Source organism: Crassostrea angulata, chromosome 2 (genome assembly GCF_025612915.1).
Source record: "Crassostrea angulata isolate pt1a10 chromosome 2, ASM2561291v2, whole genome shotgun sequence".
Taxonomy (NCBI): Eukaryota; Metazoa; Mollusca; class Bivalvia; order Ostreida; family Ostreidae; genus Magallana; species Magallana angulata.
In genome coordinates, this window is record NC_069112.1 from 16,577,806 (window position 1) to 16,706,400 (window position 128,595).

Here is a 128,595-nt window from a genome sequence, read left to right on the forward strand (position 1 = left end):
TATAATGCTATTAATTTCATTGTGTTTCATTGTGTTTCCTTAGTTTGAATAATCTAACCGTGTCTCGAAAAAGGCACTCACCCCAGTTAGAATGCCTTCCATATACCCGTAATGTAGCAGAAAATTGCAGAATCGCTCCGGAACGATTTTGGAGAAAATTGTTAGAGTTGTCTTGAAAATAATTGTCAAATAATAAACATTTCTGAGATTGTAAATAGCTTTAATCTTAAAATTTTAATTTTAATCTTAAAATTACCTGTATTTGTATTATCATCTTTGAGTATTCATGCAAATATGATATTGTGGAAACATAAACTAAAGACCACGTTAGTGTGAATGTTGTGCGCAAGTGCAAAATTGTAAAATAAAAAAAAAAATCCTGATAATTTCGGGGATTTTTTTTGGAGGAATATTCGTTGATTATTAATTATGGAAGCTTAACTGAGAAAAAATAAAAACCAAATTGGTAATCTTCAAGTACAAATGACGTTTAGAATATGTAAAACAAAAGATAGTATTCTTCCGATTTAACGGTATTAAAGACCAAAAATTCGAGTCTATAATTTTAATATAGTAGTATAAAATTAAGGTTCGACTATTTGAATATGGTTTACATATGCATAGGTAAATCTATCTTATATGACATGTTAATGACATCTTCATATTTTTTTTCATCATAAAGCACAAATACTTTTATGAACATCTAATATTTGATTAATTATCACGTATAAGTACTTGAATCAACAGATTTCATAACTATAAAAAGTATTTTGTTTTATCCCAAAATTACTCTGCTTACCATCATATGACAATTTTTTTACAAAAAATCAAGCTATACAAAATAGTAAAATTGGGATCGTTTTATATAGACTAAAATCGATCAATCTCCTATAGCCTGGGAAAAATACCGTAATCGATTAGAAACTAGTTACAACTTTTTCATCTAAATACTTTAACATATTTGCATTTATTTTTTTTCTAGTTGCGGTTTTTTTTACGTTTTATTTACAAGAGAAGGGAGTATTCAAATGAAAACGACAAATAGATCCTTCGCTGAATAAATATGTATTTAGACATTGAAAACTCTAACTTGAAATTACTTGGATTTTTTTTTCACATGTACTTCCTAATTTTGTACCTACATTTCACTTAATTAAAAATATGAGGTAAATAACAACTGTAATTGTAAAACGTTTATTTATATTCATTTGCTAGTTGGAATCTGGCAGGCAGTGTACAAAGCTATTCATGTGAATATGCTGTAAAAATTTAAATTTAGCTATAAAAGTATTTGATAAATTTTGTCACTTTTTATCCCATTATAGAAACACATTTTAAAAAACAAAGTTGCATTTTAAAATCTATTATTGCTTTTTCAATAAAAGCAGTCGGCACAACATGTACACACTGTATGTAAATAGACAAACAATTAAAAGAAAAAGAACAAGGGGAAAATGTCATCTTCAAAACGTCAAGGCTTTGTGATTACGGAACTCCACACAAACCCTTGACATAAGTCGCTATCTAAATATCGGGTTCAGGTACAACATTACGTAATAATTCTAAAAATAAAATGCACCATGAAATAGCTCCTTTTAATGCGTAGTTTAAAGGATGGCAGTTCTCGAATGAAAAATTTGCAAAAAATTCAAAATTATTAATTGTCCTCTTGAAACTTTTAAGCTCTCGATATCATGTTAACATGTAAAAGATAATCAGTACATATTAATTAAAACTAAACACATGGTGACTTTTCATCACTTTCCAAAGGTACATGTATGCAAGGTATTTATAACTTCAGTAAGCTGTTCTAACAGAGTGAATGATTTAGAAGAAAAATTAATCAGCAATGATTGTCTAGGTTATCACCTATAAACATGCGTCAAGAAGATCGAAAACTTTGCTATTTTCTGAAATCCGTATGTGCGCAGCCACGTTTTTTTACATCATTTCTAATATAAATGAAAACCGCAGTCTGATTGGCTCCAAATTAGGACTTGGAGCCAATGGGATACGACGGCCTGAGCCCGACTTCTAAATAGCAACTTATGTCAAGGGTTTGTGTGGAGTTCCGCAATCCCAAAGCCTTACGTTGTGAAGATGGGGAAGTGTGTGCTAAATGTAACAAACAAATAGATACATGGGCACAATCAAACCATAAATATACACGTCATATCATTGTTTCTCTATGGGTTCTTGTTTTTTTCTTGCTTTAACATGAATTTAAAAAACAAATCTATACGAAAATAGACAAAGACATATTAACTTAATAATTCTAAGAAAGTATACAATTTGTAAATTAAGTTAATGACAGAGTAAACACAAAATTATCCCATATATCTGCTTTACACAGCGACTATCATGGAATAAATCACACTAGTTGAAGACAGAGACTTTTCATATAAAACGAATAAACTATTTTTCAAATCGATTAATCATAAATTGTGTATTTGCAAAAGACAAATTGTCACCTTAAAGGTAAAACGTATCTAAAGTGAACTTAACTAAGTCTTGTAATATCGCCTATCTTTTGGAACAAACATCGTTTGGTCTAACAACATATGGTTAGAACATCCGTCGGAAATTCTAATCGTTCGTGAATCGTACCACGAACGTTGCTTTAACGCATGTCTTTAGTTATTACTTTGTGCACAATGATATACTTTTGGCAGTTGATTTGTCAGTTTATAAAAGTAACAATTGAAATGGAATATCTACAAGCAAACATTTCGGTAGCGGTACGAATATGATTACGAATAAGTCGCTTCAAGGTATCACACCCCGGTAATTGTTTTCACTATATAGCACTATAGAGGGGAACAAATTTTTAAAAATCAGTTTGTATTTCTCATAACAAAATATTCGGAGGAAATGTTATTTGTTACCTATCTCATCAGCCAACACCATAAAAAGGGCAAGCGTTACGGCATTTTCTCAAAATATCTATCTTCAAACAGGTCTACCCTCAAAACACGCGTTTTCCATTTGTATGTAAACAGACTGCATATTCCCAAGGAAGCTGCTGCATGTGCCCTAAAAGAAGTTGTCCCTGTGAATAAAGATCATCACCTAACAAAATACATGAAATATCCTACTCAGTGGTACAAAACATTTTAAAACTGAGAAAAGGAAAATGTAAAAATGCACTCAAGAAAAAAAATTCTGAAGTATATATCGAACTACAATTGACTAAGTTCATTTTGATTGGTCGTATACCGGTGTAATACCTTTAAGGTGACCACTAAGTTCAGATATATATATATATATATATATATATATATATATATATATATATATATATATATATATATATATATATATATATATATATATATATATATATATATATATACGTCATTTAGTGAATCAACTTAAAATGGCGTGGTCACGAGTTTGGACAAATTCTATTTTTTCTGTTTAAATTATTTACAATGTTTTAGTAATGCATTTCTAACTATCAAACGAAATCTGAGAGTCAGTCGTAGACGTACAAGCAAGATACAGAGCTCACAATTCTTTGCCATGTAAACAAGGCCCGTATCCTGTTTTAGTTTACAAAAGTTCAGTATACCAGTAAAAAATATTTTCAAGCTAATTTTCATTCGTTTAAACATGCATAAACAGTTCCTTACGTTACACAAATTCAATTCATGTGTGAAACAGGAATTTTTACATCAGGATTCAAAATGTTTACACAGTAAATAATTGTATGCTCTGTTACTCGCTTATTATTCAATTATAGAAACTCAAATTTTGGTTGCCAATTAATATTGTCTTATTGAAGCGTTGTAATTTAAAAACAGGTATTCTTTTTAAAGGAATGATCGGCAATAATGATATATTGATAGATAGAAGCAATCAACATGATCAGTTTGATGTAAAATAATTAAAAAAGTACTGTATTTTTACAAAATATAGAATATTTTGAATCTGTACATTATAATTTCATCATTATAAAGCGTCAACAAATTGAATGTTGAAATAAATTTGGGGAAAGCCGTTCGTAAACTCCTTGTCTAGTTTTATAATTTTAACGTAATTATTAAATGTTAATGTATCTTTTTCTTCTTCAGAATACTGAGTAGGGCTCTTCAAATATCATTAACACGTATACAAAGAAAAAGTTGTATTAAAATAATTTAGTGCGACTGAAAAACATTGAATGCCATCATAACTTGCTATTGAGGTCGCATTATAACGTAACCTTGTTTATAAATCAAGCCGTCTTCCTAGCAACTATTATGCAACATCAATAGATGATTGATGTCAGTTCATCGAGGTCAACTGCATTACTGAATGAATCTTTCGATCGAAATTCCTACGCGTGAGACAAAATGTGCATTCTTGAATTAACAGGTCGAACTCTATTTTATGTATGTTTGCATCTCTTTAAGGTAAATTGAAATAAAACTGAGTAAAATGTAATATAAATACTAAACCAAACTTCAAGTTTTTAAAAGAACTACTTATGCAAGCGGAATGTTTGCGCACATGGAAGCATTTGCTGGATGCCTCATAAGGACATAACAGTGATCGGCCGAAGACGATCACAAAAACATTCGACAAATATTCGTGTTAATATCCCATTAATCTGAAACCGCATTGATTACCACATGTGTGTCTGTTCAATATTATGGCAGAACTTACCAATATTACCTTTTTTTCTTTAATAGAATCAATTTTGCAAAACCAATATCAAAAATATCAAAAAAGGAGTTGAACAATTATCTCTATGAATATGTTTTACGATGCGACCGTTCGGGCGAGCGCAGCATGTGATTACACAATGAATTATGATAAATCAATAAAAATAAAATTAACAAACGTAATGAATTTGATTGCAAAAAAAAAAAAAAAAAACCTATCTATATTTTTTTTTTTTTTTGGAATATATCAACATTATTCATAGTTTAAAAGATTTGTTATATATTTATTTATAAGTAGAACAAATGTCTAATCACAGATACAATGTTGTTGAATATTAAACTTACATACAAAAATTTACTTATCATAAAGCCCCCCCCCCCCCGCCCCCATGTTAAAAAAAATCAATTTACACATTAAGAAAATGACTTATCATGGAGTTGCCCCCTCCACTTTATTTTTTTTTTAATTGACGCTTAAAAATATTTGCTAATCACATTATAAAAAGAAAATGGAGTCCCCCCTCCTTTGGGAATGGGAGCATGTAAATGGAGGTGAAAATAAAGAAAGCATTAATCTGCTTAAGAGCTGAAGGATAAGAATTTTCATGATTTTGAGAATTATCCTTTTTTCGTTTTGCTTGTAAAGATTTTTTGGATGAGGCTGCCATCCATCCCCGATGACGATGCTAGCCTACGTGTACGTTCCTGGAAATTAACGTTACCGTAATTATAGTAAATGAAATAAATGTTAGTATCCATCCAAATAAGTGCAAGTATATCTGATGAAATGACCTAATTCTTAGCTATGTAAGATTTTGAGAGGATTTTGGTAATTTCAGCAGACTTACAATAACTTCTGTTAGAGTAGTTTCCCCTTATTGTGACGTCAAACTTCACGTTAGTTAAGTGTCGTCTGACGTACTCTTTAAAACTCCCCTGAGAAATAAAAGTACGCGAAGTATACTGTTTTATTTACTTGATTAAAAAGCATGATTTTCTTTAAATTACACATCGTATATGCTTATCAAAAGTTTTACTTTGATTCTCGCGAGAACATGAGGTTGGAAACCATTGGTACTATGAGCTGCGCTCGCTATAAATTAGACCTATTAAGCACTAAGCTGCGTCTTGAAATTCGTTAACAAACAAAACATAAACCAAGGTTTACATTTCAATATTGAATATTGTAAGTTCATGAACGAGCTTTTTGACTCAATGCTCATCGCAAAGATCAACAAGTTGATTTTTTATATTATTTTTTACAGCACAAATTGTTAGTTTATTTTAATCTATGAAAGAATAACAAATGTGTTGAATGCAAAAAATTTATTTTAAAAAAGTCCAACATCAGTATAAAAGGGAAGCGCCAATGGTCATCTGCAACAGAAAGAAGTGTGTTAATTCAAACTGTGTATTTAACAATAGAACAAAGTTTTGTTCAATGTAGTGTGCTTTAAAATACAATAAAACACGGTTACCGCGAGAAAGCTTATCATGGATTGACGCTTACAGCGAAGTGTTTTTCAATCCCAATGACATTTTTTCATGATATAAACTTTACTGAGAAGAACGAATTACGCTTATAACAAATAAAAATCTCCTGCCCCTGGCACTTCGTTATAAGCGTTTTGTATTTTCTCAAATTTTTCTCACATCAACAGGGGTGCTTAAAACAAAGGCTACTTTTCAATTTACTTACTGATCACATACGAAATTTAAAATTACGATTTTGAGAGCATTTACTGGGAAAAAAAAGCATATGTCGTACCTTGGATTATTTAATACACCTTCTTCTTTCCATATCCTGAACCATAACCTGTACCATACTGGTTGCCTAAGTAACCTTGTCCCCCCAATCCTTGTAAACCAGATCCTACTCCGGACAAAGGTCCTCCTAAGCCAGATCCTACTCCGGACAAAGGTCCTCCTAAACCAGATCCTAATCCAGACAAAGGTCCTCCTAAACCAGATCCTAATCCAGACAAAGGTCCTCCTAAACCAGATCCTAATCCAGACAAAGGTCCTCCCAACACACCACCTCCCAAAGTGTATGGACTTTGGCTTCCATATGGATATTGATTTCCATAGGGGAACTGGTTTCCATATGGATACTGGCTACCATATGGATATTGGTTTCCATAAGGATATTGGTTTCCTAACTGATATTGGTTTCCATATGGGTATTGACTTCCATAGGGGAACTGGTTTCCATATGGATATTGGCTACCATAAGGATATTGGTTTCCATAAGGATATTGGTTTCCATATGGATATTGGCTACCATAAGGATATTGGTTTCCATATTGAAGCTGGTTTCCGTATGGGTACAGACCTCCACTTAAAGGATTGAGGCTTCCAAGGCCGCCGAGACCTTGACTTCCAAGACCGAGTTGGTTGAGTGGACCACCTAAGCTTCCACCTAAGCCTGGCTGTCCTAGAAAACCTCCTTGCAGGCCGCCAAGACCTTGACTTCCAAGTCCGAGTTGGTTGAGTGGACCACCTAAGCTTCCACCTAAGCCTGGCTGTCCTAGAAAACCTCCTTGCAGGCTATCATACGGAGAAGAATATGGGTAGGCATGTTTGCTGCCATACTTTGTTTTGCCAGCATAAACGGAAGAAAGGGCTAGAACCAAAATGGCGACTGCAACCTTCATGTTAGACCTATATAACAAAATTCATATGTATATATAAAAAAACGGCCTCGCGTTTACTCATGCCAAAAAATCAAGTATATATATACAGATAGTACACTGACTGAAATCAGTTTGATTTAACACGTTTATATTGAGAAATGCGATGTAATCTTTAATTCTGTAAAATGTACATACATGTACATGTATAAATGAAAGTAAGAGACGCACGTTTTTCATGATCTCAAAATATATATAATACATTATTTCTTTTCCGCCCTGTGCAGATATCTTATTTTTATTTTTAATCTGTACATGTTTCATCCGTCGATAAAAATACTTAATTATTGTTAACAAAAAACCGAACCATTTTTAATATTTAGCTTTCACATTAATATAGTTTCATGGGTAATGTAACTTATTGTCGGTAATATTATCTTTCTTTAAAATAAATCAGTGCACGCAATATTGATAAACAAACAAAACATGAGGTATGTTATATACCTTAAACGTTTATATATCTTTTTTTGTAAAATCATTGTCGGTTTAATAAATTAAGATTTTTATCATCGCATATATCTATCTAAAATGGTTTTCTCTTAAAAACTTACTGTTTTGTGTCTGGAAGCCTGACTGCTTGGTGATGTCAAATGAACAAAATCGTTTGCTTTTATACTTTACAAATCTAAAGACTGACCAGTAAAAATCGTCTAAACGATACTTAAATTTTGTTTTGACGAATTACTTATTTTTGTAATCAATTAGTCTTCTGAAACCGCAAACGTCAATGGCTGCCTTATATCTGTGTAAAGGGTTGTAGATTATTTATCAATTTGCCCTCTAATTAACTTCCTTTCGCAAATTAGTGTACAGAAAATATTATTTTCCCCCTCATTTTCTTTGTTCTGTTCGGTACACACTACCAGGACAAATTTAAGTTTAAACAATATTCGTCGTTTAGTAATTCACATCACCCATGTACATTGCAGCAGTCGTGAATAACGAATTGGGAAAGAAGCCAAAATACTCATCATTTTACAAACAAGGGGTGAATGAAATAGGACAAGTTTTATGCAAACGTGTAAGTATATGTAAGTGATTATATGCTAGTCTTTCATATAGCTGTAAATTACAGCTTCTAAGAACAGAATTTAATAAAAGAAAATTATGATCTAATTGAGATCAAATGTGAGGTATTGAAAAGTCAATTACTTTATGTTCGATAGGTAAAAATGGAAGTTAGCTGGATAAAAAAGAAAAGGAATACATGTAGAACTTATTTGATATTTTAACTTACGATCATAAAATTTTACCAGTTTTGAAGGCAAAGAAAGAGTTTGACCAATTTATCTTTAGAAATACCAGTAAAGAAAGCAAAAAATAGATAGAATATTAATAAAAATACCTTTTTTTAACAATACAACCTTCAATTTTTTTAAGGTTAGGGGTAACGAGATCAACGGTATAGGTTTAGAAAATGTGTTTCAATACATTTTTCAGTTACAATTATTCTACTCGACCATGCGACCTAACGGTGTCTTGAGTACAGTTATAGAACATCTGTTATTAAACTTGGGAAATTCATTTTCGAGAAAACGTGGGGCCCATTTAAATAGAGTAATCGAAATTCCAAATGAATATTCACCTTTGAATAAGCTAAGATTCCTAATTGAATACATTTCGTTTACATTAATGGAAAACAATAAGCCCAAACAACAAGTGCATCCATTTGTAATAGAAACATTCAGTATTTTGAAAAGAATATAGCATTGTGTTACGATTATCCGTTATTGGAAATAAATAAAAAATATTTAAATGTAAATAAATGGTTTGAAATCAAAAGTAGACAAGCATCATATTTCATTCATTAATATTTCTTTTTCATTCTCTTTTAGATTTGATTATGATTGATTGACACAGATATATCAAATTTATTGTTATCTAGAGAAGAAAATTTCATCTTTAAGTTTGAAGCCCTGCCAAATAATAACCAAAACATTAACCAACGCAATGTGTATTTTACTACCTGGCTGAATAAAGCATTTTGAAAATAACCGATGTATTTTTTGTTCAATGTAATGTGAAATAAAACGTCTAGGTCACAAGCAGGTGAAAATAATATTCTACTTTTTCTAGATTATCAGATACCAGATAATTAGAGAGAGCTCTAAATTAATCAATTTTATAATATAAAAAAAAAACAAAATTCCTAGAGAAATAAAAATATTTTCCACAGACATAATCTACCCTGTTAAATGTCATTTCTCGAAGGATACATTGCTATCTGACTCTCCCCCCTTATGCATTTAAATTAAAGGTTCATACGCATATATGTACCTCTACTTGCTAGTAGCTGCTGAAAAGTTGGGTTGTTGTTTTTTTAATTCTAAAAAAATATTACACCATTGATTATATTACAGATCACTACAATTGTTCTTCTACACTCGGTAAGTTTTCCTAATTGTGTAGACTTGTTCAAGACTAAAGGTTTATTTATAAAAATCATTAACCTTGCAAAATTGCCGACCAGAATACGGACAGTAAAATGGTCATATTACAGCACTTCATCAACAGAATCGCTCATAAGTTGACAGGTGATGTAGAACTATGATATTATCTAACAAATTTAATTATTCTTATATCTGATGGATAAAAATATTTCGAGTTCTCTAACTCTTGGTCTGAACAAAATAACATAGCCATCCCAAGAAGACCGGGTCATCTATTTTCTTCTTCTTCTTTTTTAAACAAAGCATGTCATTGAATTTTTGTTGTTAATATTCATAGCGTCTAAAATCTTTCAAATCTATATACGTATAATTACATATGTTTCCTTATTTGAACCTATCGCAAAAGCAAAAGCAAAAGCGTTTAATTCAGTGTGAACTTGTTCAGGACGTCACAATGATCATAGCACGCACTTTTCGCTTTGAGGTTGGATTTTTGGAAACCTGAATAATTTTAACAATTCTGGACGATTTTGCATTTTCAAACGTAGAAATGAGTAATAAACAGCAATGCTAAAAAGTTCAGTGGGATATAAACTTGGTTGGTAGGTGATCAAATCTTTTGAGGAGACCATCGGGCTTCACAGGATTTGATCACGTGACCTTTAATAATAACATTAGTGGGCAATTAAGCATAATAAAATAAACGACTCTTCGTATTATGGCTTGCAGTAATCTTATATCTTCTATCTTCAATAAAGACTGCAATCAACACTGATTTCTGTTTTTTACTTTTTTTTTCTTGATTTTATTTGCAATGGTATCTTCATAAACCAATATCTTCCAATCCATTCGCTTACAAATAACGTAATGTATCAATTACACGGGGCACTGTTTTGGCGAATTCAAGAAGGATTGAAACTTGTTCGAGTATAAAAGGGTGTTTGCAACTTAGCCCCTGTCCTAAATAGTATCCTGTAACAGGCATGCTTAATTCAAAATCATATCCATGCTACCCTCTCCATCCTATCAAATTAAAATATAGGATTTACATTTACAATAAGAACACGAAGAACAAAAAAAGTTTTGCCCAACGTATACGTATTTTAACCTCCATATAAAGCTAATATAATTTTAGCTATGTCTTAAAACATATATTTTGCAAAAGTAGCAATTTGTTAATGAATATTTTAAACATATATAGCTTAACTATCAAATAGTGTGACAGTTTTAAAGAAAACAATTCTAGAGAAAAATCTAACTTTAGCCCACTATTGATTGGTTCATAATATTTTTCATTTTACATGTGTTACTTATTGTTACTTAATATAATTTGACACTTTTGATCGATCTTTAGTATTATCATATCTTATATATAGTACATTGCATGCATTTTAAACGTTTGCCAACAAAGCGTACGTGTTAAAAGTTTTATAATTCTTCATATTGTTTCTGTATATTTTACTGATTATTTGACAAAGGTTGAGTATTTGTAAATTTTAATGGGTTAGTTTAAACGCATGTAGTATTTTAAACAACAGATTTTAATCATCTATCCTTTTTTTTCTTATACAAGACAATTATTTAACACTGTTACATGAAAAGCATAAGCAGAACTACTTGATTTCCATTAACACTCTTTGAAGAAAAGAGAAACAATAATTCTCTTGCTTTAAGGTTTTATTTCAATGCCTTTGGTTAGCAAATCAAACACATATCTATAAAAAAAAGAAGATAGATTGAGTTGTTCCGGAAACAATAATTCGCTTAACGTGAAACCAATATAAAAATTGCATGTTTTCTCTGTCGGTGATTTCAAATTAAGGCAAACAAATTCTTTACTACAAAATCGTCAATTGTCACCTATCCCGCCCTCTTTCCAGCTAGTAAATATTTCCCTAACAAATCGTGGGATTATAAATCAACGTGTGGTTAGACCTAGGACAGGCCGCCACATAAAACATCAGTGAGGGTCGTGACGTTATTCAGTCTAATTCCCTTCTGGTTAACCGCTGCTGTTCGTTGGTATTCAGTAATATTTACGAGATATTTTTAAAAAAATATAAATCGGCATCTTTTCACCAACACTTTGAACAAATATTATTCTAGAACAAATTTATGGTTCAATTTGTTTTACAGAGACATATTTTTTGTTGTTCATTTCTTTACTGTTTTCAGATATGCTTATATATTTGTATATATTAACGCAGTTTTATTCGTTAATATTAAGAAATATATACTAAATTTCTTTATATTGAGCAAATTTTGTTCATCTTCATTTTTTACCCAAACATAGCACATGTGTTATAGCACAAATGCTTTAGTTGATTATGCCTTCGTTGAGATTTGAGATATTCTTAAATATATATATTTCGTTATGCATTATATCTAACATTCGTTTTATAGTACTAGACTTTGACTCGTGCGTGCACGGGTTGACATTGCAGATGATATCGGACATAAATTTTACGAAATAGATACATCGATAAACCGTATTGTTAACATTTACATAACCAAGCTTTAAGCCTACAATAATGTTATTAATTTCACTACACTCTGCTTAGTAAGGATAATCTAACTGTGTCTCGTGACAGGCCTTCACCACTGTTAAAATTCCTCCCATATATCCGTAATGTAGCAAAAAATTGCAGAATCGCTCCGAAACGCTTTTGGAAGAAAGTAATGAATCTGCATTAGAAATAACATTTAAATTATGTACAGCAAACCATTTTGGGGCTATAAATACCTATCATATATGAATTTGAATTACATTAATGAAGAATTCAACACTTTTTCTCTAACGTTTTAATGGCTTCGAATTTAATCACCATGTTAACGATCGGAACTCTCGGGATTTTTTATATTAAATGCGCTGAGTTAGAGTTACCTCCCGTATTTCCTTTGATGAACAGAATATATGTCAATTTTCAATGAACGTTTACACGTATTTGTTATATCATTTCTGAGTTTATCCATGCATGCAAATTTGATATTGTTGAAACATTAACTAAAGAGCCAACCATGATTTAGCGTGAATTTAATGCGTTTGCGCAGGATTGTAAAATCCCAAAAAATTCAAATGATTTCCGGATTTTTAAAAAGAATTTTCGATGATTAATAATTAGCGAAGCTTGATTGAGGAAAATAAAAACAAATTGACAATTTTTAAGTACCAATGATGTTTAAAATATATAAAACAAAAGACTAACTCTTCTGATTTCTCGGTATTAAAGCCAAAAAATTCGAGTCAATTATTTTAATATAGTTGTAAAGATTGTTTAACATTTTTAAATTTATTTAGATTATGGTAAAACTAGCTTCATGCTGTGTTTGCAATTTTGATTTTGAATGTAAATCTATGTAAAGGGTATGAGGTATACACACTGGTATTTTTAAGATATTAATGTTTAATACTAGGAAAATTAGTTGCAACCTCTACATCAACTTCTGCTCAAACATCTACCAGTATAAGTGGTTGGTTATAAAATATAAAAAAAATGAAAACTTTTGATAAAAAATATTATACATTTTAGATTAATGTTTGACATCAGAGCACCAATTTGTGATATATATTCACTTGATTAAAGATGGTGAATATATTTGAAAAAAATTCTTTTGTTATTTCAGAACCTAACCAGTGACTTATGTGGTTAATGAGTTCCCATCTAACTATAAATTGCCGTATATTTATTTATTAATAGGAGAACAATATCAGCCAAATAAATGTTTCAAAACTTACAACTTACAACAAATAACTAATTGCGTACCAATCAATTCCAGTACACTTTTTATGTACAATTTTTGATTTTATAAGAATGATTCACATCTCTATCAATCATTAAAAATGGACGTTACATTTTTTACTTTAAAAAATTACAAAATTTCTAATCCATTTAAAATTTTGGGAAAGTTTGCGTAAATATCATTAAAATGCACAACAAGATTATTCTGAAACCACAGTTTGCATGTTTACTAGAAAAACACCAGTTACATTAAGGTACAAAATATATTGCGCTGTTAATTGAAATCCATTTCCTGGATGATTCAAATGTCGAACGACCAGCTCTAGCACTGATACATTTTCGTGAAATTTGGTTTGTATTTTCAAATGCATGTTAAGAATTGTAATTAACCTCTCCTTAAAACTTTTCTTTTTTCTCACATTAACTTCTTTAAGATAAACTGACAACGCCTTTTTCGATTTCACAGATGATTTTAATAAAAAAAAAATATTTCTTTTTAAATCAACTTTCTCAAAAAAATATAAATCCTCTTTTGACCTCCTAATGAATTGATACCTAGGTGACCTATAGCTCGTCAAATCCGGTTTTGTTTGTTGTAGGTAGTTGAACATATAATGTTGCTCATAAATCTATTTATTTAGTTTAATGACATTATAAAGATTCAATCTTTAAAAATATTTGTGTCTGCTTTTGAACATTAAGCAGGCAGACATGGTTAAAGCAGGTGCCTGAACATGAACGGTTCGGCCCAATTACCAGGTTTTTTCTTGTTTATGCAAAGTTTCATTGCTCACAATGTGAACATTTGGATATTCTAAATACTGGCCCTTTTCTGCTTTTTTTTTACATATATCTGGCAAACTTGGCTACGAAAGAATGATTGAAAAATATACAGCCAAAATTATGAAAATTTAAACACATGACAAGTGTTTCTGGTGTTGGTGTAATTTACTATTGGAAATGATCGCTCTCTCTCTCTCTCTCTCTCCTTATACCAGACATATAAGATACATAGATGTTTGGGCTGTGAACACATTATTTTACACCTAGGGCTCGTAACATAAAGCATGCTATGATTTACTTATTTTATAACCATTGATAGTTCTACAGCTAATATTATATATTTCGTTGACATAAATTTAACAAGAAGGAGTCCTTAATGTGGAAGGAAGCCGGAGTGCTGATGGAATTACATCAATGCATCATTATTATTTTATATGTATGTGAAGATATCTAGTAGTCACATGCAGACTGTTTAAGGTGTATAGTTCATTAAGAATACTGTAAATTGTATCCCTTGTTGCTGAACAAATGCTGTCTTATTCTTGATAAGGTGATAGTTACTTATCATATATCTTTTTTTTTCTTCCCCCAACCTTGATTCTGTGAAAAGAGAACATGACTGAAAACTCTTTTCTTTAAACAAAACATTACATGATATTATCAACACGTAATAAATCAGTCGTTATGCATTTAACATGTATTACAGCTAATTTGATAATGCAATGGGTACTGTGTTTTAGTTAACCAAAAAAATGTTTCATTAAATATATTCAACGTGACTTTATAAAGTATCCTTAACACAGCCATTTAAACAATGTCTTTCCGTAAACCGTTTATAGCAATCCTTTTACTAAGGTGGCCATCTTGAAATTTTTAACGCATTTGAGAAGTTTTACCAAGTACTTGCCTACCTAATGAAATTAACAAAAAACAACTTTGTTTTATCAGTTGTCAAGTTTGTTCTTAATTGTTGTGATATAATAACTAAATGAAATCGATAATATTAAATATAATTCTTTAAAAAGTGAACGATGAATATTAATCGTGGGTCTCTGATTTAAGTAAACGTAATAAATAAAACGCTTTGAAATTCTCACATCAAAAATTGATAAATTGTTGTTTGCGGTAATAGTTTAAAAATCTCTACAAGTGATAAGTTTCAACCAGACGCCATCAATATGTCTGAACATTTTCTACGAGCCGCTATATTTTCTTAGCCGACTCAACATGATTTATGGTTATTTTTAGAGGCAAGGAAGTGAACATGGTGTTATTTGTTGTTACGCATGATATTTCGTTTCAACCGTTGTATGGGTTTTTAATTCCGTCTGATCTCAAAGCATAATATAGTATAAGCCTTCCGTCATCGGTTTGCAGTCGTTTAAAGATTACTGTATATAAGATTTGTGTTCGCCCCTTGTAATTTTCGCCCTTCTACACTTGCAAACAGTTTCGCCCCGTCTTGAATTCGCTCAGATACAGTTGTGTTTAAGAGAGATAATTTGATGCATTGAATTTCGTCAAGTTTATAATTAGCTCGTAACGAGTGTGAAAGGGGCGAAAATAAAATGGGAGAGAATATTCCCGTTAATAGAGTATATGCAACGGATGGAGGAGGCCTGATGATCAAATCGTTCATGAAATAATTCTTAATCGGTTGAGAATCATAAAATTGAAAGTTTCCAAGAACTTCTGTTGAAATTCTGGATTAAAGAAGTAAATGCATTTTTTTTTGGAGTGATTGGTACATCGAAGCCATGGAAATTTAATGTTTTGTTTTATGAATATCACAATCTTAAAACTGGTTTTCTTACTTTAATACAATTATCGTAACTCTTTACTCATTTTCTAGTTACATCCTGTGATTTTAGAATGATGTGTGTCATTAATATGGTCAACAATACCTTATACTTTGTTGAGGAGAAGAATATAAAACTATTTTGCATTGACTTTCACCGTCCTAAAATTGTATTTGTGATAAGAAAAAGGAATATCGATTGAGCAATTTTTTGTCGCAGATAGCAGCCAACAATTTAGAACAGAGCAGCAATTGCAGTGTTTATCAATTTATTATTAATGCTCTAAAACTAAGACAATCAAAATTTTCACGTTGACTTTTAAATATGTAATTTATATAACCAGTGACATATAGGTCCGATGGGCCGGGTGCTATTATCTTGTATTATTGTTTCACTGTATTATTGTAACATGCAAAATGCACATGTCACTATAATAAATGATTTACTTACTTACTTACTTATCAAGAAGCAGAAGAACCATCAAGAGCAGGCGACTTATAATAATAATTCGTCGCCTTTTTAGTCTACTGTGGAATCATAAAATTCGTGGTGGCTCAATTTTCGTGGTATTCGTGGTAAGCCCTCACCCACGAATTTACATCCTCAACGAAAACTTATTATAAACGATTTAGTTTACCACCTGAAAATAAAAACTGACGCATCCACAAAATTGCATCCCAACGAATATGAAAAAAACCCATTATCCATTAAAAATTGGCCCCACCGAAACTAAATGATTCCACTGTATTTGAAACTGACAACATTTTATCTCTTTTGATGGTCATTGTACTTTGAGTGCATTTGGGTTATTTTTTGAAACTTTTTCATAGATATTATTTTCAATCAAAATTCGAAGTCTAATTTTGAAGAAAAGAAACAGATACCTGAATTATTTCTTTACAAAATAACAATGTAATTAGAATGCTCCGCGTAACATAAGGTTTCTCTTAAAGAAAACAAATTATTTTTTGTCGTGGTAAAATTAACACAATTTAAACCGCAAACATATGGACTTTTTCTCTATGAGTGTAAAATATTGTATTTTGCTTAATAACCTAGTCATTTTGTATATCATTTTCTTCTATTACCAGTGTGAAGATAGAATATATCAACTTTTATCTTTTAAGAGTAAATTCTTTCAAAATTGATCATATCGGATAAACTTGAGCTTTTTTATATTCCAAAACATTACTATACTTCAATCTTATATCAATATGTAAAGTCGCCTAGGATTAATTTATACATGTATTTTGCGGATTTTAAAATGTATCAGTGAAATTTCTGGGTTTTTTTTTTAATTTTGCTAAAACGAATTGCAAGTGCATACTGGTTTTTGCAGTCCCGTTTAGGAAAAAAAATTCCATAAAAAGCATAACAATAATTCGTTTTAAATGTTATCTAAAATAGAAAAATTCGCGTATAATTATTTCAGTTGATATATTCTTTAAACAAATATAGTTTAATGATGATATTGGCAAGTAGTATTTGTTTTTGTTTTATTCAAGTAATAAGGAATCATTCTTAGGGTTTTATGAGGTGATTAAAACCGATCGGGGATGATCAAATCAGTAATTAAGCCCGCATGGATTTATGATAGATTTGATCACCCCCGATTGAATTAGATCATCTCATAATTTTTAAAATTGTCCAATATTGTCAGAGATCGTGAAAGTAATTCCCATTATTGTCGTAAATATGTTAAGATATTTGCTTTCAATCTAAATAATTTTCCATAAAATGTATGCATTCTCATCTGAATGTTTATAGAAAAGTATTTCATTGACCAGGTAGAAAGTATTACCCTGTAAATGCAAGTACGGAATTTTAATTTTGTTCCAGTGTAAACGTTTTCTAATTTTCAATCGCTTTATTAATCAATATAAAAGCAATACTTGTCGACAAAATTGATTGAAACCAAACCATTTTCTTATTGTAATGAATAGAATCTTATTAAAATACTGATATTGAGCATTCATATTCAGTGCATTAGTGTAACAGCAAAAATATTTATGAAGATAAACAGAATATTTCAAAGTATATCAAATTTAATATTACATGTACCTATTGTTAAACTTATTTCATTGTTTTGAGATTCGTCTAGATTTAGGACAATGTAGGAAATGCAGGTTAAAGAATGTTGTTCGCATATACACTAATTATTTCTAGTAAATCATAAAAACTTGAAATAGAAATTTAGAATTTATAATTATATAAAAAAATTAAAACATTTTATTGTTTATCATCTCGCCGAAGTTTCATTTTATACAGGCAAACCCTGTGTGACCTGTGGAGTAATAAACCTTCTTATAAGACCAATGGCCTTTGATTCATATACATGTAATTACACCGGGGTTTTTTTTTATTCCATGCATTTTATATGAATTTAGAATTTACAAAGTCATCCTGAGTGTGATTCGAATACCTAAACATGATGCCACGGTGCAAAGTTAGGCTACGTCAAATAAATACCATTAAATATGATAAAAAAATCTTCAAAAGGACGCTTTAAAAATGTTCTTTATATAAAGTGAAAATGCAAAAATGATTTATCGTTAAATTAACCAGATCGCTAATCGTTTGACATATATTGGTTGATATATTAGATAAATGACATGCTTTCGCCAAGGTAAATTTACCTGTTGTAGTTCATTATAGAACAATCGTTAAGGTATATACATGTTACATTGATTTTATGAAACTTTGAAACATGATTAATGAAATGCTTTTAATCTGCAGTATTTGGTTGAGTCAATTGCGCTGAATTGTATTTGTAAAGCCTGAATTGCTGAATCCATGTGTTTGTTGTCGTAATCGGAAAAACGGTAACTGTCTCATTGTTTTCCAGCATTTAATTGAAAGTTTTTAAAGAGTTGCTGTATTAATGCCTTTTTATATGCAAGGCCAAATACATGTTAATAATTATTCAACTTCCATTATTCAGTATAAAGTTTTAAGGAGAAAAAATAACTGTATTCTTTCCACTTTTGTTTTCGCCATTTATTTTTAGGAGTTAAATATAGATAACACTTAATGAAGGGTCCTTGACCGTACATAAACAGTTGCCTCACGTTGATTACTCCTTACTATAGGCGCCAGTCTGTGACGTCAGTGACTAGTATTGAATGTGACGTACAACTAAAAACCTAATTGGTCTAGCTTTTGCTGATAGCTTTCTGTCTTTAGTGCGTTGCCTTATCCTGTGGTTTGGGGGGGGGGGGGGTGACAAAATAGACACCTTCTTGAGAAATAATTTGTCTGATATAATTTAATTATTTTTTCATTTTCCAGATTAAAGACGAAAGTAAGTGTTTTCGTGTATTTTGAGTTCTTTTATTTGAAAACACATCGTTACGAATTGACAATACTCAATACAAGAGTCATAATAATTTTCATAATCAAAATTACAATATTTTGATTTATTATATTTTTTCCTTTGAAATCATATTTAATAATAAAAAAATATCAACTCTTTTCCTTTTTCCAGGATAAAAGAACGGAAAAATTAAATTAACCCGATATGTGTATTTAAAAAAAAGGAAAATAAAACAATATATGAAAACTCTCTCAGATTGACCAAATCAGTATTATCATATGTATGTATTTATATCTAACATGCACTGCCATTGACCTAGTTATCGCCACCAGTAAGTTATTCAACGAGGGTTAAACTTTTCATCATAATTTACTCGTGCAGCTCATAAATCCTCAACCTGCTGCAAAAAATTGGCATGATATGTCAACGACATTGTCGCTTGTATATTATTTATAGTCTGTGTAGTTTATTGATAGTTTTTATGGAAATAAATGCAAGATAAAATATTTTTAAAAGAATAAATAGTAGTTACATGGAGGAGATATGCGATCTTTCAACACATCAGAACATAGTTCAAATGATTTAGGGGAACACATAAAAAATAGTAAAATTACAATGAGGCATATCAGATTTATCATTAAGGATTCGACACGTACCAATTCCTTATGAATATTTTACACAGCTGGGTTAAGGTCTGGTTTTTATATTGATTTTGAAGATGGAAAGCTTTTTTGTGATATTCTTCCTCTTCCTTTCTAGGTCACTTAAGCGTCAAAGATGACCGATTGCTGCCATTTATTTATCGCCATCGTTTCAATGTATAAAGGTGTTCTCTCTGTGACCGTTTAGTGTACTAGTCTCGTAAATCCTTTAAGATAATGAACCGACATGTTTGACAAACTTGGATCATATTATGATGAGATATATTCAATTGGAACTTAAATTAATATGTCTGCAAAAACTATATAAATAGTAATAAATACAGGTGAGGTTGATACAAAAACTTTAAACCTCTATATATTTATAATATGCAATATCTTTCGATTATCATGGCCAATTCTTCACATGTATCCAAGTGAAATGTAAATCTACCATACACATCATTGGAAAACTGATTTTGAATTGCATTATTATATATTAGCAGTGGTATATTCAATGTACTAAATATAATGCAGTTTGCAATATAAAAACATAAAGCTATACAATCACTAGTAATTATTGTCAGAAAATTGGTTTTGCTACATTTATTGGCACTTTATCAATTATCTTTGTATATTGACGGTTAATTAAAATTAACTTATACACAAAATGTGTAAAATTAGCATTAAATAGTTTCTGTTATCAAAACAATAGTTCAATAAAATGACCTCAAAATGGTTCAATTCGCAAAGTCACAAGTTGTGGTCCTCTTATGGGATCATATTTTTATAATATACGAAAATAAACTTCCATATCTTCAAAACCATACTTTTTTAATGTTTCACGACTAGCTTGCGCAAAATTTATTGTTATACTTTCATGTTAAATACTGAAATCTGATTGGTTAAGACGCAGTTAATGATATTTTCTATTACCCTCAGCGTTAGCAACGCACTTAGCAACGGGTAACATTAAAAAATGTTACATGCGCGAAAATTATGCGCGTACGGTTCGCTGAAGAATTCACGTTTTTCCGATATAAAAGCAGTAAAATTTTCTTAAAAATTAAGACATTCAGTATAACAAAATAAATAGTGCCTGTTTGGGAGGATAACAGTTGAAATTGACACCCCTCGAAAACCATTGTCAACCTCCGCTTCGCGTCGGTTGACAATGGTTTTCTCGGGGTGTCAATTTCAACTGTTACCCTCCCAAACAGGCACTATTTATATAAGAGCACATTTTACAATTAAGGCGCTCTAACATTATAGTACGCTTGCTTTTCATTCATGTTAACTAGTGTCTCGCAAAAGGTGCATGACCGCCAGTTAACAGTTGATAACCTGCTATAAATGTCGGTATCATTTATCACTGAGACGTTCATGTAGTTTAGTTTACCATGTATACAGTGTCTTTATTCAGACAGGCTTGAATCTAATTCAGAACACAGAGTCGATCGCTATAACTCAGATAACTTTAATTTGGCAAATCTTTCACCTAATGGATTTCTAATTACCCCCATCGTCTTTTTGTTGTGGTTATTTCATTGACGAAAAAATGACCCTATAATTGATTAGGACTATTATTCTATTTTTTTATTGCTAGAGACAGAATCAATGCCGCGGTCATATACCTATATTTTGGACACCACGGCAGTTTACAAACCAGATTCATGTACGGCATATTCACAGAGCGAATATTTTATCACTGGTTTTATAGCTTTTTTTATAATTATGCTCTTTTCTCATACAAATCATGCAAACATCAGCATTAATAGACATACATGTAAAAAAAAAAAAACAAATCTGTTGTCATATGATTTCTACAACAGTATCGTTATTTGATTCTACAGAGATTCATTGATTTTCCACGTTGATCCTTTACGTTTTTGACATATTTTGAGTCTAGGAATATTGTAAAGCTAACTCATGATCAATTATCAACGTCGGGCAAATTCTTAACAACGATACGTGTATTCTACATAGGCGTCGGAACCGGGGGGGGCTGGGGGGGGGGGGGCTTAGCCCCCCACTTTTTTTGCAAAGTTATACCTAACCATTAGAAAAATAGCATGATAGAGGGTTCAGCCCCCCCCCCCCCCCCCACTTTTCTCGCAGAATTAGTCTAGCCCCCCCACTTTCAATTTGCTTCCGACGCCAGTGTTCTAGTTGGAATCTTTTAATCTTTAACACCCCCTCTTGCCTCTTCATATTTGTGAAATCTGATTGACTTATTTTAAAGATACCATACCTGGTGTTAAGTTATACCACTTGTGTGTAAAACTGATATAAGGTTTTCTTCTTCTTTTTCTTCAATCGTCAAATTATAACCTTTTCAAGAGAGCTTATTCCGAAAACAAGGTTCAATACATTACTATTACATTTGACAAAAGCTACAGAGCCATATACAATTCTGATTCTTCAGAAATAAATGATAATAGATTAGCAAGGCCTTGACACAAGAGAACATTCATAAATGTATTTATTGAAAGGATCGTGTGAAATACATTTTTTTTCAGGAATAGAGGCTAGTATCTAATGATGGTAGTGGGGCCAAGTCTTGATCAAGGCGTACAGCTTGTCCCCAGGGCACGCGGTCTGGCCGACATCTCTGTGACCCTTTAACACGTAGTTATGGGTAATTTTTCCCATCTGTACTCCACAGTGAATCAAGCTCTTCACTGCGTTTATTGCCAGGTCATTCGGTGCGTGCGTCATAAAATTTCCCATCACACAAAAACCTTTTGGATAAAACAATTGTTTGTTAATTCAAAGAACGACAACTTTGATATAGCATTTTCCATTTTAAGACTTCAGATCAAGATGTCATATTTAAGATATTATTTTATTTCCAGTTTACCTATTTTCAATGTAACTTCCTGAAAATTGATTTAAACAGTTATAAATTCGCTTTTGTTAAATATGAACAGTTTTACATAAGAAGCGTAAAACCATAATTATAGTAATTTCAACAGTGTTTTAGACCAATATATAATTCACAAGGTAATGCTTTTTTTTCAAACCAAAAATAAGCTCAACATTTATCTATAATGCTTGTTTAAACCAACACCATATGAGCACTGAAATAAAAACATTCTACTTAGCCGCGGTTTCCTTATGTTTTTTCCCACCTTCCATCGTTTACCCTGGCCGTTCTTTATGCTGAATGTTTTTTTACCTTTGTCTCCGCCCTATCGAAAAGCGTGTGTACGTTTATTGTCCGTTTTTGTCCGTTTATTGACATAAGTTAACTTCCCATTGTACCTCATTCCCTGCCTTCAACCCACATCAATATCCTACCGTTTGCATTAAAGTCCCAATAAGACCCAACCACGACGCAACATGTATCCCACTGTCCCATCTCTTTCCTACCTTCTGCGAGTCTGTCCATGCCATGATGGATGGGTATGCGTCCCATTATACCCTTTTCAAGCTCATCCCTTCTCCATTATTCTGTCTTTTTCCGATTTTTTTCACATCATGATGTAGGGTATACGCTCCCCCCCCCCCCACACCCCTGGTCTCACCCTTCTCCGTCGTTCTATCTCTCTAACGATTTTGTCCATGTTATGATGTAGGGTAGATACCCCTCCTGGTCTCCCTCTTTTTCTATCATTCCATCTCTTCCCGACTTTGTCCATGTTATGATATAGGATATGTGCCCCACCCCTACTGGTCTCCTCGTACATCATTCCATATCTTACCGAGTCCGTCAGTATTGTGATGTTGAGTGTGAGCTCCATCATGCCCCCCCCCCCCCCTCAACCCTCCTGCTACATCATTTCATTTCTTACCGAGTCCTTCGGTATCGTGGAGTAGAGTGTGAGGTAAACATTTATCTGTCATGCTTGTTTATACCAGCACCAACTAACATTGTAACAAATCATTCCATTTCTTACCGAGTCCGTCAGTATTGTGATGTAGAGTGTGGGCCCCAACAGTGTCCCAGCCTCGCCCCTCGTACACATTTCCGTCCTCGCCAATCACAAAACTGTATCCTATATCCGACCAGCCTATAAAAAAACAATGAAAAGACCTATTTGTGTTGACTAAAGCAGCATTATGCTGGACCTGTTTGAAACAGTATTACAAAATTTGTAGATTTGTTGTAACTTTAAATAATTTAATTCTGGTTGGAACGCGCTTTCTGATTGGCTAAAAAAATCATATTATATCGTATAAAGAATGGTGCCGACTTCATAGTAAGACTAACGTCAAAAACGTATCAATACGCCTGATTTTAAAAAGCGTAAAATGTTTCAAACTATTTTATATCGCATAAAACTAATAAATATTGAATCCGTATCGTCACCATCTACTGTATGTAACTATTGTGTATTTCAGAAATAAAAAAAAAAACATTCCCAACATTTTATCATAGCGAACCACCAGTAATATTGAGCGGAATAAAGTTATCACAAACACATATTTTTTGGTTTATAATTGTCTTTGTACTTCAAAATATGTTTTTTATTGGAGAGTTTTATATCCTTCATACCGTGTGAGTCCATGTGATAATTCTGATAGGACTGAACTCTCTGAATGCAGTCAGCCTTTGTGTGACAACCCGGAGTAGCGCCATGATGAATGTACACGTGACCAGGGGTTGTGGGAAGTCGTCCATTGTGATGCGTCGGCGCGCGCGCACCCCATTCACTACGACTGATGATAGTCGGACATCCGGCAGTTGAATGCGTGGATGATGATTCTGAAAATTGTTTTTTTTTTCTAAAATGTCACACATAGTCAGAGGTTAAAATCAATATTGTAAAAAAAAAAGCAATTAAACTGATTTTAAGTTGAATTCTTACGTGAACACTCTTTAAAGGTTAGGTAATTCGATGCTATCCAACCATTCTTAAACATAGGCACAAAAATAAAACAGAAATCAAAAGTGTAATGTTTGTATGCGGATTAACTTGAGTAAGAAATTTAAATTTTAAAGATAGAATGCAATTTATTCTCTCATTTTGCTAAAAATGCTGTTGTTTATACTGCAATGACGCTTTTTACAACTAAACTAACCTGTCCGTGGTAGTCCACGTTCGCCCACTGGTATCCCGTAGCAGACATCATGTGTTCTTTGAACGTGACACATGACCCCGTGCTCAGTGTACCTAAGATGTGGTGAGTCGTACCTGCACCGGATCTGACGTGGACATAGTCTGTCGCGCATGCGCATTGACTAGCAATCGAAAACTCGATGTTGCAGATAAATTGTAAGGTGAAAGAAGCTTTTAGAAATAAAGAAATCATCATCTACAAAGAAGATTTTGTTAGATTTTTAAGGATAAGAATACATCATGTATCTGTTACAATATAAACACATGCACAACATTTCTATTAATGAAAAAAAGATATCATTACAATAGTTATATTTAAATGGGAAGGGGTGTTTTATTTTATTTTTCTGGGGTGGGGGGATGGGTTGTTAATTCTTCATCCCAGCTTCTGTATATATGATCTAACTGACTTCAGTTAACACGGCTATAACCATGTACCAGGGGCGGGCGATTTTTCTTCGTTATTAGCGTAATTTGTTCTATCCGTCAGATTTACAAAATAAAATGTAGGCACGGGAAATGTAAATCACTTCGCCGTTAGTGTGTTCGCTATAACCGTGTTTTACTGTACTTGCGTTTGGATTTTGTTTCAATGATTAAATATAGCTTACGCGCTTCCTTACAAATTACATGTATTTTCTGTAAACCGACATATATGATATATATTAATCATTAAAAATTTATCAAACTATGTTAGGAATCCCTTGTTACATATCATGTTCGTGCATTTGAAATTAAACATTGGATTTTTCAGAAAATAACTTTTCATAATCTCGATGATATTAATATTATACGAGTTGTTTTATAAATTGTGAAATATGGAAACGATTTATTTACCTGTTCACTATCTCTGACAGTAGATATGGCAATGTTTCCTCATACGAATTCTTATCATGTAAACGTGGATTTATCACTAGCATTTGTCCTCACATTCGAGAGTGGAGATTACTGCAGGCTTTTGAAACAGTTCTGTATACATTCAATTAAATGACCAATTCTTATACGGTTTATTTTTCATTGATTCAAACTATGGATTGAATGTTTGGTGTCTTATTTTGAAAAAAAAAGTATCCCCTGCTTTCATGATAAAATGAAACTTAAAATGAATTAATCTATATGCAGCTTTTTTATATAGTTGTTTTATTTATATTATGTGTCAGGATTTATTTTTTTCAAAAACTGTTAAAATGTATATTGATACAGCAATTACATCCAAATGTTAGTATGACGCATTGTCAATGAATTAAACATGTCGAGTGAGTGTCGTCTATATCTTCGTACATAACAGAGAGCAAAAAAAATAGTTAAATAGGTAAAAAGGCTATATAAAGACTGGAACTTCTTTTTACCTAACAATTATTTCTAAGCGTACAAAAACACTTGGCCATTGAGGAACATTTTTTTTTTATGTCAGTTACTATTTTTATACGGATATATAGTGAGTTGTAAAAGTCGCATTGCTTTCTATGGTCGCTCAACAACCGAGGTATCGAAGGCAATCTGTAACAAGCTGATACGTGATTAATAAACACTCAAGGTTCATATAATACTATTATTGTTAATGCGTCTATCAAGATTTTTTTTTTTGGAGGGGGGGGGGGGGTTGAAAGGTGGTCAATTTCATAAAATTCGCTTCAAGGTGGTCATCTTCTCCACCCCCCCCCCCAACCAAAAAAAAAATAAGTCAGTGTGGGTGGGTTGATTAATAAATTTTACCCGACATGTTTTGTTTCGCATGTGCCGTAAGGCAAGCTAACCAAATATTCTCTGTGACGCTTCTGTCCGTAATACAAGCTAACATTTTATGAGATAAGTAAAACCAACAATTTGGAAGTTTGACTTTATATTTTTTAAATTTGCGTACAACTTTAAATTGATATAATTCAAAATTCCTTCCTCTCATTGTTTAACCTCCATTCATTCCTAAAGACCTCTTTTTCGTTCATTTTCCGACACATCTTTGATTTTCGAATTACTTTCCACACATGGACACCACTAACCCACGTGTCATACATCATCCCATTTCTTATACATCATTTTTCGGCTTTCATTAAGTTTGCGATGCAGTTTTAAGATTCATTTCTCGATGAGCAAAAAAAAAATATACACAGCCAATTCTATATTGAATTTTAAAACTCAAAATTTAAAACTCAAATACAATCTTCACATTACAAATTTCTGCAAGTATGAGGGTTGTCCCAAAATAGCGTAGACAAGTGGCGTTATTCAGTTAATCGAAGACAAAGGATGATGAAATTTGTGCCACAAAGGGTTCAAGATATTTGCATTCAATACAGCATTATTGTAAATAATAGCATTTATGTAAATTGTGATATGTTATTTTTATGCTAGTACCAAAAATAGTAGTCTAGTTATAATATAATTGTAATTCTAATTTTTGAGTACTTTTGAGTATTTAGCTGATCTTCCTTTTTGTTTACATTAACCAATCAGAGTGCGGCATTTAGTCGTGCGATGTTTTGACTACGTCACTTTAACTGTCAGCTGTCAACAAGTTTGTAAATACCCGAAGTCAACCCACCCTCCTTCCCCTTCATCACCTTTGTAGTTGGGGATTTATTTTGCAATGTATTACACATGTATGTTGCTGTTGGTGTGAAATGCTGTTTTTGGTCAACAATATTTTTGTTGCATGTATATTTGGTACATGTTGATAATGTATACATCTTTGTTTAATATGGGGGAGGTCATTTGCTCACCTTTTATAACTTACATTCAATGTCTGGTTATTGATATTATGACTGTTTGAAGACCTCCCCTTATTGCCTATTTTTTCTTATTAGCAAAAATAAATGGCAGTACATACACACAACCATGTTTTATATTTTTCTATCAATCCTAGACAGATCAACAATATTACATAAATAATGTTTTAAAATCAAATATTGCTTGAGATTAAATTAGTGAAATGAAAGCATGTTAGATCAGGAATTCGACATGCGGCGCAATGTCAAAAACAAAAAGTTAAAATCAACATAATGAAATGAAAATTGCGAGAAAAAGTTTTTTTGGATGAAAAAATTCAAATAAAACATACATTGATATTTGATAATAATTCTATTAGTTACTCAGAAAATTTTTTGGCTATAACAAAACTTTTAAATATTATATATCACGTTTTGTGACAAGTTGAAAAGTTAACTCGTAATAAAATGACGATGTCAGCGTTTAATGCGGCGCAGCAGTAACTGATACAGTTTTGTAAAAACTATGAAATAAATCCTAAGCGGCTTTGGAAGTAAACGAAATTAACAAAATCGATTAGAAATGCGTTTTGTGAATAAGTAGCTAAACAACATTGAAAATATTTGAACAAGTATGATGACAATAAGTAAAAAAAAAAAAGAAACCCCGAACGATATCAATGGACGTCAAAATGCAGAACGACTCATTTCGGTAAGACGACGTTAGACAACAAGTAATACAGGACAAGTTTAGAGCCGACGGATCGTTTGTACTTTGAAAATATTTATAAAAAAAAACTAGAAATATATGTTGAATGTGCACTCAGGGTACATGTTCAAAGATATTTTTACTAAGACATTTTCGAAATAAAACGTAAATGTTATCGTAAAACGATGTGGAGGGTTTAGCAACAACGTAAAACTGGAAATTTTCGACGTTGCACATTGCGGCGCCTGACAAAACTTGTTGTTAATAATTATTTATTTTCTCGAGAAACAAATAATTAATTACAGATTTGAATTTTTCAGAATTGTTTGCCAATGGGTCATTGAAGAAAACATAGAAGTCTAATGAAATTGCAGTGAACAAATTATAAATTATGTGTCCTGTCTACATATTTTGGGACAACCCTCGTATGCACATAATATACTGTTGTCGTTAACAACAAAATTCAAAAGTGAGAACAACTCGCAGGTAAAGAATAGAATCAGAAATTCATGCTAATATGCACATTTACACATTATGTCCTAAATAGATTTATAGTTTCACATAACTCCAAGCAGTGGCATAAGAGGAGTCGGACTCACAAACTGTTCATTTGTTAATTGAATATATGGCCAAAATAATAACATTGAAAGGACCGAAATTCACCGAGAAATAGGCGGAATCGGAATTCTCTGGTAATATTACCACACATATTATGTGTTAAATGTCTTGCACTGAAAAAAAAGACTGATGGACGGACGGACGAGTTACAAACAATTTACAGTTAGCAACTTCTTGCCTTGAGTATAATTATCCAGAGAAACACTGCCTTCTAATTTGTCAGATGTCTACACTGATATTTCGGAAGTATTACTTAAGTAAATGCATAGAAATATGTACAGTTGTTGAAACTGAATATCTCGGGCAATGCTCTCGGGAATTTTTTTTTTTCAAAACGAATAGATATTTATAATATCCTCATAAATATGCAACTAATCAACTTTAAATTTAAAAGTATGAAATATTGTCAAACATTTACATCTACTAATGATAGCAGAATCAACAAAAGGTATGGAACGCCATAGCTGCCTTAAGGTCAATTTCATATTATATGAACTGGTATTTCATTTATATGCAATAGTAATATCATTATATGCAGTGGTAACATCATTACATGCAGCGCTAACATCATTATATGCAGTGCTAACATCAGTATATGCAGTGCTAACATCATTATATACTATTCTTTCAACATTATATTCAGGGGTAAAATCTTTATATGAAGTGGTAACATTATTACGTTATGTCGTAAGATCATTATGTGCAGTAGTTTATTCATTATATGCTATGAATAAATCTTTATATGATATGATAATCTCATTTCATACAGAGCTAAACTCATAATGAACTATTGTTCAATCGTTATGTTATATGGTACACCCTTCATGTGCAGTTACAAAATCCTTTTATGCAGTGCAACTTCTTGATATTAGGTGATAAGTTCATTATATGCAGTACTAACATCGTGTTATGGTGTATTAAAACCATTATGTATGGTGGTAAAACCTTTATGTATTGTGGTGAAAGCTTTACATGCAATTGTAAATCCTTTATATGATGTGACAATTTTATAATATGCCGTTGTTGAGTCATTATATTATGAGGTCAGTTCTTTACATGATGTGATCATTTCATTATATGGAGTGGTAACTTCTTTATATGCAGTCGTAACTCTTTATGATGAGGTTGTAAACTGGTTCTCGCTGAAAAGTTTTAATGGGGAAGAGGTCCAGTTTTATTTTTAAAAAGATGCCGCTTTCGTTGTGACAATGCACATTTCCTGGTCAACTTGTCGTTTGTTTTGGAGAGAGAGAGAGAGAGAGAGAGAGAGAGAGAGAGAGAGAGAGAGAGAGTTTATCTGTCCTTTAACATCGATATCATAATATCAATCATCGAACCCATTATGTGTGAAAAATCGAATGTATTATTAGTGGAGTATTTAATTTAAGAGTAAAAGAAATTACAAAAAATGAAGCAAGTGTTTTTAAATCAAAGTCGAAAGACCTTTGTTTCAATGTACCAGGTAGAAGCTACTCCTCGCTGATTAATGCCTCCAACACAAAAGGAATTCGAATAGACAGATTTTTATTCATAGACATAAATAAAAATTATTTTTCATTTTTCTTAAAATTAATTTGATTTTTAAGAAATAATAAAGAAATTGGTTGGTCTTCACCTCTTTTTATGGTTGTTTCATCCACTGTATAAAATTTAAGCTCACCGGGCATGTATTTTTGTATTTTAAATCCTACAAATAAGGTGTTGCAGTTCCTGTGCTATTTTCCATAAAGCTGTTGCAGATATCTTCATATCATTTTTATAGGACCATTTAATACGCGGATCAATACAAAATTTTCGGGGGGGGGGGGGGATTGCGATGAATACTGAAGTTTGCCGAAGGGGTGGGGGGAGGTGTGTCCGAGGCAAATTTTTGGTAATTTTATGGAAATTTTAAGAAATCGTTAAGAAACCCCCACCCCCGTTCAAGACCCCCATGCATTAAACAAATTGTAAAATGGTTTCACTGAAAAATGTGACTGGTTTCATGGCATATCCGATTTTTGTTTCAAAGAGGCATATTTTTAAAGGGTACCTGCAGTCCCGGTCAATTTTTGATATAATGGAGATCTATGTGTAAAAACATCATCCTGAAAATTTTACAGCGATCGCATAAGTAGTTTTCGAGATATTTGGGGAAAACCCGATTTCACACCTGAACGAGTTTTGAATCAAGCCGATTTGGCGCGAGATGAGCTGTGACGTCACGGGGTCAACGCCACTGTATGAGAAACAGGAATATCGTAGGAAAACTGTTCGCTTTCTTGCATTCTTTTATCGATATCTGAACATTTTTTCTGTTGTTTTATTTCCTTATCAACCCTGGATGACTAAATATACTGTTGTTTGAGTTTAAACCCGTATTTTATCGAACAAAAATGCAGAATTCGGAAAATTGTTTGCTCCATGAATTTAGTCAAATGTGTAACACATTTTCCATATAAATGCACACCATATGTAACAAAATGACAATTAATATTAATTAAATCAATATTGTTATAAGAAATAAATTTTGTTAATATTGTCATTCTTTAGAATGGTTTTTCCGTGACATTATTAACTGATTAATAATATTGATAATACATATTTCGTAAAAGGTAACGCGGGGTCTATTCCTCGTATAAGGCATAACATTACAAATGATGTCGCCCGATTATTCAATAATATTGATATCGGACCAATAACAATCAAAATAGTATGCATTCTTTAACAAACAAACACGGGATTATAAACGGATCAAGGCGAAAGTCCAAGATGGCTGCATGCATGATTATGTCTGTCTCGTATTCTTTTAAAAATACGATAATGGAATTTAATTTTACATATATTTACATCCTTTGTCAAAATGTTCCAGTTTATTTAGATTTCATAATGATTCGTTGTCAGTATTACAATTTAAGCTATACGGAAAAGCGTTTAATTGCTGACCATAGCGCTCGAAAAAAAGTTGCACTTTATTAAATAACAAATTATAAATCCAAAATAATTACTTGATCACATAAAAAAGGTTTAAATTGCAGAATTGTAAATTTTTGTCATTATTTAAGTGATAAGATATTAAGTAACAATAAAGGCATTTACTTTGAACATTAGTTTTACTATTCAATAGCATCATGCATGCTTCTTTAATCACGGATTGTCGGACTATACACATGTTTTAGCTGACGAATGCTTGATTTTACACAGTCTAATTTATTTTTCTGTTTTATCTTTTTACAATTGAGTAGCTAATTATACACAAATCAATTTACCAGTCTAGAGGTGTGAAACCCTCTCTTTGTTCACCAGACTCGTGTACCTTGTGTATACATACCCCAGATACACGTGTGTCTGGAGCAGTGGCTTCGTTAGTTTACCTGTTTACCTGTGTCATTATCTCGGATCACTCGTGTGTGAAAGGATATTATGTTATCAATAAAATGAATAATGAACATAAATTTGCCCATGTAAGCGTTTTAAGATATCGTATTCATCGGTAAAAAGGCGACGAGAATAACAAATTTTAAAATCGTTTAAAAAGAAATCAGATTGTAATAAAATAATAACGGATACAAATTTCTAGATCTACAATACTTAAATTAACAAAATACGTCAAAACATCAGACCTATATCAATCATTTTGGCTGAAAAATCGAATTTAATTTGTATAGCTTTGTAAGGAAATTTCCGTCGTGTTGACCTCGTGACGTCACTTCCGCTGAAGCCTCGTTATCGCCTAATTCTGTTTTCTCTTGATTAGATTTCCCAAAGCAGGTAAAAATAGCCACTTTGAAGCGGCGTAACTCCGTTATTTTCGCATCGATTTCGATGCGGTTTTTTGCATTGAATTTTGGTAAATAAACTCTTTGACATATGTTTCACATCGGCTGGGCTGCAGGTACCCTTTAAGATTAAACTTCGAAAAAAAAACCTCCGAAGTTAAAAAACGGTGTTTTAAATCTTAGCAAACTTCATCGTGTCCAGTATAGCCGAGTGGTTACGCAGGATGTCCGAATCATCACCGAGACTAACTGCTTGGTATTTTTTAAATTAATTTTTGAAAAAGGTAATACCCCTATTTTGATGGTTTTGAAAATAAATGATGTCGGGATAAATAAGTTTCAAAACGCTTGTCATTGTAATATTTTACATGTGTGCTGATTTTCTCAACGTTACCGACTTTGTTCATATTATAAACATTTGTAGCTGCAGATCTGTAGCTCTCTGGTTGAAAAAAATCGGATAGACAAATTGTCTATCCGAATTTTTTCAACCAGAGAGCTACAGATCTGCAGCTAAAACATTTGCTGCTGAACGAGGTAGTAACGCATTAATTGATAAAGTTATGTATTTTTTTTTGTAAAATATGTCGTTCAAAGTATATATACATATTGTTCGACATCGTTAAAAGCAAGCCGTGCAATAATGTAAGAATCAGCAAAATGCGGATAATTTTGTTCCAAGCACCACGGTTTATATGGATGCTATTAAAATTATTTTAAATAACAATCAAGAGCAAAGTAACTCCTCAATTTTAACGTTTTTGAAGAGACAGCATTAGATTTATTAATTCAAAAAGCTCCAAAGAATTACATACATATTTAAAACACGATAGCAAGGAGAAATCAAATTGTTCTGTGTTAATATCAAGAAATTTCTATACAAAGTACAATCATTTTTTGAAATTTATTTTACTTTTAAAATTAAACGCGTACTCTACTAAAAATTCATTTGATTTATCACACATCGATGTATCAAGAACAGAGAATCTCTCTCTCTCTCTCTCTCTCTCTCTCTCTCTCTCTCTCTCTCTCTCTCTCTCTCTCTCTCTCTCTCTTCAAAACAAACGACAAGTTGACCAGGAAATGTGCATCGTCACAATGAACGCGGCATCTTTTTTAAAATAAAACTGGACCTCCTCCCCATTAAAACTTTTCAGCGAGAACCAGTTTACAACCTCATCACAAAGAGTTACGACTGCATATAAAGAAGTTACCACTCCATATAATGAAATGATCACATCATGTAAAGAACTGACCTCATAATATAATGACTCAACAACGGCATATTATAAAATTGTCACATCATATAAAGGATTTACAATTGCATGTAAAGCTTTCACCACAATACATAAAGGTTTTACCACCATACATAATGGTTTTAATACACCATAACACGATGTTAGTACTGCATATAATGAACTTATCACCTAATATCAAGAAGTTGCACTGCATAAAAGGATTTTGCAACTGCACATGAAGGGTGTACCATATAACATAACGATTGAACAATAGTTCATTATGAGTTTAGCTATGTATGAAATGAGATTATCATATCATATAAAGATTTATTCATAGCATATAATGAATAAACTACTGCACATAATGATCTTACGACATAACGTAATAATGTTACCACTTCATATAAAGATTTTACCCCTGAATATAATGGTGAAAGAATAGTATATAATGATGTTAGCACTGCATATACTGATGTTAGCACTGCATATAATGATGTTAGCGCTGCATGTAATGATGTTACTATTGCATATAAAAAATATACCAATTCATAGAATATGAAATTGACCTTAAGGCAGCTACGGCTTTCCATAAAAAGGCATAGAAGTATTTTATGTGAAATGAAAGCAAAACATCATACATGACCAGTAAGGGTGACTGTCAATGTTACGTGGCCGTCTTACTATCTGATAACGTGCAATAATAACGCTTGATAACGTACAGATAAAATCTCCTATCACTTTGTTTAATGGTAGGTCGCACCGCCGCGGTTTAAACATTGCTTGATGCAAGAAGGCAGACCAAGAGGCATGTAATACGATGCCTACCGCCAAACGTGCATTTAGAAATGCTCACGACAAAGAATAGGAAATCTTTATTCCGTCTGCCTATCGCGAAATAGACAAGGCCGCGACTTTTTTGGAGACTCATTAAGCAAAAACGTCAAAGATCATCTCCTTTCTATCCTGAATCTGTGATGCAACCGGAGAAAGCCACAGAACCAAATGAAAAATTGCTAACGCGTTTGCAGACTTTTTATGAAAATATTTACTGTTATAGCGAAAACGACTATTTTGATTACAACTTTTAACACGTAATTCATTCCATGTATGATCAAATCAAAATAAATTCTGTTTACAAAGATCACACATTTCCAATCTTCAGCGATGACGTAATTACTGCCACATCCTCTTTAAAACACAAGAAAGCACCAGGAATCGACAGTATCACAAACGAACATATCTTACATTCTGACAATCTCATTGTAAAATGTCTATGTAAACTATGCAATGCAATTTTTAACATAGGCTACGTTCCACCTCAATGGAAACGAGGACTTATCGTTCCGATTCATAAAGGAGGCTCCAAGCCTAAAAACTCGTGTAACAGCTACTGTCCAGTATAGCCTTGTTACCAAATATTTTCAAAATATTTGAAAACGTGTTATCACGCAGCAATGTTAAGGCGTCCCGATGCTAAAATACGGCTGGAAAACGATATTATTTGAATCATCGCAAATTAAAAATACTTTGACCGTGAATATTTCTTAAAATCTATGTTACAATTATTGACACCGATGTTAAACATTATATTTGATGCATTTTGTGACGTCATACGTACTTTGTAATCATGCACGTGACGGGCGAATTGATCTATTTAAATCGCATCGGCGCAGGTGATAAATGACATTAAATCATACATATTTTTAATGAAAATCCTTTGTTAAGTCATATACTTTGAAGTTCTTGCTTGGGAAATAAATAGATATTTCGTTTATGGAAGATATTGTTGAAACATTGCACAAAATCATCAAAATAATGCACATGTTTACTAGTCAAAAGCGATTTACAAAAAATTGGGGTAAATCCGTAGGTTTCCCAAGCACGATTCACATTGGTACTTATATTCTCTACCAATTTTACGTAATGAAAAGAATGGTTAACATACGTGTGGTACATGTAACATACGTTCAACATCACATACTTTTAACATACGTTAGATTTTACATATGATAATCGTATGTGAACTATATGTTTAACATTATTATGTAGATCTCAACCACATGTTACACATATGTAAATAAACACATGGTTAACATGAGTTCTAACAACAATATGTTACATATGCGTTGATAATATATACATAATTACATATGTGTGAAGGCATGCATTTGAATAACATTAAAATTATCTGCATGCTCGGATGTAGAAGAAGGGGGGGGGTGTTGGAGGGGTGCCAACACCCCCCCCCCGCCCCCGTATCCCGGAAAATGAAAATTCATTAAATTTACATAGTGAAATTACGCAAATATGCCCTGCTCCCCCCGGCAAACACAATTATCCTTCGGACCCCCCCCCCCCCCCTTCGCCCTGCAAACACAACTTTCTGGATACGTGCATGATCTGCGTGTACATGGCTGATGTTGCTTTATCACTCAGATGTCTCTGAAATGAATGCAGGTGAACATGTGTGAAGAAAAGCCTTGCGTAAGTGCTTGTCTATTGGTTTAAACTTTATATTAAGTTATGAATAAAGTTGTTTCATTAACAGAAGCCACGTGTCTTCTTAAAGTTAATTTGATAACGAATCCGTATTTAAGACAGAATCGGTTATAGTTTTGTTGATGACAAAATATACGTCAAATTTTTACGTCACGGAGGCAGAAGATCAAACTGCAGGATGAATACTCCATTCTTAATGAGATAGTCATGAATATTCATATCGTACTGAAAACGAGGCTAAGGTCGGTATCGATCGAAGAACGCAAGCATGACGGAAAACATAAAAGCGTCGCAAAACTCTGCTCGATTTGAGAGTCGTGTCCTCTATAACATTCGGATTTTTTAAAGAAACGATGAAGTAAGTCATCGGGCAGTCTTGGCGCAACAGAAATAAACAAAGGCTACAAAAACGTAAAACTCGGAGGTCGGTTATTCTTCTCGTGAAGGGGGCGGGTCGACCTAAGAATAAACAAAACCTAAACAATGATCTGCCTATAATATCGTTTTTTTAATCATATTGAAACCCGATATTATTTTTTTTATTTTTTTCTTTAATATTATGGATTTTATTTGTCTGTTTGGAATAGTCCCACAAGAAATCGATATTCTAAAACCTAAACGCCATGAGCTGATCGTGAGCATGTTGTTTTTCCTCCGAGGTACTTATTTTTTAAAGTGTGCTTCATTTTACTACACAAGACCCTGTGGCCCATGTATATGTTTTAATTGGTTTGGCTTAATTTCTTTTTAGCTCACCTGAGCTGAAAGCTCAAGTGAGCTTTACTGATCAAAATTTGTCCGTTGTCTGTCGTCGGCGTTGGCGTTGTCGTTGGAGTTGGCGGCGTTGTCGTTGTAAACTTTTCACATTTTTCTTCTTCTTCTCAAGAACCACTTGGCAGATTTCAACCAAATTTGGCACAAAGCATCACTTGGTGAAGGGGATTCAAGTTTCTTCAAATGAAGGGCCACGCCCTCTTTAAAGGGGACATAATTGAGAATTATTGAAAATTTGTTGGTATTTTTCAAAAATCTTCTTCTCAAAAACTATTTGGCCAGAAAAGCTCAAGTTGAAATGGCAGCATCCTCAGGTTGTGTAAATTCAAGTTTATTCAAGTCATGGTCCCCGGGGGTAGGGTGGGGCCACAATAGGGGGATCAAGTTTTACATAGGAATACAATATGTATATAGAGGAAATCTTTTAAAAATCTTCTCAAAAACTATTTGGCCAAAAAAGCTCAAATTAAAATGAAAGCATCCTAAGGTTGGGTAGATTCAAATTTCTTCAAATCATAGTCCCTGGGGGTATGGCGGGGCCACAATGGGGAAATGGATTTTTACATTGGAATATATAGAGAATATCAATAAAAATCTTCTTCTCAAAAACTATTAGACCAGGAAAGCTCAAAGATGAGTGGAAGCATCCTCAGATAGTAAAGATTCAAGGTTGTTCAAATCATGGTCCCCGGGGGCATGGCGGGGCCCCAATAGGGGTATGGATTTTTACAAAGGAATATATAGAGAAAATCTCCAAAATTTTTTTTCTCAAAAACTGTTAGGCCAGAAAAGCTTAAACTTATGTAGAGGCATCCTCGGGTAGTGTAAATTCAAGTTTGCAAAATTATAATCCCTGGGGGTAGGGCGGGGCCACAATGGCGGGTTGAATATTTACATAGGAATATATAGAGAAAATCTTTTAAAATATTCTCGGAAAGTTTTCAGTCCAAAACTCAGTACTTTGTGTGAAAGCCCAGGTTATGCAGATTTAAGTTTGATGAAACCACGATTCCCTAGAGAAAAGTAGGGCCACAAAATGGGGGCGGGGGGGGGGGGTATATAGGATTAGAGAAAAATCATCTTAGAGGTACAACAACAAAAGGGGCTTGGTATTTACCAAAATAAAGATGTGGATAAAAATTGGCAGATTGTCAATTTTTTTAACAAGATCTACTGTACTTAATTGTCAAGATATTTTGATTTTGATACTGTAATGCTAATTTGATCAGAGTTAAGGCAATTGTTGCTCAGGTGAGCGATGTGGCCCCTGGGCCTCTTGTTTATTGATAAGACTGTCGCCTCCTGTGTTTTATTTATCTATAAGCTTTTTTGTCTGAAAAAAATATTTGCAGATGACGTGACTTCATATTTAAAGAATTTACATGATATTCAATATAGTATGAGCTGCAAACATTATTTTAAATGAAAAATTCTTAAGTCTATATTGTGTGTTAATTATTATCTTTGAAAATTTAAAAAAAGAAAATATAACAAAACTGTACACAGTATTTTTTAAAAATGACTTAAAGTAAAAACTATTTGTTATACATATACATGTATAACATGTGGTTGCCAAATATAAAACCGATAATGTTCAAGTAAGAGAGAAGAACTTTTTAATAATATACAAAAGAAAACATTCAAATAACAATAACAAACATGTCAAATCACACAGCAAAATAATATGATTCTGAGTATTGTTCACATATAAAAGTTTATAAAATTTCATTAAACTTGACACCTTTCATAAAATTGAAGCTCACAATTCACTGATCCATGAAGAGGTCCTTGGGTTCTAACAGCTCAAAAGTCTTACAGGTCAATGCACGATTTACACTTTCTAGCTTGCCAATAAAAACTGTGTTTGCGTACCGGTATCAAGCACTCCTTGGCTAACACTTGATCACAGGCAATACTGTTGATCTAGTTTGATACACAATTTTACGATATTAAGTTGTAGACAGTTTTCACCAGAATATTAAAATCATCATCCAAGTAAGTCTGCATGATAATGTCTAGACTGGGGTTTCTGTAGAGAATCATAAAAGGATATTTTCTGGATGTGGTCAGTATGTGTTGCTACTGTTGTGAATTCCATTGAAAGGCAATGCTCCAACAACGAGCGAGAATACAACTCCACCAATGAGCAAGAAGACGGCTCTGCCAATGAGGAAGTATCATTCACTAGGTGAACATTCTCCACAGTTGAAGGAGCAGCATTCACCATCGAGGAAAACACAGCATCTAATGTCGAAGGCCTAGGAAGAATGCAGTGGTGGCAAATAAAAATAGTGGCAATAACTATCTAGCTGGTTGCCTTGGCAATAGTTGCCTCCAAGATGGTAGGGTTTGTCCCCTTATAGATAAGATAATTCTATATGGAAAGTGGCTCTTTATTTCTAACATCCTCTGCCCTGTGGACCAGCACATGATGAGGGCATACCCACTTTTGAACATGTCGCTCTTCCCAGCGAGTTAGAATTTCACCTTCGATAGGAAAGTTCCTTGGAATTTGAAATCCGCGTATGGGCACTCCATGTTGGCAACATAGCTTAATTCCTGATCAAAAAGACCAAAGATTCATACCTTAACTTGACAAAGTTTCTGAAAAATGATTTTAATACACTTAATTTCATGAACTTGATAAAGTAATACATATAATTCATAGACACATTAAATAGACTTTTCTCCGGGACTAGTCTAATGTTTAAGGGAGTACAGTTCCTCAAAATAAATATATTGAAACTGGATGATCTATCACTCAATAGATATCACATTATGTTATATATTTACAAATTAATACAGTCGATACACAATCTAAAGCAATAGCCCATAGTTTATAAATAAATATGTATTTATGTGATATGTACAAATATCACTACTCAATTATTAGATAATAATTATACCCGCACTTTCTAAAGAAAGTTCGGGTATATTGTTGTTACTCTGTTCCGTCCGTCCTTCCATCTGTGACGTTGTACTTTCTCAAACTGCTCTAACATCTTATAAGCCTTATAAACCAGCAAACTGAAGCTCCTGAAGTTTGATTTGGGGTGTTGCTTTGTAAAAATGTTTCAAAAATTCTCCGGTAGTCCTGGGGGTCAAATAATTGGTATAAAAAATGTTTTTTTACTTCATAAAAAACCTTCTTCCTCGAACTCCTCCTACATTTTCAACAGCAGACAAATCATCTCTTGGAATATGTTTTAGGGTATCCTATAAATGCGCAATAACGTTTCGGATATTTCAATTTTGTCCTGGGGGTCATTTAATGGCTGAAAAATGACGGGTTTTTTTTTACCAAAAAAATGTTTTCAAAAACGTTTTTGCAGTAGCCAAATGATCTTCTAGAATATGATTGGGGGGGGGCGTCATTTTGATCTGTGATCAGGTTCCAGAAAATTTTTTTAAGGGGATCAGTGGGCAACAAAAAATGACGGTTTTTTTTTTTGCAAAAAAGAAGTATAGTTCCCAGAACTCCTCTTACAACTTTTGGAGTAGCTACGTCATCTCTTGGGATATAATTGGGGCTGTCCTATAGATGTTTTAAAATGTTAAGGTAGCTCGAGGGTTTACCTGCTTGTGAGAAAACCTACCTTGAAAATTTGTCCACGTGATCCATAGGTTTCAGGGTTTTATTTAAAAAAATTATTTGAGATTCTTCTGCGTAGTAATAATGTAATCGTGATTCAAACACAGTGTCGCTGATAAAATAATGCAACGCCATTTCAATGAAATATATAGTAAAATCCATATCTTAGTCGAAAACCGCATTTTAAAACTATGCTTCAAACTTTTAAACGATCTAGACGAACTTAATTTTACTCAACACAGTAACAGAAGAGATAATTTTGAATCAATTCATAAAAAAAAATCAATATTTGTTCTCGGCCAGTTTTTCGCAAAACAACTTTAAAGATTTAAAAGATTTCACAAAATCTTATATTTTCATCACGACGTTAGCCCGACGTCATCAATTTCTTTCGTTCAAGAATCAAAAAATGAAAATGCGCTGGTTGGCCAGAATAGCCGATTAACACATATTAGAACATGCAAATCCAATCAAAATTATAATGAATGTTTTCGAATGCACACATGCAATTAATGTAAGGTTTTGAAGAGAGGAAACTTGGCTACTTTTCTTTTCATGAAACTCAATCAGTCAAGCATGCATTCATTGCAAAAACAATTACCATACAACTATTGGCATATTAATAAGTTTGTAATCGTATACGATAACTAGCTAAAGCCAAAATAATTCTAATAGTTATATCGGTATTTGAGTATACAGAACGACCAAAGTTAATGCATACGGTTCATTTTTTTTTTACAATGTACTTGTCTAAACATAAATCAGATTAAATACATGTAGTTCCAACGCACACTCATACCTTATAGAACTAAATGCGACAATGTATGTCACATCTTTAAATTTTTCGCACTTGATAATTATAAATGTTTGTATAAAGTGCAATTTAGCTTTTTAAAATATTTCATTTTATGTTTTTAAGATCATTTGTTATTTTCAAAAGCAATGTATGAGTTTGCTATGACGGTCAACTCTGTACGCCGAATCCTATTGTGACGTCAGCAAACCCGCGAGCTACGTTAAAAGATCTAAAAGTTCTTCTCGAGTTCAAAGACAGTTGCAATGTGGTTGCTAATTTTGTGACAGATTAAGGTAATTCAATATAGATAAGGATTAATACAGGCATATATCCAGCTCCCTCCCCCCCCCCCCCCCCATTTTTGTTTGTTGCAGCAAAGATTTTTCTTAAATAAATTTACAAACAAAAAGTGAACTATCAAGGTCTTGCCCCCTACACAAACACACCTTTTTTGGGACTATGTGAAACTATGTGTAAGTGTACTTTAAAATAATATTATTTTACCCAATTGATTCAAGTTTATTGGCATCAAAAAATATTTACCTGTATACATTGTTTTCCGCTTACATGTATAAATTATATTTTTTATCATGTTGTGTTTAAAAAACTCTGATGATTGTATGTATTTAAGTTTGTATTAGTATTTTAGAAAGAAGTTCAAACAAGCATTGTCATGGGAAAACATGAGTATGGAGTTGGACAGATTTCAGGATGAATAAAAACGAAGCAAAAATTTATTTTGTGAAATTAATACTTGTAATTCTCTCTCTCTCTCTCTCTCTCTCTCTCTCTCTCTCTCTCTCTCTCTCTCTCTCTCTCTCTCTCTGAGACCTTGCAAATACAAGACAAAAGTATTAACAATTGTAAGTTTTTTCCATGTTGTATTTGCAATAAAATGTAAATGAATCCTGTTATTCTTTAACAATATTGTTGAATAAAAAAGCAACTGAGGCATTTGCAAATTTAACTTTATCATAAAATAAAATTAAATGTTAAGTTCTTTGTTTTCTTTTTCAGAAACTACTAAAGCACAGAAGAATGACATCCAAATAAATCTAAATGTAATCTTTTGAAGGAATTAAATTCATTTTTTATCTTGAAACTGTCTTTTTCTTTAACTCTAATTTTAGATTAACAAGTACTAGAAATGGAAAATGAATATTTCCAAAGATTAACTGTTAAAGATTAAAAGTTACTTAGTAATCAATTAAGGTGATTCAAGCACCAAGATGAAGTATATCAAGTATAAACTGAAAAGTTTAGAATATTCTAGTAATTTAATTTTAAGCAATATACATATGATACGTATGTAATTCATATGAAAAACGTACGTTGGATCCACATACGTTAAACGTATGGCATGTATCACGTATGTTTAATACACGTGTAACATACGTTTCACATATGTTCATTAACATACTTTAAACACACGTGGTACTTAAATCACGTTAAACGTACGTGGTGTCACATACGTATCACACATGTTTAACGTATGTGAAACATATGTGGCACATTTTGCTGTGAAAATTACTTAATTTAATATCTGATCCATTATAAACACTGTGTATCAATTCTACGTACCTGATATCAATCTTCAATAGATCATCGGGGACACCATCTACACGTGATGACATCAAACACAGCGTCTGATGAGCGCTTTTGGGACGCATGTTCACAACCATAAGCCAGATGTTTTAAGAAAATTCTTCGTACATACTCTTAGTTGTTAACTTAAAGATGCAAATATGAGTAAAACGTAATTATATTTTTCCCTTGAAGTATTACTTAAACCGTAAATAAAGGCTGGGCATCTATTATGACTTCATATCCAATTATCCATTATCAAGTTATGGGATGTTTTATATGTATTGCTAGAATGACAATGATAAGTCAATGGTCAAGGACAATTAAAACAGATTAAAAAAGATACCAAAATGATGGGCTAATTATATTTTTCCTGGGAAATCTTTTCGTCGATCCCATAGAAAAATAATGTCTAAACATATGACATACGAAGGTTTAGACCTCTTATTGATCGAGTACATAAAGACAACAAGTGTTAACGTGTTTAATGTGCGTCAAACGTTTACTGTAAGGAAACCCCATATCTTAAAATAGGGACATACTTACAAAGAACACCAGTCAAAACAATTATCAACTTTTATACATTTATTAGATTACACATAAAAAACATAGATTAAATCAATATCGAACATAGATTCAGCTGACGGAAATGATTGGTACGATTACTTAGGACAGTTTGATGATATGCGCACTGAGAGATCACGAGTTCAGAGGCAGTTCACAGAAAACCAATTAAACAACCACCGTCAGATCCGCCATCCTGTCCAATGTCCCAGCGTCTTTTTGCTCGAAGACGACACTTTCCATTCTGTCGTAGGTGCACTCTGAAGTCACATCACGAGCAAAACAAAATAGCATGTAAAATCTAATTACAATATATTATATTTTTACTTTCGAGTCAATATTTACGTAACAAGCATTTGTTTTATAGTTTTCTTTTTCGCTCTCCATTTACACATTTGTAAATAGGGTGTTTGTGGGGTTTTTTCCCCTTCCCATGCCCCAATCAAAATATTTTCGTGTTCAAAGTAACATGCATGTAAAAAACAATAACCATCTCTAATCATGGAAGTTCCGTACATTTAAAATGAATACTGTGATTTAGAAGTATTAAATGCACGTAGCATTGAAAGTGGAAGGGGCAGGCATATTTTAATAATGTACATTGTGTGTAATATCTTCAGAAATGAACCAAAAAAATAAAGGGAAAACATTAGCTTCGCAAATTTTAAAATATCCTTATACTTGAAAAAGGGGGGAGGCACAGTGTCATTTATATTAAATAATTGTATTATCAAAATATCTAGATCCTAGCCTTTCGGATTCCAAACTTTTAACACTCTGAAGACAGCTTTTATTCTCTACTTTAATATTTCTCTGGAATAAGATGTTTATTGCACACGCAAATACGGTCCTTAAAACAACAAACAATGGGTCGAGCTTAACACATCAGCTGATCTATCCTCTCTGTATGTAAAGAATATAAATATACTATGTCCCGAGGTGTTCTTCCACTACTTTTCGCTTGATATTTTGATAATAATTTATACCTTTGTATTCAAACTACGTTCATCCACTAATATGAAAAATGTCCAGATTATCTGTTTTGAAACGTCCCCTATACCGCTTCAGGTTTCAATAAACATTCCAAAATATAAAGTATACGGGGATTTTGCAATGCAACACCCATTTATAAGTCCGGATGATAACGTTGAAAAATTGCACAAGGTGTCCCGAGTTCTTCCGAATGGAAAAAAAGAAAAAAAATTACCGTTATCAATCTTCGTAAGAAATCTGTTTTCGTTCCTGTAAACATTAAGGATTGAAAAGGGATAATTTGTGATTAAAGCAATAATTTGGGACGGACTACAGGTGTTTTTGACTTATTCTTACCTCACATTGATTAACAACAGGATTTTCTTAAAAGATTGCTACCTGCCCCCAGACGATCAATAGCTCTCTAAAAAATTGTTTATTTTTACTTTTCCAAAGCTTGTGTATATACTTTCTAATTTTTCTAAGATTCGGATATTGTTCGATATTATTTTACTATAAGAAGCCCCTGTTCCTATGTAACAAAAAACGTCATATTTGGGTTCTTTTTGTACAACCCCAGACAGGGCTTGCACTTTTTCAATGTTCACTTCTCTTTGAATATTAAGACTGTCGATGTTGGCCTAAAAGACTTTAAGAATGAGAACAATAATGAGGAGAAAACTAGAGGTTTGTCTTTATTTAATTATTATAGGTTTATACCCTCTCCCCGAATGCTGAAATATTAACCAGATTTATTATGTGTATCCTCCATTTGGTAATCCCTTTGGTCACTGTTTAAATCTGAGGTTTTATGAATATATTTTTTTACTAATGGGTTTTGTCGTCACTGTTGTAAAAAGGATGCGAAACATTATTTGAATTAGATTAAAAATGTTAAAGTTCTTGTTCAAGGAGTCTTATTTGATCACTGTCGATCACTGTGATGTTATAAATGCATGGTTTTACCTATATAGGGATTTTGTCTTCACGGTTGTTAAGACTTCCATCTTCGGCAGAATCCACACTGCTTCCCCCAAAGGGCACTGGTGATTGCGACTTTAAATAGGACTCTGTGTTAGGATGTTGTTCATCACAGCTCGTAAAGGGTTTGTCTTGAGGCTGGTATATATACTAATACCTATTTGACCTTCTCGTCTAACAAATTGTTTGTGTCTGCAAAAAAGCATTCCTAAAATAAAGGCATACTTTCATAACTTTTAGAGAAAATATTTCCTGTACAAATCGGTTCAATATTTACTTATTATAATGTTCTGCTTTTTGTACTGTTTTTAAGTACTTATTTCGAATAAGAATACCTTATTGGTGGAGTTATTTTGTCAAGTCCAAATGCCTCTAAGTGTTTTTTCGTCTCCGCTTTTTCTCTTTCACCTAGTTCAAATTTGTAATCCGGTTCAAGACATGTATGCCGACACCCTGGGTAGGCTTGTACTGATGAGGACTTCTGTTGTCTTTCAAGCTCTCCTGATGAATTCAATTCTTAGCGGAACAAGATTTTGTATTGAAGTCCCGTGTACTGCACTCAGGTAATTGTCTTTCTTTTATTGACTGTGCACAGCTGTCAATGTTTGGGTACATTGGGCTCTTACCGATAGAGTGTCCTGAAACAATCTGAGGAGATGTTTGATAAAAATGGTCATGTGCAGTAGGTAACGAACGTCGTTTACGGAGTGTCATTACATTGAAAATCATTGATCTTTTTTTTAAGAGTCTCATTTGATCACTGACCATTCATGAGTTTTCAAGAACATGTGATTTTTTCACTGGTGGGTTTTTGTCATCACCTTTGTAAGGAATTTCAACTTCAGCAGAATCAATCCTACTGCCCGCATAAGGTGATGTTAACGGCGACTTTAAATAGGACTCTGTGTCAGGATGTTGTTCATCACTGCTTGTAACGGGTTTGTCTTGAGGCTGGTCTATACCAATACAAACCTGAGATTTCTTATCTCTCTTTGAATTGCCTCTGCAAAATGTTTATGCTTTTTAGAATATTTTAAAGAACACGGATATCACTTCCAATATATTTTGTTTTTGTTTCATTATTGTTGAATGAGTCCTTTTTAAATAACATTTTCTAGAAATTCAAATACCTTTTTTCCAGTAAGCTGTCTTGATCCAGAATAATTTTGCCTTTGTTATCCCCATCAGTTTCTAATACTCTTTCTTCATTTTGAGTCGACAAAGTAGAATTCAAACAAAAAGCTGTAATCGTCTCTACTCTTCTACATTTTGCAAAATGTTGCATTGGGTTGCCAATGGGGCTTCTACCTAAAAGAGGTATTTCATTCTGTTTATTCGATCACAGCTGATATGAAACTTCCAAATTAACTGCTCTAAAGTACTAAAGTACATGAACTGACTGGCACCTATAGCGCGTTTGGTTGAACTGACTCAAGTAACTCTGGGGTTATGTTGGAGAATGCGCAAAGACTACACTTTATGAATGTGAATAAAATGACAAATGTTGCTCTAGTGTTAAAAATGGTGAATAAGTTTTCTCCTCTTAGCTGATCCAAGGCTAATTGTCTTCGATTTACATAAATTCACATACTTTTAGAGTACTTACCATTACAAGTTTAATCTCCTTTGTTTAAAACATTCATTCTGTACAAATATGTTTAAAATTTCCCTGTTATTCAGAACTAAAAAGAATCCCTTTCCTTACCCCGATCTGAAAATTATTTCAAAATAAATTAAAGATCTCAATGATTAAATATTAAATGAGTAACTATGAATTAATTAAAAAGAAAAACTAAAAAAAAAAAACCATTTTCGCGTTTTACCTGTAGAGTTTAACAATCCCACCAATCCAGGTTTAGCTGAATAAATGCTTTAATTTTTTCACCGTTTATCTTTAATTCTATTTTAAATCTGTAAAAATATCACTTATATAAAAGTTTAAGTAATTTCTACTCTGTGAGTGATATATAAGATAAATGAACAAAAAAATTTAAATTTTCATACGTAAAACTCACAACTCACAATCGCTCATCGTTTTCTAACATATTGAAACTATTGTGCTCTCACTAAAAGTAGAACACATTTGTAACACGTGTTTAACACTAGTGTCGTGAAATATGTGTTTTATTGACAACTATGGCAACCCGAAGTCCTCGTGTCGTTCAATCAAATGCACCTCTAGGCAATGCGAACGATAGCATTGTCTAACCGCCTAACTAAAAGTCATTGTTGAAACTTGCCTAATTAAAGGTTATTTTTTAAATAATGTAAACATCTATGTATATTTTCATTAAATATAAATGATTTGGTCAAACACAGAGAGATAACTTTGTATTTGGGTTAAAATAGCTCAATTCTAATAGAAAATAACGGAAAAGTTTTCTAAAACATCTCAGCATCGGTAAGCATTGTATTTGTCACATGAATTAATATCTGCTCCTTTACCTAATAAAATCTGTACAGTTCTTTTATGTCCCGATTCACTGGCTTTATGTAGAGGAGTTTCTTTGTTTGTGTCACATGAATAAATATCTGCTCCTCTATGTAATAAAAGTTGTACGGTGCTTTCACGTCCCTTTCTACTGGCTTTATGCAAAGGAGTTTGTTTCTTTTCGTCACATAAATTAATATCTGCTCCTTTATCTATTAAAAGTTGAACGGTGCTATCATGTCCCCATTCACAGACTTTATGTAGAGGAGGTTTTTTTGTTCTTTCGTGTCCCAATTCACTGGCTTTATGTAGAGGAGTTTCATTGTTTTTGTCACATGAATTAATACATGTATCTGCTCCTTTATCTAATAAGATATGTACAGTTCTTTTATGTCCCGATTCACTGGCTTTATGTAGAGGAGTTTCATTGTTTTTGTCACATGAATTAATACATGTATCTGCTCCTTTATCTAATAAGATATGTACAGTTCTTTTATGTCCCGATTCAATGGCTTTATGTAGAGGAGTTTTATTGTATTTGTCACATGAATTAATATCTGCTCCTCTATCCAATAAAAGTAGAACGGTGTTTTCACGTCCCTTTCTACTGGCTTTATGCAGAAGAGTTTGTTTCTTTTCGTCACATAAATTAATATTTGCCCTTTATCTAATAAAAGTTGAACGGTGCTATCATGTCCCCATTCACAGACATTATGCAGAGGAGTTTCTTTGTTTGTGTTGCATGAATTAATATCTGCTCCTGTATCTAATAAAACATGTACGGTGCTGTCACGTACCATTCCACTGGGTTTATGCAGAGGAGTTTGTTTGATTCCGCATAGATTAATATCTGCTCCTTTTTCTAATAAAGAAAATATGTACTGTTCTTTTATGTCCCGATTCACTGGCTTTACGTAAAGGAGTTTCATTGTATTTGTCACATGAATTAATATCTGCTCCTCTATCTAATAAAATCTGTACAGTTCTTTTATGTCCCGATTCACTGGCTTTATGTAGAGGAGTTTGTTTCTTTTCGTCACATGAATTAATATCTGCTCCTCTATCTAATAAAAGTTGAACGGTGCTTATACGTCCCTTTCTACTGGCTTTATGCAGAGGAGTTTGTTTCTTTTCGTCACATGAATTAATATCTGCTCCTCTATCTAATAAAAGTTGCACGGTGCTTATACGTCCCTTTCTACTGGCTTTATGCAGAGGAGTTTGTTTCTTTTCGTCACATGAATTAATATCTGCTCCTCTATCTAATAAAAGTTGCACGGTGCTTATACGTCCCTTTCTACTGGCTTTATGCAGAGGAGTTTGTTTCTTTTCGTCACATAAATAAATATCTGCTCCTCTATGTAATAAACGTTGTACGGTGCTTATACGTCCCTTTCTACTGGCTTTATACAGAGGAGTGTGTTTCTTTTCGTCACATGAATTAATATCTGCTCCTCTATCTAATAAAAGTTGAACGGTGCTTATACGTCCCTTTCTACTGGCTTTATGCAGAGGAGTTTGTTTCTTTTCGTCACATGAATTAATATCTGCTCCTCTATCTAATAAAAGTTGCACGGTGCTTATACGTCCCTTTCTCCTGGCTTTATGCAGAGGAGTTTGTTTCTTTTCGTCACATGAATTAATATCTGCTCCTCTATCTAATAAAAATTGTACAGTGCTATCACGTCCCAATTTACTGGCTTTATGCAGAGGAGTTTCTTTGTTTGTGTCACATAAATTAATATCTGCTCCTCTATGTTATAAAAGTTGTACGATGCTTTCATGTCCCTCTCTACTGGCTTTATGCAGAGGAGTTTGTTTCTTTTCGTCACATAAATTAATATCTGCTCCTCTATGTAATAAAAGTTGAACGGTGCTTTCACGTCCCTTTCTATTGGCTTTATACAGAGGAGTTTGTTTCTTTTCGTCACATGAATTAATATCTGCTCTTCTATCTAATAAAAGTTGCACGGTGCTGCCACGTACATTTTTCTACTGGCTTAATGCAGAGGAGTTTCTTTGTTTGTGTCACATGAATTAATATCTGCTCCTCTATCTAATAAAAGTTGTACGGTGCTGTCACGTACCTTTCCACTGGCTTTATGCAGAGGAGTGTGTTTGTTTTTGTCACATAAATTAATATCTGCTCCTTTATCTAATAAAAAATCTGTACCGTTCTTTCGTGTCCCAATTCACTGGCTTTATGTAAAGGAGTTTCATTGTATTTGTCACATGAATTAATACAGTCATTTCATGCATATCTTTTACAATTTAATGCTATGCTATGGTATGCGATTTTAATTATATGCTATGAGTTTTGTATGGTATGCTATGAGATTTGTGTGCTATGCTATGAGAAATTGAAATGAAGGGCTTAATGATATTGTATGCAATGCTATAGTATGGTATGCTATGAGATTTGAACAAAAACGCCTCCATACACAGAAGAGTTCCACACATTTCGAAGTGAAATAATAAGAAGCCAAAGTTTACCACAAATCTATCATGTAAACATTTATTTTTTCAAATAGAAACATTTAAAACCGAGTTAAAATAATGTTGTATGCTAATCTATGGTATGCTATGGTATGATATGACGAATGCAATTCTATGAGATTCCAATGCTATGCTATGAGAATCCAATGCTATGCTATGAGATTTCAATGCTATGCTATGCTATGGTGTATGTTTAAAAAAAATATGCTTGAAGTGAATGTATCTGCTCCTTTATCTAATAAGATCTGTGCAGTTCTTTTATGTCCCTTTCTTCTGGCTTTATGTAGAGGAGTTTCATTGTATTTCTCACATGAATTAATATCTGCTCCTCTATCCAATAAAAGTCGTACGGTGCGTGCACGTCCCTTTCTATTGGCTTTATGCAGAGGAGTTTGTTTCTTTTCGTCACATACATTAATATCTGCTCCTTTATCTAATAAAAGTTGAACGGTGCTATCATGTCCCAATTCACAGGCTTTATGTAGAGGAGTTTCTTTGTTTATGTCACATGAATTAATATCTGCTCCTCTATCTAATAAAAGTTGTACGGTGCTGTCACGTACCATTCCACTGGGTTTATGCAGAGGAGTTTGTTTCTTTTCGTCACATAAATAAATATCTGCTCCTCTATGTAATAAACGTTGTACGGTGCTTATACGTCCCTTTCTACTGGCTTTATACAGAGGAGTGTGTTTCTTTTCGTCACATAAATTGATATCTGCTCCTCTATCTAATAAAAGTTGAACGGTGCTTTCATGACCCTCTCTACTGGCTTTATGCAGAGGAGTTTGTTTCTTTTCGTCACATGAATTGATATCTGCTCCTCTATCTAATAAAAGTTGAACGGTGCTTTCATGTCCCTCTCTACTGGCTTTATGCAGAGGAGTTTGTTTCTTTTCGTCACATTAATTAATATCTGCTCCTCTATGTAATAAAAGTTGAACGGTGCTTTCACGTCCCGATTCACTGGCTTTATGTAGAGGAGTTTGTTTCTTTTCGTCACATGAATTGATATCTGCTCCTCTATGTAATAAAAGTTGAACGGTGCTTTCATGTCCCTCTGTACTGGCTTGATGCAGAGGAGTTTGTTTCTTTTCGTCACATGAATTAATATCTGCTCCTTTATGTAATAAAAGTTGAACAGTGCTTTCACGTCCCTTTCTACTGGCTTTATACAGAGGAGTTTGTTTCTTTTCGTAACATGAATTAATATCTGCTCCTCTATGTAATAAAAGTTGAACGGTGCTTTCACGTCCCTTTCTACTGGCTTTATGCAGAGGAGTTTGTTTCTTTTCGTCACACGAATTAATATCTGCTCCTCTATCTAATAAAAGTTGAACGGTGCTATCATGTCCCCATTCACAGGCTTTATGTAGAGGAGTTTCTTTGTTTATGTCACATGAATTAATATCTGCTCCTCTATCTAATAAAAGTTGTACGGTGCTGTCACGTACCATTCCACTGGGTTTATGCAGAGGAGTTTGTTTGATTCCGCCACATAGATTAATATCTGCTCCTCTTTTTAACAAACGAATCTGTACACTTCTTTTATGTCCCGATTCACTGGCTTTATGTAGAGGAGTTTGTTTCTTTTCGTCACATGAATTGATATCTGCTCCTCTATATAATAAAAGTTGAACGGTGCTTTCATGTCCCTCTCTACTGGCTTTATGCAGAGGAGTTTGTTTCTTTTCGTCACATGAATTAATATCTGCTCCTCTATCTAATAAAAGTTGAACGGTGCTTTCACGTCCCGATTCACTGGCTTTATGTAGAGGAGTTTGTTTCTTTTCGTCACATGAATTGATATCTGCTCCTCTATGTAATAAAAGTTGAACGGTGCTTTCATGTCCCTCTGTACTGGCTTTATGCAGAGGAGTTTGTTTCTTTTCGTCACATGAATTAATATCTGCTCCTCTATGTAATAAAAGTTGAACGGTGCTTTCACGTCCCTTTCTACTGGCTTTATACAGAGGAGTTTGTTTCTTTTCGTCACATGAATTAATATCTGCTCCTTTATCTAATAAAAATTGTACGGTGCTATCACGTCCAAATGTACTGGCTTTATGCAGAGGAGTTTCTTTGTTTGTGTCACATAAATTAATATCTGCTCCTCTATGTAATAAAAGTTGAACGGTGCTTTCACGTCCCGATTCACTGGCTTTATGTAGAGGAGTTTGTTTCTTTTCGTCACATGAATTAATATCTGCTCCTGTATCTAATAAAAGTTGAACGGTGCTTTCATGTCCCTCTGTACTGGCTTTATGCAGAGGAGTTTGTTTCTTTTCGTCACATGAATTAATATCTGCTCCTCTATCTAATAAAAATTGTACGGTCCTTTCACGTCCCAATTTACTGGCTTTATGCAGAGGAGTTTCTTTGTTTGTGTCACATACATTAATATCTGCTCCTTTATCTAATAAAAGTTGAACGGTGCTATCATGTCCCCATTTACAGGCTTTATGTAGAGGAGTTTCTTTGTTTATGTCACATGAATTAATATCTGCTCCTCTATCTAATAAAAGTTGAACGGTGCTTTCACGTCCCTTTCTACTGGCTTTATACAGAGGAGTTTGTTTCTTTTCGTCACATGAATTAATATCTGCTCCTCTATGTAATAAAAGTTGAACGGTACTCTCACGTCCCTCTCTACTGGCTTTATGCAGAGGAGTTTGTTTCTTTTCGTCACATGAATTAATATCTGCTCCTCTATCTAATAAAAGTTGAACGGTGCTATCATGTCCCCATTTACAGGCTTTATGTAGAGGAGTTTCTTTGTTTATGTCACATGAATAAATATCTGCTCCTCTATCTAATAAAAGTTGAACGGTGCTTTCACGTCCCGATTCACTGACTTTATGTAGAGGAGTTTGTTTCTTTTCGTCACATGAATTGATATCTGCTCCTCTATGTAATAAAAGTTGAACGGTGCTTTCATGTCCCTCTGTACTGGCTTTATGCAGAGGAGTTTGTTTCTTTTCGTCACATGAATTAATATCTGCTCCTCTATCTAATAAAAATTGTACGGTCCTATCACGTCCTAATTTACTGGCTTTATGCAGAGGAGTTTCTTTGTTTGTGTCACATACATTAATATCTGCTCCTTTATCTAATAAAAGTCGAACGGTGCTATCATGTCCCCATTCACAGGCTTTATGTAGAGGAGCTTCGTTGTTTATGTCACATGAATTAATATCTGCTCCCGTATCTAATAAAAGTTGAACGGTGCTTTCACGTCCCTTTCTACTGGCTTTATACAGAGGAGTTTGTTTCTTTTCGTCACATGAATTGATATCTGCTCCTCTATGTAATAAAAGTTGAACGGTGCTTTCACGTCCCTCTCTACTGGCTTTATGCAGAGGAGTTTGTTTCTTTTCGTCACATGAATTAATATCTGCTCCTTTATCTAATAAAAGTTGAACGATGCTATCATGTCCCCATTCACAGGCTTTATGTAGAGGAGTTTGTTTCTTTTCGTCACATGAATTGATATCTGCTCCTCTATGTAATAAAAGTTGAATGGTGCTTTCATGTCCCAATTCACTGGCTTTATGTAGAGGAGTTTGTTTCTTTTCGTCACATGAATTAATATCTGCTCCTCTATCTAATAAAAGCTGAACGGTGCTTTTACGTCCCTCTCTACTGGCTTTATGCAGAGGAGTTTGTTTCTTTTCGTCACATGAATTAATATCAGCTCCTCTATCTAATAAAAATTGTACGGTGCTATCTCGTCCAAATGTACTGGCTTTATGCAGAGGAGTTTCTTTGTTTGTGTCACATAAATTAATATCTGCTCCTCTATCTAATAAAAGTTTAACGGTGCTTTCACGTCCCTCTCTACTGGCTCTATGCAGAGGATTTTGTTTCTTTTCGTCACATGAATTAATATCTGCTCCTCTATCTAATAAAAATTGTACGGTGCTATCACATCCAAATTTACTGGCTTTATGCAGAGGAGTTTTTTTGTTTGTGTCACATAAATTAATATCTGCTCCTCTATGTAATAAAAGTTTAACGGTGCTTTCACGTCCCCCTCTACTGGCTCTATGCAGAGGAGTTTGTTTCTTTTCGTCACATGAATTAATATCTGCTCCTCTATGTAATAAAAATTGTACGGTCCTATCACGTCGCAATTTACTGGCTTTATGCAGAGGAGTTTCTTTGTTTGTGTCACATAAATTAATATCTGCTCCTCTATCTAATAAAAGTTGTACGGTGCTTTCACGTCCCTCTCTACTGGCTTTATGCAGAGGAGTTTGTTTCTTTTCGTCACATGAATTAATATCTGCTCCTTTATCTAATAAAAGTTGTACGGTGCTATCACGTCCAAATTTACTGGCTTTATGCAGAGGAGTTTCTTTGTTTGTGTCACATAAATTAATATCTGCTCCTCTATCTAATAAAAGTTGAACGGTGCTTCCACGTCCCGATTCACTGGCTTTATGTAGAGGAGTTTGTTTCTTTTCGTCACATGAATTGATATCTGCTCCTCTATCTAATAAAAGCTGAACGGTGCTTTCATGTCCCTCTGTACTGGCTTGATACAGAGGAGTTTGTTTCTTTTCGTCACATGAATTAATATCTGCTCCTCTATCTAATAAAAATTGTACGGTCCTATCACGTCCCAATTTACTGGCTTTATGCAGAGGAGTTTCTTTGTTTGTGTCACATAAATTAATATCTGCTCCTCTATGTAATAAAAGTTGTACGGTGCTTTCACGTCCCTCTCTACTGGCTCTATGCAGAGGAGTTTGTTTCATTTCGTCACATGAATTAATATCTGCTCCTCTATCTAATAAAAATTGTACGGTGCTATCAAGTCCAAATTTACTGGCTTTATGCAGAGGAGTTTCTTTGTTTGTGTCACATAAATTAATATCTGCTCCTCTATGTAATAAAAGTTTAACGGTGCTTTCACGTCCCTCTCTACTGGCTCTATGCAGAGGAGTTTGTTTCTTTTCGTCACATGAATTAATATCTGCTCCTCTATGTAATAAAAATTGTACGGTCCTATCTTGTCCCAATTTACTGGCTTTATGCAGAGGAGTTTCTTTGTTTGTGTCACATAAATTAATATCTGCTCCTCTATTTAATAAAAGTTGTACGGTGCTTTCACGTCCTTTTCCACTGGCTTTATGCAGAGAAATTTGTTTCTTTTCGTCGTCACATAAATTAATATCTGCTCCTTTATCTAATAAAATCTGTACAGTTCTTTCATGTCCCGATTCACTGGCTTTATGTAGAGGAGTTTCATTGTATTTGTCACATGAATTAATGTCTGCTCCTCTATCTAATAAAAGATGTACAGTGCTTTTAAGTTCCTATTGACTGACATAATGGAGAAGACTTTCTTTGTTTGTGTCACATAGAATAATATTAGCTCCTTTATCTTATAAAAATTGTACAGTGACACCTTGTTCAAAAGATCGAAAACGTTTAAAATAACTTACCTAAGAATTGGCTAATATTACTTTTTTACGTTATTTAAAGATCAAAAATGAGCGTTAATATACTTTACAGACAACAAAATGTTTAAATTAGACATCTTAATTTATAGAGCTTCATAATGGAAATTGAACAGTGGACAAAAAAAAAAATATGATTTACCTTTTACACTCTGTAAGAAAATGGTCTTAAAGTCAACAATAAAAAAATCAATGTTTAAATTTGTCAGTCTGTGACAGTCTTGCTCATTCAATTTTGACAGTTTCCAGGTGTAAACTTTCTTTAACGACAGGACAAGGAAAAAGCTGTTTGAAGGTTTAACACCATTTACGGAAATGTCCTGTGTCTTACAGTCCACTATGTCAGCAACAGCTTCAACAATGTGCTCTATCTGTTCTTTGGTGTAATCATCGAGGTTTCCTTGTACGTGGAACTGTACGTGTGTGTGTCCATTGTCTGAATTCAATATAAATATAAATGTGATTTATTATCAATCATTATTTGATAGTCAATATAGTGCAATTGCATAATATACTTAAGCTAATATACTTAATACTACACCTAACAGTAAAAATCGGATATGACGATGTTTTATGGACCCCGTTGATCTACTCGGGAATTCGTCATATTATTTAACGACGTTTTGATAAAATATACTAAATTAACAAGTATTAATTAATTTGATTACAATACAAACTCGTATAAATGTACTATGAAATGCTAAAGTCTTAGAATTTTCAAAGAATATTTGAACATGAAATGAATTATTTTACTTAATTCATTGTTTACCTTCTTAAATTTGACACATTAATTGTCAAACTATAATTAAGAAAAACTCTACTTTTGTACTTGTAATTGGACACAAAAAGATTATTCTTTAGTTCTTTGCATCAGTAATATTATAACAGTGCGAAGTTAAATTCAGCTATATCCGTGAATAATTTCTATGAACATTTCATTCTTAATCAAAGCATACCCGGAGGTTTTTCAAAGTAGCACAATGCCTTATTGGTTAATGCAAATTTAATGCATTGTGAATACAGTTCTTCACATTCCGTCTTTTTGCAAAGGAACTGCATAAAAATGACATCCTTTTGACTGAAGAGGTTTTCCTCATGAAGAATAGTAAAGCATTCTGATGCACAGCTTGCTGACTTTAGGGCTGATACGTTCTTGACTTTCTCAGAAGCTACAACATATAAACAATTAGTACAGTAAACATTTTATATGTGTCTTGTTTTTCAAAAATAATAATGCAACTTTGACTCCATATAATTTATCATTTGCAAACAGTAACTGGATATGTATGCACGTGACTATTTTAATTATGATTAATAATAATTATAATAACTTAGAATACTTACCCAGTAAAATTAATTTGAGACTTTGGAATTTCTGATGCGGGAAATGTTTTGCTAAATAATAACTGAGCTTAGCAAATTTAATTCCTGCGTCCCGGTCTTTGTATACTTTGTTTTCTACAAAACAAATACAGACGTTTTTTGATGAATACTCAACGAAGCGAAACAACTGGGAGTTGTTCAACTGCCACTTGTTCGACTAAATTCAGATTCCTTGTTCATTTGAAGAAACATTCCCAGCATGAGGTAGTATTGTAAACATTTACCTATAAATTAATCATCATCTATAGTTTGACAGACTGAAAATAATTTAATGAATGTATATATAAATATAATTCCATTTGCCCCTATATCTCCCTCTGAAGGTTACAGTAACGTTCAGTATCTCTCTACTTTCAAGTATTTTTAACATAAAAATCCATTTGAGTAGCAGTTTAAGGTCTATTATTAAAACAAAGAAATTGTTAATAGTTATTTTAGAGAAATGTGTAAATAATACGACGGTTTGGAAGGACCAGATAAAAAAAATAAATCTCATTTGTTTGGACAAATAAGTTATTTGTTTTGACGAATTACGATTGGTTCGGACGAATAATGATTCGCTTGGACAAATTACATGAACATATTTTTTAGACGAAGTTATTTATATGGATGAATTACTATTTGGTATTCGTCCGTATAAATTCTAATACGTCCAAACAAATCCTAATTCGTCTGAACAAATCGTATTTTTTCCGAACAAATAACATAATTATTTGTCCGAACAAATAGCTAAGTCATAATTCGTCTGATTTAATATCTTATTTGTCCGTTCAAATTATTCTATTTTAACTGGCTCTTCAACGCTGCTGTAAAATGGGTAATTGAAATGATGAGGATTATTATTGTTTTCTGTTACAGTCAGGAAAAATTATGACCTGTTAAACAGTTTATATAATGTTTAAAATGTATTCTTCAATAAACTAAACTGATATAACATGAAGAGCTTCTTGAACCTTATTATTATTAAATATGTAGTATTTTTCATTGCCAGCTAGTGGAATCTTTTGTGCAAAGCATCGCAAGCTAGTGGAATCTTTTGTGCAAAGTAAATTTAATGTAAACTAGTGGGTATTGTTATTTTACAAAAAAAAACATGTCTCCCCTTCTCCCCAAGGATTGTAATATGGGGCAAATTTAACAATTGAAAAAGAATGATGTCAGCTATATGTTACCCAGACCCAGATAAAATTTTATTATCTTTTTCTAAATTTGACCTTGAGTAAAACATGGTCAAGGTCATATATAAATCAATAGTACACCTAAGTGTATAATTATTGCTCTTTGTTTAAAGTTTGAAGTCCTTCTGTCAAAGTATATTAAGGAGTTGAACAATGAAGTTTTTTTTCTAATTTGACCTTAAAACAAAATTGTTAGGTCAAGGTCAAAAATGTTGGTAAGGTTAAAGAAGAACAAAAAAGGTCAAAGTTAAAACTTTTGGTGGAGTGCACTCCTTCTCAATACCATCTACCTATGTTCCAAGTTTGAAGTCTTAATGTCAAAGGGTATTTAAGTTACGGCCTGTACAAATTTTGATGAAGAAGAATAAGGAAAACTAGACAATATCTCGTTGCGAGCAACGAGGAGGTCTTCCGTCCAATTTTAGAAGTTGAAATACATGTATGACCTTTTTTTGCTATTTATCAGGTAAACATGATTAGGAAATAGTAGAAAAAAATCCTTTTTTTAACAAATAAATCATTAATGCATTGGACTTCTCGCCCTTGTTTTATTTCTGATACATGTATAAGAGTTTTAATTGAAAACATTGCAATCCCTCTTGTCCCCTAGTTTGAGGAACAAGTCCCTTTTTGGTATCAAAGGATATTTAGGAAAGATTTTTTTTAGGGGCCTACCCTATATCTTTGGTGGTTAAATATGATTACGAACGTGAGCATATTCTCTTCTAAAATACTTTTCAAAATAGATCTCCGTTTTAAGATATAACTGATCAAAATATTGGACTTCTAGCCCCATAAAAGCCCTAATTATGTAGCATGTCAGATAAATTTTTAACATGTATAGTTAAATAAATGAAAGATAAACATTTTTGATTCTATAATACATTACAAAATATTTATTATGAAAGAGATATAGATAAAAAAAACTGTAGACCCCTCTTGGTCCTTAATTCGAGGGTTCAGCCCCTTTTTCTTGAGATCAAATGAAAGGTATTTTTATTCTCAACATATTTTGTTCATTAACTGTTTCCAAATTTGTTACCGTTCTTGAGATATTTGGGAAAGATTGTTTTAGGGGCCCACTCTATATCTCCTTATATCCATTTAATGAAACTTAGCTGGTTAAATATTATTACAAACGTTGTTATGAGCATCTTCTCTTCTATAATGCTTTTCAAAATATTTCTCCTTTTTAAGATATAAATGATCACAATATTGAACTGCTACCCCCTTTAACCCCCTAATTATGTAACACAACAGAAAAATCTTATTTTGTATAGATAAATAACTCAAAGATAAACATTTTTGCTTCTATAATGCACTACAAAATATTTTGTATTAAAGAGGCATAGATAAAAGACCTCAGACCCCTCTTGGCCTCTAATATGAGTGTTCAACCTCTTTTACTTGGTGTCAGTTGAAAGTTCTTGTATAGATAAACATTTGATACTCTACATGTGTTAGTAAAATATTTATGAGAATAAAGATATTCGTGATCAAATCTAAAATTTCCCAGAAATTGTCCAAATCAACTTCAACATTTTCAGGTCCAGGCGAGCTTCACGGATAATGACTTCTGGTGAAATCTAAATCAAGCAATCAAATCTACCATAACCACTCTATCTTGCATATAAATTTCAAGTCTCTAACTATTATATAACAGTTTTTGAGAAGATGCGTGGACAATATCATGTTCCAAAATACATCAAAAAGGAAGATAATTCAGAAGCGGAAGTGAATTTTCAGACAGGAAGTGAGATGAAAAGAGACATTCACCAATTACATCATCCCTGTAAAAATCATTAAAATCGATTGAGAAATGGCTGAGAGGTTGCATTTTGTTAAGAACATCATTTTGAACAACTTTTCTTCTGTACTGCATTAAAAAATATTTTTCTTTTCTGAGATATGGGTGATCAAAATTATTGACTTTTGGCCCCTAAAAACCCTTAATTACGTAACACATGATAAAATCATTACATAACTTTGATACGTAACTGTAAAATAAACACATTTGCTTCTATAACCTTTCAAAAAATATCTCTCAGTAAAGAGTTATAGATAAAAGACTTTAGAGCCCGTTGGTCCCCTTATTTTAGGGGCCAGCCCCTTTTTCCTGATATCAAATGAAAGGACCTGTAAATATAAACCTTTTTAACTTTACATGTCTTCACAAAATATTTTTCAGAAAAGAGATAAACAAAGAAAACCAAAAAAAAAAATACGACTTTTTTTAAAACTGAATTTTCGGGTCCAGGCGAGCTTCGGCGCCTTTCAAGACAGATCAAAATGAAAATAAAATTGCAAATCTACAATCGTTTGTCTACTATCCCTGAAAGCTTGAACTCAATATCTTTTATAGTTTAGTAGAAGTTAGAGTAACAAGCCACCCCTCTTAAAATCGCTAAAACGTCAATAAAAAACGGAAGTGACCTCATCAATATAATAAAAAAACCACCTATAAGGTTCCGATCACTATCTATTATATCTGAAAGTTTCATGAAAATCGGTCTAGTCGTTTCTGAGAAATCGCGTGCACAAAATTTGTAAGAAAAAAAGAAAAATAATAATAATAGGGAAAAAGAAACCGAACGTAAACAATAAGGTCTTCCGCTGGAAATGGAAGACCTTAATAATAGGGAAAAAGAAACCGAACGAAAACAATAAGGTCTTCCGTTGGAAACGGAGGACCTAAAATAGGGAAAAAGAAACAAAGCAATAACAATAAGGTCTTCCGTTGGAAACGGAAGACCTTAATAAGAAGAAGAAGAAGAAAGTCGACAAAAACAATTTGAAAGGGGAGACATAAATATTGTTGCGATTAGTTATCAGACAGATGGAACACAGACCATGAACGATTTTCAGATAATAACTACCTTGTAAATTCAATGCCTTACCTTTTGTTACGTTTTCTGTCGGATGATGTTGATTATCTACGAATAGTAAGTAAAATAAACAACTACTTTATATTCTGTAAAAAAAAAGCAATATTTGTCATAATTTCCAATTAAACTATATGTAAACCCTTATTATATGATAAACCTTTTATTATAGAGCAAGACACCTATATATGATATATAACTTTGAATAGGAAGCAATTTTCTCCAATACTTTATAAATTTATATACAAATAACATATGTTTGACAACACCATGAATAGTTGTAGCAAATCTTATCATAACCAGAAATCTTACCATAATTGGCATTACTATGACTATTATTACATGCATACCTTATTATTAGATTTTTTTTAAATATTGTCTGAAATGATTGTTCAGAAAAATAAAAATGTTATGAAAAAATTAAACTATTAAAACAGTTTATCTATTACCTACCTACGATTGTATATTTAAATATTTATCATCTGCATGTATTATACAGTGAGAAAAAATTCTTAATATACATTTATTTTCAATACGAGCTAACATTATAATACCAGACCTGATATCTGTTTGACAGTACATCCAAAGAAATTGGTCACTTCTATTTGGTAGTTGTAATTTTCAAGATGACTTTTCTTCACAACTAACACTGGATGGGGAATAGTGTTTAGTGTGCCCTTGTAGTCCTCTTCATTACAATCAATTGGTGTATATACATCCTTATTCTTGCCTTTTGAGCTCCACTTTACGACGAGCGGCGAAGGAACCGATTGAATTGTCACAACGTACCTTTGGGTACCATCTTCCTTATTTTCCGTGTTTTCAAAAGATACTCCTGGCACATCTTTAAAAATAACATGAAAAAAATGAAGACAAAAGATTGCTGTTGCACTATATGATCATCAAAGTTTCAAAGGAATTATCTTTAAACTGCATCCTGTCAGGTTTGAAAATCTTCCAAGCCATAAAATAAACGTCCTACAAGAGCAGTCGAAGTTCAAAGATACTGTTTGGCAATTTTTATCTTTAAAAAAATCTAATCTAATTAGTTTAAACTGCAAAAATGAATGTGGCAACAATACACTACGCCCTCATGATAATTTAAGTATAAAAACAATTTATTGTCTTAAAAATTGCTAAACACCCCAATCCCCTTCCCTTGGCTATGTTCCAATAGAAAAGAGGACAGACATGCAACTTTAAAAACAAAATGAATGCACTGTCCATGCATCTATGCATTATAACTTTGGCCCTATAGAAAATACAAGATTCATGTATGTTTTCTATTATTGCACTTAATATATCCTTATGATTACAAACTCTTAATAACAACACTCTTACAATTCAATATTTTTAAATTGTGTCATTATATCTAGTAATATTAACAATTTAAAAATGATTTTTTGAAATCTTTTTTACTTAATAGAACAAAAAACATTTTTATCTTCAAATCTATTTCTTTCTTCTTTAAAATAATTTTCATCAAATTCCAGTTATTCATTTATTCATCACATTTTTTTAAAGTGAACATGCATCATTAAGCATAGTAATGCAAAGCAATGTCATTTAATGCCAGCATAACACTAGATTTTGTAAAGTAATGCATTACCAGAACTTTTGCTGCTAATTTGTGGCATTACATATTACTAGCATTTCTTTGAAAACATGCATTGCCATACATTACAATTACATTTAGCATATCCCCAAGACTGAATGTAGATAAATACCAAGAACAATGATGTCACTGGTAGTTGATCCGACAGCGTTGACGGCAGTGAGTTGGTAATTGCCAGCATCTTCAACGTTGACATCTCTGATGATCAGGGATGGATTGTCAATGGTTACCTCTGATAATCTCCCACCACTTCCTCGAGCATCTATCTTCTCTCCATTCTTTGTCCAAAACACTTCCAGAATATCAGGAGAGTTGTCATAAAGAGAAACGTTTCCAATCAATTTTAAACGTTTGCATTTTATGTTTGTTTCTTGACTTGTTGTTATGTTGGGAGGACCTAGATTGATAAATTGTTTTAGTCTGATAAATATCATGCAATGACATAAGCATAAGTATCATAAACAACAGATTTTTTTATTCAAAAAGTTTATCTTTGTAAAACAAAACACATATCGATTGACTTTTTGTGTTACCTTTGCATTATAAAATAAGGTATTTGTCTTCTATAGGCATTAATTTAAGGAATGAATTCATTTTTTTGTTTTATACGATATAAAATGGTTTGGGGCAGTTTACGCTTTATAAACCGCGAAGCGGTTTATAAGAGAGCGTAAACTGTTTTAAACCATTTTATACCGTATAAAACTAATAAATATTGAATTCATTGCTTATAATTTAATTTTTTTACTCTTCATTGTAGATAAAAACGGTCATTTGACCTTTAAAATGACGTAAAATTGTACAAAATTCAAACGTTACGTCAGGCGTATTGATACGTTTTTGACGTTAGTCTTACTATGACGTAGGCAACATCCTTTATACGATATAAAATAATTTTTTAGCCAATCAGAAAGCGTGTTACAACCAGAATTAAATTGTTTCTATATACGCATTTGCAATACGGTGTATACTTGACCGATACACCAATTTATGTACCATGTATGTAACAAATTACATATTTGCACTGCCAATTTAACTATGCAACTATGCAAAAAAAGAATCTTACTTCCTGTAACGTTGAGGTGCACAGTTTCACTGATACTCTCTCCTATTTTATTTCTAACCAGAAGACGATAATTCAGCTTGTCATCGAAAGTTGCCTTTAGAATTACAAGTAACGGTTTAAAAGGAATGTCATTACTTCCATAATAGTTCGGTTTTGTGATGTCTATGCAGTAAAAATTATTTTCATCCTTGCTTTTCTGCCATATAACTTGCTCTGGTGGTGGAGTTGATGAAACTACTGCTGTAATGGTTGCTTTAGATCCAAAATAAACCGTTGGATTAACTTCAATATCAACACTAGGAACGTCTAAAAAATAATTAAGGTAAATTTTACGCAAATTTGAAATTGATGAAAATGAAAGTCCAAAGTAAGTGCAATATATGTATGATGATGTAGATTAAAATATCTAAGGAGTAGCATAGTTTCATATAAATATTACTGGTCATCTCAATTTGGCTATACTATATTTCATTTTTTCAAAGAGTTTGTAATAGTAACAGTTTCATAATTGAGAAAATGGTAGACCTGAGAAAAACACATAAAGGATGTTTTCTAAAAATAACGAAACGCTAAGCGATCAAAACGAGAAATCTGAATACATGTTCATGTATATAAGGATAAAAGCTTTCTTTTTATTTATTATTAATACTATTTTTAGTTTTAAACACATTTTGTGTTTTTAGTCCCTTAAAAAAAAATAAATGTATCCGAAATTCGTAACTCTTTATTAATTTTCATTTTATTATTTATTTTATGGTAAAATAAAATGTTAGTTTAACACATTTTGTTAATTGTTAACCAAAAATGTATCCTCTGTTCCTATTTGTTTGACAAGTATACTATGTACTATAATAAAGCATCATTAAATGGAAAGTATATACCATACATTATAGCAAACAGTTAACTGCCTTTTGGTCTGTATATAATGTGAGCTAGTTTGGATATAATAATAGTCTGTATAGCTATTTTAGCTAAATTTGTCCTTCATTTTGAATTAGTTAGACCTCGCTAATTACACATGTATCTAATTTCATTTTGTTAAGTACATGTACACATGACAATAGAATACAGCACTATGTAAATAGTTTACTGTTACTATTACCTCTTCTTAGTCAAACTATCTAGTCGTTGTATTGTTCTAGTTACCCTTGCAAACGTATAAAACGTATAATTTAGCATGCAAAAAGTGACAAGAGAAAAGTCAATAGAAAACATTAAAATTACCCAGAATCACATCCTTTGACACGGATCCCATTGCATTGGTAATTATGCAGGAGTATTTTCCTTTGTCTTCTTCAGTAGGTGACCTGATTGTCAAACTACTGTCATTAATACTTCCCCCAATATATTTGCACACATTTGTATTCAGTACTTGATCATCTTTTTTCCAATCTATGCGTTGCACTTCCGGCGACTGTCCGGAAATTTCATAATGTATAATGATTCCTTTATCTCCTGTTGTAACTTCAAGGTCATTCAAATATGGCACCTCTGTAATTGATATATATATATATATATATATATATATATATATATATATATATATATATATATATATATATATATATATATATATATATATATATATATATATATATCATTTTGAAGTGTATTTCCCTTCTGACTGCATAAAATCTTAAATTTCAACAAATGGTATACCTCCGAAAACATGTAAACAAATCGTGTTTCCACATTTTAGGTATCCGTTTTGATTTGATTCATGTGACAGTAAGACCTGGTATTCTCCTTCATCCTCCTTACAAACAGATTGTATGACAAGTTTTCTGTTTGTACTACCACTGTACTTCTTCGTGCTTGTATCGATAATTTCTATGACTTTTCCTCTACGTTTTTGCCATGTGATTGACCAACAAGATGAGTCTGGTTTCAAAACTGCTACAAATCGTGCTGGGTCTCCACATATTACTTCATCGTTGCCATTTATAACGACATCTGGTTCATCTGATTAACATTAAACTGGTAACATGTATGCAAGATGTATATTATATGACATTGCTTGAGTTCTAAGTGGCAAAAATTATTTCATGCACTTTGTGTGATTAACCTATTACGTACCTAATATAGTCTTACCTTTGTCCTCTGTTTGCAATCTCAGTAAGGCTTTTAAGAGAAGTTCACATTTTTCCAAATATTTATGGTTAAATTTTGAGTGTTCTATCTTTATTAACTCCTTTTCATAATTCACACTACATGTCGTTTTTGACTGAATCCTGTTGATAACGGATTTTAAGTTCCTCCACAAAATTTCAAACTCAGTGTCAGGAATTGCTTCAGAAACAGCATGGGCATAGTAGTTGTTTCTAAATAGCCTTAGACGTTCGATGTCATCACCAACTTGTATATCTGTGGTCTTGGGCTCATTTCCCCATCCTTGAGTTGGTCTTAGTGAATGACATAAGTTCCTTATGAGTGTGTACAGTAGAGTTACATCAAACGTTTTGTAATCAGGGACAGCAGGCGGCTTGAGGTAGCAAATGTTTTGTTGGTCTGAACGAAGCTTATTTCTCCCAGATAATAGATTCGGGCATGACTTGATTTTCTTGTAAAGGTCCACATCCTTTACATGGTTGGCCAAAATGTCTATAAGAGGCAGGTTTATTAATTCCAAACAGGCTTTTACAACACAATAGAAGTTATGCTTCGTAGCTGCTGTACAAGTCGATGTCATGTTCAAATGGTATTTGAAAAACAAATCTAACTTGCGTTCTCATTCCAGGGGATTAATAGCATGGCTATTTTTCAAAATAATTATTTTTTCTATTCATCTTTGTTGTTCCTATCGTGGTTTTTTTTAATCAATCCATAAAAAAACACAGTTCTAAGTTTCATCTTGTGATGTAGTCTAGATGATTTTTTTACTGCAGAAATATGATAAAAATTTTAATTGTATATAAAATATTTAATCCATATAACGTTTCAGACTTCTTTTCAGGGTTTTTTCTAACTATCATCTGTGGAGTGTATATCGTGAGATCACCTTATTTGTTGTAAATGTATGGCGTGTTTATGTGTCATAGAGGTTCTTCTGTGATTTTATTGTATTTTTGGCATGGACCTTTTTTAAAAGAAATTCTTTAGCTATTTCCTACAAGGTAGCTGGAAAAAGTTTTAGAATTCAAAATAGCTTTTTGAAATCGAAATTGTCCTATAATAATTTCATTGAATTATTATGATTATTACATGTAGGACCCATAAAACTTTCAGTATTAGAATTTTATACGCGTAACAAAAGACAAAAAAAATGCAATGTCATTACACATCCTAGCGAATAAGACGAAAGGCATGGGTGAGTTTTTGGGAGTTTATTTTAAATCAACTCCCCTATGCAGCTACTCAGGCAAACCCAAAGTGAAACAGTGTTTGGACCTAAGCACAAACTAACACCGCTGATAACATTTAGTCCTTGAAAATAATCGATAAATTCGATGTAATGTATTCTAAAACATTGTTTTTCAAGGAAACTTATTTATAGATGCCTTGTAAATAGTCAAATTTTAAATGGTACGGACAGTTTAGATTGTTTATTTGTAGTCGTGCCTTGTATGTATTCCTACGCCAGAGTTCAATATATCCGTAAATCTCAGACAAGCAGAGAATCTCTCTTGCTTATCGTAGATTAACGGAGACAGCCGAGCGTCTGGTTGAACGAGACTAGAGTTCAATATTGCTTGGATCAATACTATTTCTCTGAAATATCGATTACTGATACGTAGTTTGATGGAATTAATTCTTTGAATATTACACATGATTCATATGGGGTTTTCGCGAAATTCTTGTCGGAGAATAATTTATATTTTAAAAAATGTGCATAATTCAAATACAATGTACATATAGGAAACTACTTGCCATGTCAAATAATATATAGTTGATTTTAAAATAAATAATAATCGATAAAATCAACTCCCGTCAATTCTTCAGTGCATTGATTATATATGTGATAAGGTGATCCACACCTTAAGGAATAAGTTTTGTAATGTATGTGACAAATGAAAATATAACAAGTATCTTTCATATACATGATATGAAATTAATATGAAATCAAAAGACCGTATGTTTTTTTTCTTATTTCATTGAACAACTTGGCTGAGAAAAAGGTTTGTTAATCAAAGTTTAGTCGGGATTAGTGATGTAGGAAAATATGTTCATTTGCTCTTTTTAAATAATACAATTTTTATAGAAATCTAATCTAAATCAAATTTGAAATAGTGGACTAAGGTTTTAGAATGAATCCCTTAAATAGGATATTTTAAAACGTTTGCAATCATGCTAGGTTTTAAGGAATGCAATATATGATACGGATATTTGAGTAAGTACCACTAAGATTATCTCTTTTGTCTTTAATATAGATTAACAAAATTTTGCTTATCAAACAACGTATACCTTTTCATTTTTGCCGCTTTGTAAGACCATAAAATTTTGAATTTATGAAGCATAAACAACAAATTAAATATATTTGACATATATGTAATATAGGAAATATATTTAATTATTGCTTACTTAAATCTATTTTTGGTTTAAGAATTAATATCTTTTTCTCAGTAAAAGTTAACATCCGCTGGTCGGTTAACTTTTTCCAGAAAATTAAAAGCAAATCATATTTTAAAAATAATAAATAAATATGAATATCATATAAAAATAAAATATGTTGTGTAACGTGTCCACTATTATGTACAATTATATCTGGTGCCGTATTTTTTCACATGTATATGTATATGCCATTCGTTTTATGAAGATAGTCCTTATTTACCAGACATTTCATTTTTACAAACAACTCCTTCATATTACTTAGATGTAATTTAAAATTTATATTTACCTAACACTCGTTTCACTTTTTAACGACAAATTTGTGATTTATTATAATGTAGAAAAAAAGATCTTTAAGTTTTTTTCTAAGTGTCTAACTGTATGTGTCACTACTGTATCTGTAGCACATTTGTAAACATTATACCTTTTGTAAACACTAAAACATTTGATAATAATGACAAAAATTTTTGTAAAAAATCCTTGAAGATCATTACTTACAACCGTACTGAAAAATGTACTACGTGAGTAGCAGACGGGAAAATGTAGCAAAAAATGATACACATATACATTTCTTCAAATATATTATAAGAGACTATCTGCGAATGATTTATGACAATAGGAGTTTGTATGTTGCATAACATATCATTTGTATGTTTCTCAATATAGAATAAGTTTTGGTGTGTATTTAAAATTTCTTATTACTGTATACAGGGAAATATTCGCTCCCGTTTTATTTTCGCACCTTTTGCCGTTGTTAGCGGGCGAAATTAAGATTTGGCGAAATCTGATATCTTCAATTATTTTTCTTTAAACACAACTGTGTCTAGGCGAATTCAAGACGAGTGAAACTGTTTGCAAGTGAAGAAGGGCGTAAATAATCCTGTACACAGTATACAAATTTATACTGAATACACATTCATAAAAATACAGTTCTGTTCGTCATTAGATGATTCCTTTTACATTTCAAGTCATTGTGCTTGATTTCGTTAAAACGAAAGTAGATTTGATTTCTTAAGTTTTATATGTTATATGACTATTATTTTTTTAGGTAATAACAAATTACTGCTTACAGAAACGCCGTCCATTTTCTTATTCAACCAATCTGCTTCGTATCATTTGTATGGTGGTGATAAATAATGACACTGTAGGTAGCCGCCACCATTGCTGGGGTATTTTTCTAAATATATATCTCCGGATATGACAAAAGATATTAAAAGGCAATAACCTGATCGATACTGCTCTGTCCTTCCTAATCAAAGTGTAACCTCTGGTGTGTATGCGTGTTTTTGTTAATATGCTTTTTTGTATACGCCAGATATAATGCGTGTGTGGTATTAACACATCAATTATAATAACAATTACAAAACTTGGCGGATTTTTTTTACTGGTTGATGTGTAATTAATTTAGCGCATTTATGAATTTATTAAATTACATTTATGTTTGACATTACGCTTGTTTGATTTGCCGGAAGCTGTATTCCGCTAAAAATAGAATTCATTGATTTGCCGGAAGCTGTAATCCGCTAAAAATAGAATTCATGGCCAAACGTAATGCTGCAGGCATGCACATGTAGCACCGTTTATTTTTGGGGGATGCAGACGAAACTTTAGGGACCATATGTTTTTTTTCTTTAATTTCCTAAGGCAGATCAAGCTTTTTGTTCTTATTGCAATTCTACATGCCTCCGCTGACAGTTTAATCCAGTTCACACTCTTATGAAGTATCTATTATTAAATAATTTAGATAATTATCAACATTACAAACAATTGTCAGGTTGTGATAAAACAATACACATGTTGAAACAAACGTTTGATCATTTCAATGAAATGATTTGTTATGTACATGAGCTTGTACATATACTCTTTGGATCTGACGTGTGAAGCCTTTCAAATGAAAAGCAGAGTAAGAAAGGTTTTTTTTTTTCATCAAACAACAATAATCAATGATGTTATGGATATTATCAGGAATTCAGATATTATCAAATACTAGTAGAGAAAATCAAAATTAATGGTAGATTCCTTGGACATTATTTGGTGATGTTACAAATACAGTTTGAATTTTTCAAACATTAAGGCCGATTTTCTAGTGATGGTAGTGGGGCCATGTCTTGATCAAGGTGTACAGCTTGTCCCCCGGACAGGAAGTCTGGCCGACATCACGGTGACCCTTCAACACGTAATTCTGGGTTATACTACCGGTTCTCACTCCGCAGTTGATCAGACTCTTGAGTGCGTTTATCGCCAGGTCGTTAGGTACGTGAGAAGTGAAATCTCCCATGACGCAGAAACCTTCAAAGGTCGAGAACCGTTTCAATGTTGATTATGGTAGAGAATAGGAAAGAAATACCTTATCATGTCATTGATTCAAATTTAAGCAGAGTAAAGAAAATATTATAGTCTGGCTAATCATGACAGCATTTTATCAACATAAAGAATGTAGGAAAGATAAAAAAAAATGAAGGAACCTGAAAAGAAACATAAAATCTGATAAACGACGCTTTATTTTTTATTCCATCGTATCAAATTACCCTATGTTTAATCAAAGTACTTGATAAAATTGTGTAGTTGTTAGGAATGACATCATTTGTGTTAAAGTAAATTTGAAACATAAAATGAATATAGCTGCATACCGAGTCCGTCATAGTTGTGGTTGTATGTGTGGGCCCCTATGGTGTTCCAGCCCCGCCCCTCATAGATGTTACCGTCCTCCCCGATAATGAAGCTGTATCCAATGTCTGGCCAACCTTTAGGGGTAATATATATGGTATTTATAATACAACAAATTAACTATATAAAGTAGGGGAACATATATATGGTCTACTTTATACACCAAAATAATGTATCCAATGTCTGGCCAACCAGTAAAGGGAATGTATATGGTATATTTAATGCAACAAAAAAACTCTATAATGTAAGGGAACTTATATGGTCTACTTAATACACCAAAATACTGTATCAAATGTCTGGCCAACATAAAGAGGGAATATATATATATAGTACATTTATTGATACAACAAATTAACTGTATGCTGTATGGAAAACATGTATGGTCTACTTAAAACTACAAAAAAGCGTTTCCAATGTGTGACCAACATGTAGAGGAGATATGTTTGGTATATTTATTACAACAAATTATCTGCATTATGTAGGGATATATACATGTATATGGTCTACTTGAAATACAACAAAAATAACTGCATCTCCTGTCTGGCCAATCTGTGTATTCGCAGATATGGTTAACTTAATACAAAACAAAAGTGTATCTATTGCACGGCCAAACTATATTGCAGAAATTGTTGTCTAATTAACACAAAAAGATAGATATCTAATGACTGGCTAACATATATTGTAGTATCATAGTATACTAGTACTTAGTTAATTTAACAAGATAACCGTATTCAACGTTTCGTCATCCAATACTGTATATATTACATGTATCTACTAAGTTAATACAACAGGATAACTGTATCTAATGTCTGGCCAACATGTAAAGGGAATATAAATTGTATACATAGTTAAAGCAAGAAGTGGACAATTCATCCTGAAAGAAAACATAGCTGGGTATTTTTTTATCATTCATTTTCTAACAATAAAGGCATTACGAAATAAAAGGTATTATAACAGCAATGAAAGAACTCGAATATATTATGTTTTGAATGGGATTTTTTTAAGTATGTAATAGTATTGTTCCTTTAAAATGACATTCATCTGTGTTTTGTTTATCGCACATGTGAAATATGTCTAATTCATTTATAAGGATAATCTTCCTTATAGAGCAGCAATTTCACATTACACATATTTCAGATATTTTCATCTTTACCGCGTGCATTCATATAGTAGATCTTATATGACGAGTTTAAGAGACACCGTTGATAAATATATCTTATTAAGTAGGAACTGTACAGTGACTCAGTACTTTTGTCATTACCGTGTGTATCCATGTGGTAGTTCTGATACGACTGGACGAGTTTGATACAGTCCGCCTTTGTGTGACATCCGTGAGTAGCTCCATGGTGAATGTACACGTTACCAGGAACAGCCGGAAGTGGTCCGATGTGATGCGCAGGTGCTCGCGCATGCCATTCACTGCGGATGACGATTGGAGGACATCCGGTTGTAGAGTGGGATCCCGTGCCAGTGTTGTGAGAGTTTGATACTTGAAATCATTCATATGAACTTACATTGAAAAACTTGACTGAATAATTTCTGCTGATTAATTCCAATATTTAGATTTTTAATTTCTTTAACTCACGTGAACATGTTCTGAAAGTTAGGTAAGTTGATGATATCCAGCCGTCCTATATAAAAAATATAAGTGATGTTAAACTTCAGTTTCCTAACTAGTAATATATGTTTGTCCTTTAATATTGCATAATTAAGACATGTGTTCTTATGATTATTTATTGACTTCTCAGAAAAACAATTTTTGATTTATTTACATACACGTTTACGACTTAAACTGTATAATGCAAAACGCAGTAAGCAACTTAGCAGGCTATGACGCCTTCCGAATTTTTATACCAATCAAATCAATACAGTACTTTATTCCGTCCGTGGTAGTCCACATTTGCCCAGTGAGTGCCACTAACTGTCGACAGGTGCCCCTTGAACGCGAGGCAGGAGTCAGTGGGTAGAGTCCCGAGAATTGAATGTGTTGTTCCGGCACCGGATCTGACATGAACGTTTCCGGTTGCACATGCACATTCATCCGCAGTTGAAAGTTGCAAGTGGAAAAGGATGAAAACGGAAATAAGTTGAAACTTAATTTCCATTTTTAGGACGTGTTTTCTGTTAGTTCTCATAGAATGAAAAGAATATGAGTGAAGGTATCAAACAAAATAAAAGTTTGCCTGCAGATATTGCAATCAGAAATATAGCATTATCGGATACGTCAAATTTTAGTCTGACGTGAATGGTTTTGTTCAGAATGAGTGTGATTACTTACTTACTTTATTTACCTTAAACGCTTAAATTAAAGGACAAAAAAAACACCATATGGTTATGGTGGGGGAGAGGGGGTTGAACCGAGAAACGAAGATGTATTACAATGCAATTGATTTAGTGAGTATTCACTTTCCAATTTATTTTCAGATGGACTTAAATTATACCATAATTTTTGGGAATGCTAAGATTCATTCATTGACTAGTTTAACCATATATAACTGAAATATTACATCACTGTTAATAAATGTATTTCATATCACAAGTATTACTTTTGTCGTCCGTTCGTTATATTTGTTTTAAGAAATTTATTTTGTTTCAAAAGTACACATTTGAGTTTAGATTTCGTTGTAGGTATAGGTAACATATTAAGAATTTTTAGTTTTTTATGTCATTTCCAACTCATTACTTTATTGTTATTTTCTTTTAAACATATATATATACACATGAAAAAATAACAATATTACCACTAAATAAATTATATTATATTTTAGCGGGAACACGTCAAGACTATGTAAGATAAGATTTGTGTTGTAGCAAATACCCTACAAACTTACTTACTGAACCCCATTAAGCTCTTCAGGAGAACAAACATATTACATGTACCTGTCTTTGAAATCGGGCATACAATACTAAATGACTAAACAACATACCTATTGACAGCAAACGGATGATTTCTATTTATTTAGACCCGAATCTTGGACGGTCACAAAACACTCTTCCTGCTCGTCTCGCAGATAACAGTTCTATATCTCAAAACTACGGAAAGAAATATGTGCTATCACGTGTTTATCATGAACGATAAATATATTCTTCCGTACAGATCAGATTTTAAAACACTTATGTGGCTGAATCAGTTTGTGTCAATGCTGATAAATACGTTGTTTGGTTAAATTATATTCCTCGAGTTTTCATTGTCGTCATGATTGTTTTAGTGCGAAAAAAAATTTGTTTCATATTGGTTGAATAATATTTCTCGAGTTTTCATTGTCTTAATTGTTTAAGTGAGAGAGAAAAAATATTTTTGTATTGGTTAAATAATGTTTCTCGAGATTTCATTGTCGCATGAGTAAGAAAAAAATGTTGTTTGAATGTAAATTTCACTTCAAGGCGATCAAATGAAAGAGAACAGACAAATATCCAAAGTTTTTTTATACTGTAGAAAAGACATCGAATTTATACTCTAACAGACAGATTTGCAATCTATTCTATTGGAGAACACGCGCCTTTTGATTACTATCATTGCCTCTGTATCGAAGATTGACAAGATACGAACGTCGAGGATTTGATATTTATTCTCAGTTTATCGTTCTCTGATGTACATTAACTGTATTTTAAAATGGTATGTTTCGGCCCTTATGATTGTATGATATTATTTGTCTGAAGTCAATGTCCAAGTTTGTCATTAAATGCTAAGTAAATGCTAAATTAATAAAAAGAAATACAAAATACACGTTTTGAAGCCCAAAGAAATTTTGAAGAAACATTGTTTTTGGAAAAACAAAACGAGATGAAAGCAAGATTACCATTGTTTCTTTACAGCGGCCTGGTTTCCCCTTCATCAACTCCAGTTGTAACATGCAAAGCATTTAATTGGACTATGTTTATGCGCAAATATGCAAACATCTTGACTGTCGTTGCTGCAACTATAACAGGCAAGACGGCTTCAAATTAAACTATTAAAATCTGTAAACAGTGAAATAGTTGCCCTCGTTCTATTTTCGCCCCTTTCGCCCTCGTTGTCAGCGGGCGAATTTAAGACTGGGTGAACTTCAATGTCTCATAATATCTCTCTTTGAACACAACTGTGTCTGGGCGAATTCAAGATGGGGCGAATTTTTTGGCAAATTTAGAGAGGCGAAAATTACACGGGGCAAAAAAAACCTGTATACAAGACGTTGTTGCTGTTAATTGCCGCTTTCAACGTATATTTCTACTTTAAAAGGTAAAGGAAGCCAAACAATGGAGGCAGTGAACAGGAAGTTGAAGTTAATATCATAAAGCGGTCACATTGAACAGTCATTGAAATCAATATTATCTTTTTTACTTTTCCTTTTTTTTAAAGTAATAACATGGTGCATTTGCGATGTCACGTTCAACTTATATAATTTTCATTTTTAGTGAAAGAAGAATCTTTTTCATCTTGATTTGGGCTGGAATGATACCTTTCCATTGGACAAATGTGTGATTGCTCTTTACTGTAGATACAAATAGCTAATGATTTTCAAAATATAATCTGCAACATTTTTGGTTATCAAAAGACGTGTGTTGAAGTCTAAATTATATATACCAGACAGTGTTTGTAGTCATTAATACAATTAAAAGATGTAAATGATCAAATGGTATTGTACCTCGTGTGAATAAATTTTAACTTGCCCGATGTTTTATCCTACAACTACCCCTTGCATTGACAGAATAAAGGTAACCCAATAAACCAAAGCTATATTCGGTCAATGCCCAAATATAGCCTCGTGCATTTGACCGACGTTCAAATGCATTGTAACGGCAAAGCTCATTTGAGGCGCAAAATGTGATATTTTGTTGCAGGATAAACAAAATACACGATTGTCTTGAAATATAATGGATATTTGAGCTTGGGTCGAAAACGTGAAGAGGTCACGTTTTCTTACCCTCGCCCAAATATAGCTTATATTTCTAGACAGTCACCATTTATTTTATACACGTATATATATATATATATACCTGTTAGCAATATCTTGTCAGATTCGTAATTCAACTATTGCAGCTGGCGATACAGCGGTATTATGGTGTGAGAGTACGTATTATTTTGACCGTTAAAAACAGTGTCCGTTAGGTAACGTGTTTTGACACGTCGTGATGAGTTTATTTTTTTTTTCAACATAATGTGAACTAAAAAAAAAGACAGAAAATTAATCATATTGTCTTTCATCACCAGATAATAAGATATCTACTAGTTGATTGTATTTATTCGCATTTCATACACAAAAAAGCAAACAACAAAGAAATTTCTGTAATAAGATTGTTCAATATGTTACGATGGATCGAGTTTTGGAAGTAAAGAGTCCTGTTTTGTTACACTAAATGCCTTCCATATACTTCGGAGCTGTTCGGGCGTGTACTCTTTCTTTACTAAAATCCTAAACAAAGACCGGTTGGCGTCTTGTCGACTTAGCTTATACTCATTCAAAATGGTTTCAAATTGAATTTGGTGGAAAATTCCTATTTCCAATAAATGGTCACACAGTGGAAAGGCATCTACATTGGCTATGAAATCGGCACAAGTATTTTGGAGATGGTTTGTGAAGACTCCGCTATCAACTCTTTTTTCCGCAATTTTCTCACGATTAACCTTAATGGCCTCTAATATTTTCTTATAGTCTTGCTGTCTCTCCAAGTGTTGTTCCACAATTGTTTTTTCGATCCCTTCCAACTTCTTCAATAAATCGTTAATAGTTAAGGTAGGTTTTCCCTCTCCTTCGGCTAGTCTTGTGCTAATTGGTGTGAGGTATTCCGCATTTGACCGATCTAGAGAAATATGCTTGACATATTCTGTTAAGTCGTCAGAAAACTTTCGGACTTCTGGTGTCATTTTCCTTGATTTTATGTCTTCGTCGACAATCCGTGTTGTGTTGAACATTTTCAAAATTACGTAGGAAGAATCCGTCGTTTCGGGAGAAACATTTTCTGTTGGTTTTGGCTCCTCTCCGGGATTCTCTACTGCCTCCGAATGCTCACAGTAAGAGGTGTCCATCAACTCAATCTGCACACGAAAAATCTCAAAGCATACGTACAGTGGTAATTCAAGGTTCAATTCTGGGGGTAGCGCTTTGCTATATATACACAAATCCCCTCTGAATAAATGGAACTTTCCTCTTTTGGAAATACACACGAAGAACTCGCCCAAACATTCATCCTTCTCTAACTTTTTAAATAAAAAAGGAGCAATGTCTAATGATGAACCAGACTTTAACTTTTTTTCCGAAATTCCAATGCCCAGATGAAATGAGATTGGTTTCTTTTCCAAGTTTTTAATGTGTTCCACTCGGAAGCGAATGTCTTGACCCCTACTGATGCCCTTTTCTGCACATGCGTAAGCGAAAGGGATAGGTGACCTTAAAGAAATCATGAAGTCCGTAGGTTTGATGTTCCTGTCACGCTTTTTATGAAACTTTAAACTTGCTCCACTGTCCTTGTCTTTAGCCAATAAAAGATAAGAATATAATCAGATTTCAGAATGTGAGAGAAATCATTTTGTTTGTATTTAAAGAAAACATACCCGGTATTCAAATGTAAAATTAATGTTTGTTTTGGGATACTTGATTTTTAAAAATAATATGATTTTTTCAATGATACATTGATACTGTAAATGTGTAAATACCTTTTGTTTTGTATTTTTTTTTGGGGGGGGGGGGGGGTAACTTTAAAAAAAAGTAATTGTAAGATTTGAATAAAATTACCTTTAATTTCCGCAGTAATATTTCCAAACTTGAGATAAATAACTGCCCAGACGTCGTTTGAAGATAAAAGAGCCTTTATTTGTGGGTTGTCGTCCTTGTATTTGGTCACAAACTTGGATCCACCGACCCCGACCTTTTTCATAATATCCACAACACATTGTCGTTTGTGATAGCGAACATCTGAAACAAACAAAATCTGATTTTTCCTCACGGCCTCTTGGATGTCTCGAATGTGGTCGGGGTCGTTCTGCGTCAGTCCGATTCTTGCGTGCCCACTTCCGCTAAAGATGATTTCGTACTTCCGCTTGTCACCCAACGGGGAACCAGAAAAGGCCAAACCGCACGAGTTTGAAAAGTTCCATTTTGCTTTGACGGGATTTCCTGCAGGGTCAAGATCGACTTCAATATTTTCGCCAAAGATTTCCGAAAATCCTGGTTTTACTCTCTTTGAAAAAAAATTAAGAATATAAAGTTAATGTTTCTATTCGCGTTTGTAAGGGTAATCAAAAAGTACATTGTAAATTCCATATGTATAATGTTTATCATCTATATTTACGCAAAACAGATGTGTTAACTGGTATCTAAAGCCTAAAAAACTCGGAAAATTGTGATGAATGAATGAAAATGTGAATAAATTCTATTCCCAATCTTAATTTATTCGGATCAATTCTTATTCTCTGAAGAGTGATAACTGAAAAAATTCTCGATGCCGGGATTGAATTACTTGCTTGTGTTGGGGGAGGAGAGGAGTTATCTTCTTCTGTTTCGTGTTCTTTTTTTTTGCGGGGGGGGGGGGGGGTGTAAGGAGGGGTGTTTTATGCTTTACACTGTTATATTGATCTCTGAATTATACATATATGCAAAAACAATTATTATACAGCTCTAAATGATAATTCCATTTTAAACTTTGAGGGGGTATACGTCTTAACGAGCTAAATTAGCTCGTAAAGATGTATTCAGCATTTAACACAACAATTTTGTCACTTATTCGAAAGGGTACCCATCCATTTTTAAAATGTCAAAAATTGATAATAAATAGCTGTATTTTTATGCAGATTTCATACATTTGGTATCTCCCTCTAATTATTTTTAGAATCGGTAGGACAACAGAGTAGTGCCATCAACCAAAAAAGTTCCTATACTTGGAAAGTGTATATTTACATCTACTGCGAGGGCATGTTAAGGCTTCCCGATGCGATGTGTAGAAAGTCACTTGTCTGTACTTCATACGATATGACGTCATAATTAACTTTGACGTCACGATCTGCATTCCTGTCGATAGTTCTCAGGGAATGTATCTTAACGTTAAAAGTGAATTATATCAAACCAGTATAATACCGCATGTTTCCTTTATATAGATGCTGCAGTTAATTCTAGACGTACAGAATTCATTCATATTAAAAACCAGTATCAAATAATCGGCAGTTTTAAAGCTTCGTTTTAAGTAAAAGACTATTTATAAACTAGTGGTTTGGAGACTCTCCCTGCTACGTGTAAACAACTGAATGAAGAAATTTTAATGCATGTAAAACCAGCTTGGCGCAGGTGAAAGATCAACACAATTTTAAAATATTTTACGTAAAATTGGTAGAGAATATAAATACCGACTTGAATCGTGCTGCGGAAACCTGCGGATTTACCCAAATTTTTTGTAAATCGCTTTTGATTAGTAAAAATGTGCATTATTTTGATGATTTTGTGGAATGTTTCAACAATATCTTCTATAAACGAAATATCTATTTCTTTCCCAAGCAAGAACTTCAAAGTTTATGACTAAACAAAGGATTTTTCTTAAAAATATGTATGATTTAATGTCATTAATCACCTGCGCCGATGCGTTTTAACTAGATCATTTGCAATATTAGGATTCGCCTGTCACGTGATTACGAAGTACATATGACGTCACAAAAATGCATCAAATATAATGTTTAACATCGATGTCAATGAATATAACATAGATTTAAAGAAATACTCCTGGTAAAATTATTTTTGCCATGAATCAAATAATATCGTTTTCCAGCCGTATTTTAGCATCGGGACGCCTTAACAATGCTGCGTGGGACATTTTAAATCAGAATGCTAACACATGTCGGAAAAGAGGATTTACAGTTTAAAAGCAAGTGTCAAAATTGAATTATCATCGGAAGAAAAAACTAAAATTGTTTGATGTACACCTTTTCCAAAACTGTGTGAAATTCCCTACTTTTAATTTTATTTTCAGACTTTTTCAATACAGACACAATTTTTTTCATTTTAAAAAAGGACTTGTCTTTGTTAGCTCGCTAAATGTTTTTTTCTAAAGCTGCCATAAGATTGTGTTCCGTTATTTTACAACGAGCTATTCTGTATTATTAATAAATTACAACATGATAATCCGCCGTAACATGAAATCTTGCTACAAAGGATTTAAATGGACTATTTGTATGCACAGTTGTGCCAATACATTGACTGTCACCAATGTAGCTATATGTGTATTCAGTGCAAGAGGTCATACCTAAGTCTGCAACAATTAAACACATGTACAGGTAGTTGTAACCCTAAGCTTGTTCTGTCACATTCAGCGTGCAGTTAATTTGTTTCCATTTTAGAACCTAAGACATTCAACACTATATTTTTGGTCAACGTATTTTACTTTTTGAAATAAAAGAAACGAAAGAAAAACTGGAAAATCCTTTAACCTGAAAAACCCAAATCTAAATGTATAATTGGTTTTATATGGTGCGTGGGGTAGGAAAGCTTATGATCAATGTCCCCCTCCCCCTTTACATTGGCATAAAAAAATTCTTTAGTATTTGCTGTAGAATAATGGGGGAGGGGGGGGGGGTAAATGTAAAACACGTATGGTAACCATTTAACTGTGGCTTATGTGATGGAGACAAGTTCAATTTGCTTTAGAGGCAATATGTTAGTTTTTGACGAATTGTTGTTGTAAAATTGTGTAAATGTTAACATACGCGGGTATGATAAGGCAACTCTCAGCGATCAAATTCATCAAATTGATATGACGTCACAATAAGCAGCATGATGTCATATTTAACCCAGAAACATGTCGATTTTAACTTTATCTCTGGTTTAGATTATAAAAACTACAGGCATAAAATATCACTACAAACTTTTCTAACTGAATATATCTTCGATTTCTCTGTATTACGTATAAATATCATTGATGACGTCACAAGCATGTTTAATAGAGAGGATCATGTCGGGAGACAAATCATCGGAATGCAGTGTAAACAATGCCGAAATAAGACTTATTAAATACAGATACCTAAGATTTAGATGAGTGTCAGTTAGGATATAATCAGGATAATAAAGGCATGGATATTTTGTTTAATCAGCGAGTGTTATAAGGTAAGCAGATCGACATTTATATTGCTTGACCAGCCTTTCTTCTGTCAGTGTGTACAAAAAAAGGCAAAAGTGTAACACTACCCCGGATATTATGAAAGATGACTTTGGTAAATATCAACGGTATATGACCTAAACTACTTGAAAAGTGCTGCTAGAATCCTGTGCTTCGTTGTTTTAATTCTATTTTCAATGAAATTATAGAAGTTGAGAGGGTTTCAGATAAATATTGACAATATTTATTTTATGCGATTAACAGTAGGATTCTAGCAGTAATACTAATAAATATGAACTACTTGCCAATCGAATTAATGTAGCAAACATTCAAATGAACTTCGGGGTAGTGTTACACTTTTTGAATTTTTGATAAGGTAAAAACGTGATCTATTTTTAACTGTCACGAGATACCATGGCATGGCAGCTTCAAAGATCGAGTCTGTTCCGAAGTAGAAAAATAACATCTTGGTGAACACATTCACTTGGTATAAATATTCCGCACTGTTTTCGTAAAAATAAACAGTTTTTAAATTGATCATAAATTTGACGGTCATTAAACTCGGAGTTGCCTTAACTTACCCGCGTATGTAATGAAAAGACGTTATGAAATCATTCAAAAAATATATGACCCTGTCCATTCTCCACCATTTTGTTAATATATATCATATATAGTATTGAAATGGATCTTACTTATATTACCTTGAATAATGAATATAATTATATATTACTTAGATTGTATTTATGTTGTCTCTGACTTATGTATATAATTGTATATGTGAGGCTTGCATTGTGCCTCATGTACCATGTTAATGGTTTCAGTAAATAAACTGAATTAATTGAATTGTGTTGATTACATCTGTATCAGATTCTACTCAGTTTTTGTACATAGTATAACATTCTGTCGTCAACATTTTGTATACAGTAGCAAAGATTCAATACCTTTTCAGTGCAATTTATTTTTTACTGAATGTGTCGATATGCAAAATAAATTAATATAGTTATGTAAACATGTTACATAACTCTGTTGACAGGCAAGGATTTTGCAACCCGATAAGAATTATTTAAAAATGTATTTCTTAAAAATATCAAACATCGTTATAGCTACGTACAAGCAAAGGACAAATTAATATTCTGACGGACGCAGGGCCGTAAAATGACTATTACGTGCGTTGTATATACAATTAGAAGGCCTGTGACATCATCTCTACCCTCGCAGCCAACTAAAGGGTTCTTTTAATTAGTGTATTTTCAATTATGCACGTTTCGTAGATCTGAATACCAGTCAACGAAGACAATTTTTTAACTTGGAAGAAAACCCTAGATTAAATGTGTCATTGCGGATATTTAATAATCCGATTCATGTCATGCATTTAAAGAAATGAAGAATTTTGATATGCCTAACGATATTTGAATAAAAAGAAACTCAAACAAGGTTTTCTCTAGTTGAAATTTGAATTGGGTTTTTTTTACAATGAGGTATCCTTATTATGCAATGTGAATGGGACAGAACCTCTTGTGTGTAACGTTTATGATTATACCAAACAGAAGAATCTTCTTTTATTGGAAATCAAAATATGTAAAACTAAAAACCAACACTTGTCGTTGATAAATTCATGCATTTATGAGTTATTAAAACATTAACGTATATCAATTGAAACTGAAAAAATAACCATATGAATCCGCTGTTCTATAAGGATAACACATACAAGATATGGCGACATGTTATAGAAAATCTTTTGCATCTTACAATTAAGTAAACATTTAATTGTACAATGTTGATTATCGCAGACACTTGCTCCTGTCATAAATGTTAACCACCAAATTACAAAAATAACCATGCCGTGTTTATGATTATAGAAGGAAACTTAACTACAGGCACAAGCAAGCGCCCGTGTAAATAATGTAATGACTGATCTGATGGCTCCCCTACACATACAAACTTATCCTGAAGTGTTTGAATATTTAATGTACACATTTCATATTTAAAGAAATGTTATTCTGTTCAAGTTGTATATGTTCTGTAACTTCGTGTAATTCAATTACATTGTAACCCACATACCCTCCCCTCTCCTTAAGAACTAAAAAGCCGAGTATAAATGGCCACAATAATCACTGGAGGAAAGCCGCTGACCGTAATTTATAACTAATGGGTATTGGTTTTTTTTTTTTTCTTACAATAGAACACGTCTCCCCTTCTCTCAAAGGATTGTAATATGTGGCCAATTTAATAAGTGATAAAGAATGATGTCAGCTATCTGTTATATATCATCCATATATGATACAAGTCATTATTGTAAGGAATATTTTCATGATAATTAGGTATATATAGAGAAAATCTATAAAAATCTTCTTCTCAAAAACTATTAGGCCAGAAAAGCTCAAATTAAAATGGAAGCATCTTCAGGTAGTGTAAATTCAAGTTTGTTCAAATCATTGTCCCCGGGGGTAGGATGGGACCACAATTGAGGGATCAAGTTTTACATAGGAATATATAGAGAAAATCTTTAAAAATCTTCTTCTCAAAAATTATTAGGCCAGGAAAGCTCAAATTTGAGTGGAAGCATCCTCAGATAATTGTTATTCAATTTCATTCAAATCATCGTCCCTCGGGGTAGGGCGGGGCTGCAATGGGGGATAATTTATTATATATAAAAAAAAAATCTTTAAAAATCTTCTTCTCAAAACTATTAGGCCAGGAAAGCCCAAATTTGAGTGGAAGCATCCACAGATCGTATAGATTCAAGTTTGTTTAAATAATAGTCCAGTTGTAGGGTGAGGCCATAATTGGGGATGAATTTTTACATAGGAATATATAGAGAAAAATCTTTAAATATTTTATGGGAAAGTTTTCGGTCCAAAACTCAGTACTTTGTGTAAAAGCACGGATTATGCAGATATAAGTTTGATGAAACCATGATTCCCTAGAGAAAAGTGGGGCAACGAAATGAGGGGGGGGGGGGGTATATAGGAATAGAGAAAAATCTTCTTACAGGTACGACAACAAAAGGGGCTTGGTATTTACCAAAAAAAAGAGGTGGATAAAAATTGGCAGATTTTCAATTTTTTTTTTTTTAGCAAGATCTTCTTTACTTAGTTGTCAAGATATTTTGATACTGTAATACTAATTTGATCAGAATTAAGTCAATTGTTGCTCAGGTGAGCGATGTGGCCCCTGGGCCTCTTGTTTTTTTTAAAGTCTGGTTTGCTGTTGTACAATGAAATTCTTTATTTCGTTTTATCAAAAGGCATTTGCTAAAAATGTTTTGTTGTATTGAAAATAATAATAATCATTTAATTTGTGAGAGACATTGTTCTGTCAAAATGCGTTCAGAGGCTGATTTCAGTTAATACACAATTATTTGATTTGTACATATGATCCTTTCTTGATTTTAAGTTCTCATTTTGGATATATTTAAGGTCTTCCGTTTCCAACGGAAGACCTTATTGTTATTGCTTTGTTTCTTTTTCACTATTATTTTTATTAAGGTCTTCCGTTTCCAACGGAAGACCTTATTGTTTTTGCTTTGTTTCTTTTCCTCTATTATTATTATTATTATTATTTTTTTTTTCTGTCACGTTTTCTCAAAAACGCTTCAGCCGATTTTCGTGAAACTTTCAGATCTTACTCATGACAAAATTTGTAAGAAAATTACACGAGATTTTTTTGGTCGTCACTTCCGGTACCGAGATATTAAAGATTTTATGTTTTTGCTTGTTCACAATTTTTCTCAAAAAGTATTCAAGAGAGGACTTTCAAATTTTCAGAGAAGGTAGAGAGTGAACGGCCGCAGTGCCCTTCGCATATCCGAACGTCCGCCGTCACTTCCGGTCGTCACCGGAAGGAAATGAAAAACCTAAATTTTTTAATTTTTTGGATTTGAATTTTTTTTAGTTTTTCATTCGATAGAGACGCTCTCAAAACTTCAGAATATGAAATTCGTATTAAAATCAATCCACGCATTCTTGAGATTTTGGACTCCAAAGTTCTGAAGCGAGGGTCCGCGTAGCTCAGTCGTTAGAGTGGTGGACTTGTGCCCAGGCGACCCGGGTTCAGTCCCTGAGTGCCGAATCTTTATTCTCTCTCATTTGTGTTTTGATGAATGGGTTTATCTTTAAAATGATGGATTTGAATATTTTCAGTTTTATTTTTGTCATAAATAAAAAAAGATAGCGGCTTTTTTTAGTACAAATATAGAGCTCTTTTCTGTCAGCAGCTCTCTATATTACGACGCTCGTCGCATCGCCGACATCAAAGACATGCCGCCGAAGTGCAGTTCGCCCGCATTAGAGTTCGCTTGGTCGCTTTGCCGGCATCAAAGAAATGCCGCCAACTCAATGACTGTATGCACACAACATTTAGCAATGCAACCAAGTTATTCTACTCGGCTTAAAAAGGAGGACTGCTTCGTATTTAATCCCATATATAGATACACACATGCATGTATACATGCGTTTATTGACAAAGGTTGCTTATATATTGATTTCCTGAACATTATAAAACGCTATGTAATCTCTCTCTCTCTCTCTCTCTCTCTCTCTCTCTCTCTCTCTCTCTCTCTCAAGTACAAATGTTTTAGCATTTGAATAAGAACTAGTACAGGTAACGTGGAGTAAATTGGAAAGAAGCTAAATGTACATTGGCGTCCAAAAACTATACATATTTTATATCAAGTTACGGGATAATGTCTATGGATTCAAATAATTCGAGTTTCGATTGGCGTGCTTGACATGTACTGTAGAAAAAATTCTAACTCCCGAGCCCCTTACTCAATCCGAATGAAATTTTGTGTAAATGTACCTCGGACCCCATTCTTATTGTCTGCCAAATATGCAGCAGATTGAACAATTAAGAAGAAATTCCTGAGATCAAACGGCGAGTATAGCCTGTACGGGGACTTAAAATTTACACAGTACATGTAAGCTGCCGCGTAATATTTCTGTTGCGTGTATATTTCTTGTTTTCCGTTTAATCTGTATCTACGATAGCGTGTGAACTACTTATGAATGTTAGAACTGTGGAAATTACTGTCATCAAATTTTTACCGAATAAATTTACGTGTTACTGATTTCGTTATTTCTACATTTATAAAGATGTTATCAATCCTGCTGAAATAAAACAGTCAAGCATAATAGTAAACGACACGAAAAAACGTTCTCAACACTGAAATACATGGGTAAAATGCATCAGTCATTGTTTTAGGACTTCCCCTAATTGTTGTTAACCGAATCCGAGATCCACACCTAAAAATTCTATTTTCGATTTATTTAAGACGAAAAATCAAGCTCGGGTCTTTTCACCCCCCCCCCCCTCCAGACACAAACACGCATCAATATTTCAAATGACCTCGCACTGTTACCAAACCTGAATAGTCAGACATCTTACACGTTGTTTTTCATCTCATACAAAAACTCAACTCCTCTCCCGGGCGGAAACTCCCAAAATTCAAAGACAAATTCGGGAATTATTTCGCGTCAGCAATGTTTTGAGACACCTGCAAAGGCTGTGTGTTCTAATCTCGCCAGAGCCAAGATTTGTTCTTTCTCTCTATTTCTTTCTCTCCTTTTTGTCTAATTTTCTTACTAAAATGGGAATTATTTCGCGTCAGCAATGTTTTGAGACACCTGCAAAGGCTGTGTGTTCTAATCTCGCCAGAGCCAAGATTTGTTCTTTCTCTCTATTTCTTTCTCTCCTTTTTGTCTAATTTTCTAACTAAAATATTCAACATAAAAGGGTGTTTGACTGTAAAACAAGTTGAAAAACACTCTTTAATTAAGATTTAGACAAAAACAGTGTTTTATTATTAGGGTCTTCCGTCTTCAGCGGACGGAAGACCTCCTCGTTGCTCGCAACGAGATCGTGTCTAGTTGTTTTTTTTTTTCTGTCACGTTTTCTCAAAAATGCTTCAGCCAATTTTCATGAAATTTTCAGATCTTATTCATGACAAAATTTGTAAGAAAAGTACACGGGCTTTTTTTGATCGTCACTTCCGGTACCGAGATATAAAAGATTTTACGTTTTTGCTTGTTCACGATTTTTCTCAAAAAGTATTTACGATAGAAACTTCAAATTTTCAGTGAAGGTAGAGAGTGAACGGCCGCAGTGCCCTTCGCATATCCGAACGTCCGCCGTCACTTCCGGTTGTCACCGGAAGGAAATGAAAAACCTTAATTTTCAAATTTTTAGATTTGAATTTTTTTTATGTTTTTATTCGATAGAGACGCTTAAAACACTTCAGAATATGAAATTCGTGTTAAAATCGATCCAGGCATTCCTGAGATTTTGAGTTCAAAAGTTTTGAAGTGAGAGTCCGCGTAGCTCAGTCGTTAGAGTGTTGGACTTGTGCCCAGGCGACCCGGGTTCCATCCCCGAGTGCCGATCATCTTTTCTTCCCTAATTTTGTTTTGTTTAACGATTTTACCTTTAAAATGATGGTTTTTATTGTTTTCCGTTTTATTTTTATCATAAATAAAAATAATAACAGCTTTTTTAGTACAAATATAGAGCTCGTTTTTGTCAGCAGTTCGCATCGCCGCCATCAAAGATATGCCGCCGAAGCGCCCCTGCAGTACGACCGCATTAGAGTTCACTGGGTCGCTTTGCCGGCATCAAAGAAATGCCGCCATCTCAATGACTGTATGCACACAACATTTAGCAATGCACCAACGTTATTCTACATGGCTTTAAAAGGAGGACTGATTAGTATATGTTTACATATATAGATACACGCTTGCATGTATGCATGCGTTTATTGACATACGTTGCTGATATACTGATTCCCTAAACACTATAAAAAACTAGAAAAAATCTCTCTCTCTCTCTCTCTCTCTCTCTCTCTCTCTCTCTCTCTCTCTCTCTCTCTCTCTCTCTCTCTCTTTCTAAAGTACATAAGAACTAAGTACAGGTAACATGCAGTAAATTGGATAGAGGCTAAATGTACATTGGCGTCAAAAAATTATACATGTATTTATTTCAAGTTACGGGATAATGTCTATGGATTCAAATAATTTGAAATTCATTGTTTAATGATTGTCTTCCTACTGATTGGAAATCAACGCTAAAAAGTCATTTTTATTAATGATGGTGTACTTTTTCCTTTTTTTGTGCATGTCTATATACTGATACAAATCTGTTGCCTGTCTGGGATTAAGAAAAACCTCCGAAGTTTATACTCGTAACTATACAAACGAACGGGTGACTGCGACAAGATTTGAAAACTGACCACCCGTTTATGAGTGTTTGAGCCTAAAAATAAACAGATGTAAAAAAAAAAATCAATAGTTACATCTTTCAAACAACGCTTATACATTGTTTTAAACATGTGTATTTTATTTAATACCACATATTGCAATATGTGATATTTAGAATTTAATTTTCTACGTTTAATATAGAAGTCACCGACCTCCCCCCTCCCCCCTCCAAATTCATAAAATCATTTAGTTTTTAGGGCCCGATTTTACTTGATCTTTGATCTTCGACCTTTAATTTCAACTAATTACCATTCTAGATTACTGTACTAATTACCAGACCAATTCGTTCATTATTAACAGAGTTATGAAGCTTTTGGCATTTGAGTTTTAGTTGTTGTGTTTGACATGTACTGTAAAAAAAAAATTCTGACACCCAAGCCCTTCACTCAATCCTAATGAAAATTCGTGAAAATGAACCTCTGACCCCATTCTTATTGTCTGTCAAATATGCAGCGGATTGAACAATTAAGACGAAATTCCTGAGATTAAACGGCGCTTGTTGCCTATACGTGGAAATTAAATATACACACTGTACACGCACCGACCCCCCCCCCCCCCCTTCCTATTCACAAATCATTTAGTTTTTCTGGCCTTATTTTACTGGATCTTTCATCTTGAGCCTTTATTTTCAACCTAATTCAATTCTAGATTACTGTACTAATGACCAGACATATTCGTTCATTTTTAAGAGAGTTATAAATTTTTGGGCATTTGAGTTTCGATTGGCGTGCTTGACATGACTGTAGAAAAAAACCTTGGACCCCATTCTTATTGTCTGCCAAATATGCAGCGGATTGAACAATTAAGAAGAAATTCCTGAGATCAAACGGCGAGTATAGCCTGTACGGAGACGTAAAATTTACACAGTACAAGGGATGTAAGCAGCCGCGTTATATTTCTGTTGCATGTATATTTCTTGTTTTCTATTTTGTCTGTATCTACGATAGCGTGTGAACTACTTATGAATGTTAGAACTGTGGAAATTACTGTCATCAAATTTTTACCGAATAAATTTACGTGTTACTGATTTCGTTATTTCTACATTTATAAAGATTTTATCAATCAAATCAAGCAGTCAAACATAATAGAAAACGACACGAAAAAAAATCTCAACTCTGAAATACATGGGTAAAATGCATCAGTCATTGTTTTAGGACTTCCCCTAATTGTTGTTAACCGCATCCGAGATCCACACCTCAAAATTCTATTTTCGATTTATTTAAGACGAAAATCAAGCTTGGGTCTTTTCAACCCCCTCCAGACACAAACACGCATCAATATTTCAAATGACATCGCACTGTTACCAAACCTGAATAGTCAGACATCTTACACGTTGTTTTTCATTTCATACAAAAACTCAGCTCCTCTTCCGGGCGAAAACGCCCCAAATTCAAAGACAAATTCGGGAATTATTTCGCGTCAGCCATGTTTTGAGATACCTGCAAAGGTTGTGTATTCGAATCTCGCCGGAGCCAAGATTTGCTCTTTCTCTCTATTACTTTCTCTCCTTTTTGTTTCTTTTTCTAACTAAAATATTCAACATAAAAGGGTTGTAAGACTGTAGTACAAGTCGAAAAACACTCTTCAATTAAGATTTAGACAAAAACAGTTTTTTATTATTAGGGTCTTCCGTCTTCAGCGGAACACCCTTCTATTCTTATTGTTATTAGGGTCTTCCGTTTACAAAGGAAGACCCTCTTTTTTTTCTTTGGTTTCTTTTTATTACAGGTCATTAGACCTGTTATTAGGTCAAAAGATCTCTTATTTAATATGATATAAAATGGGGCTGGTCCTTCAAATTAGGAATCCAACGGGGTCTATAATCCTTCATCCATCGCTCTTTAAGATCACATCTGCATTTCTTGATATGTTTCGTTGATGAAGATAAAAGGCAAGGTCATTTCCTCTTCTAAAAATCGGACGGATGACCTCCTCGTTGCTCGCAACGAGATCGTGTCTAGTTTATTTTATTATTTAAAAAAACAAAACAAATTTGAAATAACCATAAAGTTTTTTTCAAATCAACTAACATTAAGCTGTTTTGATTTTGCTTATGATTTAAATTCAATTAACTGAAATATGTTCAGACATAGATTTCCAAGCAAAATCATCATATCTACTTTTACAAGGTACTGTTGAATAGAAGAGTGTGGATCTTTATTCAAAGACTGTTTCCATTAAAAAAATATTTTGATATAGACATATCTCTTATACTTTAATGATCAATATTTCTGACAGCCTTATTTCCCAGTATTCATACTTAAGCTGCCTATATGTAATTCTACGTTTAACGTTACATTTTTAAAACAAGTGATCTTTATTCATTTACATTAATACAAACGTAGTACGCTATTAACTACATGTATACAATAGAATATAATAAAGATATAATTGGAAATAAAGGGGTTTTTAACTATGATTTCCTCTAAACTTAGACGAGCATATGACGTTAAACATAGAATTTACTTTGAACACCCCTTCATTCCAACAAGATAACACATCTTTAAAAATGTATGTCTATAACGTGTAATAAAGTAACATTCGTTGGTTTAATTCACATACCTGGTAATCGCATACTTTTCCCGGAAACTCCCAATCTTTATCGGCTTCTGAAAACATTTATATTTTAAATTTATTGAAAAAAACATCATATTACTTCACGAGCAAGATCCCCTAAGGGCATTAACGGTCACCTAAGAATGATGCAGCCTTGTTCATTATACAGACTGGCAGTGGTAAGATAAATAGAGGAATATATCATGGGGCTAATATGACATATTTTTATCAATTATTTAAATTAAATTCATTGAATGTTATTTACAAATTCCTAGTATTTGATCTATGATTGTTAGAAACTTACACATCCTTGTGATTCACTAAGTTTGGTTGCTCAATGACCGTTATTAGACAATTTAAATGTTTATGGCAAAAGAATATTAACCGTGTGACCATTGATACCTCCCTCGGGGGAACACACATGGCCCACAAGTCTTGAGATTTTGTAATTAGTCCCCATTCCTATCTTCACAATGTGGTTTTGATTGTCTGTTAGCTGTTAGATGTTACACGTTAAACAGTTAACCGTTATGAGGACACTACCCATTCACTATATTAAAGCCAATCACTTCCTTGAGGCCTTCACTACAGTTAAAGGCTTCCCATGTACCCGTAATGTAGCAAAACGATTTTGGAGATATTTTATAAAGCTGCATTAAAAATGACAGTCAAATTATTCATAACAAACCATTTTAATGCTGTAAATAGCTTTCATCTAAAAATTTGATTCATATTAATGAAGAATTTAACACATTTTCACCAACGTTTCTTACTCGCTTCAATATTTACACATCATGTTGACATTCGGAACTATCGGAATTTTTCTTATTATAAATGCACTGAGCTAGAGTTATCGTCTTTATTTTCTTTGATAAACAGAATACGATATAAAGCAAATTTTCGTGAATTTTCTATTAACTTTGCAAAAAACTCAAAAGAAAGTGATATACTGTTCGGCACAAGGGAGATAATTTTCTGATGGTCGATTTTACGTACGACGTAACAATTTTCGTAGATTTCAAATCTTAAAAAGTGAGAAAACGAAAGAACAATAAAAATGGCTCTTAGTGAAATTCAGGCTTTCATTTTTCTGTTAACTTGTTGAAAGCAGTATTCTGTAACATCTCTTGAAATAATCTGTTCTTTTCTTTTTGTTTTGATTATACAAATACCAATGATTTGATACGATATGGCTAATATCAGTAAACAAGTTTGTATATTAGATACGGTGAAACTAATATCAGTAAAAAGTGAATGATACTGAATGCAGTTGTATTAATTTTGATTTAACTACAGTGATACAACCCTTCCTAAGATCTCTTTTTACCTACTACAGTCTATTTCAAATAAATAACACGCTGTAAATAATTTTCAATTTTAAGCACGCACGCTTAAAAGGCACATATTTTTTAAAAAGTTCGGCACGCTATTGCATGGAGAAGAAGGCAACATTTATATAAAAAAAAATAATTAAATTGTCTTTATTATCTTATTGCTGTTAAGAGTTTGCTCTTAAGACGGTAAGCTTTTTTAAAAAGCTAAACTTGTATAGTAGTATAGATTCAATATATGACCAATTTTACCCAACACCAGAGTTTCGAATCCCATGGCCATAAATATCACAATTATTTTGATAGGGGCTACCTTCATCATTTTGATAATTACTTAATTTGACTGCTTGTTGGTAAGATGATTATCACAGAATAAATACATATATATGCGTAATCACTACATGATCATTTAAGTCCCGTCCTTATACCAAAACCCTGGAACCTTGGTCCATAAAATCATAATCTTGATAGAGTCCCGACAATTTTCTTAGATTGATTGTTTGATGTTTTGTTCTAGAGAAAAACATTTTCAAAGAAACAATGAATATTACTACTGTAGATTCTTTATTTTACGTGAGTACCCAATTAATTCCGCGATTCAACCGGTTTGCATCAAATCGTGAGAATGTAAAATCGCGAGAGCCGAATTGTTTGCATAGTTTTATTTAGTTTGCATTTGGTTGAAAAAATAAATTTAAAGTTTACAGTATATGACCACTAGAGCTTCGCCTTATCCCACTGACGCTGTGGCCATATATTTTACAATGGTAAAGGCTCCCATGGTCATCATAAGCATGTTGTAAGTTTGTGTTCAAACGTTTATATGAAGAGAAAATAATTTTTCGGTTATGAGGTGTTAAATTTGTAATATAATCTTAAATTATAAATATAATCGTATATGTACAAAAGACAAAATTTGTACAAAAAAAAAATACACTATAACACAAGTGAAGGTCCCTATCGCCTACATATTGTATTACGTTTGGATACTTAATACATTACGGGCTGGTTAAATTCATATACCATCACAAAACTAGACGTTTTCATGGCGATAACCTCATCATCATATTATCGTATTGAGTCCTTAAGACATTTGATCATGATTTATTTAAAAAAAAGGGTAATGCTGCTCATAAAAAATGATCAGACTGTTGCTTCAAATATGTATTAAAGTCAATCATAAAATTGAGAAATCGACAACGCCTTCTATGTTTTCAATAAGCAGCAAATGAGAGTCGTTTCCTTTTTAATTGTACCGGTTACCTTGGGCAATTAATCGCTTAACTTTTTGTTTCATATTGTTATAAAGAATGACTAATTCACAACACATATTATCTTCAGTGTTGTTGGTGTAAGAATAGGGGGTCCCACCCTTTGGTTTATGCATTGATGAAATACGACCACAGAAGATTTAAAAGGTCCAAACGTTATTTCATTTCCAAGAGTAAGGGATTAAAATCAATATAGATTGTTACAAAGGATGACATTTACTGAATATTCAAACAAACATGTGATAAAAATATATATATTTATCTAGCAGCTAATCATAAAGTTAGATATAAAAATTATTTTAGATAATTTAGCTTACCTTTTTGCCTTTTGAGTTTTATTGTCGTTTTGTCAACAATTATAAAGTCAATGTTCAGTTTCATCAGTCTGATATGATTGTGCTCATTCATGTGTTTTAACTTCCAAATGTAAGCTTCTTTTACTGAGAGAACCAGGAAAAAACTTGCTGAAGGTCGCACGCCATTAACTAGAATTTCCTCTATATCACAATCCAGTATATCAGCAACAACTTCAACAATGTGTTTTATTTGCTCTTTAGTGTAGGCAGTTAAATCCCCTTGTATATGAAATTGTACATTCGTACACCCATTTTCTAAAAAAAATTTCAATACATGGTTATACATATTTAATAAAAAACATTTAGTTCTATTAATTATATGGAACTGTACGTTCTTACATCTTGTCTGAATTGAATATAAATAAGTGATGGTAAAACATTTAAGGTGAAAAATAACCTTATTATTTATTGTGGGACATTAAAGATTTGAATTAAATATTCTAAATTCTATATTCTCAATCCCTACCTACTGGTCTTTCAAAAAAGCACAGAGCTTTATTATTTGATGCATATTTTATGCATCGTGTATATAATTTTTTACAGCCCATCTCTTTGCAAAGGAACTGCATAAAAATAACATCGTTTGGGCTAAAAAGCATTTCATCTTGAAGAATTGTAAAGCATTCCAAGGCAGAGTTTGCTAACTGCAAATTTGTCATGTTCTGTACCTTGCCTGACGCTACAACAAAGAAGAACATATTACAATGAGTGTCGTTTTCTTGTAATTAACTAGTATAATTAAAATCGATATTGTGGGAAAAGACCTACCCTGTAGCAAATTTTTCAGCCTTTTGAGTTTTTCACGAGGAAAATTTTCTGCTAGATAATCGCTAAGTTTAGAAAACTTAATTCCTGGACCTGGCTCCCTGTATAATGGGTTTTCCATCACACCTTTTTAAAAGTCAAATACATGTATCAAAATAAAAATGTATTTTACAATACTTGTATACACATAGATTTTAGAATTCCATCTCTTTTACCAAAGATAGCGTAGATATTTTTAAATGTTTATTGGGCCCATAAAACAGTTTTATAGTTGTCTAGATTCATCAGATGATAACCCAAGTGATAACGATCATCTCTTATGATCATACGACAAAAATTAAATTAACAATGCATATAAATGTACGAGAGCCAGTCAAAACAAACATAAACGATGTCGCTGTCTTTCATGCAAGTCATAACTAACACATCAAATTATGCAACATCATATAATATTGGCTCATATGTAAAGTTTTGTTCCGAAAGGTAAAATTGTTACTTGATTTTGAAAGTAGTGTGTTTTGTCAGTGGGTAACACGGTAACGTCTAAAACAAGACGTCACGACAAGAGATGGACAAAATATAAAATACACAATCTATATTTCCTGTGCCTTTCTTCTGCATTTTTTTAATAGTTCTAACCACTTGATGTCAAATTAGCTCAAAACATTCAATTTGTTCCCTTCAATGTATTCTTTTTTGCTCCATCTCCTTATTCCGAAATAAAACCTTTGAAAGTCAGATGTCGTTAGTTCATCTCTTATCCAATGCATCGACTTGTTTTCACTGAAAATCTTTTATCCTTTAGGCTATTTGATGTCCAAAACGCGTTCGTTTGTTTTGTAGAATTTGGAGTGAAACCAAATGTTTTGCTTTTAGCAATTTCTTATATTTTTCAATCAAGCTGAATTGACCAAAAACATAGGACACTTTCAAATGAAATTAATTTAGATTGTAAAACTCACAAAATATTAAAACATTCCATTAAGAAAGAGTTCGTACTCCTACTCAATACGTGTTAGAATCAATGGAAGGATGAACTTGAATTGCTACTCATCATTCGAGAGTTAGCTATTTATATAACTGATAAAGAACAAAGACCTTAGTATATCTGTTCTTAACTTTTGCTCTACCATATGTATATCTGCATATCTCAACATTTTTTTTCTGAACAGGAAAAATTCTCATTTATTAGCCAAATCATTTAATTAACATTTAATTAAGATGAGTAAATGAACCACAAAATACACAAAAAACACATTTCTTATTCACCACATGTTACCATATCTCTTTGTGTACCTATATTATTGTTGATATGAAGATTTTTATCATCTAAGAACAGCAAAAAGATATTCATTGCCATAGGATTAGCAAAACTCCATTGACAATTTATCAGACCTCTGTTTGTTTCTGGACGATTTCTGAAATTCAATTTAATAATGAGATTGGGAAACTCACTAAATTTCGAAAAAAAATATCAATTAACTGCAAAGTCTTCCTGATTATAATTAAGGATAACGTTTACTCAGAATGAAAAAAAATTCCACTGATGATAATAAAAAACCAACTATTGTGTGTTATAGACTTTATATGGTAGTGTTATTCTTCATTTTCATAAAAGTTGATAAATGACCTATATTTTGAGTTAATGGCCATTGAATATTTTTTGAAAATGTAAGAGAAATCCATAAAAATTTTACACTATGATTGAGAATTTCTTAATTGTGAAGTTAATACAAATTGCTTTACTCTTTAACAAATGAAATACAGTTTATGAATGGTAGAGACATTAAATAGATACAAAGCATTAAGTTTTCATTCACAATCTTTATAGATATTCTAGACCGAATTTCCTCTATCAGTTTTCAAATTACTACCCATTTTTGATTCAGTTTAACAAAAAACTGAATGATGATAATGCTTTAACATTTATAGTATTAAACTAAGTATATTGACCATTCTCTGCTTGCAGAAAATTTATATGAGGTCAATGATCAAAATTTTGAGATATGGTGTCTTTTATCATTTTTAAGCATTTTTCAATATATTTGTTGTGTGTGCCATAGTATTTTATATACGAAAAGGCAAGATAAAACCAACAAAAAATATGCAAAATTATGTTGACTAGCAAATAAAATCTTAACTTTAAATATTATAGTACTACCAAAAATATTACAGTGGAAAACAAAATCTGAAAAATTTAGTCCTTATTTCCTCTGTTTTGCTAAAAACGTTTTAGCCTAATTCCATAATTTTGTAAAAAAAAAAAAAAAAAAAAAAAAAAAAAAATCGATTGTTATGTCAATAATAATTCATTTCATAAATTTTTTTTGTATTTAAAACAAATTTTACTCATAAAATTGAACTTTTTAGCAATCCGGATTCGAGAACTCAAACCCTGAGTAAACAACGTTCTTAAGTGTTATAAATCAAGCAATTTGTGAGATTAAATTGCAGTTTTTCATTAGATGGTAAGCATTTTAGATAAAGAACAAAATGTTGATGTGCTTCCTCTTACAGTTTACAATTGTTTTATCATACTTATTTGCCAATGTTGATTTTTTTTCTTTTGTTTGGAAGAGAAAACTTTGCTTCATTAGTAAGTTGTTTTGTTTACTCTTAATTTTTTTTTTGTAAATGACAACAAATATATTTTGAAATTCACAAATGACATATTTTGTTTTCTAACCTGTTTCTATGCCTGTTTGTGTACCTTTATCATTTTGTATCTGTGGAGTTTGATCATCTGTGAAAAGCAAAAACATATATTTATAAATAAACATTGAGTTATCTTACATTTTATATTTTCATTCCTCATTGTTCGTTTGTTTTCATTCCCACATTTATTTATTCAGTTATGCATTCATTCATACATGTAGTATGATTGTAGTAAGAGTGATCTACGGATAGCCTTTGGCGGATGGATCGATAAATAAAAGAGTGTGCCAAACGGAATTTTCTGGTTTTTGAGAATGAGCAATATATTTTTAGCACGAACTTCGAAAATTTATTTCATCTCACCCCCGAAGAAAGATGACTGTTATATAGAACTTCGTAACCTGTCAGCTTGACTGATGGTGATATTCAATATTGCTGATATACACAGTGAGTTATTTTACTACATTTTATGCAATTAATATACTATATATTTGTATTTAAATGTAAATGCATTTACGTTTAATTATAGATCACCATTAAAAAATTGTATTAATCCATTTACGTGTTGAACTACAATTCATGCAAACAAAGATTTCGGCCTTGGAGTTATCATATCAACCTTGGTGGCGGAAGAAAATAAATATATCAATATCGGCTACCCATTCCCATACACTTTAACAAAAGTTAAAGAGACAGTACAGCTGAAAACATATGTGTAAATAACTTTAGATTTACCTATTGTATCGTTAGGAGATAAGAAATGACGTTGATTGTAATAATCAAATATAAATAAAATAGAATATAAATTCAAATACAAAAAAATCCCTTTCACATAATTAATGTTATTATGAGTTTCCGGAAATTTAAGGGTCGTACAAACCGGAAGTACCACGTGGACTTTGATTGACAGTCATTGACGCGTGTTAAAAACTACAAGATCTTCGTCTGAGTACGGTCATCATGGTATACAACGTTAAATGGACTTTCTAAACGGAACACATCCTCACTTACTTGATAATTTATAAATGATTTATCAATTTCGGTTTATTTTGAAATGAACAGACATAAATATGTCAAATAACCCCTCAAAGGGCCTCATTTACGAATTAAAATGAATTTAGGTTGTAGCAACTCCCATGATAAACACGAAAAAATACATGCTTACAAAATAATAACTGTGGTTATTTGTAAAAAAAAAAAAAAAAAAAACTTTGAACAATTATTACCTGGGAGAAGTAGAAAAGGCATATTTTTTCAAGTCGGTATTTTGATTAGAAGCGCCGTAATGTCTCTTTAAGCAGTATTCAATTAACATTTAAACATACGCGTTTAAATTTTCCTACCTATGTTTTTGATCGTACTTCCAACAAAGTTTGCAACTTCTATTTGATAGCTGTTAATTTCGAATTGATTTGAATTCTTCACAACCAACACAGGGTGGGGAAGAGTGTTCAATGTCCCCTTGTAGTCTTCAGAGTTGACATCTATTGGTGTGAACATATCATCATTCATGCTTTTCAAGCTCCACTGTACAAAACAAGGTGCTGGAATCGATTGAATCGTCGCAACAAACCATTGACTGCCATCTTCCTTATTAATCTTGTCAAAAGAGACATCTGGAGCATCTTGTAATGTAAAATGATTGGTTGTTCTTAAAAAGAGACAGCTAAATAATTTCCTTAATTTCAATTTACATGCATTTATGGTCGGATGTTATACTTTGTTTTAAAAAATGAAATCAAATAACTCGATGAAGTATGTTGTGTTTTTCACTGCACTTTACATAACATTGTTTTTATGCAACGATTATTTAGCAAATCCACAGCAAAGATTACTGATTAGGAAACCTTTACCGTTATCAAAAGGAAAAAACAATCTTAAGCATATGGTTGTATAGTGCATGACACTGGGGCAAATAACTATAATTTTGCCAATAGAAATATCTAACGCCATACACCTAGTACACCGTTGCACCGAGTACCAATAATCTTAAAAGTTAATAAAGTCCCAAAATTAGTCTAAGGATATCTATGCTTATAAATTAAGGCATTTTGCAAATTAACTACAAAATGTCTGCACCAGAGTATTTGCTTACATCTTTGGTATTTTAACACGTGATGATATCCGTAAGGTATAATTGAATTTTAACTGATAAGTTATTTTGTAAATCTAATCAAAAGTCTACTTTTATTTTTGATAAACAAGCCCCAAATAGCAATAATAAGAGTAAAGTGGTGGAAACGCTTTGGCGGATCCAAGTCGGGGATAGTCTCCATCAAAATTATACTTGCAATGAAATTATATTGAATGATTACGTACAGAGTGAATATATTTACTGTGAGCCTATTTAGAGAATTATCAAAGTTAAGATTTGACAAATGGTGAATAATTAAAATAAGTCGAATCGTTTCTTTAGTGGGCGCTTTTAGTTTTGATACTCATTTACTTGCAAAGCACGACCTCTGGTGAGAGAATGGGATAGAACTTACTCATATGGAGAATTCACATACATTTTATTCATGAGCTAAATTCTACGTGACACTGTTCTCATTAATATTCATGTCTTCAAATTGTATCCCCTGCGAATGAATATTACATACCTTGTATGAAATTTATGTAATTAGGTCAAAGCTTTCATTTTTTGAATGAGAACACGTGTTAGGGCAACGCATAGATTATATGTGTATGTTTTTGTCACTATAATCAGTGATTCACACTTCAAATTATTTTTGAATCCCTATTCAATCATTAGATTATCTAAAAATAGGACTATACCAGCTAACATGAGTAAATAAAAAAAACAGTTAAACAAATCAGATTGAAACAAAATTAAAATATAACCTGAAAAATCTCATTCAATTTATATGATAATCCTTAAATAAAAATATGCAATATATGCCTAATGATTTATAATATAAATCCTAAATGCCTAGCTGCAAGTCCGAAAGCTTACTAAAAAAATCTTGAAAAATGCTATATTGGGAGTAAAAAGGAACCGACAAGATTTTTTTTTAATTGAGTCAAGATTTCTGACACAATTAGTGTGCAATGTAAACTTTGTAAATATATAAGGAACATCTTTACCTATGAGTGGCACGTATTTTAAAAAAAATTCTAGAATCCCTTCATGACGTCTTTCATCACTAAAACACACTTTATTCCTACAACGCCTCGCTTCGATTATTCCGATTCAAAAGGAACCGCCATCTCAATATCTAATGTAAACAAAGCAGGCACATTCCGATCCCGGATGTAGTAAATGACAAAACCAAATGAGGAGAAAATATTTCCGAAATACTTATCTTTTAAGATTTTTGATTTTTCTCATTCCTTTCAATATATTCTATTGTACTGAAAATCGCCATTGTGATAACAATATGGCCGCTATGCAAATTAGTAAAATGTACATCATTTCTCCATATGCAGAACGGGGTAACCAAGAACGCGGATTGACTAATTAACGAAAAGTGTGGGGCGAATTCATCATGCATCGCGGGCAGATACCTTGGATCGGACTTTGATTAATACAAAAAGTTCATAAATAAAATGGAACAATTCATGCGATTTTAGTACTAATGGAATGAACTTTCCAGAACAGGGTGCCTAGAAACGGGCTGACTTAATGGCGGAAAGTGTATAGCGATTTAACCATCGGCTTTGACCAGCTACTTTAAATCTGACAACTTTGGAATAAAATATGTATGCACATGGATAATAATGCAATACCTAGTGTGTTGTAATTTCATACATTTTTATACATAGACAAATTGGTTGTACACCTTTAACAGTAATGAACAGATAATTGTATTCTACATGTACGTCTATACAGGCACGTAGCATCAGAAGGGCCCCCCCCCCCCCACAAACTTTTTGCGCAGAAAATATTTTTCTTAATGTTTCTTAATTTTACATACAAAAAATTGAATTAACATGGAGTTGGTCCCCCACTTTTATGGGACCATGTAAAAAAATTGAATTGAAAATAATGAAATAAACAGTTGAATTAAAGTTAAAAGTATTTTTTACGTGTTTGGCCCCCCACTTTCAAAAATGATGCTATGTGCCTGCTATATACTGTCAAACTTCTCGGGATTGCTATACTGTATGGGTAAATAATGTATGCATAAACGGGAAAGTTTAATGGGGAATGGAGATGCCCCCGCCCCCTCCAAATTGTTTTTTTTTATCTGAAATTCTTTTTTGCAATAGTAACAGATATTATATTGAAAATTGACCTAAAGAACCAAATTCAGAGAGAGGGACATTAAATAACAATTCAATGGTTTGAAATAAATACATGTAGAATAAAAAAAGTTTATTTCTTAAAGTCAGCTGCAACAAACCGGATTAAGGCCGCGTACATTTAATGTATATATTACCCATTTCAGTTTAGACTTTTCATCCCTGTCCGCTCCTCTAAATATCCAACAATGCAGTTTGTTGTATATTTTGATTTTAAAAAAATTGGAATATGAAAAAAAATTGACAAAATGTATACAAAAATGAAAAAAAAATTATCAACATGATCAACATTTTATCAATATGAAGCATAATATTATAATAATATGTGATGTGATCATTCCCGCGCTTCCGCGGGGTATCATCTAGTAAATATAATATTTGATTCAACCAAAATACTGATTTCGAATATGTTTTTTTAAAGTTGTTTATTGACATTTAAGGGGCATAGTCACGAATTCTAGTTTTCTGTTATTATTTACAATACTTTAGAATTGCATTTCTAATGATCAAATGAAATTTGAGGGTAAGTCGTTAAATAAAAAGCAAGGCTTCACAATTCTTTGTCATGTTAACAAGGATCGTGTTTTGTTTTTGTTAACACAGGTTCATTATACATTTACCAGTAAAAAGTATTTTTTTAAGCTGATTCGTATATTCTTATTCAGTTTCAGCATGATTAACAGTTTCTAACGTCTGACACATTCATTTTAGGTCTAAAACTTGAATTTTCACTTCAACATTCAAAATGTAAACAAATGCTTTGTTTACATAGCAAAGTATTGTAAGCTCTGTTGCTCGCTTTTAACTCAACGAATGACACTAAAACTTTAATTGTCTGTTAAAAATGTCTTGTAAACATAAAAATTGGTAATAAATTTTAACCAAAATTGTGGCCATGCCACTTTAAATCTGATTTTTGTTAACTTATTTATCCAAGTGGTAAAAGGAATATACACCATAGTGGAGTTTGCTTTAACTGTTACATTTATTAAACAAACTGTTACACAATTTGATTTATTTGTAATTCTCTGATTTTTATATAAGGAAAATCTTAATTCATCAGCTTTTGAAGATGTCGTGAAAAAAGTTTTGATATTACCAAGAACAATTTCGTCACTCTTAGTTGGTCCGACGGCGTTAGTAGCCGTAAGTTGGTAAGGACCAGCATCGTGATGACATACTTCTTTGATGATCAGCGATGGGTCGTCAATGGTAACCTCTGATAATCTCCCACCACTTCCTTTAATATCTATCTTCTTTCCATTCTTTGTCCAAAACACCTCAAGAAGACCCGGTGAATCGTCATCCAGAAAAATATTCCCAATCAGTTTTACAAATTTATTCTTTATGTTTGTTTCTTGAATTGTCGAGATGTTTGGAAGATCTGTATTGATAAATTGTACTGTTAGATGCATACAAGAACATCATTTGTACATCATCATACACATGTTCAGATAGATAGTTAATATTCGTTCAGTTAACGATTTATACCATGAAAATAAAATCATACTTCCTGTGACATTGATTTTCACTGTGTTGCTGATACCACCTCCAATTTTATTCAAAACTACAAGTCGATAATATAGCTTGTCGTCAAACGTTGTCTTCGGAATGACAAGTAAAGGACATTCAGGAGTGGCATTACTCCCATAATATTTAGGGTCTTCTATATCAATGCAATGGTAATCCGTTTCATCTTTGCTTGTCTGCCACTCTACTTTCTTTGGGGATGGAATTGATGAAACTTTAGATCTAAAAGTTGTTTTAGAACCAAAACAAACCTTGGGATCTGTTTCAATTTCAACACTTGGAACATCTGAAAAAGTGTTAATGTAAAAAAGTACGATTTAATGTTTAGATTAAACGAAATTCGAAAATTTGATTCAATATGTCAAATGATCATAACTGGCTGCCATATATTTTTTTCACAGTTTCAACAGCAGTTTTTTAACCTATTGGTTTACAGTGACATACCGGTATTGTACAAGGGCAGTTAATATCAATGCAGAAAACACTATATATATTTAAAAAGCATTGAAATGAAAAATGATATTGTGTGACATGAGAAATTCAAACTTTATTAATGACATTGTTTGTTTTAATATTATGTCAGTCAACACCGTTAACAAACCACGTGAGATTGTACAAAAAAATCAGTCTTCATGAGTCTTTTTATCGCGTTTATCAAAATATACATAAACTATGGAACACTATAATAAAACTCTTCTACTTTACACCATACATTATTACATTTTATGGCCTTTGCTTTTACAACTACTTCAGGTGGTACTTCTACTGCTTCTGGTAGGGATTAGGAAGTAAGTATACATAGCATGATAAATACCACATTAGTTTAAACCTAACCCTTTCTTGACTTCATCAACATTAGTTCATGGATAAATATCTGACCATATAAACTCTATGTAAACTCTATTCATGAACTTTGCAGCAATAAGTATATTAAAGAAAAGATACCTATCCATATGTATTTATTTGGAAGTCGGTAGGTAGTAACAATAGTTTGTCATTATCTATCTATACAGGAATGATGTAGGGAATAAATAAATGGTTTATATATTGTTTTCTCGTTGATTCAACTTTATTTTACTTAACTGCATGTTTTGTTCAATGTAGTTAACTTATAACATGTAAGTTTTTAAGCTTTAAGTGGTTATTTTTAACGTCATCGTTTCAAGATGAGCAGGCAATTTGAACGCTGTTTTCATTCAGATTGATATCAATGTTTATTTGTATATATGATATATCTATCTAACGTCGTTTTAGATCCCTGATTTACCTTCTTTTTCAAAGATACTAATATTAAACTTCCGTGTTTCGGTAATAAAATATAAAGTACCGATATTTTTAGGGGTTTTTATCAGACGCAATTGTTAGAATTTTACAATTTAGAAAATGTTATCGACATTTAAAAATATACATTGGCATTGCATTTTGTTGAAATAATAAATGAAGTACATTGCACCAAGCAAATCTTCACTGTTATTAGTTGATATTTCAGCATAAGCTTTATTTCTGTGAAAATGCATATATGTTTAATGTTCTAATTTGGCTTTTTAAAAAGGTATACCATGCTCAGAATGTTGACTGGAACAAAAATAAAATAACGTAATAAATTAACATTACCTAACGTAATTTCTTCTGATACCGATCCCACAGCATTAGTTATCGTGCAGGAGTATTTCCCTTTCTCTTCGTTAGAAGGTGACGTTATTTTATAACAACTTTCAGAAATAATGCTCTCAGCAAAGGAAATGACCCTTTCATCTAAAATTTCTCCATTCTTACTCCATGCTATACGAGATACTTTAGGTGAACGTCCTAAAACTTCATAACTGCAAAGTAAATTAATGCAGTGTTTTCCTGTTGTAACTTGTAGATCCTTTATAAGTGGTAGATCTATAATGAAGATAACAATTAAAAATGCATTATTTTTCAACTAGTCACCAGGTATTCATTTACACTTTAGTTTTTGTTTATGCTTTCTCATTTTACGAAATGGTCGGTATTTTACTTTAGTAAAAAAAAAACTCAAATTACATTTACTTTTGATTATTTTTCTCGAGCTCAAGAATAAATATATTGTTCACTCAGTTTTTGTAATAATTAAATTACTTTAACTATCTCTTATAATCGAGATGCAGTTTCATATATTAAGCAGGCGTGTCAGACTGTAAGCAATTAACAAGCCTGATAAAACTAGAAAGGGGCATCACCACAATTTTGGGGGAATTCTGTTTTCCTGTTTTTATTATTTACATTAATAATTGAGAATCAGTCGTAGAGTTAAAAGCAAGATACAGAGCTCACAATTCTTTGTCATGTAAAAAATGTTTTGTCTTGTTTTTGTTTACCTAGATTTAATAAAGCAATAAAAATTCATTTTAAATCTGATTGTTTTTAGTTCCTAACGTTTAGCATATTTATATTAGATCTAATACTGGAATTTTTACTTCAACATTCAAAATGTAAACAAAAGCATTGTTTACATGGCAAAGAATTGTAAGCTCTGTAACATGCTTATTACTCAGCGACTGACACTCAAACTTTAGTTGCCCGTTAAAAATGCTTTACTTGAAGCCTTGTTAACATTAAAATCGGGAAAAAAAAATTGACCAAAGTTGTGACTATGCCCCTTTAAAGCGTTTCACCGTGCATAATACCTCCCAAAACCCGTAAACAAATGGTGTTTTTTGATTGTTTGTACTTGATTCCATTTGATGAACGTGAAAGAATGGCCCGGTATTCCCCTTGATCCTCTTTACACACTGATTGTATGACCAGTTTTCTGGTGCTACTACCCCTGTATTTCTCCATACTGGTGTCAATACATTTTATGTCATTTCCAATACGTTTCCGCCAAGTAATTAACCAGTCTCCTATATTTTCTGGTTTTATTTCTGCTTCAAAACTTGCAGAATCTCCACAGGTTACTTCCTCTTCGCCTTTTATCAAAATGTCTGGTTCATCTGATAAAATAACACACAATAAGCAACAGTTGAGACTGCTATAATTTATTAAAGCAATTTTTAAGTTCATATATATATATATATATATATATATATATATATATATATATATATATATATATATATATATATATATATATATATATATATATCTTTTGTTATATATTTCACAAACCTTCATCTTCTGGTGATAATCTCACAAATGCTTCCAAAAGCAGTTTGTAATGTTGCAAATGATCATGCGTAAATTTAGTGCGTTCAATCTTTATCAACTCTTCTTCATAATTTCCACAGTGTCCAATTCTTAACTGAAATCTGCCAGTGACGGACTTTAAATTCTTCCACAAATCTTTAAACGCGGTATCAGAAATTGCTGCAGAAGAAGCATGGGCAAAGTAGATGTTTCTAAACAACCTCAGGCGCTCTATGTCATCCCCAATATCCGTATCGGCTGGATTTGGTTCCTTTCCCCATCCTTGTGTTGGCTTCAGAGAGGGGCATAAATTCCTTATGAGCTTGTAAAGCAAACTAGCATCAAAATCAGCGTAATTAGGTAAATCAGGTGGCTGAATGAAACAAACTTTCCGCTGATCAGAACGTAGACAACATTGTCCATTCAACTTAAGTGATGGGCATGAATCTATTTCTTTATAAAGGTTCACAGGTTTAATGCGACTAGCTAAAATGTCTTTAAGAGGTAGCTTTATGAAATCCACACATGCAATTATAACGCAATTAAAGTTATGTTTTTCATTTGATGAACATAAAGATGCCATTGTTAAATTAAAATATTAACTTTGTATTTGTTCTCATCTTTCAAGTAATATGGAAAATACTTTTTGCTGTTAACGTTGTTCATGAATCCTACGACAATTTTTATTTTCGATTGAGTTTATGTTCTATCCTCCCTTCTATATAGTAACAGCCTGAGTGAATCTCTTTTGTGGGATTATTCAAGCGTTTTATAGCTTCCAAATTTTCTAAACAAAAAAAACTATCATTAGACTCTCTGATTATTATAGACATACAGTGCACAGATGATAAAATGATGTAAATAAAAGTCATTGCCTATGATATCAAAGCACATGTATCTATTTATTAAATTACAACGACTTAATTGTATCAGAGTATGTTATTATCAAAAAATTCTGTCAAACCGAAAGTACATTTATCGTTATTTAACTTACATTTCAATAACAGTAGTATTCCCTTAGATTCCATTGGTAAATCTTTACTTTAGTTGTTATTTCCACATAATACTTTTTTATCACGGCAGCAAATAACAACAAAGTTTAAAACATTGAAACCAGCAGGCGTTTTGACTCGGAGAGACATCATACCAGATATACCCGGAACAGGTAAAGATGTTCGCGGGGCAGAGTGTTTATACAGCTCTGACCTTGTGCTGTCACGTTCGACGTTATTTTTAGAAATTAAAAAGAGACAAACCCATAAAACTATAGCCTTATATGTCATGTACAATATTCCTTTTTAAAATTATAAAGAGAAACCAATTATTTGGAGTTGTTATCTTACATTCGTTCTTACATTACGTTCGACATAAAACCGATATTTAAAAAAGGAAAACGACACAAACAGAAAAATGTAAAGCTTAAAAACTCGAATAAAAATATCTCGTTTTTACTGTGTAAGGCGGGGGTTTGCATATGTTTGGGTCTATTTACCTAATACACAATATCTTAAACGGGACAAGTTTTATTTTGTTTATATATTGTTTAAGATCTTTGGGGTTTGTAATAAAATTGTAATACTCCACTTTTAACATTTTTAAACCTTATAATTGTTATGTTCTTATGATCATTTCTAGCTTGCGTATTCGTTTTATTTTTCAGAAATAACTTTTTAATGATTAGGCTTATTTCTACGAATAAAAACAGAGATGTGTTTCATTAATTTTTTATGGAGCAGGCGTGAAAACAAAATGGCCAATTATTTCTAACGCAACTTACAAATCTCAATTAAACGACTATTCCATTAGGTTGATAGTAACTTAATGTCTGAATGAACGAGATGTTTCCGTTGATAACAGTTCATTATTGCAAACCTATGGAGAGAAATGTGTGATATTTTGTGTTTATCAAAAACAATACAAAATATTATAAAACATGGAATGTGACAGTGATCGCTGACAGTTTCTTTGTATTGTATTTCTTATTGCATTGGTTTAATTTTTATGAAAAATTTACCATTTTGAGCTGTATTTTTATTTTTGTTTAACGTTAATCATTTGTGTTGCAAAAAATAATGAAAGGAAATGTCAGAATAGAACAAAGGTGTAAAAAGACAGATATACTAGCAGACTACAACAGTTCTGGAAACGTTTTACTTTTTCATTTTTCAATGTGTTCATCGTGCGCGCACAATGAGCTTACAGTGAGTTTATTTTAAAGAAATTTTTATAGCAAATGGCAAACCAAAAAATTGCTTTCATTAGTTTAAAGCAATGTACAATTATAAAGTACCGAATTAACCAGTTTCAGATGCCGAATTTACCAACTGCCGAGTTTACGAAGTGCCAAGTTCACCAAGTGCCTAATTGATTTTTACCCAGTTCAACGTAGGTTCACTTGCGCTCTCTGCTCCGCTCCGTTCGCACTCACCGTTCAAAAAGTGCTCACCGCGCGCTCACTGTGCGTTCACAAAGCGTTCACTTTGCGCTCACCATTCGTTCATCGTTCACTTATTGTGCAGTCCGTTTTCATTCATTTTCATTCGGAACTCCAAAATGTGAGCGACAACAAAACGAGAAAAGAACCCGTGCGTAAAGGTGGAAATAAACTTATTTTACACACCAGAAACATCATTTAAATCAAAATTTAATCCGTAGAATTTAAAATATACTCTAGAGCACCGCACGTCCCTAATAATATATTGCAAAAAATTGGGGGGGGGGGAGGGGGTCTTTTAATGACTACAGTCTGTACTAAAATATGTCGTTTGTTTTTCCCTTCATTCCTAAAGAAGTCATGTATGCGTTTGAAATAATGCAATTGAATAGTGAAAATAAAAGCAGTAAAGTGTTCTTTAAAATTAAAACATTCCTTGACAATGATTTTCTCGGGGGTGTCAATATCAACTGTCACTCACCCAAACAGGCACTATTTATTCAATGGTATATATTAACAAAACGGTGGTGAAGAATATTGATGCACGCCACGTTTTTAACAATCCAAAAACGGCGTAAGTATGCAGTTACTGTGAAAATTTTAGGTTACACAATACAGCGATAAATAAGTACACAAATAATTGATTTATATTTATTGCTTCATTTAAAGATTTCAGCCGTTTAAAACAGAATAATTCAATCAACGAACGATTCGACACATAAATAAATAAACAAATTGTAAATTAGAAACGGGCGCTGTTTGTATGTACCTTCACGATTCATATAATTTCTCCGATATCCGATATCCGATATCATATGTATGCATGCCCGGCAATCAACGGAGCAGATCTAATTTAGAAATGTAAGCTAACTATTGAATCTTGTGAATTTATAGATTGACAAAATATCCAAATGATTTATCAATAAATTCGATGTTTTTAATGATTTATTATTAAATAATTTTAATTTCCCGAATCGTTCTTACATTTCTAGCTGATCGAATCAGCTGATTACCTGACTTAATTATTATATGATAAGGAGAAAATGTTAATTGTAAATGTTTGGTTAAACAAAAAATAATTCTGTATCTGCTTTAATCGTTATAATACATATATTTAATGAACCTGTGTGTTTAGGTAATTGTGTACACTCTGCGTACGATATAATATTTCAGGTGCACAGGTAATTAATTAACTTACCTCGTTCTAAAATTTTCCGGGTGTATGTAATAATTAGACATTTTAATTATTACATTAATCGATGATTCGTTGATAATTAATCATTATTTTCTTAACTTTTTTTCATTTTACTCTTATTTCTAAACATAAATGGTATGGTATATGATAAGATAGGATAGGATAGGATAGATTTTATTTGCAGTATACATGATATAGGATATGATTGGGGTTTTTTTTTCAAATTTCATGATGGCACCACTGCACATGTACATGTAGTTTATTTGTTATTTGTTTCTGATTTCCGACGAAATACAATGTTAGGATAACTCCCGAGGCCCTCCTAAAAAAATTGTTCATATTGCTTTCACAAAATGTTTACATATCGTTGACCGTGCGTTCACCGTTCACTTTGCGCTCCGTTCATAAGCCCTCACCTAATTCCGTTCAGCGTGCGGTCACCATTCACGCGCCGTTCGAGTGGGAAAATAGAGCAATTCAGGGACTGTAGTAGATCCTTATATCTTGCTCTGGGTTGGATTAATGCCTCTCCTCCGTTTAGAAATGAATACGTAGAGAAGTAGTATCAAAATATAAACCGCAAAATTAAGTGACCAGAAACCGCATGTTTCTAGGTATTGCTTTATAAAAATCATTATTACGGTTAATTGATGTAAATGATTAGATGGTATGCTGTCTCTTTAGAATATATAATAGCTTGTCCTGTCCGATATTATTTCTTCCCGTTAGAAATATCTTGTCGACTTGTTAGACTTGTATGTTGACTTGTCATACAATTATTGAAAGTGATGTCCTGTTGTTAGAGGATTATTTTTATTAACAATGAACACATTACCTTTGTTGATTGTCAACAAATCGGGAATATAAACAAAAAAGCATTCAGAAAAAATTGACTTATCCTTTGAATTTATTAGACTTTCATCCAAAGCAAAATTAGGAACAAACAAACAATACAATATACAAGAAATTCTTAACTGAGGTTTTAAATAGTTACGATGAACCGAGTTTGGGAAGTAAAGTCTCCTGCTTTGTATCCCTAAAAGCCGCCCATAGATTTCGAAGTTGTTCTGGTGTGTATTCCTTCTTCAACAAAATACTAAACAAAGACCGACGAGCTTCTTGTCGATTTTGTCTATGTTCGTCCAGAATAGTTTCGTATTGATGTTGGTGGAATATGCCAGTTTGCAGTAAGTGGTCACAAAGTGGAAAGCAGTCTACATTCGCAATGAAACCTGCACACGTGCTTCTGAGATGATTCTTGAAGACTTCGCTATTCATTTCTTTCTCCTTTCTTTCTCCAGTGATTTTTTCGCAGTAAAACTCGATGGCTTCCAATATTTTTTTGCAGTCCTGATGTCTCTCTAAATGTTGATCCTTAATTCTTTTTTGGATGTCTTCCAGCTTCTCCCAAACATCTTTCAATGTAAACATATCCGTCTTATTGCCCTTGATTGGACCTGTGCTGGTGGGTGTTAGGTATTCATCAGCTCCTTTCATTTGATAAACCGATTTTGACCGATCTCTGACTGAAATATGGTTAGCATAATCTGTAAGGCCCTCAGTAAACTTTTTTTGGACCTCCGGAGTAATTTTTCCCGTTCGTATGTCCTCGTCGACTTTTTGAATCATCTCAACAATGGCATAAAAAGACTCATTTTCTTGCGATGGATCTTTAGGATACTGCATGGCATCTGAATGCTTACAGTACAAGGTTCCCATTAACTCGATTCGGACACGAAAAATTTCAAAGCACACGTACATAGGTAATTTAGGATCCATGCCCGGGGGAAGTGCTTTTGTATCTATACAAGATTCGTCTTTGCATACATGAAAATGTCCTCTTCTGGAAATACACACGAATAAATCGCCCAAACATTCATCCTTTTCAATTTTTATACATAAAGAAGGGGAAAAGTCTAATACTGAATTTGACAGTGGCCTTTTGTTTGTCAGTCCTACGCGGAGATGAAATGAATTCGGTGGTTTTTCATCTTTATTAATGTGTTCTACTTTAACGAGGATGCTCTCGCCTGTACCTATAGTGTTTTCCAAGCATGCATAAGCTAATGGAACAGGTGAGGTAAGGGAAATTTTCAAGTCCGTATGCTTCACATTTCTTTCGCTTTTTCTATGGAATTTCAAGGTTGTTTGGTTTTCCTTGTCTGTAATGAAATAACGTGCTAGTTTATTATTAGAATATCGGATGATCGTGTGCAATACTTTATTTTTCAATTTAGATGAGAAATTATAATGTTGTGAAAAAATTGCCCTTAATAAAAAGAGAATAGTCATTACTGTTCAATGATCTAAAGAATGAAAGATTCCCGCGATGAAAATTGTTGCCAAATATATCACAGAGATATATATATATATATATATATATATATATATATATATATATATATATATATATATATATATATATATATATATATATATATATATATATATATATATATATATATATATAAATCACATGATATTTATAATCGTCAATATAGGAAGTTACCTCTTATTTCCGCTGTTATTTCTCCAAACTTGAGACAAATGACTGCCCAAACATCGTAAGAGGGTAGAAGTTCTTTAGTTTGTGGATTGTCATTCTTATATTTGGTCTCGAATGTGGAACCATTGATCCCAACCCTCCTCATAATATCCACAACACATTGTCGTTTGTGATAGCGAACATCCGACAAAAACAAAATCTGATTATTCTTCACAGCTTGCTGAATGTCCAACAAGTGATCAGGATCGGTCTGTGTGAATCCTATCCGCGCGTGTCCACTTCCGCTAAAGATGACTTCATACCTCCGGTTGTTAAACAAAGAGAAACCAGAAAAGGCCAATCCACACGAGTTCGAAAATTTCCATTTTGCTTTGACGGGATTCTTTGCAGAGTCAAGTTCGACTTCAATATTTTCGCCACAAGTTTCTGAAAATCTTGGTTTTACTACCTTAAAAGAAAATAGAAATAAAAAGTTATAATTATGATCGCATTTGTAATGGAAATCAAAAAGTACATTGTATATTTGAAGTATATAGTTTTTTCCAAGCAAATTCTTGTATTCAAAGCCTGAAAAATTATATATTTTGATGAATGCGTTTGTATTGTATTGTATCATCTCTTTCACTTAATGGTTTATTCCTAATTTTTCATTTCATGAAGGGTGATAAATAAATTAAATAATTGATGATGGATGGATTTAAATTCATAAGTGTTTTAGTTGGATTTGGGGGATTTTTGAAGGGGTGGTGGGTAGGGGGGGGGGGGTCATGCTCCATTGGGTTTTTTTAGTGTGATAATTGATTCTAGATGCCTTTAAACTTAGAACTTTCTTTTCAATCGAACTTTATCGAATAATCGAACAGCTCTCCGTCCGTAAATTTCTCCTTAAAAAGTGTATTTTGTGTTCTATGAAATAGAATATCAAAAATATCGATTGATCACTATAAATTTGTAAAAAAAATTTCTACGTCAAGTTTTTATGTAAAATTCGTACTTTTATATTTTTGATTTCACAGTACACGTCATCCTAGCGTACCTTTCTTTTACAGCGATCCGTCATTTCAAAGGTTGGTAAGAAGAAAAGAAGGGTGATTCTTTTTGCAAGAGTTCGTTAAAACTTGACTATTGGTTCCTGAATAAAAAAAAAATTAAGTGGAATTTGTTTAATAAATGATCATTTATCTACTATTAGCTGCATGCTGGAAAATCGACAGTAAAATACCTATACGTACCCTCTGTAAAAATACTGGATTAATAATATTAACAAAACTTGCATCCTACGAATGTGTAAATTTATAATTTTGTTAGAAGTCTAATGTTTCATAAGATATATATACATTTCACTATTATTTCCATGTCCAGAGAAAATAAAGCTTGGGAATAATTTTGGCAGTTATGTTTGCTATGAAAAATAAACAAAGGTACAGTTCTGCTTCACTTTTTCAATATCTATAGATATTTAAAATCCAAATACATGTATATGGTTAAAGACTAATGTCCATCTGCTACCGTTGTTCTAAATGTAGATTTTTTTTCCCTAAAGCTCCGGTTTTTGGGGGTTTTGTGGGGGGGGGGGGGGGGGGGTGGATTTTTTTTTACAACCCGCCATTCTATATCATTTATGAATTACACCATGATAATCTACTGTAACATGGCATTTTCCAACAAAGGATTTAAAAGGACTAATTGTATGCAGAGATGTTTATGCCAACACATTGACTGTCACCAATGCTGCTATATGTGTATTCAGTGCAAGAGGCCATGCCTAAGTCTGCAACAATTAAATACAGGTAGTTGTAACCCTAAGCTTGTTCTGTCACATTCAACGTGCAGTTAATTTTTTTCTATTTTAGAACCTAAGACATTATACACTATATTTTTGGCAGGCAACGTATACTTTACTTCTTGAAATAAAAGAAACGAAAGAAAAACTGGAAAATCCTTTAGCATGAAAAACCTAAATCTAAATATATAATTGGTTTTATATGTGTGGTGGGGTAGGAAAGCTTATGGTCAATGTCCCCCTCCCCTATACATTGGCATAAAAAATGTTTAGAATCGGTGCATTAATTTAGTATTTACTGTAAAATGATGGAGTGGTGGTTGGGGTTAAATGTAAAACACGTAAGGTTACCATTTAACTGTGGCTTATGTGTTTGTAATAGGCCTTTGGAGACACGTCCAGTTTGCTTTAGATAGGAAATATGTTTTAGGCAATTGTTGTTGTAAAATTGTGTTAATGTTTACATGTGTAATGAAAAGTTGTTGTAAAATCTTTGTTTATTTATTCAGAAAATATAAGACGCTGTCTATTCTCCGCCATTTTGTTAATACATATTTCATATATAGTATTGAAATGAATCTCACTTATATCTCACTTATATTACCTTGACTAAGGTATATATAATTATATATTACTTAGATTGTACTTATGTGTTCTCTGACTTATATATATAATTGTATATGTAAGGCTTGCATTGTGCCTCATGTACCATTCTAATGGTTTCAGTAAATAAACTGAATTAATTGAATTGTGTTAATTACATCTGTATCAGATTCTACTCAGTTTTTGTACATAATATAACCTTCTGTCGTCAACTTTTTTGTATACAGTAGCAACGTTTTAATAACTGTTCAGTGCAATTTATTTTTTATTGAACGTGTCGATATGCAAAATAAATATGTTGACATGATATATAGTTATGTAAACATGTAACATAACTATGTTGACATGCGAGGATTTTGCAACCCGATAAGAATTATAAAAAATATCTTTTTTTGAAATATCAAACATCGTTATTGCTACGTACATCTTTTTTTTTTTAACATGAATTGCCGTATTTGAACTTTCTATGAAATTATTTGTCATGTTGTAATATATTTTAACTTTAGATCGTAAATAAGCAAAGGACAAATTGATATTTTGACCGACGCGGGAACCGTAAAATGACTGTTACGTGCGTTGTACATATTATTAGAAGGCCCGTGACATCATCTCTACCCTTGCAGCCAACTAAAGGGTTTTTTTTATTAGTGCATTGTCAATTCTGCAGGTTTCGTAGTTCTGAATACCAGCCAAGGAAGACATTTATTTTTTAACTTGGAGAAAAAAAACAGACAAAATGTGTCATCGTGGATATTTAATAATCAGAGTCATTCCATGCGTTCAAAGAAATGAAGAAAATTGATATGCCGTACGATCTGTTTCTTTAAAAGACACCCAAGGAAGGTTTTTTTTTCATTTTAAATTTGAATTGTGTTTTTACAGTGCATGAGGTATCGTTGTTTCTCAACGTGGAAGGGACAGACCTCTTCACTACTCCGTTGCTATGGAACCAGATGATAAAAATTTTGATTTTTTTTTTTTTGTCTGAATGTGTGTAATGTTAATGTATTATTCTGGTAATAATAACAAACATAGGAACCTTTTTTATTTTTGGAAATAAATATGTATGAAACTAAAAACCAATGCTTGTCGTTGATAAATTCATTAATTTATGAGTTATTAAAACAGTTACGTATACTAATTGAAACTGAAAAAATAACCATATGAATCCGCTGCTCTATAAGTATAACACATACAAAATATGGCCACGTGTTATAGAAAGGCTTTCGCATCTTACAATTAAGTAAACATTTAATTTTACAATGTTGATTATCGCAGACACTTGCTCCTGTCATAAATGTTTCCCACCATATTACAAAAAATCACCGTGTCGTGTTTATGATTATAGGAGGAATCTTTACTCCAGACACAAGCGCCCGTGTAAACAATGTAGTGACTGATCTGACAGCTCCCCCACACTTATCAACTTATCCTGAAGTGTTTGCATATTTAGAGTACACTTTCATATTTGAAGAAATGTTATTCTGGTCATATCTTAGAAACTACTCAAGTGTTATGTGTTCTGTAACGTCATATAAATTAATTAACCCACACACCCTCCTCTCTCACAATGAACTAAAAACCAGATTATACACAATACTCACGGGGAGAAAGCCTATGACTGTAATATATATATATCACAGTCATCAAAACATGTCGGACAAGCTGATCGGTTAAATTGAAATTTTCATTCAAGATTTTTTTTTCATTCGTTAGCATGTCTGTGTAACTTCCAATATAAAATGAATGTACACTTATGAAAACTTGCTATTGCCTATCACAACTTACTTAAAATTAAGGAAATAAAGCTGTTGTACGAGATTAAAGTTTTTGCGAATGATGACCGAATATATATCACGGTCATCGGCTTTCCTACAGTGAATAATATCATTCCACCATTTCTGGAAAAAACATTTAGCATTTTCTTTCATGTTTCAAAATGCTATGAAAGTTTGTTGGGTTTTTTTTTAATTTACCGCAATATCGATTCTAACAGAGGGGACAGCACGATTCAATAGCGACTTATTTTCTTTGATTACTCTGTTCTATAAGCATGTACTTATGAATCCTTCTGATTACAGCGAAACTTTGCCTTTTGGACAGAGAGATTCTACCGTTGGTTGTTATCAGTTTTACACGTGTTGAATTTATATAATGTTAATCAGACAGATCAATACTATTGATTTTCATTTCTAAAATTGATAGATCAGCACATTTAGATAAAGTGCATGGAAGACTGTACATCTCGGTCAATGGGATCTTACTTTTAGAATCCCATCGTAAATCTTAAATCACAATTAAGGTTGTATGGGACACCCCCATGCATATTGTGATATACTTTCTATCGAAATAAAATCAAGTAAAATTTTATGTAATTGTTTACCTCCAAAATGGTTACCTATCAGAGTATATAGCACAATGGGTTTGAGTGCTAGCAACGAATTTGCAAATCAATAGTTTGATTCCCGCCAGGTCTTTCATAATATTTCCCTTTCCAGAAAAAATATGAATATATTTTTCTGGTCAAATATTGTTTAATTTCAAAATTTTAAAATAGTGAACGCATTTTGATTATAGCATCCTTTTATCCACATTAGTATCGACAGGTGCCCCATATAACCTTAAATCACAATTACATATTACGTCTTGGACAGAACAATTTCATACCTGATAATCTTCCATTTTCGGAGGTTTCATAACATCGTCATCGATCAGTTACACGTAGATCTAAAAGTATTAGTAAACAAGGTTGTTCAACTTTTGTTATTCTCTGTGTATAATCTCTCTCTCTCTCTCTCTCTCTCTCTCTCTCTCTCTCTCTCTCTCTCTCTCTCTCTCTCTCTCTCTCTCTGTGTGTGTGTGTTATCTCTCTCTGTGTTATCTCTCTATCTCTATCTCTGTTATCTCTCTGTTATCTCTCTCTCTGTTATCTCTCTGTTATCTCTCTCTCTCTCTCTCTCTCTCTCTCTCTCTCTCTCTCTCTCTCTCTCTCTCTCTCTCTCTCTCTCTCTCTCTCTCTCATACACACACATAATATTTTTTAAAAAGTTATTAGCTTTTTAAAGAGTAATCTTATTATTGTTTTACATTACCTCTTACATTCCTTTAAGCAATGATTAGATATAACACTTGAATAACTAAAACCAAGAGGGAAAACCCGCAGGTTTTAAAAGGCGGGCTTATATATATACAAGAGATTTTAATGTTGTTGCAACCCACCCTCCCCCACCCTCCCCCACACCACAATATGACCTTCTTTCCATACCTAAGGGACAAGGACAAGGATTATTCGGTCTTACCTTGTGTCCCTCGTTGTGCTTTTTTTTTAGGAGGGTGATGTATTAAATAAATCGTTGTTTCGTTTTAAATCCAAATTCCAAATACTACAAAGTACCTGAAGAAACTTCCGGGTTAGGGCTTCTGAATAATGGTTTAAATATAGCTTCCAATGAAATCCCCAGGAGTCTTTGTAAAATGTGTGTCAAGGTGCATGCATGCACAGGTAGCCTGGGATTATCGAGATATCTCATTCTGTGTTCATCCCCGGGTATATGTCTGTAATGGGCGGCGTTATGCTGCTTGGTTGCCGTAATATAATAGACATTTAGAAACAGTTGTTGGAAATGCATTGCTCTAGTCTATATGTATACCTTCACTGTTGCATATAGAGATAACATTGCATGTGAAAGAATATCTAATAAGGCGGAAAGTATAATGGGTATAGTTGAAAATGTAAAAAAAATATATATACAACATTTTTTATCTTTTTTTTTATTTGGTTGGACTTTTCAGTATACATATTCCTCTTGCGATTTAAGATAAAGCCTTTATCCAATAATCTTAGCTTCTAACTATAGTATGCCTACAGTATTTAGTAATTGTTTTTTTATCTAACGAAACATTATACCCGATTTAAACACCAAACTCTATTTACGATCGACGTAAGAGAATATTCGTGTACAGAAATTAGGGGGGGGGGGGGGTAACCACACGTGTACAATATGGGTTTTGATATACACGCGTATTGTGTAATTTTTAAATGCTTTAAGTACGTTCACGCGCTCGCTGATGCATTTCATTTGTAACTTAATTTTATTAGCACATTTATCCTAATTCTTTACTTCTTCAACGATATTGTTGCTGTTATATGCGGAATACAGACAATCTGTCTAATATCTTATTTTCAAAACGGATATATTTTCGGAGTGAAGATTCGAAATGCCATAAATGAAGAAGATAACAAAATTTCCCTTTAACACCTACACACAATCTGATTAATGTTTAACAGTCTGACAGCTAGAGGGTTAAGCCAGGTAAAGGTAGACTTTCAGCTAGGTATCTGTAAACACTACAGATCATTTATTAAGGTGGCTCTATACACCCACAGTTTATTCCAATTTTCAATAGAAGACCACAAAACATATGCTTATCAAATATTAAAATGACGATAGGGATACTATAGGTATTTTTAAAGAATTTTTTAATGTTTTTTCGTGTTTTTGTAAAATATTTTTTAAAAAGACAGCTATCAACAAATTGAGAGAAATTATTTTGTCATATGATGGATATTTTCTTCGGACACATAAAAAAAAATATAACACTTTTTAACATTCAAAGATGTTATTATTGCAATTTTTTTTAGTATTTCCCCAAAACATATTTTTTCATATTTTCTTACTCTGTTGACAAATCATCTGAAAAAGTTGCTTGATGTTATAAGAAAATGTATTTTAATAAATGTGACATAAAAAAATTGAATGAAAACCATTGCAAATAAACACAAAAAATATCTTAAATTTTATTTGGTATGAAAGTTCCTCATGTAAGGGTTATCGTTCCTAAGTCCCAAGGCCTAAACACCTTGGGGACTTTTCATTTCTGAGTTGAAGAAAATTTCCTAAATATAATGTTGGAATGATAAATACATACATATTTCATTATAGACTTTGCCCTGTATAAGTGAATATATTCGCTTTAATGCAAAACTAAGTCAAATAAATAAAGGAGAACATTGACTAGACTAATAGGATTTATATGTATCCCAACATGAGAGAAATTCAAAGCAACCCTCTCATCTCCGTTAGGTGTCGATATTAATGTGCATTAAAGTATATTATAATTGAATTATTTTCACCTGTTTAGAATTTTCTTTCACGGTATTCAACCAAAAAATACGTTTTTGAAATTTTTGGAAAGTTAAAAAATTTATTGTTCTCAACGGGAATCGAACTCATGACCTACTGGTTTGTAGTCAACCCACTAACCCACTGCGCTACGGTCTTTAAAAATTTATACTTGATTTTATTGTTTATTTCGATAAATAATACCACACAACGTGAAGGTGTCACATACCACATTACTTGTATGTAATGAATTTTCCAATTATCAAATTAAATCTATCCATTTAACAAATTTTTCAAAATAGCGGTTCCCATACAATTCACCTCAGTTTAAATCAGCCAGTACCGGAAATGCATGTTTCCAGATTTACTTTTTTGCGTACTGCGTCATCAAAAAGTGGTGTATAGAGCCACCTTAAATTAAAGGAGGTGGGGTCAATAAGTTACCCATCATCAGTTCTACCTAAACGTTTTAGATATAATTCGTTAGCTATTACATATGTTTTTAATGTTATAAACTATTGGGGTTTGTTGGGTTTTTTCCAAGGAAAAAATTCTATATATTTTGGGTTTCATGAGTATTTCACTTTATCTTTTTATAGATTTCATAGAATCTAAAAATAGCCAGGAATATATATCCTACAGGGAAACCACTGCATAGCAACATCCCCTCCCTCCGATATATAGTTATGATTTTATTAAAACATTTCGTTGCCAATATTTATAATGCCTTCTCCTATGTAGATATATGTGTATCTATATATATTACCGAGATATGCCTCGGAATCCCCCGCAAACTTAAATATCTCTCGGGACCCCCCCCCCCTCCCCCTTCAGGAAAAAATTCTGGATCCGCGCATCGAAAGCATCTGAAGATTCTAAATGAACTTGCTTTTCTATGAGCTTAAATTTAAGCATTTGTGTTTTGTTTTGTTAGTTTGTTTGTTTGTTTGTTTGTTTGTTAGTTTTTATCTGTAACTAAAAGACCACTAGGAAAAACCTCAAGTTTTTCTTTGTAGGAGTGTAAATATATATTGTTATTTAGTTACAGTCATTTGGAAGGTATTCCGAATCACTTTTTATTACTAAGTTGAAAAATATGTGAAAAACAAGTTTATAGTTGATTGTTTGGTATCAACAAAAAGGAGATCATATGTCAGATAACAGATCTATGCATGTCCCAAAATATTTCTATCTTTGAGGTAGCGATTTTTACAGGGGTTCTTATGATATTACCACTTTAGTGAATTGCGGGTCACTTCCGGGCATTCCAAATCAGTACTAGCTAAACTGACCAAAACACAGTCCGACAAAATTAATGATGTTTTTATTGAATAAGTTCATATTATTGCTCTAGAGTCTAATAAAAGTCAAGAAATCTTTATTGACTTCATGCATTTGACTTTAATAAGTACCCCCCCTCCCCATGCATCGATTATACAATATCAATTTTCAATTTCAATTTCTTTATTAACCGATTAAGGGCCCTCAAGGGGCAACATGAAGACTGTTGACATACAACATCCAATGAACATAAAACATTCAATAAACATATACAAGAGGGAAAGAGCTGGATGATTGAAAGAGCTAAGACAGATATGAACAATTAAATATTATATATGTATATATATATGTATAATTATGTATGTTTCCATACATTCAATACAGTGTCTTCTATATATTTATGTTAAACACCATATACATAAATATGTCAAGATACAAATGCACATACAAATTTGAAATAGTTTATCATATGATTGAAAAAATAAAAACCAATATTTGAATAACCGTCGAACACCCCCCCCCCCCCCGCCCCCCGAAAATTCTGGATCCGCGCATATATATATACACGTATCTGTAGCCATGCAGAACCAGTATCAATGCGTCACCATGGTAACCAGGAGTACAAAGTTTGGCTCTATTACATGTACTTATTAGTATTCCTAGTACTGAATCTGTATTGATTTGAGTGTAATTTCGTTTTATCATGAAGTTGTATTTTGTGGCATGCCGAATAAGATTAAGGGAGGCAACTTCTTTTACTCCCATATTTAGAGTAACAAAGATTTATGCGTTCACAAAAAAATATTACATGTAACTGGTTAACTGCTAATCTCTCAAAAGCCACACATCTATACGTGAGTCAGATAGATATTATACATGCGCGGATCCTGAAAGTTTTGAAGGGTAATTTTGATTGCCGAAGGAAGGGGTCCGATGCCTAATTTTTGTATAGTCATTGTACATGATTTTTCATATAAAGTTAGAATTTTCCGAAGGGTGTGGAGCCACCCCTTTTTAGATCCGCACATGATATAAAGTAGCAAAATTCTACATTTATTTAAACAATAAAATGCTTTCTTTGGTGATTCATTCGGGATGTGAAGGTAGCGACATTGCAGGAAAAATACATATAAACCGCGTTAGCGGGTTATGTAAATTTTTCCTGCAATGATCGCTACCTTCATAACCCGCATGAATCATCAGAGAAAGCATTTTATTGTTTATATTAACATCTTTCTTTAACTAATTAATAAACTGATTATGAACAGTTAGTAAAATTCACTAAATTAGTGTTAATGTACAAAAGTACGTTAGCTAAAAGAAACAGCCAAATCGTCTCCTGTGAGACTTTAAGTCTGGCATCGTCATGATTATTTCGTGCAGTCCGGGATTTTACTTAGGTCGCTGTAGGTATCACAACACTATTTTCCTTAAGAACAATTGTTTTAAAAGTTGTAAAGAGGAATTTTCCCAGAAGTTTGTTTTAAACTTGCTACCCGTATCTTCAGTTGCGTAATTTTGGTAAGCATATATATAGTAAAAATTAATAGTGGTGTGCAACCTGAAGGACAATGTGTTTTAAGTCATAAAGTGCACAGGTGCTTGAGGACAGGATCGACCCCCCCCCCCTCCCCGCCCAAATATATAGACCCCCGGGACTTAATTTTTCTTTTTTATTAAATTATCCTTTTATGACATATTTCTAATCTAATTTATTCATACATTGCCCAAAATTATATAAAACAAACATTTTTGAAAAAAAATCAGACCCTCTGTACATATTATATGTACAGAGGGTCTGATTTTTTTCCAAAAATGTTTGTTTTATGTAATTTTGGGCAATGGATGAATAAATTAGATTAGAAATGTGTCATAAAAGGATACTAGTAATTTAATAAAAAATAATAATAAAGTCCCGGGGGTCCATAATCTTGGGGGGGGGGGGGGGGTCGACCCTGTCCTCAAGGACCTGTGATAAAGTGGAGTTTTTCGGCGTTCTATCGATGTGTGTAGATTAGAAATCACCAACAATGAGCCTTTGTGGCCGGCACCTCTCTTATTTTGCTGTCAATGGCGCAAACAAAATTAGCCCATATTTCCTCTGAAATTTCGTAGAACATCAAACAGCGACCCGATTTTAGTGTATCGGACCGTCCGAACTGCCCAAAAATATACAGCAGCTTATCCAGAAAGTTGGTTTTATCGTCGTTAACCAAAAAAGCTTCTATGTAATTCGAATTTTGTGTAAAATGAGTTATTTAGACGCTTGTATGGTATACAAAATCTATAAAATTATGCCCCTAAAACGCCAATATTAAAGTGAAATGATTCAGCACCCGCATTAGTTTTATTAGAACCTGACAGTGCTAATTTATATGAAAATGCACGCCAATTCTTTAAAATTGAACGATATAACGGCAGTTTTTCAACCCCTCCCCCAAAAGGCAGGGTTCCCTAAACTTGAACATGTATATACTCTCGGGTCGTCATGATATAAACAAGTTTGCATTGTCTTGTGAATAGACATGCATATTTGCACAAATTAGAACCAAGAAAATCATTCAAAATTAACACGCCGTGAAATTACATACAGTATTTTCATAAATCAGAGGCCACCGCGAGCACCATGGTTTTAATAACCGCTCATAACTTTTTGATATAGCTACAGAATTCAGTAAAACTTTTCACATGTTTTCCACAATAAATGTTTTTGTGTTTTCAGATTTTATTTTTGCGAGTGTAAAATAATAGATTACTTGCAGGTTCAGACCAATCGATAAACAGGGCGTGTCGATCAATTTCAGTCCTGTCACTTTCAGCCGCTGTAGATTTCGACCAATCGATAAATAGGGCGTGTAGATTTCAGTCTGGCTGTTTCTATAAAGCTATGAATTAACTATGTTTCCGTAAGAAATAGAGATAATTATGCTTGGTAGGTGTAAATATAATAACAACCAGACGTACGAGTTCTATAATAAATCTGATTCAGTTAAAATCAGACCTTTGATCCGCACCGACATTCCAACAACTACGCCTTGGGTGTGTTTGGTAGACAAAAATCGCTGTTGGTAAAATTAACTACCATTGGCATGCATATTGGTACCTTTTGGTATGTTTTTTGCCAATGGTATATTTATCTGCAGACGGTCTAGAGTGTGGGAAGTATTGGTAAATGACGTTACAACTCATTATAGACATGGCTGCGAAAATCAAGGCATTAGTTTTGGGAAAGCGATTTTCGCTCCAATTATTAATAGTTGGGATGCAATATATGGAAAATATTGTTGTTGCATAATTTGGACTGTAAAAGATGGTTGTTGTTTGACATGTTTTCAAAACCGTAGTCAATTTTACCAACGTTTCCATTGGAGACCCATTGGTAACATTGGTAAAATCAGTCACATTTGTTTGCCAACACTGTTCAAGGTTTTTTGGTACAGGTGGCACCACTGGTAGAACTATCAACGCACCCCTTATGTAACATAAAGTGGCGGATCCAGGAATTGATGAAAGGGGGTCGGGTCCAGGGCAAAGCTCCCGGGTTTTGAGATGTTTAAGACACTTTTATGAGCTATTCTAGTTAGACTTGACATATTGTAAGAACGATAAATAACAACAAAAACTGATTTGACATTCTTTTTCTACCGGTCTTGTCATGCATGTATATACTTTTTAAAATATTTTGAGCACAGGGAAGGGGGGTGGGGGGGGGGGGCTCTAAATCCACCAGTGACATATATAGTTAACGAAGAAATAACCGTTTATTCAATTCGATTAGATTATTCGCTTGAACCATTTATATACAATGGAACATGAGGAACATACATTTGCGTTTTTACATAGTAATGTAAAGGGTCTAATTATACAAAACATAATGATACCTTATAATACTTAACAATCTTATTAAAGAATGTGACTGGAGCAATATCATTAATAATACAGATAACATAAATACTGCTGCAAACAATTTTACACATCAATATATGTCTATCATACACAAATGTTTACCAGAAAAAACTGTTACTATTAGGCCAAATGATAAACCCTGGATGGATTCACTTTTACGCAAAACTATACGTATCAGAAATAGGTTGAGAAAAAAAGCTCAGAAATCCTGCAAAGATTCAGATTGGTATTTGTTTCGGAAATTTAGAAATAAGGTCAACAACATGAAAAAATATGCCATTTCAAATTATTATGATAATATTGATTCCTATTTGAGTGATGCAAGTAAAAACAATCAAACGCTCTATTGGAAGTTAATGAAAGATGTTTTTCACACCAAATCTACAACTGAAATACCACCTATGCATTACACAGACAATAATGGCACTGATAAGTTTGCATTCTCAGATAACGATAAGATTGAACTTTTAAATACATACTTTAGTTCAATTTCTAATTTAGATAATAACAATAAGGACTTACCTATTTTGCAACACAAGTGTACAGACAATTTTTCAAACCTTGTCATTCAAGAACACGAAGTTTTTGACATTTTGTCAGTAATACCTGTTCATAAAGCAGTAGGCCCAGACAGTATAAGTCACAAAATGCTCATATCCTGCAAAGAAACTATTTCAAAACCTTTGTGTCTTCTATTCAACAAATTACTAACATCTAAGACTTTTCCTGACTGCTGGAAATTGGCACATGTAATTCCTTTATTTAAGAAAGATGATCCATCTATCACATCAAACTACAGACCTGTGTCATTGCTGAGTTGTATTAGTAAAATTTTTGAGAGAATCTTGTTTAAACATCTATACAACTTTTTACACGCAACAACTTATTTTATAAATACCAGGCTGGTTTTTTGCCTGGACATTCAACTGTTTACCAACTTTTAGAAACATATCATTCTATTGTGAAAAGTATTGATGATGGTAATTACTGCTGTATGATCTTTTGTGATCTTTCAAAAGCTTTCGATAGGGTCTGGCATAAGGGTCTAATTCATAAACTTAAATCGTATGGAGTCTCTGGGCCAATTCTTGAATGGTTTATTAGCTATTTAAGTAATAGAACACAGAAGGTTATGTATAAAAACAAACTCTCTTCCAGCCAATTCATAAATGCAGGTGTTCCCCAGGGCTCTGTTCTTGGCCCATTATTGTTTTTACTCTATGTAAATGATGTGGCTGAAAACATGAGATCAATATGTAGACTTTATGCTGATGATAGTTCATTACAACAGTGTTCAAACAATATTTCTGTCATAGAAGATAATCTTAATTATGATCTTCATGTACTGAAGGAATGGTCAAAGCAATGGCTTCTAGAATTTAATCCACAAAAAACAAAAGTTGTATTCTTTAGTTTTAAAAATGTTGAAAAATTTCCTAATTTGATGTTTGATGATTGTACCTTGTAATATGTTTCACAACACAAGCATCTAGGAGTATTGTTATCTTCAAATTTAAGTTGGTCTAATCACATAGACATCATTGTTAAAAATGCTTACAAAAAACTTGGTCTACTTAAAAAACTTAAATTTACTGTATCTAGAGATATTTTAGCACAAATGTATGTATCATTTATAAGACCACAACTAGAGTATGCTGTTGAAGTTTGGTCTGGATGTACCCAATTTGATATGGATAATTTGATATGGATAAGCTTGAAAAGGTTCAACTTTATGCAGCAAGAATAGTTTCAGGTCTTTCAGTCACTAGCCTCAAGAAATTCTCTATATTTGGAAACAGGATGGGAACCATTAATAACGAGACGAGACCGCCTTAAATTATCTACTATGTTCAAAATTCATAACAATCGTGTTCCTTCTTATCTAAAAGACATAACTCTTGAAATTAGAAATGTCACTTCCAACTATAATACTAGAAACTCCTCAAACTATTCTTTGCCTAGATGTAGATTAGAAGCTTTTAATAAGTCATTTTTTCCTGACACTATTCGTAAGTGGAATAGTCTGAATAATAATACCAAGGAAGCTACTTCGTTAAATATTTTTAAGAAATCACTACAGAGCAATTATACAAAACCTCCTTAGTATTTTTCTTTTGGTAAAAGATTCTTGAATATCATTCATACGAAATTAAGGCATAATTGTGTTCTCAATTGTGATCTTTATCGGTGTAACATAATAGCCAACCCAATGTGTTCATGTGGAAGTTTAGAAGATGCACATCACTTGTTCTTCGTTTGTAAAAAATATTCATCATTAAGACAATCATTTATGTATAATCTTTTATCACTGAACTTTTTGAATATAATTGATGTACATTTGTTACTTTGGGGAGACAACACTTTATGAATGAATGAATGAATGATGAAAACATAAATATATTTAAAAAAGTTCATACATTTATACAAAAGTGTGGTAGATTTATCTAAGTTTTTAAATTATTTGCATAACTTTCTTATCCATCTTAATTCTAATTCTAGATTTAAAACTAATGATTTATTTGTATTTCATTACATGTTCTATAACTGTTATCAATGTTAACTGGCATTGTATGGCACTGTAATATATTATGTACAAGGAGAGGACATTCTAAGTTTTTGGAACTTGTGTCCAATCCTTTTGGCATTAGTCAATAAAATATGTTCAACACAACACAGTGTCAAGCAAAAGTTATTTCTTTAAAAAAAAAAGGGGGGGGGGGGTTGGGTCTAAAGAAAAAGTTGATTATGCCAAAAATACTCACAGCTGTTCAGATAATTTCACTCTTCTATTGTCCATCAATTAATTGATTGGCAGCTTTATATAGGAGGATTACGATATCAAAGACAGGGTTAAAGGAATTAAAATGTTTGTCAGATTAAACAATCAAGGTCATTTGTACAAGGAATTAATATATTTGGGTGATATTCACGTTCGTATACTTATTTAATATAATAGTAATTAAATGTTTCTGTGGTGATTAATCAAGAATTTATTGATCTGCAGAGAAAGTTCTTGTGGACA

At 32.7% G+C, this 128,595-nt stretch overlaps 6 protein-coding genes and 1 pseudogene across 12 annotated transcripts; all 7 read right to left on the reverse strand.

Annotated features, from left to right (window-relative positions):
• Window positions 1-5,957: 5,957 nt before the first annotated feature.
• LOC128173095 (keratin-associated protein 6-2-like) lies at window positions 5,958-7,915 on the reverse strand. Of its 2 annotated transcripts, XM_052838820.1 has the most exons (4): window positions 7,888-7,915; window positions 7,147-7,307; window positions 6,415-7,053; window positions 5,958-6,023 (listed from the first exon to the last, which is right to left on the reverse strand). In XM_052838820.1, exons 2-3 carry the CDS (start codon window positions 7,298-7,300, stop codon window positions 6,425-6,427), a joined length of 783 nt encoding a protein of 260 aa, XP_052694780.1. In that variant the 5' UTR covers window positions 7,301-7,307; window positions 7,888-7,915; the 3' UTR covers window positions 5,958-6,023; window positions 6,415-6,424. The 2 variants fall into 2 exon arrangements, with proteins under 2 accessions (XP_052694780.1, XP_052694779.1); XM_052838819.1 differs by having other exon boundaries at window positions 6,415-7,307.
• Window positions 7,916-22,464: 14,549 nt separating this feature from the next.
• LOC128172542 (peptidoglycan-recognition protein SC2-like) lies at window positions 22,465-25,952 on the reverse strand. Its single transcript, XM_052838293.1, has 6 exons — window positions 25,900-25,952; window positions 25,025-25,258; window positions 24,811-24,856; window positions 24,498-24,707; window positions 23,899-24,012; window positions 22,465-22,740 (listed from the first exon to the last, which is right to left on the reverse strand). The coding sequence occupies exons 2-6, from the start codon at window positions 25,256-25,258 to the stop codon at window positions 22,535-22,537; spliced, it is 810 nt and encodes a 269-aa protein (XP_052694253.1). The 5' UTR covers window positions 25,900-25,952; the 3' UTR covers window positions 22,465-22,534.
• A 13,398-nt stretch (window positions 25,953-39,350) lies between these two features.
• Window positions 39,351-49,083, reverse strand: LOC128173965 (ankyrin-3-like; annotated as a pseudogene).
• LOC128173646 (uncharacterized) lies at window positions 48,936-70,097 on the reverse strand. Its single transcript, XM_052839319.1, is given in 12 exon segments — window positions 48,936-56,069; window positions 56,387-56,680; window positions 57,201-57,413; window positions 57,589-57,702; window positions 61,703-61,738; window positions 62,247-62,531; window positions 63,415-63,699; window positions 64,369-64,674; window positions 65,593-65,859; window positions 66,028-66,330; window positions 66,460-67,247; window positions 69,984-70,097. Coding segments are annotated over 11 exon segments (7,821 nt in total). The 5' UTR covers window positions 67,058-67,247; window positions 69,984-70,097; the 3' UTR covers window positions 48,936-50,949.
• An 827-nt stretch (window positions 70,098-70,924) lies between these two features.
• Window positions 70,925-74,615, reverse strand: LOC128172581 (peptidoglycan-recognition protein SC2-like). Of its 3 annotated transcripts, none has more exons than XM_052838363.1 (6): window positions 74,508-74,615; window positions 73,455-73,710; window positions 73,166-73,211; window positions 72,842-73,069; window positions 71,544-71,657; window positions 70,925-71,202 (listed from the first exon to the last, which is right to left on the reverse strand). In XM_052838363.1, exons 2-6 carry the CDS (start codon window positions 73,683-73,685, stop codon window positions 70,997-70,999), a joined length of 825 nt encoding a protein of 274 aa, XP_052694323.1. In that variant the 5' UTR covers window positions 73,686-73,710; window positions 74,508-74,615; the 3' UTR covers window positions 70,925-70,996. The 3 variants fall into 3 exon arrangements, with proteins under 3 accessions (XP_052694323.1, XP_052694325.1, XP_052694324.1); XM_052838365.1 differs by having other exon boundaries at window positions 73,166-73,213; window positions 73,463-73,710; window positions 74,508-74,613; XM_052838364.1 differs by having other exon boundaries at window positions 73,455-73,701; window positions 74,508-74,602.
• Window positions 74,616-76,786: 2,171 nt separating this feature from the next.
• Window positions 76,787-107,923, reverse strand: LOC128171076 (uncharacterized). Its single transcript, XM_052836831.1, has 14 exons — window positions 107,737-107,923; window positions 106,725-107,529; window positions 106,244-106,549; window positions 105,207-105,479; window positions 103,573-103,878; window positions 103,162-103,446; window positions 99,164-99,445; window positions 97,852-97,908; window positions 95,169-95,291; window positions 94,867-95,079; window positions 94,362-94,655; window positions 91,449-91,495; window positions 78,294-78,738; window positions 76,787-78,030 (listed from the first exon to the last, which is right to left on the reverse strand). Exons 2-14 carry the CDS (start codon window positions 107,323-107,325, stop codon window positions 76,868-76,870), a joined length of 4,395 nt encoding a protein of 1,464 aa, XP_052692791.1. The 5' UTR covers window positions 107,326-107,529; window positions 107,737-107,923; the 3' UTR covers window positions 76,787-76,867.
• A 3,347-nt stretch (window positions 107,924-111,270) lies between these two features.
• Window positions 111,271-118,745, reverse strand: LOC128171078 (uncharacterized). Of its 4 annotated transcripts, none has more exons than XM_052836835.1 (5): window positions 118,563-118,745; window positions 117,931-117,990; window positions 113,914-114,009; window positions 112,881-113,325; window positions 111,271-112,533 (listed from the first exon to the last, which is right to left on the reverse strand). In XM_052836835.1, the coding sequence occupies exons 3-5, from the start codon at window positions 113,935-113,937 to the stop codon at window positions 111,362-111,364; spliced, it is 1,641 nt and encodes a 546-aa protein (XP_052692795.1). In that variant the 5' UTR covers window positions 113,938-114,009; window positions 117,931-117,990; window positions 118,563-118,745; the 3' UTR covers window positions 111,271-111,361. The 4 variants fall into 4 exon arrangements, with proteins under 4 accessions (XP_052692795.1, XP_052692796.1, XP_052692793.1 ...); XM_052836836.1 differs by lacking the exon at window positions 118,563-118,745 and adding an exon at window positions 118,356-118,374; XM_052836833.1 differs by lacking the exon at window positions 113,914-114,009 and having other exon boundaries at window positions 118,563-118,744.
• Between the last annotated feature and the right edge of the window lie 9,850 nt (window positions 118,746-128,595).

Bases quoted from the DNA above. Each gene is read 5' to 3' on its own strand.
- LOC128171076 (XM_052836831.1), bottom strand. From the start codon at position 107,325: ATGGCATCTTTATGTTCATCAAATGAAAAACATAACTTTAATTGCGTT. The intron at 99,446-103,161 runs GTAATATCAAAA...TTACATTACAAG, and splicing joins GAGTGACGAAATTGTTCTTG to ATGCTCCAGATGTCTCTTTT. The intron at 97,909-99,163 runs GTAGGAAAATTT...TGCTTTTCACAG, and splicing joins AAGTACGATCAAAAACATAG to ATGATCAAACTCCACAGATA.
- LOC128171078 (XM_052836833.1), bottom strand. From the start codon at position 117,960: ATGAAACCTCCGAAAATGGAAGATTATCAG. The intron at 113,326-117,930 runs GTATGAAATTGT...TTTTCTTTTAAG, and splicing joins CGAAAATGGAAGATTATCAG to GTAGTAAAACCAAGATTTTC. The intron at 112,534-112,880 runs GTAACTTCCTAT...ATTTCATTACAG, and splicing joins AATAACAGCGGAAATAAGAG to ACAAGGAAAACCAAACAACC.
- LOC128173095 (XM_052838819.1), bottom strand. From the start codon at position 7,300: ATGAAGGTTGCAGTCGCCATTTTGGTTCTAGCCCTTTCTTCCGTTTAT.
- LOC128172581 (XM_052838363.1), bottom strand. From the start codon at position 73,685: ATGGAAATTAAGTTTCAACTTATTTCCGTTTTCATCCTTTTCCACTTG. The intron at 71,658-72,841 runs GTAATGACAAAA...TTACCCCTAAAG, and splicing joins CTACCACATGGATACACACG to GTTGGCCAGACATTGGATAC. The intron at 71,203-71,543 runs GTATGCAGCTAT...CGACCTTTGAAG, and splicing joins CCACAACTATGACGGACTCG to GTTTCTGCGTCATGGGAGAT.
- LOC128172542 (XM_052838293.1), bottom strand. From the start codon at position 25,258: ATGATGATTTCTTTATTTCTAAAAGCTTCTTTCACCTTACAATTTATC. The intron at 24,708-24,810 runs GTAAGAATTCAA...AACAATTTTCAG, and splicing joins AACCTTTAAAGAGTGTTCAC to AATCATCATCCACGCATTCA. The intron at 24,013-24,497 runs GTATGAAGGATA...GTTTTTTTATAG, and splicing joins TTATCACATGGACTCACACG to GCTGGTCGGATATAGGATAC.